The sequence below is a fragment of the Lutjanus erythropterus genome, chromosome 6 (genome assembly GCF_056507025.1).
Source record: "Lutjanus erythropterus isolate fLutEry1 chromosome 6, fLutEry1.hap2, whole genome shotgun sequence".
In the NCBI taxonomy this organism is placed as follows: Eukaryota; Metazoa; Chordata; class Actinopteri; order Lutjaniformes; family Lutjanidae; genus Lutjanus; species Lutjanus erythropterus.
The window spans coordinates 33,751,466-33,895,644 of NC_139322.1; the positions used below are offsets into that span (position 1 = coordinate 33,751,466).

The following is a 144,179-nucleotide window of genomic DNA, read 5'->3' on the forward strand; positions in this document are numbered from 1 at the left end:
AATATAAAAAAAGAACAGACGCCATTTACACGATGTTTTTAGCCTAAATGTCAGCTGCAGCCTCTCAGACTGGATCCACATGCACACACCTGAAGCTGGTACACAGGCTCTCGCCCAAGCGGCGCGACACGAGATACACGAGATCTCACGATATCTTCACACCCGTGTTTACATGCTACCTGGAAGTGACTGAAACAACAGAGAGAGATCTGCTCAGAAATAGTGACTTGTTACGCAAACAGTTGACTTTGAAAACTTTCAACAAAGAAGAAAATGTCAGAAGACTTCGACATAGAAGACAAACGTCATTTCTTTGCTGCAGCCGCGGACTACAGAGTGAGAGCAACGGAAACCTGGTGGTGTAGTGAACAAAATCCAGAGTGAGAAAGGCCCAACTTACACTTCAGGCGTGTGCACGCAGATCCAACCTGAGAGGCTACAGTTGACATTTAGGCTAAAAACATGGTGTAAATGACGTCTGTTTGGGTTGAGACATTTTGAGATTTTTTTGTGTTCTTTTTTTCCATTTTAAAACTGGTCACAGTTCACTTCAGTTGTACTGGATTTGCTCTGGGAGTGTTTTGTGAACTGGAGATCTTCACCCATCCTCACATCAGCACAGGGGAGAGTAGATATTGAGTGAATTTTAATTTTTGGGTGAAATATCGCTTTAATGTAACTACAACCAAACACTTATAACACTTGGAAAATACCTATTGCTAATTGCAGCAACACTTTACATCTTAATATCTGCTTTAATTTGCATCACCCAGTGAATGAAATGATCAGAAGGGGCTCATTTTGCCAGTAGTACAGTAGGACAGTAGTTCAAAGCCATCTCATTAGAAAGAAAAACACATCATTTTCTAGATCTGGGCATAAAAGGGATTGAATGCAGGTATTGTCTAACTGGAGATGTTTTAATACCTCTTGATACTGGGTTATTTCAGTCGATACTTTAAAGACAAAAAAATCAAAAATACATATTTCCCTCCTGGTTTGTGGTGCTCTTTATTCATCTAAAAAAATTTTCGTGTGAGTCGAAGTGTTTTGGATAAATAAATGGCACTCAGGACACTGGTTATGAATTTTTCTGATGTATTTTTTGGCGCTTGAAGCGCCACAAGCCGAGTACCATTTAGTCCCATTACATTGGAGAGAAGGCAGAGACGACTGTGGCCGATATCTCCAGCACTCTGCAGCTCTTTAGGGGTGCACTGTCCCTTTAAAGACATTGAGTACAGATATCCAGTCCTTGCCATCCATCTCCGCATGAATATTTCTGTTTTCAGTTGAAGCTTTGCTGTGATCCCCCTGTGATCAAGTTTTTAGCTGTCAAAAGTAAACTCATTAATACAAAACCAAAATTCTCCGGTATGTTCTCACGTTCTTAGCTTGTTCTCAGCTTGTCAATATTGTACAGGCTTTGGCTAGTCTCAACATAGCACATAGTCCCCTATCAAACCACAACCTGTCCAACCTTTTTTAGTCAAGTGCAATCATCAGTTATCCTAGATGGCAGCCTACGCATGTTCTTCGACAGTTTGTGTCTCTTAAGATAATATCTGAACTGACATTCACCAGAAACCATCATGGCTGTGTTCTTCTCTATTCTCTGTGCCAAAATGTTTCTGATCATTGCATAACAAACTGGTCTGCACCCTCCACACAGAGCGGGATCTTTGCCCTCCTCTAACAAAACGAGATGATAGCCTCTGACCAGGTTTTTGTGGACCCCCTGCTGATACAGCACAATTAAAAACTATAGCCAGAGCAGCAGCAATCTCCTCCGCAAGACACTTTTAAAACTCTCCAGGCGTCCCGTCTGTTTATGATTGCCACAGCAGTTCTTATTTCCTCCTGTTATGGGTTTTATCATTTCAGATGCTTGTTCCTCAGTTCGTGATGGCAGCTTCACATTTGAAAATAATTTCAATCCATTACTTTCTGTTGGACCTGAGTCTGAATCATCATATAGATCTATATAATGAGTTGCAAATGCTGTTGCTATTCTGGATGCACCTTCATTTCCTTAGACTGAGTCAATTATTCTAGAAATAATCCTGCCTGTTTCAGCCTTTAGTAGCTGAAATGCCCATAAGAAACATTTTGTAGTATCTCTGACTTGTGAACTGTAAGGAGTCCTTCTGTTTCTTGTATTAAGAGTTCATCCATCTTCTGCATGGTTTCTTCCAGCTCTGCATGGGTGTAATTATTTTTAAGTTCCAGCTCTAATTTCCTAACTTTAGGGGAGACCAGCGGCAATTTTTTTCAGGTCGCAATTGTACCACACTTAAGCTCAAGCTAAAGTGATGACATTTGCTCTTCACATGCTCAGTTCTCAACAAAAAACTGATTTTGAGGTATGAAAGTTACTTTTTGGATGTATAGTGTTGTTCTTCTGGTGTCCAACGGTTTACACAGCCGGGAATTTAAACTTACATCAATTTTATTTCAAGGTCATTGGTTAAAAATTAACTTGAACATCCTATGCTTATATAGGTGTTGCCTGTTGGCATACAAGCTTTTATCACTGCTGCAAGGTCAGGGTAAGTCGTAACACTGTGTTACAATAGTCCCTGAGTCCCATGGCCTAATGAAAACACCTTGTTAATGTGTCTAGCTTGTACCAATTCATTAAAGCAAAGTTACCACAAGGATAGTTGTTTATTCAAGAATAATTTGAACCATATATGATTTTTTAAAGTACAGAAGTAATGTGATTACTCTGAGGTGTGTTTTTGTGTAAAGTACAGTTGTTAATATGAATTATTTTTCAGTGTTAGAATTGCCCCTCTGACTTCTTGCATTAAACAAATATAGCCGTGTCTTTTTTAGTGAAAATATATCAGTTCTGTTATTAACAGTGCACATAAACATGTTTTTATGTAAAAAAAAAAATGTTTCAATTGAGAATTAGAGTGAACAGTGAAGTTGTTTTCTGTCTGCCTGGAACTGGGTCTAGATCACAGTATTAAAACCCTCTCCTACTGATAAATTTTCAGCAACAGGCAGTTACATTTGCTAAATATCTAATGAACGAATCATCATTTTAACTCAAAAATAAACATTTCTCTTATAGAGCCAATAACCACAACATATCTCCCACTATTATCTTTAACAGCCATGTGAGAAATAAACAGAATAGAATAGGAGCCATGGACTAACAAATTCATCCAACCTGTATTAAAACCTCTTTATTTTGCTTTTCAATTACAGTAGATGACTTTTCTATATTAAAGCAGCTGTAGCTTGTTCTGATTTAATATTTTCTTCCTCGTAATTAGGTTGTTAGAGCCATGAACATTATATGATACCGAAGTAAACTTATTGTTTTCCTGGACTGTGATATAGGAAATAACATGTATTCATCACAAGTACATTTTCTCTGAAATAGAACTGTAATAAAAAAAACATCTATTAAGAACCTTCACATACAAAAGAAAAGGAACAAAGAGCATGTTCTCTGTGTGAATTGCATTAAATGTACCTGCAACTAACCTACTAACATTAAGTTTCTTCCTGTTCAAATCAAGCATTCATAGTCACCAGACATTATATTCAGTTCATTGTGCTCGTTCAGATGCTCATCATGGAGTTTACTTGGATGAAATCACTTGGATGAGAGTCAGCATGTCTGCGTCTGTCTGTCGTCCCTCTCTTCTCGTTCCGACAATATTCCAGTATCAGGGCTTTGTGAAGTTTCACTGTCTGGTCCTCTTGAATATGTGAATCCCCATCTCCTTGAGCACAGACGCACAGTCTGTCAGAACGTTGTATGTTTTTGTGCCCGACTCCAAAAATAGTTTCAGCTGGGCAGGGGATGGAGACTGTGCCTTGATATTCTTTTTTCCTGGAGCTTTTTAATTACATCGCACACCAGATTACATTTCTTTTCTACCTTGCAGTCTTGGTTCAAGTAAATTGTCAATCCTTGCTGCACAATTCTGCCTCATTTCCATGCTTCTATGATAGCCAAGGAAGCAGACATCTCAGGGGCGTTTTGTTATCTTTCAGTTTAACATTCAACAAGTGGTGCAACCTGTCAATGTGGAGGTTTAAAACATCGCTAAGTTAAAGATATGAGCGGACAAAGTGAGTCACAGATTCCACCATGTTGTTTTTTATGAGCCTTCTGGAACACTAAATATATGCAACTATTAACTGATTAACTGAAATTAATCACCAACTATTTCAAAATCAATTATTCGGTCTGAATATTTTTTTTAAAGAGAAAAAGAAAAAGGCTCAAAGAGGACATTTGAAGACGTCATCTTGAACTTTGGGAAACCCTGATCAACATATTTCACCATTTTCTGGCATGTTACAGATAAACAGCTATTAATCAATCAATCAAGAAAATAACCAGCCAATTAAATACTTTGAAAATTTACTTTACTTGGAGCCCTACTGAATATATTCCATATGTTGTTGTGTTGTTTACGTTGTTATAGAGATGGACAACATGACAGCTCCCCAAAGTGAACCCAAAACATCTGGATTGCCCCCTGGTGGCTGGCTGCAGTATAGGTCATAAATCCCGCCCCCTCCATGTTAGCAGATGGGATGAACTAAAAAGTCAAAGTACACGTCAGATAAATTTTTCCCAAAGATAGTTTCTGTCATTTTAGGTAGCTCTTATCACACCGATGTTTGTTTGAAGTGTTTGTTTTTCTGATCAGTTTGGTTTCTGAGTTGGACAGCTGCATGGGCAGGATTCCAATACCACCCTCCCAACCCTGATCACTGCTGCACAGACTCTGGCTCCACATGATGGCACCAGCGCAAGAAGGCAGCTCTTGTATCCGGGATATTTTGGCCTCATTTTTGTAAAGTGGGAGGAAGTGGAGACACGTCATCCATCTTTATTTACAGTCGGTGGCCTTGATCATGGTTCCAAGTCTTAACACTTGGCAGGTGGTTTAGTATCTTTGCGTAGCAGAAAGGTGATTCATCTTTCCAACCTGCTGTTCTGTCCTCCATATTTGTTGTTCATTGCTGCAACAAGGCTGTCCTTTCCATAAGGTCCTTTTCCCAATCAACCCAACAAGGTTTAGATTTCATTAGCCCTCTCCATGTGTTCCTGTGTTAGCTTGTGTATTTCAGCCACTGTGCAGCCTCCTGTTCTCCACAGTCTTGTCTTTCATTTGACAGAGGCACCAGTGTTTCACATGTGGAGTTTGTGTTTTTTTTTTCCCCCCAATCTTCCATTTTTTTTGCTTTCTCTTTTAGCATGTTTTTGAGCAACATGTTGTCTTTACTCCTCTCTTTGCTCACTATACTCTCTGCTGTAACTATCTTTGTCTGTAGCTACTAGGTGCAGACAAGAGTAGGAGTGTCACAAGTTCAATGTTAAATCAAAAATCAACTGCTATTAATTTCAAGAGTCAAACTGAAAGGCAGAATTGGTGATTGTCCGACACCCACCTACTTGCGGCATCCAGTGCATGAAGAAAAGACAAAACAACACTTCAGAAACGGCATAGCGTAGCTTATCAGCTATTACATCACACTTGATATTAGCTATCGTTTTAAAGAAGAATTTGAAAATGTATATGAGGTACATGTATATGAGGGCACAAAACCAATGATCTGTTGATCTTTAGAAATCAAGACTCGACATTCTATCAATGGCGTCATGGTCAGTGCAAAACAGAGGTTTGAAGTGAAAAATTAATTGAATCAAACTTTAAATCAAATCCCTCTAAGAGGAGAGTTCAGAGGGTGTATTGTTTATTGCAGACAATAGGTTTCTTATTTTCTTTTGTGAGCTTATTTTCTTTATTTATTTAGCTGAAAAAGCTAAGAGAGCTTGTGAAAGTAGCATGCTCACTTCAGTACATAGACGCAATACAATACATAGATGTCTTGACATAAAGTCAGAACTGTTAATGTGTTGATAATGTTGATTTTAGACATTTTAAATTAAAAATCTGGCAATATCTTACACAATGTACCTTGAACGGCCTAACATAATGTACTATGAAAGCATTTTTTTCCTGTAAAGTGGACAGACCATTTGAACCTGGGTCAATTTTTGTCGATATCCCCTAAATTGTACTTGCTTCCCACTGTCATGTGGCAATCCATGCAATTTAACAGCCATCATGAAGCAGAAATAACTATCACTAGAATCCCTGTTGGAGAGCAGCAAAATCAACACCCATTAATATGAAAATGTCATGGATTATTACTTTGAGTACACTTTGCTCATGAAAGGATATGCAGACAAAGCCGGGAGACGCGTGCAAGATTGATTTTTAAGTCCTGAGACAACCGAGCTGTGCATTGTGCGGAGGTAAGGAGCAGCTACAGTAATAATTTCTTTCCTCTCTGTAGTTTATCCCAGGCTCCCCTCCAGCACTTGTCTGCACAGTGAGGAGTATATACTGAGGTCAGGACCTAAATACATCGACTCTACCTACCGCTGAGCGCCAACAAGCTTTAAAACTGTCAGCCCGTCCCTCTCTCCGCTGCTCCCTCAGCCGTTCCTCCTGTTTGTTCTGACACTTTCCTTCTTCTCCCACTTTCTGTCTCTTTGTGTGTACTGACAGTGGCAGACAGACAGAGAGACAGAGTGTGAAAGAGCCCCAAGTATCTTAAGTCACAAACAAATTTAGGCAACAGCACATCTTGGAGAGAATATCCTGGCAAACTGGGTGATTGACTTTGCATAGAATACTCTAGACTCTAAACTGTCAGAAAATAGGAAAAAATGCTGACAAAGTTTTCCAGAACCCGAGACAATATGTTTGAATTGTTTGTTTTGTATGAACAGCAATCCAAAACCTAAAGATATTCAACTTACAATGAAAAGATGGTATTTTTGCTTAAGAAACTACTTCAACAACTAAATATTTATCAACATTGCTCGTCAGTAATTGCCTAATTACTGCATACATCAACAGATTTTTATTAAAAACTGTAAAACTGGCAGTGAGAAACTACCAGCAAGACTGATGTTGACATTTTGAAGGAGAAGACTTTAAACTGAACATTTATCAGATTAGCAGCGGGCAAAAGAGCAATAACCTCCTTTATTTTCCTGTAAGTTATATTAGCTACAGGAGGCTAGTCAGGTCGGCTGGCTGCTGGTGAGAAGCGGTGAAACGTTCACCAATAATCTCAAAATAAGATTCATAAGTCTTTTTCACAGATGCCATTTTGACTTGTCATAAATTCACGGATGTTACTGATAACATTAACATCGTATAACATTATTGAAGCGTCACAGTTAGCATGACAGTCACCAGGAACTTTATTATTCATACTATGCTTTTATTTCTCTAACATATTAAAATGTACATTATGAAAAGTTATGGGAGTTACAGTGTGGTTATTATTGGTTAAGGTCAGGCTTGGGGAGTAAAGGGTTACATGTAACCGGATATAAGGTAATTGTATTCCATTACAGTTACAAATAAAAAGATGCAATCAGGTTACAGACACATTTAGTGAAATGGGGATTATTAGTAGGATTAAATTTGAAAATAAAGAACGATATTCTATCATGCACAGCACAAACACAGCTGCTAATTCATTCACATGACCTCTATTTAAAAAATGCTTCAGTGGGTGGAAATTTCGCCATTTTTTTGTCTTTAAATGAAGGAACAGCTAAACAATGAACATAAAACAGTTAGAGCTGCACTGATTAATCTATTATTAATCAACTATTAAATTAATCTGAATCTATTTTGATGAATCGAGCAATTGTTTTGAGTCATCTTTTAAGAAAAATAAAGTTAAAATTGATTTCAGCTTTAGTTTTCTGCACAAAAAACATGGGAACATTTTTTAAAAAAAATGGAAATGAATCATTCATTTCTTGACTGGGCACAGTGACCTTCCTGATAGAGGGGAGTTTTTTAACCCAACCAGACACTGAATAAAATCTGAAATGGGGTCATTGTACCTTCAAAATTAAATCTTATTTGTTACTGTCTAAGTAAGTTTTTATGACCCTGATTAAGACCTGTGTTGCCTTGGATTGTTATTGCACTGTGTTGCCTTCATGAAGAATAAGTGACGTTATACAGTACATAGTATAGTGTATTGTCTTAACCACTACAGAGAACTGACACATAGGTTCACGTTTGAAATTGAAAACTGTTACAGAATCTCTCTGATGCAATGAAGCAGCTGCTCATGTTATTATTTTAGAGAAATCCCATACTGCTATGCTGTGTTTATCCACTGCATCTTGGATCTGTGCCCATAGTATCTGATCTAAATACAGTGTAGACCTATATACTTGTAACAGTAATGAAGATCGCAAAATCACCATCTCATTTTGGCTTTTTTTCATGACAGCTGATCTTCTATACGCACTGCTGTGATGATGTATGGAGCCCCACTGTCATGTCAATACACTCCCATCAGCACTGAGCTGTGAGTGAGTGGGAGGCGAGGAGCAGACGGGGACATTTGGTGTCTGATTCTGCAGAAGACACGAGTAAACCCCACAAGCTGCTGCTGAATGTTTGCCAGTGATACTGCATTGGCTACTGTTAAATCTTTAATAGTCTAACAGTAGTGTGATGTCATTGCCTCGGTGCTCCAGTTTGCTTGCTCCTATTTTCCCCACAACACACACCCATGATTAGAAAATGGCATTTAAGACGGTAAAAAAATAGGGGGTTGTAAAAGGAGGCTTAGCCATCGCAGGCTGTGATTGCATCTGTGCCAGACCCGGGTTTTTACTCATCCATCCATCCATCCATCCATCCATCCAGTATATTCCTCTCACATACTGTCATAGTGTAAGGAGCAGCCATGCCTGAAGCCTTTTAAAGGTGCTGCAGCAGCAATAAAGGATTCTGTCTTCACTGAATGGCAAATGATTCACCTGTTGAATTGGGAAAAATGGTTCAAATCCAATCTGATAATGGCAGCAAAGAATGGGGCTGGTTTCTCTGGTGATGGAGGTCAGAGCAGGGTGAAAATATAAGACCGGTCCTGAGTGAAGGCTCTCAAGCACAGATGTCCTCTTCAATTCAGTCAGAGCCGAAAATACAGTTTGGTCACCTCATACTAAATGAGAAATCTGTGATGTATTCACTGCCTTAAATTGTAGCATCGAACAAACGTAAATTGAAGCATGCGAAACTGTAACACCGGCTTCAACAACACTACAGCCACAGTGTCCTCCTTCGAAATTTCTATTCTGGCCAGTAATTTGTGCTATTTTTTGCCTGTTTCACGTTAATTAGAGTTCAAATTTATGCTGAATGTTTGCTGAATGAGTGTCTCTTTATGAGTAGATGTTTGTAACAGTTAAATTGAGCAATATGTTAGTGGAGTCTGGCAGGCAGAAAGCAGGCAGTCACTGAACTCTGACTCCAGGCTTAACTTTACATTGACAAACAACTGACAGTTATAAACTCACAGTGGAGGACTCATCATCACTTTATCGTCAAATTACAAAGTGTTCTTGCAGCCTGCCTGAGCTTCCTTGAGTATGGGGAGAGAGGATGCGGGGGAAAACAACTTGCTTCAACCATAGATCATATATTAAAAAGGATTGCTATTTGGACTACTGTATTAATTTTGGGGGGTTTTGTTACATACTGCTCCTTTAAATGAAAAATTTGTTTTAATTCAAATTCAAGCTAAAGATTTTCACGAACGCCTGGGTGATAAAACAACAGTGATAACTTTTATCACTTTAGTGTCTTGGAGTTGTCAGTATTGAGTAACTTTTCAGCCATAAGGTCTTCCACCTTGTTCTTTTAATTCAGATTCATGCTGAACAGTGATGCACGTTGTTTGGCGTGTGATGGAAGTTGATAAATGGCTGAAATGGGAAGAAAAACCTGTTCTGCAAATGTCTGTTAGCATTGCTGCTTCTGTTGTCTCATTACAATCTGTTTTCCTTTGTAAAGTTTTAGCATCTTATTGGCCCAACGGCTCATTTACCCTTCACTGATTAATTAAAGCAATTGATTGGCTGGAATAATCGCTTCGCTGGATAACCATGCCCTAATTAGGAGTTAATTGAAAAGTATCAATGAGTAAAGCAGCGTCTGTGCAGATGTAGACCAGAGCATTATGAAAATTGAGCAAATCCAAACAGTTTTTCTTCCATTTCTCTTACATCCCTTTCTTTTTCCTCGCTGTTCTCTTTTGCAGCTGGTGGACTGCCAGAGAAGAAAAAAAAGAGGATGAATTATGACGCCCATGGGGCCCAGAAACCACTAATACAAGCCAAACTTACAGTATATTCTCAGAAAAGCAAATGAAGCCTTCTCCATCACTTTCCTCTTGCTATTCATTTGATAACACTCACTGTGGTGTAGCAGCCGGCGCTGTGAATTCACCTAATAACTATGGATGTCCATTTAAAACAAGTGGTCAAATTTATTCTGCAAATATGAAGGTGATAAAATAAGTTCAGGTGGGTTTTTATCCTCATCTACATCCCTGAACTCTCATTACTCCCACCCTGCAAATCATTCCACTGCAATTCATCTGTTCATCCTAACAGACTTAAACGGATAATTCTGATTATTTGATGTGGGATTATAAGAGGTATCCATAGTCAGTGTATCACGTAGATGGTGGTCTGAATGCTCCCAGGTTGGAGAAGCAAAGAGGAGTACTAACACAAAAGCTCAGCAATTAACTACTGTGGATAGGCTCAGCAGCAAATGCACTTTTTCCATATATTAAAAAATAAATATCTGTGTGTGCTATATTTTTGAAATTTTTTCACCACTTTAGACAGCATTTAAACCGCCCTTATAGAAGCCAGATATCCCTCTCTTTCTCTTTTAACCAAACTCCATCAGCAAAATCTGTAATTTCATCTCACAGAAGACGAGAGTTGATGGTCGGCCGCTTCCTCAAAAGTTAATTTATTTTTAAACCTGTGGGACTTTGATGATTCTAAACTAACTTTTAAATCATTAGAGTCACACAATAACACAAACAAGCAAACAGATTGAGGCAGTAGTACACCACTAACTCCCATATTCTGGGACCTAAAGTGACTGATTTTGCCAATGCAGTCTGTCTGAGTGAAAAAGGAGTGATAGTGACATATAATGGTAGTTTCCCATCAGAAATGGCTGTAAAAATACTCTAAATAGAGCGTACAATCAAACTCATATTGATTTATTTATATGACTTAAATTAGTCCACAGCAGTACATAGCTTAGCTTCCATGCTGGATCTCCTCTCTGCATCTTCAAACTGGGGGCGTGTTGACCAACATCAACTGTAATTCATACAGACAACCATGTTTCAAATCATCTGAACTATCCCTTTAACTCTATACTTCAGGATTATGCACTGTATTCTCAATGTTTCACGACTTATTACACTGCAGGGCCACTTAATATCTCAATTAGGAATTACGGTACATGAAACTGTTCATGCATTTGCATCTGCAAGAGTTTAAAATCTCTTGTTGTCTTCCTCTTTTCTTTCTTTCTACCCTCAGGACAAAACAAAAACAAATGTATCTGCACACCCTCATTTCCATAAAAATCCCACACACCCTCTGTTGCAAAATATCCCACAAGCACATTATTCAGTTTGAAAACAGATTCAGATGCGTTACGTTATGGATGCACCAGCCTGCCATTAGATATTACTCATATTGCACCAAATGGAGACAAAACGAGAAACATAAAATATTTTAAACTTTAATACAGAGAAATCTTTCAACACGACACCAGAGACAAAAGATTTAATGGATGATTTATAAAGAACAAAGATATGATAATATGTTATTTATGTTTGATGAGATAAGACCAGAATAGGACAGTGCTAAATTAAGAGAGACCGCCAGAGACGTCCCAGTGGGACTCCCTTACATAACCGAGCTGTCAGAGCATCTAACCAGAGGTTTCAACTCACAATGACCACAAACCAATTCAACAAGATCTCTGCCGGTAAAACCTAAAGACAGGAGCCCTCAAGAGAGAAGGACTGGAGTCATATATGACAGCACATGTGACAGCTGTGAGGAACACGCCACACATAAAATGGGAGAGATGACAAGAGACTGAAGAAGCGCTGGAAAGACCAGAATAAAACTGATCGCAGTACTCGAACAGGAGGAAGTCAAAGATCATCGAGCAGGAGTCAGAGAACGGCCAGAGAAAGATCAAGGAGCACACGCATCTAATGACAGACACCAGATTTGCACAGAGACAGAGGTGACAACCCCTGACTATATGACCAGCTGTGACCAAACTTCCATACTAAGGTCGCATTATGATAACTTAGCCATCTCCATGACAGCTGAGCAAACTGGAAGACTGTAGATAACACAGGGGAAAACACAAGTAAGTCGAGCTTCGCTTAAAGGAACAGTTTGACATTTTGAGAACTACGCTTGTTTGCTTTCTTGCCAAGAACTGGAGAACAGGGTTGTAATGGTATGAGATTTTCATGCAGGATAAGTGTTTTATTATTGTCATTATCATCATTATTATTATTATTACTAAAACAGTAAATTATTTTTTGGTTGAACAGACTTATAATTTCACAAAATGTTCTGACGGACATAAAGTTCAATATAAACTTGAAATATTTAATACAGTAAAATTCAATACTATAGATAAGCCAGGTACCAGGTATGACAGCTGTCAATTTTCATACAAAGATATACCACTGCACCTTAGATGAGAGGGTCTGTACAGCTTTATTTGTCTATTACAATGCAACTAGAGCCATTTAGCTTAGCATTGCAATAATGCTGAGAGCTACAGGATCAGCTAAAATAAAGCCAATCCAAAAATAAAATCCAATCGATGACTTATCTGTTGTCTCAATCTTTGATCGGACTGTGTCATGTAGATTTTAGACCTTCTCCCAGTTAAACTTTTACTTATATCACTCCCATAATTTAAGCTTATCAACTTTATAGTTTTGAATCGAGATCAGATCAGACTTAGTATCACCAGAGACAGAATATTAAGGGGCTCAGATCGGGATCAGGGCCAAACAAACTTAATCAGGACATCCAACCGGGGACAGCTCAAGAAATAGTCCCCTTAGAACAATTTAATAAAAATGATATAATGTGTTAATTAGTGAGCTTTAGAGGTGCTGTGGGCATTTTTTTTACATTTAGACAGAGACTTGCATTTACCCTCTGCCTCTAGTCTTTGTTCTAACCTAAGCTAACAGTGTCCCGGCTGTAGCTTCATATTTAACAGACAGATATGGGAGTGGAATCAGGCTTATTCTCTGCAAGACAGTGAATGAGTGTATTTCCTGAGATAGTGAACTAGTCCTTTAAGTTTTTTCTTATTTTTTGTGATCTAAGGTTTCTGATTTTGGTAGATAATACACTCACATATAAAGTGCATAACTCAACCCACTCTTCTCAAGTTTCACTTAATCACTTTGTGTGGGTGCAGACATGATCATACCTGACAAGATAATTGTATTTGTGCAAATTAGTGTCTCAATTAAAGGGAACAGGACTCTCATCTGCGCTGTAGCACTGCTTTGAGATTTGAAGTGATACAGCTGTAGTTTTAATTAGTTTCAGTGTAGTTTTAATGTTAATATGGCCAAGTGCCATATCCAAATCGCAGAAGTTGCATTTTTTTTTTTCAAATAAAGGTAAAATGCATGACAAAACAGCATTATAATGAAGTACTTAAGTGCTGCACAGATGCCCTGGCCTACAAATCATGTTCTCCAGATGGTGTAGACCCCAACAAATGTCACATCATCATGACTTTGAAAACTGTGATACAACAATGATCATTCCAGCTAAATGACAAAACTAAATATCTGTCAAAATAATTGCAACATGATTTATTTTAACATATCGTGCAGCCCTGGTGCAGCTCAGTGTGTGGGGGGCAAACTGAGTGGGTTTTGTGGGAGACAGGTTAAGCTGTTGGGAAGCATCTGATCTTAGAGTACATCTAGAGACTGTAAAGCCCCTTGAGGCAAATTGCGATCTGTGATAAAGGACTATATAGTTAAAAATTATTTGACTAGGCAGAAGTGAGTAAAGTCAATCTATTGCAACACTCCTCAAGGGCACTTGCTGGCTATCACCTCCACTCATTCTCCATCTTTTCATCCTTACTTAAATTTTCAGCCCACACAAACACAGTGCTGCCAGCTCAGTGTGACACCTGTGGAGATTGGCAGGCTGAGCCAAAGTTCCTGAAACAAACCAGAGGGCCGTGACACACTGTGTGTGCGTGTGCATATGTGTGTGTGACTGTGTATGACGTAACAAAGTGTAAACACTGGAGGCCATTTAGGGAAGCTCCTGATGAGAGAGAAGGAGAGGGATGCAAGCCTGAGGAGAGGCTGTTCAGTATGGATTTCACGGGGACGCTTAAAGAGGATATTAACTTGCATATATCAGCTGACACCACCTCTGCTCCATCTGGATGAATCACCCACTGATCAGGAGGAAGAGGAGGGCCAGTGAGGAGCTGCAGCTCTCAGAGACAACAAATCCTGTCAGTCATGAGCACAGGCTCACCATACACACACACACACACACACACACACACACACACACACACACACATGGTTACACCACCAATTATATCAAACACTCCTTAGAAAGGGCTACCACAGGAGCATTCGGCCTTTACAGAGGCAGAACTGCAGATGTCTGAACAGACAAATATAAATAAGAACACAAGCTAGGGCTGGGCAACATGGTTTATAAATAATATCTCAATATTTTTATATCTCAAAATACAGTTTAACTAAAATAATAATACTGTAAATCATCTAATAGCCCAAACGTGATGATATTGCAGAATATGATGCATTCCTGATGATTAAATTACCAAACAATAGCTATATAAAGTAAGGCTGGGTGATATGGGCTAAATCACAATATTTTTGACCAAATACCTCGTTATCATTAGTTATTGATACACATAGGGATAACTATTGGTGCTTTTTTGAAATTGTATAATGAATAATCATCAATCAGGTGGATACAATGTAGCGCTGGAACTAATGATCATTTTCCTGATGAATCGATGAGTTGTTTGGTGTATAAATTGTCAGAAAATGGTGAACACAAAGCCCATTATGACATCTTCAAGTGTCTCATTTTGCCCCAAATCAAAGATATTCAGTTAATTGTTCTAAATTAATTGTTGTAGCTCTAATGCTGTTGACTGAACTACCTAACAGTAGCTACACGATTTTTTTTAACCAAATACCTTGATATCAATATTCATTGATATATATTGGGATAACTTGCTTATTTGAGATTTTTGATAAATAATCATCAGTAATGTGGATATAAATACAAATAATTGAACTACTAGAAAAGTCTGTTAAGTTTAGAAATTTAGATCACTTTAATGTAATGCAGCCTATAACACCAGAAAAAGGCAACGCTTACGACATATCACGATTTAACGATATCCAAAGTCGATATAAATCAATTCCTAGTCTCACATCATGATATTGATATCATATCAATATATTTCCCGCGCCATGCCACAAACCTTATTGGTCTAATATGACGGATGGACACTGACTGAATGACAGGTTGATGTGTTCACTGCACACACACAAACTCTTTTCCACTGAATGTCAGACCAGCAGCTCTTCGGTCACTCACACACAACCAGAGAAAACACACGTTTGCTTCAGTTGTCATATCATCAGCATCATCCTCCTCTCAGCCTGTGTGCTGCTCTTTGTTTAATTCATCCTCTGCATGTGAGCAGATGGCATCACCTATGTCGTCCTCTTCAGTCCCAACAGCCCTGTCTCTTTTTTTTAAGGTGTCCTCTCATTAAAAACAAGAAACTGAATTAGAGGAGTCTCACACCTACCGTTTCCGGAGATGTGGTTCTCCATGTCGCCGTGTCCAGCTTGCCTTGCGGAGACACTAAGTTGCATGTAGAGTCCCATGTAATGTAAACTCCCCAGCAGCACCCTGAACGCTCCCATTTCTCTTCTGTTTTATCTGCGCTCCTTTCCTCCTCTCTGTCTTCTTCACATCGGGTGGAGTGCACGTCGGGAAAATATTGCTTTTCTTCTCTCTTTTCTTTGTTTTGTTTTTGTTTGTTTTTTTTTTTAATCCAGGTGATTCGTTCTGGAGAGGAAGGCAGTGAGATACCTGCGAGAAATAAAGAAACGAAGAAGTGGCTCGCTGCAGCCTCCCGCTATGCCAGCAGACTGACTGAGGCTCTGCTTCACTTCAGTCGGCTCTACATGCGGCGGAGGGACACGTCTCCCAAATGGGAAGTGCCGCGGCTTGCATTGGGGAATATCAGTTATGAGGAGGAGGGATATTAAAAACACATTCAGCGACCTTAAACTTTACGACATTTAATTTTTTAGTGAGTAATTGCGTTTATGAAACTTACATATTATTATTATTATGTTTTATTATTGTTGAGTAAATAAACGGATAAAAAAAAGCCACGCACACATGGAGGTGCTCCAACATTAGTTAAACAAAGTGGCGGCTGAATACCTGCCTCCCATAGTGTCATGTATGACATGGATTGTATTAATAATCGATTTAATTCATTCTGATGACATTTCATGAAGTAAAAATAAATGAAAATTTGAAGTAAAACGAAAAATGTAAGAAGAAAATACAATAAAGGGTTGGACAGTCTGTTTCTTCTTTTGTTTTGCTTAAAGGCCCTGAAAAATCAATTTCTCAATCTGTTATTTCTATGACCAGTTCAATCTTACATGAGAACACTATTTTCTGCAAAATTTATAACAATCTTAGTTCTTTCACACTGGAGATTTTTATTTTTCTTCTGTTCTCTGTGCTCTTCTCACTACTTTGAAGTAGGCTGGACTAAAAATCTGGTCACAAATCAGGATTTGTCAACATCTGAACAACAATCTGAATCTGATGAGAGTTTTTGAGTGTTCAATCCATTCATGTATAAAGCCTCACTCAGCCTTGCTGCCATTTTTTCCCAGTGGCCACTTGTAGTATTGCAGCAAAAAACTCCCCTGTGGCCCAAAAGGCATTTGTTTTATAAGCCACTGTTATAAAAGTGAGATCTGTAAAACTGTTAATTATGACTCTTTCTGTTATAAAATTTTGATCCATGGGGGTTTTATATTTGTAACACTTTCCTATAGCCGTGAAAAGTGATTTAAAAATCTGTGATGTCAATTTCAGTATAAAGTCTAGGTGGGGCCACATCACCACACATATTCAGTGCGCCACTTATCATGAACTTAGAAGCTAGTAAATGATTTAGGTGTGTGCCCTAGGAGAGTGATTCTTATTGGACTTAATAAGTGCGATCTTTGTGTCTGGTATCCTGTGTGCAATTTATCCATGGTTTGAGGAGCTTTAAAAAAAGGCCAACTGATCATAGTCTCCCTCTGTAGCTACTTTAGTTTTACTGTTACCATAGATTTTACCAGTCATAGCTTTTGCTGGGAAGTTGTTTCATTTGTCATTAACCATATTTACAATCAGTGCAACAGCACAGCAGGAGTCCACAACCACATTTACACACTGCAGCTTTTTTTTTTTTTCAATGTTGGTAGACTCCTAGTCTTGAGTCTCTTCTTTAAACAAAACTGTGTTCCAGGTTGTATTGCTGTGCAGCACAGCTAACCACTGTTGTATCAAATCGACTGCCCTAACCAATGTGAAGTACAGGGATGACTTCCCTTCAAAGTAGGAAGTCTGGTTGTAAATGGGGGCAATTAGCCAGCAGCCTCAGTCTAGATATTAATCAGTTTGAACTACAAATGTGTTAAGAGAGTCATCTGACTGTAATGATCTCCATGATCCCTGGTGTGGCCCTGCAGTGGGTATTTGCCTGTAAGACGGACGTCAGGGACGCACAGCAAACTGTAGCTTTGGTGTGTTGCTGTCCATGGTGCTGAAATGCAGCCTCAGCATTGGTCACATATTGATCAGGAGAGGATAAAACTTCCAATGACGCTGCACTATGATATGGGCTATTGACCTTTATGTAAGTGCTTGTACAGTATTCATTCATCTTAAACACTTTTTCCACAACGGGGCAGCACAGCCAGGAGGTGCTTTCTCCATCTTGTTAGGCAAAATGATATACTGTTTGTCCCATTTATTTCAAGGAAACAACCCAGAGAAACCCTGCTTATACTTTTGCTAACCAGATTTCTAAGTTAAATGCTTCAAATTTTTCAAAATTGATCATGGGTCTATGAACACACTTTGAATGGCTGCACAAATAACTTCTGTTTTGAGCATTTCTGTTTAAATAGATGGGAATGTGTACAACATGCTGGTATTTTCATTAGAACTGCAATAATTATTATTCAACTGTTAAATTAATTGCCAATTGTTTTGTCTGTTTTTGAGTCATTTTTAACAAAGAAATGTTCAATGTCTCTTATTTCAGTTTCTCAAATGTAAATATTTTTGGATTTCTTTACTCCTCTCCTTCCTTACAGTAAACTGAACATCTTTTAGCTGAGGACGGCTTTGGAAAACAATGATCAACGTTTTCCACCATTTTATGACATTTTATGGGTCAAACAACTACTTGATTAATCAGGAAAATAATTGACAGATAAACCAATAATGCAGCCCTAATTTTCAATAGAGTCTAAAACGTGTATTAGGCTTAATTTATATTTCTTACAGACCAAAAAAAAAGATGTGTGCTATGGTGTTTATTTGTTTGTGTGTGGGTAGGATTAACAGACAGGTGATTTAATCAAAGCTGTGATATGGAAAGTTATTTAACAGTTTAAATGTATTGTAAGTTATCATGTAGATGCGCTTATTTTCTGTGTCATTGTGAGCCAGCCGCTGCTTCACATAAGGGTAAATCGTAACTCATAAGTCGTCATATAAGTCCAGACTCCAAGACAGCAAACCATGTGTCTCTCCCGCCTGGGTTAAGTCAGTATGTAGTGTTTGTTTTTCTTTCATAATATTGCACCCTCTATCAAAAATGTATAAGTGTTGTCCACAGTATTTTGTTTCAGCAGCCTTCTGGACCAGTTTCTTTAGAAAACAGCAGCATTTTGGTTGTAATCTTTCTTGAGAGCTTCCTGTTCATTAAAACCATTGTATCTGTACAGCCTCTCAAAGGGGGTTCTGGGTGAAACCTTTCACAGATGGTTCTACATATAATCCTTTATTTTAAGCTCTAGGTAGAGTTCTCTGAAAAGGTTCCAAGTGAAACCTTTATAAATGTTTCTACCATGAACAAAAAAGAGTTCTCCTGTGGAGACAAGCACACTTAATGTTTCTAGTTCAGATTATTTCTAAGATTGTACTTCCAGCAGTTCAGGCCTTTGGAGAGAATTCTGTTGGTGGGCTTTGATTAGATATTTCAAAACATCAAGTTAAAATGTGTCTAATGTTGGGGAAACGCAGAGAACAGCTGGCAGATCATTTCCATACGTTTTGGAGCTGCCCAGCCATTTGGCCACACTGGCAGGAGGTAATACAAGTGATATAGAACATCTTTGACTTTTTTTTCTCTATAGTCTGTTTCAGCAATATCTTAGTGATACTGGTGCAAGACTATATATTAAAGGGAGAGTTCACCCCAAAGTCAAAAATACATATTTTTCCTCTGGCCTCTATCTAGGTTGTTTTGGTCATTTTTTCTGCAGTAGAATCTGCAGGAACTACTTTCTTTTTGACTAGAAACAAATTAGTTCCTACATGTAACTGCCCACAACACGGTTTGTGGACTATTTTGAATAACAGGATCACTATTTTTGGAAAGAGACATTGGTTATGAATTTTTCAAAAATAAATTTCTTAGTTATTTATGTTTGGGGTGTTAAAAAAGGAAAAGGTTTTGTAACCAAACTTTGTGGATTTTTTTTTTAAAACAGAGCCAAGAAACTGGCTGTAACCAGAATCTGAATGTCAACACACTGATTGGATATCCTGACTCCAATTACCCTCTTTAATAAAAGCCATTATCTCAGAGGTCCATGTGCTTTTTGCAGCCAAAGACACAGCCTCCCATAAAAAGATGACCAGGAAAACTGCACAAACTCATCCTACAGATTTACTTGACAGTCAACAGTAATAAGATGAACAGCACAAAGGGTGTTAAGGATGGAAAAAAGGGATAATGTAGTTGATATTTTGTTTTTGTGGGCTGTGATGCCTTTATGATGATCACCAAGTGGTGGTCAGTTTACCTCTGGGGCATCATTAAGGCCCCATTTACTGGGGCATGTGCCTCAGTAATATTTTGCTATGCCCCAATAAAACAATCATGGGGAATGGATGTGTTTTGGCAGTGTCGAATAACATGTAGGGAGTGAGAGTGGCCAATTTGGTGGAGATAACTTACACAGCAGCTGAGCTCAGGCCCTGTGCTGACCGCGGCAGCAGCTGACAGTTGGACTACGGCGGCAATTAACAGCTTTGTTTTGAGCCCATGTGTTTAAGCGATGACAGCTTTATGTGTGTGAACTCGGATAATTGTACAGCTTCAAGGCGAGGTTGGTGATGTTGAGGAATAAAGGATATTTCTTAATCAATTTTAGCTCTAAGCATGGCTGCTGTTTGCACGTACGCAGCCACCTACAGACCAACCATGACATTTAGATTTCATCGTTCCAGGAGATCCTACTGTCCTGAGAAACAAAGAAATCAGCAGCAGCTCTAGAGATGCACAGATCCACTGTTTTTCTGCTCCTATCCAATATCTGAATCTGTGCTGATGCCAATACCTGAGCTCTTTATTCCTTGATTATTATCATAATCCCTGCCAGGCGTGTGCACATGAATGAGACCTCTGTGATTAAGAATTCTGTAACAACCTTTAAAAAACCTTTTTTAAAATGATTTTTAGGACTTTGTGTTTTTTTGTCCGAAGGCATTCTGCGTTCAGGTCATCCCATTCTTATGAGCACTTCAGGGAATTTCATCAAACCTACTACAAATATTCACTTGGACTCAAAAAGATGAACTGATTAGATTCAAGGTCATCTTGACCTCACTAGACACATTTTGGCCATAATTCAAAATTTTATACACTTGTCATGGCAAAATTACACACAGTGTCTAAAGGGATAAAATGATGAAGCAATGTCATTTTACAGCCATATTATATTACCTTATTAAAGGTATAGTCTGCAATATTTTCTATGTAAAACTATGTGTATACCCATGTAAACATAATCCCTTTTAATCATCACTCATTACCAACAAGCTGTGTGTGGTGGTGACTGTATTTGAAGAGATCCTGCCCTCTGCCTGATTTTTCTTACTTTTTCTCATCATTTTGTTGTGCTCAGGACATTTTACCAACCCAGAACGTTTTCTGATGTCCGGGTGCGTTTATGTACAAGTCCAAATCCCACTGACTCTAACTTTAACAAAAATAATTTGTATCTTTATATTTGCATCTAGTTTTGAAGTTAATCTGCATTTGTGCAAAACATAAAACATTTTGTATATAGATTCATTCATAATTCTCTAAATAATGTTTTCATTTTTTATCCCCACTAGTGCAATCACTGTAATGTAATGTAATCACTGTGTGCATGTGTGAGTGCGTGAATAAGTCTCACACTACTGGTACTACTGGACCAATCAGCCTAATTTCTTTTGTGCAATTTCATTACTGTATGCTGAATGACCTCTGTGATTCAGAATTCAGAAACAAAGGTCAAAGACAAGGTCACTGTGACTTGTAGTAGCAGTAGTCATAGTAGTAGTAACTAAACACTAACATCAGTATAGTGCTGTAAATTTCTGTGTCAGTTGATGTTGATGCATATGCAGTCAGTTTTTTCTCATCTAGAAAGCTTGTTTGGTTTGTATAATGTAGCTTGTGTAATGGTGTCCTTCAACCATTTTGGGGTGCTATAGTACTCTGGTTCGTGGCATTTACATTTGCAGCAGACAGCTGAGAGATGGCCCTCATTTGCATCATCTTCCATGATGCATTGCTGAGTTCAAGTTTTTAATTTATGTTCCAAAACACAAATGTTACTTTTTGTTAATGTCTATATGCGATTCTTTTTCTATACTGTACTACATGCAAAATAGACATTAGACACATTATATATTTCTCACTTTGCACTGCGTAGCGTAGTATTTACAAATAGAAAGCATGTGGTGTTGTGGAATTTTAAATTGAAATGTAGATCTGCGAATCAAGTCCATTATCCCATAAATGCCTTACGTCAGTAATGGGACCTGATACTGATGCTGGATTGGGATCCAGCTCCTCTCCACTAGAACCAACTTCCTACTGCAATTAAAGATGTCTTTAAAAACCAAATTCAAATCCCTTCCATTTCTGCTGTCATTCAGCCAACTCAGCCATGTCTGTCCAACTCTGCCACTGTTTCCTCTGGTACTTTAAGCTTCCATTAATATGGGAAAAGACATTGTAAAGCAGCCTTCCGCTGTCAGCATCATTACACTGAGTGTCTGCTGTCTGTATGAGCTTGTTCATGGCCAGATATGTCAGCTCCAAGTCTGCTGGTTGGATTGAACGCAGATACCCGTCATGTACAGTGATCTCACCTGACAGTGGACACAAGTGGGTGAAGCCCATTACTTGATTGCTCATGTTTTTTGTTTTTGACATAAGGTGTTCCTATCAGGTTTACCTCACTTTCACTGATGGTGTGAGGACCACTAGACACACCAGGTTTTATAACAGGAAAATTTCAGCCCCAGTTAATTTAATTGCAATGGAATTACAGCAATCAGCAATCAACGTTGGTAAAGTGAAAAAAATGCAGATGATCTCAACTGTGCTGACCTTTTAGGGGACAGAGAGGGAGTATAAAATGGAGGAAAATATTATATTAGCCTTACATGATTAGTGCGTGTGGTGTGTGTCTGCGTAAACAACAGGCAGATTTTCGGCACCTAATTTCTCCTACAACTAAATCCATCAGACTAAAATTTCTTGTACACATTTATGACTGTATGGTCAAGGACCTGAAATGGTTGTGGTGATTCACAGTTGAAAAACCTTTATATAACCTTGACCAGCTGCTGACTCCTCACTTCTTTTAACTGTCCAGTTGGGGCGACCAGTCATTAACAACTGCTAGGCTAAAACAAGGCTTACCTACTAGCAGCGTTGGGGAGTTACTGAGAAAAAATATGTAATCAACATACAACAGTTACTAATCAAAATGCAAGTGTTTACAGAAGGGTTACATCCAAATATTCTTTTCAGATGCGTCTCTACAGCTGCCACCTTGCAGAGGTGTTCTGGTCCGGTAGAAAATGCCAAACTTTTGTGCTGCTTTTGGTCATAAAGCTGAAGTATTGGACAAATTCTAATTTGGACATAATAGAAGAAAAGGGATTACAAAAGTTATTACAATTCTTCCTGAGAGTGACATGAAAATCTGTACCCTATCAGGCCAATTCATCTAATTTGGTCAATCTGGATTGTAATGGATGACAAACCAGCAGACCAAAATTCCACAGAGCCAATATTCTAGCAAAAACAACAACTGTATCTCTTAGCTTCACAGTTGCACCCAAATAAAGATGTTACTGTTGAGCTTGATTTTCATATCCTGAAGGTCTGTTTACAGCAAAGCTTTAAATTGTGATGCCCCTGTTTTACACACTTTATCACTCCCTGCGCTTATTCTCAATAACAGCATACCTTCTCCTCTCAGTCCCTACTAAGAGAGAGGAGCCCAAAAGCACAGCGGTGCACCGTGTTTGCACTCAGTCATTCGGAAAATACAATTATTCTCCTTCCCCTCGGCTGTGAAATTGCTGTACAACCGCTGTTAAACACGCCGCAGTCATAATCACTGATAAGAGATGCATGGGGCTGGGCCTCCTCTGCCAATACAATATGCAAACGACGCCCTGCCGTTCTACCCATCTTGTTACTGAGCGACATTAGAGTTCCTAAAGATACTTAGGAAAGGCACCAGATGTGACAGCTGTCAGTGAGCCGCCCCCTCCCGTTCCCTCAGAGCCGCCTCCTGCCAGGATTATGGTCAAGGATCCAGCGAAGGCGTGATACAATAAATGAGTGATTAATAATGCAGACATATACCATAGACAAGAGACGCTAATACGAATTGATGCTGCTTCTGGTTAATCAAGATGATTTATTATCATCATATAACACAGGGCTGCAAAACCAGTTGTAGCTGCTTCATGCTACACACACATATAATACAGATAATTAATTCCATTCACAATAAAATAGGATAGATATGTTAAATAAAGTAAAATAAAACAATATATACAGTTATTAACATATGTACATGAACAGAAATAAAGCCAGGAAATAATCCTGTAGTGAATTTTTTGAATATTCTCCTCAGACATCATCCAGGAGCAGCCTTAAGTCCAAGCTGTAGCATGGCTCTTATCCCTGCTCTCCTCCACTCCTCCTGAGGTGGTCTGCGGCGGTGCGTCTAGCTGATCTGGCTGCTGGTTGAAAGTGATGCCGTTTGCATCGGGGCCCACTGCTCTTTAATTCAGGCTTCCTTTTCCATCACCTATGAGTGTATTTCTGTCACAGGTGATACACGTTTCAGCAATAAAGCCGAAAAGATAACAGATTAAAGGAGAGAAGTAGTGTAAATTAGAGGAGCTACTGTCCGCAGTGTTGTGCAATATTCTGTTGTATGTCTCCAACTATGATGTGCGACTCATTATGTCAGCTTTCATGTATCCTGTGTGAGGCAGCACATTGAGCTGAGTATGCCCACATGACCACCGGTTGCATTCATTTGCTCACATACCAAATGCAATGTGCGGTTTGTTGTGACCAAAAAAATCTGGATCAGCTAAAGACAACTGACAAATACACTTTCAAGTAGTTCCATTTTTAATATTCAATTTTTGGTGCTTTTCATGTCTTTATTAGACAGGACGGCTGAAGCGAGGGCAGGAAAACAGCCACAGGACAGGGTCAAACTCATGGCCGCTGCAGAGGACTCACAGCTTCAGTACATTAGACCAGCGCTCACAAAGCAGTTCCATTTAGTGGTTATGGCATTTAAACGCCCGCTCTGCTTCAAAGTGGCAAACAGGAGACATCTAACTCAGAGAAGAGGAAGGGAAATTCTCAGTCACCTGACTCCATATATCATCAGTTATTTATAGTTTACCTGAAACATTATTCCCTGTTTGTTTCAATTGTCAGACTTGTGCATGACTTCAGGTTAAAATGTTGACAGGACGGTTAGTGAGGTGCACAGCTGTGACATAAAAAGGCAGACAAACAACAGTCAGCTGGCTAACAAATGTACATAACTCATCATGACTGGCAAAAATACAGAACATGGCAACAATATGGCCGATAAACACAATTCAATGAATTATAAAGACTGAATCTCTTCTGACCGAAATCTTCTCAGTTTGACAGTTTCTTTCTTGACGTTGGAAAATTGGTTGACAAAACAGTCTCTATTCAAGGTCCTCTTACTTGCTTGTTCTGGAAATTTCTACCATTTCAAACCATCTTCATCTGATGAAATTTGGTTATTGGTTGTTGCATTATCAAACATTTCTTTGCACATGCTTAGGTCATGGTTTGCAGCTTTATTTTATTAAAGAAAGAAAGCAGAAGCACCTTAGGTTAAGAGGAAAAACAAATTTCATATGAACAAATGCTGTACACATAATTTATTATTTAATAAAGGAAATTTTTCTCAAGTCTTAATTTTTCTGTTTGCCACAATAACGCCGTAATAAATATCATATCTTGTACTTTTTAATTATGGTATGACCATGCCAGGAGTTTTTGGTATTGTTATTTCCCTAATTTAAACAGAATAAAAACCAATGAATCTAACTAGACGTTCAACCAACCAATCAACTTAAGAGCCACTCCGGAAGTATGTTTCTTTAATTTTTCTTACTGAATACAGCAAATATAACAACTTAGCCAGCACGAAAAAGGAAATGCAATGCTCTAATAATGCAATGAAAAAAATATGGATATTTACTGCAGCAGATCCTGTAGTGAACAAATGTTACATTTCATTGTAAAATAAATTTTAGATCATATTGTCAAATTGTATTAGCAAACAGCTCTTTTCCTTCAGGGTTAGACAGTCAGGCATCAGTGGCTGCTTATTGAAGACAGCAGGAGATGAATCTTATTTTGATGTTGAAGCCAGCTGTACAATTGATCTAATTTATATTTTTAAAAAAAACTGTTCCCTAATGTGCTATTTGATATGAATCGTTGTAATTTTCATAGCATACAGTTGTGTCAGATGGACTAAAAATAATGGTTAAGCTCTTCATTACAAGCGAAAACATCCGTCTTTATTTCCTCTATGCACTGATTCTCTCTTGCGCTCAAAATGATGTAGTAATTGTTATTGTTTGCTTGTTTTTTTTGTTTCTAAGAAACATAAAGATGGCAAAGATACAGTGAAGTATGCTGCACAAGACAGGGAGAATAATAGAGTAGGTTTGTGTATATACAGCTCTACCATAATACACCTCCACACTGATGTGTGTGAACAGCGTCACAAAGAAAAACAGCAGTGGGCTGAGAGCTCCGGGAGGCTGCCGAGATCCAGCAGTGGGTGGGTTCAGACAAGTAAAGAAGAAGCAGGTCTGCCTTTCTGCAAGGAAGCTGCAGATATAGGTTTGTTGTCTCCATCTGTGCCTGTGTGCAACAGCAACCAAGCGTAGGCTGAGACGGTTATCAACAAGCTGTGCCAATCTCGCTCACTAAACCATGACATTAATCAAACAAACCAAACATGCAATCAGGATTTTATTACCAAATGTTTTATTAGAAAATATTTTACACGGAAATCCAAAACAAACAGACCAGGTAAAGTGGGAGAGCCGAGGGAGAGATTAAGTTAGCAGATCTCTGCAAAGTCTGTCCATAATTACCCTGCAGTGTTCAACACTACAGTACAGAAAATAAACAGTAGCTCTGAGTTCATCTCATGTTCGCTGTGTTTCAGTCGAGATACAATGCTTCTTCTCCGACAGCGAGCAGGTTCACATGCACAGCAATCACTAGATTTTAAAGCTACTACAAAGAGGTTTTAACTGGTTGCAAAAACAGTCTCAATTTATTACTGTTGCCTCTATATGATGTGCATAAGTTGATGAGACCATCCATGAAAAGAATGGCTATTTTGTATATTGTCGCTGTCGAATACAAAACATCTGTGTCCGAAATGTCAACTTTTCAGGAGCTGAGAAAAACAGCCATGCTTTCAGCTTTGTGGCAAAGCATTTTCAGATGATCCAGTGGCTTTGTGAATGGTTTGTTTGGCTTAAGATATAGGAAAAGTGTCTCAACTCATGAAGGAGCATTCCCTCCTTTAGTTTTAGCAAAAAATTCTTTTTTTTTTTTTTTTTTTTTTTACAGGACAGCGATGATTGTTGTTCTCAATGGCTGCCACTGGCTCATTTCATATGAATTCTCAGTGAAATTATATAAAATGAGCCTGAGTTTACATTTTTCCAGAGTTAAAGTGAGTGTAGCTGGTTAAAAAGAAGCAGAAGGAGATTTTTATTTAGATATGTTTGTTTTTGATGTTATATTTAATAATTATTACAATTAAAATACCATCACTTTTGTCCACAGGGGGCTCAAAAATCAACAAAATGTTTAGGTTCCTTGTAGTAGCTTTAACTGATCCTAATCTGGTATGTAAAGCTTGTGTTTAATAAATGACTTAGATGGAATTAAGTGAAAATATGAATTAGAAATGATAATTTCCCTTTGACATATATAAAGATGACAGCTTGGTGGTTGGCGGCACAATTGCAAAAGAACTACAAAATCGAAGTACAAGTCAAATAAATTTTCCCCAAAGATGGTTTCTGTCTTTTTAGGTAGCTCTTATCACTTCAGTGTTCAACTGATCATCTTTCTGGTGTGTTGAGGTTTCACATCATGATTGACAGCTGAGCTGAGCTGAGCTGAGCTGGCCGTTTGTATGGGTGGGACCTCGATACCACAGCTCCAACCCTGATCACCACTACACACACTCTGCCTCTCTACCAAGGTGTACAGTTCTTGTACAGTAGAGGGGCGTCATCCATCTTTATTTATAGTCAATGGTATATCCAATAAGTTGAGTTTCCTTTTTCCCCCATGTTGGATATAAAAGATGCAAGCAAGGTGAAGGTCAAAATGGGAAGGTAAACCAGGTTATTTGAAGAATTTACACCTCTTTAAACCATAAAAAACTGGTAATCACAGTATTATTGTGCATGTAAACCTACCCGGTGGCTTCAGTTACAGAATGTTATAGAAAAACAGACCACTGGCTTTTAGTTCTTATATGGTCACAGTCACCATCAGTCCAAATCAGAGCAGTGCAGCTTCAATGTTTTCATGTGTAAGAACATATTGTTTGTCTATGAGTGTGAGTGTGTGTGTGTGTGTGTGTGAGAGAGAGAGAGAGATAAAAAAGTGAGACTAAAAGTTGTCTACGAGGTCCATGATCCTCTTCCGTTCAGCCTCTTTGAACTCATCGCTCTTCCCATCTCCGATGCTCTCGGCGTACTCTGAAACAGACATAAGAAAAGTCGGAGGATTAGTTGAGTTGACAGCACAGGCACGGCGGCTGTTTGACCTCTGAGGTTACAGAGAACATCATCAACATTTGAATAGGAAAATAAATTTGTTGTTCAATAACAGCTAATGTTAGCATTCAACCACTTCCTAGCTAATGTTACGTTACGTATATAGTGTTACACAATACAGTAGGAAAGGCGTAAATTAATTCTGAAATATTGACACACATCTTGGACACATTGATTTAAGCCTGGAAGTAAAAGACACTGGATGTAATCAAGCTTGTAGTGTAGGCCAACGTTAATGTTGACTGTCGTTCTGTCTCTTCACCTGACCACAAAATAGTTTGGATTACATCAACACAAAAATGTGTCAGTGTGCGTGATGTCTGTAATATTAGCTAGGAAGTGGCAGAGTGCTAACGTTAGCTGTTGCCCGATGGTAGCTAATGGGTTACCAAATATGTTGTTTTAGTTTGACTTATGGCCCAGTGTCCCTTCAAATTTTCATGATCCATTTTGTTCAGTTGCTGATCGATCATGAAGCGGTTAAATGATAACGTTTTGTCAGATTCTCTATGCTTAAACAATTTGCAGCCTTCAACAATGAGCGCTGACTGTGACGTCAGACAAAAATGGCTGCTGTGTGAATATTAGGGAATATTCATTTTCAGACACAATCATGCAAAAATGTTACATATTATTCCCTCAAATTACCACAAACTAACACAGTGAACCTGAGTTCAGTTGCCCTTTTTTCCATCCATCCATCCAGCCTTGTTCCTCAGTGGGAAATTTGAGCAATGACTTCTCCTTCCTCCATTTATAATACTTAAAAATGAGAAAGAACAAGTCAAGAGATGCTGTAACTTCAGGGAAGAGAGAATCCTTTTCAGTCGATCTCATTGTACTCACTTATGAATAACAGCAAAGTTAAGCTATTCTTTGTATTTCAAAGGACAAATCTGAAGAACATGGTGCTTTAAGAGCTACCATTATTCAATACCCTTTCACTCCAGTCTAGACTGTCTCTAGTATGTCCATTACTTCCTAACAAAAGTAAAATTACAAGCTCTTTCTTTGAAAAGATGCTTATATATCTTGAGAGGTCGATGACAGCGACAGTGCTGAAATGCACCCCGTGCCGTGAAGCGTTACAGTCCAGGTGAACTGTGCAGTGCTCTTTGTACATCATTGTGTGCTTCTGAGCGTTTGACTGTTTTCTTCATTTCTTGCGTCTGCCTCCCACACAAGGCCTTCGAGACCGTCAGTCGGTCGATTTGTGAGTCTAATGTGCAGAAAGAGAAAGTTGCAGCTGCCGCAGCCCCGGTGGAGTCCGGGCGTTCGCTCCGTCTCTCAGCCAGCCTCTGAGGCAGGGATTACACATTAAACCCAGGGATGTTGAGACAGAAAGATGAAAAAGACTGCTTTTCTCTGCAGAGAGGAGAGAATGAAGGGGGCTTTCCTGACAACAGCCCACAGGGTTTAGAGGGACGGAACACGGCTGTCAACGACACCGAGCAGATTTTGTTTTTTTTGCGGAGGGGAGGGATGTTTTTATGTTATTAGGTAGTACATAAAAGACAGTGGCAGACATAATGGGACTGAGGAGAGACCTGAGAGATATTGTGGAAGAACACTACCTGTCTTTATGAGCTCTGGAGGAACACACAAACATACTTTAACTTTCTGGTTTATTACAGATTGGAACTTATTCTCGTAGTTTTGACCATCATTTGTCTGACTTAAAAACACTGGACAATTGCTAATTACTGAGATCTGGAAACATGGTGCCATCACTGTAAGAAAGAATGATTGGGCAAGAAATGTGCACTCAGATATTTGATCAAACAGCCACTAGTTTAGCCTGGTTATCTAAACCACTTTACTTGAAGGTAAAGCTGAAAGTGAGGGCATCCAAATTGTCTGCACAGAGAAACCACGAGTACACACAACTACAGCAGGTAAAGCAAGCCTCTGAGGGAGGCCAGAAGTCTAACCTACTTTTACAATCCACTTACATTTCATTTCAACTTAACTAAAAAAGTTTAGACTTATTTAAAACCTGTCCGATTGTCTGACTGCTCTTAATGTCAACTCCTTTCCTGATTGCAACAATAGTGATATCATCACCAATAGGACTGAAAGCCAAAACTACCAAAAAGACCCAGGTTTTAATCAACCAGAATTATCCTTTATGGTATCCAAGATTAAAACCACTGGTTTAATGTGTAACAATACACTAATCAGCTGCAACATTAAACCATCCTGTCTAATGTTGTAACAACGTGCAGCACCCCCCCCCCCCCCCCAAAAAAAAAAAACAGTTCTGACCCAACTAGGCATAAGCTCAACAATAGCTCAGATTCTTTAACTCTTCTAAGTTGTGGGGTGGGACCTTAATCAGACTTGTTGTTCCAGCACATCCCACAGATGCTCAAACATTTTCCAAAATTTGGAGGTCAAGTCAACTTTCTTCCATTTTTCCTGACGCTCACATGCTCATCACAGGTGCTTCTGGCAGTGGACAGGGGTCCACAGTGTGGACATACTGACCGTTCTGTGGTTGTGCAGCCTCATACAGAGCAATCTGCAGTGCACCTTTTGTTCTGACACTTTTCAGAGCCAGCAATAATTTTTTCAGCAATTTGTGCTACAGTAGCTCCTCTGTGGGATCGGACCAGATGGGCAAGCCTTTGCTCCCCATGTGCATCAAACGACCCTGCCGCCATTATAGCAGAGGTTCTTTCTTTGACCATTTTTTGTAGGTACTAACCACTGCAACACCCCAAAAGCCCTGGCGTTCTGGAGATGTTCTGACCCAGACGTCTAGCCATCACAATCTGACACTTCTCAGAGTCACTCAGATCCTTACACTTGCTCATTTGTTTCTGCTTCCAACACATAAACTTGAAGAACTGACTGATCACTTGCTGCCTAAATGCCATGTTTGACAAGTGCCATTATACTGAGATGATCAATGTTATTTAATTTAGCAGTTAGTGGTTTTAATGTTGTGGCTGATTAGTGTATAATGTATTTAATTAGCTTATCATATTACATTTTAATTTCGCAGTGAAATAAAAAGTACATTATTTCTTTCTGTCTGATGTTTAGAAGGATTAAAGTAGCATAAAATGGAAATTTCCTCAAGAAAAGCACAAGCACCTCTAAATTACACTCAAGTACAGTATTTGAGTAAATGTACTTACTTTGCACCACTGCATGACAGAGTAGAGAATAAATCATGCAGGTATGTTTTTAAGTCAAGAGCAACATCAGATATGAGCAGAGTCAGAAGGGAGGCAGACCAGGACAGTACGTGAACAGTTTGTTGAGATATAAGTTTTCAGTTCAGAAGACACAGTGTGACAGTCCAACTCTGGAGCACAGAGGTCACTCCATCATTGGGTATTCTGAGGAGAGCTGGGACAAGAGACACCACAAAGTTGGGAGTAAAGTTATAGAAGTGTAAGGATGGACCACTGTCTGGAGGTATGGGGGTGTAAGTTTGCAGATATGCAGCCTTGAATGGCAGCACTGGGGATCTGAATTTGATCCACGGAGGTGTGGGATGTTACTGAGCTAAAAAAAAATGGCAGAATTTTAAGGTTGACTGAGAAAAGCAGGTAGGGTGACGCGGAGAGAGCGACTCAACAAAAACGTAAAAACCCACAGCTTCTTTCACTGCTGGCCTGTCATTGTGCCTGTGTGTGTGTTTCCATGTCTATAAATGGCGGCGCAGTCAGCCACACAGACAGAAAGGTCAGAGATTCGGTGACTCTTCAACTCTCTGCAGAACCTTTTCTTTGGCATGCTGGTACTCTCTCCTTCTGTCACCACGGCAACGCGGCAGAGGACAATACAGTACTGAGCATCGCCATTACTCAGGTCAGTGACTGGGACTGATCTGCCATGAGTACAAGGAGAATCATTTCCAGGAGCAGTCTTTGCAGCAGCAGCCAAGGATGGGGACACACTGTAGGACTTAGAGTGTGATTACAGCCGCAGCTGGGATACCACGACTCATTTAAAATACTCTATATACCAGCCTGAAACTGGTCTGGTCCGGCTGCATGAACGACAGCTGGCATACATCCTGTAGCGTGTTAATCTAACCACCATAATGCTTTTGAAAGTAGCAGAGATCATCACTGATGCAAATTAGTTGACTCACAGAAAACAACAGCCGTTTTCGTATTTTCTAACATCACCCTTCATGTTCATCTCAAACATGAAGGGTCTAATAAGCTGTCTTTAGGTGTGAAGATTTGAAGAACAGACAAATATAGACGTGCAAGGTATAAAGTAATGAAATACATGTCTAAAATATGACCAATAAAAGGACACCTTGAGAAAAATCACCAGCTAATTTGGACGGTTACATTTAACCAGCCATCTGCAGGGCTGTTTGTTACAATAACAGTTTCCAGGGCTTTACAAGGAAACCACCAGCATTAACAAGTATAGCAGGTGTGGCAAACAAATCAAAGAGCCATACTGTTGCGGCATAGTACTTCATTTTGTCCGACAGCTTCTGTAACTTTCTGAAACTGATGATCCGACATTCGCAGCCACTTCACGCACTGCTTGGCCAGCCGTATGGTGCTGAGAAGGCGCCAGAGTTTGAACTCGAGCTCTTTTTTCATTCTTGACACAACTATTTCTGTCAGTTTTCATGTGAACAGTCGTGTGCAACACTGACTTTCTTCCAGAAGGGACTGTCTGAAAATGTGGAAAGTTAGACCTGAATTTTAATGATGTTCCCTCTCTCTCTGTGATCGTTGGCTTTTGACTCCTCCTTCAAGTGTGGCCATTCGGAACAACTATAAACACCTTTTCCTTCTGTCGAGGTTGGACAAACGCTGCACTAACAAGTTCGGTTTCAGCATGACCTGACCCCATGGCAAAGAAGAAAACGAGCTTGTCACTGGAGCAGATCTCTATAGCTGATCTTGTAGTGTTGCCTAGAGCTGTGGACTGTAACAAGTCAACCAGGAAGTACATCACCTGACTGCTCCCAATTTGTATTCTTGTCATATACAGTTATTTCTCAGAGCTCCATTATGTCTTGGTCATGCTACATGATTTTCAGTGTTGTCAGATCATTGTACTGTTCACAATACAGAACTTTATGTCTAGTAATCAGAAATCTTGAAGTCAATGTGATCACACATTACATTTTTACCAGGAGGAATCACCAATGAGTCTGCCTGGTCTTCAAAATACGTGCTAAAATTAACATTGAGGCTTGAGCGATATCTATTTTCATACATTCACACCTTACTGGCATTTTACCAGGGTATATGGTATTATGTGTGAAACGGCTCAACTCTACTCCACTGCAGATAGAAGGCTATTCCCTTAATGTCATCATAACAACGCCATTCCTGTAATTGGGAAACAACACATTCAGAAGCTCTGCTTTGGTCTTGAGAAGCTGCAGCCTTTATTCTCCAAAAAACAAAAAAACCTCAAACCTAGTAGTAGACTGCAAGTTGCTCTCTCGTTCAATGCTACTCTGACCAATCAGAAGTCTGCAGTGATTGCTGGCTTACCAGCTTTTCAGCAGGTCTAAACCCAAAATACACCCAGGGCAGAGGCACTTTTCTTTTTTATGAGTTAATCATGTAACTTTATCCCCCAGACGCGTTGTTACTTGACTCAGCCGCACTGCCTTGTCCACCAGTAGAGAGACTGACCTCTGGTGGCGTGTGCTAAACACTACAATACATTATCTCCATTCTGCATCTCCGAATCAGTTTAAAATACATATTATGCTCATTTTTGGGTTCGCATTTTTATTTGGGAGTTCTAACTGAACTGGTTTACAGGTTTTAATGTTCATAAAACACATTATTTTTCTTATACTAAAATCATGTAGTGTGAATTTGCCTTTAGCATCATCTAAAAGAATAGATTCAGTGTCATCATTTACAAGCAGTCTGAGTCCTCTATGATTACACCAAGCCTAACTACCTGTGACATAACCTACCTAAAGTTTCTGGAGTGGGAAGTCTCACAGTGGGTTTTCACAACATTAGTGAAATCAATGTTCCTCGTTCCAGCGTGCTTAGCCTTCCTTCCTGCAGAGCTGCTTCTCATTCAGCGAGCTAAAACCATTCAGGTCAAGATGGCAGAGTCAGCGACACACTCTGCATGTGCTTAACCTTTTTCTGCAGTTTCACATTGGGCGCGTGGGGCACTTGAAATGGTAGAGGGCTCCCAGTGTGGCCTAACCGAAAGGGTGAGGGCACACACTCTGACACACACACACATAAAAAGCGGCGATGTAATGGAGTTACACTGTGCAGATACACACACACAGCCCATAAAAACACACACATACATAAACACAAATAAATAAATAAGTTGCATCAAGATCATACAAGGACAAGTACACACAACATGCACATCAATATGTATAAAGTGCTACATCTGAATACACACATGCAAGGGCACACTTGAATACAAGATGCTCACTGAACAGGCACATGCCTGCATAGACTTTCTCTCAGATATGAAAAAAAAATGTACATGAAAGCAAGCAAGGACAAGTGGCACACATAAATATGTAGACAGGCTGAAGGCAAACATTATATGCACACACAAACATAAAATATTATGTTAGTAAGCACAAACATACTGTTGAAACCGCCCGGACAAGCAAGGCACATGTGTATGCAAATATACAGATGAGTGGAGCACATTCTCTCTCTCACACACACACACACACACACACACACATTGAGGGCTGGAGAATTGCCATGCTTGCTGGCACCGCCATGCGTGACGGATGGCTCTATCTACGGTGCTACATGCCACCAGGAGCCAGAGGGTGTATGAACGGAGGCTCGTCCTCGAGCTTCACCCGACAATGATACAGGAAGGATGGATGTCACACCGGGAGGAAAATAACACACCTGCCAGGTCTTTGAAAACCGAACAGAAAACAAATACGACGGGACAGGAAATCTTTGGAAACGGGCGGGAAAAAAAACACACAATGACTGACAGACGGTCTCGGCTCCTCACACAATGACAAGATGATTAAATTACAATGAATATTTGCACTCCAGGATGCATTTCTGCATATTGTTTTACCATCTGTACCCAGGTAACTTGACTAAAAAGATCACTTGTGTACACACACGTTTGTTTATTGCTGCGATAACTTTAAAATTAAATTAGTTTTCCTTCTGCATTTTAAATCTAATATTATTATCCATCTTATCACCTCTTCTTCTGCTCCAACAGATCTCCCATTTTCCACAAGGAGGGTGCTGTGTGACCAAAACTACTTATCTTGAAAGAAAAGCAAATGAGAGTTGTGTTTTGACACCGCAGTTTTAAAGTTTGGCCCCTTTTTCCTTTGTTCTACAGAATAAGGAAGAATGACATTATTCATAGTATTTTATTATATTCCAACATGAGCGCTTTGGCAGGCAAACAGCGTGGGCTCCCTATCAAACAACAACCACAGCCAAAGAGCAGTGATTATACCAACATTTCCCCCTGAAATGTTGTTTCCTTGCCAGGGCGAGAAGCTCTCGGAAACAGGATTTTAAAAAATATGTCAATGAAATGCTTCTTTGAAAGTAATATGAATTCTTCCAGATGCAGCGGTAGCCTCTGTAGATATTATGTGTATTTTCAGCCTGTTCCATTCAGATGTGAGTTTATGGGACAGAGCCAGGTCGACCTGTAGATCTGATTCACAGTTTTACTCTACCATTTAGGTAATTTCCAGTCATTCAACTTAAACAGACAAATGCAGTAAAATATTGGTGGTGAAGTGTTTTGACAGTAACTGCACATAAGGTCATTTCTTAAAATCACATTATATGCCTTCACTGAAGAAAGCACCTTTATTTGAGACAGGCTATTAACAGAGTCAGAACTGAATTCTTAATTTTTTTATGATATATTATATCGTATTTTAGTAGCCTGTTATGTTAATATGTTCCTGAATTCCTCCATATGTTATGTTACATGTTCTTTCATATGTTAATTACTCCACATGGTTCACATTAAAAGTTGCTCGCAGTGAGTGAGAGGAGTGTTTCTGTTTGACCTGACTGTGTTGTTATACAGGGCGGCTGGAGCTCAGGAGGTAGAGCAGCACCTCGCATGGCAGCCTCTGCCATCAGTGTATGAATGTGTGTTTGAATGGGTTAAAGTTGATGTGTTGTAAAGCACTTAGAAGCGCTGTCTATTTGCCATTAATACGGTGAAAGGAAATCTGTACATGGCCATAAGTAAGTGCCGGATTTTATTTGAGTAAAGACAGTATTAAAGAAAATAGTTACTTACCCCTCATGATGTGGCGCACTACTTTGACAGATCCTCCTCTTAGGTTGAGAATTTGATGGACCCTCTGCTGCAGCTAAATGCAGAGAAAAAGAGGATCAGGAACATCTGGACCCAAATTAAAATCCATTTTTGCTAAAAAATGAATTCGTATATCCTTGGTGTTTGTTTTGACTCGTTCATTATTTGGTCAAGATTGTGTTTACTAAAAAGAATACATTTACATTAAGCATCTCTCTTTTGTCAAATGTAAAAGAATCACAAAACTGGCTGTGCAGGCCCTGCTAATGTCTCTGTACATCAATCAGTACTGATGGTAAGAAGTTAAGGTAACTAGCTTTCACTTTCATTGTTAGTTTGTATAACTTGGTTACTTCAACAGCATGGTGGATCCAATCAAATGCTGAATGATGTCAAGATTTATCTTACATCAAAGTTCATTGCTAATACTTTTGTATCAGGATTATTATTATTATTATTATTATTATTATTTAAAGCCCTGTATCAATGTTCATAGGCTGTTCAGGGTTATAATGTGTTTTGGGCTGCAACTAACAATTATTTTCAAAGTCGTTTAATTGGTTGATTATTTTCTCGATTAATAGTTACTTCTTTTAAAATGCAAAAAATCGTGAAAATGTCCTTAAATGTCTTGCTTTACTCGCAACTCAAACATACTGTCATAAAGGAATAAAGAAACCAAAAATATTCAAATTAGAGAAACCAGAATGAGAGAAATTTGACTTTTTATTAAAAAAAAAAATTACCAGTTAATAGATTATCAAAGTTGTTGGTGATTAATTGTTGCAGATCTAAACCTGCTGCAGTAAGTAGCACACCACAGAAACTGACAGCCCGTCTTTTCGCTTTCATATGTCAGTCAACCACTGCCTGCGGAAACACCCACTTGGAGACTTGAAGCTTGGATACTGTTTTCACAAACATGCCCCAAAACTTTTTTTTTTCTCCTTTTGAAGAAAAATCTAAACTACTACTTACTTTGAGAAAATGTAAAGGAGACAGTAATTAATGATTCCATTAAGTGATGTATTGCAGCTTTTTAAACAGCAGGTACAAAGTGTTTTTGTGTCTGAAACAACAAAAGTAGCACTGAAAGACTGCATGAGTGAGCCATTTGGCTGCAGTGCTCATAAAAACGATCTGACTCCTGTCTGCTTTTATGACTCGTCTGATAGTATGTCTTTACAATAATTAATCAGAGAGAAAACTCATTTGGCAAGCCACAATCAGTGTGTGTGTTTGTGTGTGTACCTGTGATATCCCCGAGTTGCTGATCTCCACCATAATGTAACAGTTCAACTGAAGGACGAACAAACCGGCATCCAGGCGGCGAAGGTAGAACTCATCCTCCATTGTGTCATCTAGGATCTCCCCCCGACGAACCATCTCCTGCACACACAGACACACACACACACACACACACACACACACACACACACACAAGGTAAAAACACTCAAAAGAAAACATGTTTGTATGCATGATGAGGTGAATAAATCACAATTTATTGTTTGTTGGTTTCTATTGTTCCCTGCGCACTTAAAACAGATTCACAAACACAGAAAATCAGAGACTAAGTTTAATTTAGGTGTTGTTTTTCAGCTTCTTCCACAAATCCATTTTCTCCATTGACCAGACACACAAATCAATTGATTTCACAGCTTAGCTGCAAAAAAAAAGCAGGGGCGGCACTGCCGGTGCTCACACACTCACACACTCACACATACATACACACTCTTGCATAGTTATCCATCTTAACAACCCTGTCAGTATGCCAATAACACAGTGCTGCCAATACGCACACAGCCCACATTAATCATCATTAGAGATTAAGAAGCGGACCTGAGGGGGAGAGGGGAGTCTGGAGTGTAAGCCACTGGAGTGGTACAGAAATACAGACAGTGTGTTAAATGTTTTGCTGTCACGCAGTTTTACCTCTTTGTATGGCCAGTGGATGGAAAGTTAAGGCCATACATACAAAGCATATACACTCAGTCTACATTCAAGTCTGTCCTTTTCTTCTGCAGCCTTACAGTTTGCACACTCCATGCTAATTTGCAATGTTAAAGAGGCTATACTAAAAGTAGGAATAGTGCTTTAGCATTTGTGTGTTGAGAAAATTTGTTCTTTTACTGTTGAACTAATTGCGCACTCAGTTTTTCACACAAAGCGGCGACCCTCACCCCATACTTATGAATGACTGAGCCTTTGAATTTCAACAAAAAACAATAAAGGTTTATCAGTTTGACCATTAAATATCCTGTCTATGTACTGTAGTCAATTGAATACAGTACAAAGACAAGTCAAAAAGATGTGCAGATCCTTGCATTCTGTTTTTATTTATGTTTTACACTGTTCAAACTTTATTGGAATTGGGGTTTGTAAATTGTCATTTCATGAAGATAATGCTGGCCATCAGTATTTCATTATCTTGAACAGTCTCATCTTTTTCTTAAAATGATTTCATTATTTAACGACTGCAGAACATTTCATACATAAACTAGCCAGTCAGCCAATCAGTTTAGTTCGTAGAAAGAAACTGAGTACTTGGTGATACATTTAAGCTTCATACTATAAGTCTACCTTACAGAATTGCAGTACTGACTATATTTGACTCGTACACTCACTTTGGCTCAATCTGTATCTGTTTCAGTCTAAAACAGGATGGCCCAGCACTGAAAAAACACCCCACAAAACCTGCTGGAGTATGTGACATAGTAAATCAAGAAAAAGGGCAACTTTTCAAAGCATTGCTAATGAAAACAAATAGCTTTCAGCGTCGAGCTAAAGGGTACCACACATGACATTTACATCCAAATGATTTAATCTCAGAGAAAATTAAAACTTTCAAACGGCCTTGCCCTTAAAGATCAATTACACAGTAAAACCCAATTATAGCTGAAGTTCAGCTCATTAACAGGCCTCAATCAAAGGGCAACTCTTGAGGACTACAGTTCAGGATAATTCAGCGAAAACCATCTGAGCTGCAGGTTGTACGGCTGGGATGCAAAACAACATTAATTTTTTGTCACACTGCTGTTGACAGCATGTCATCCTGCTTTAATGATTTCATCCTGAGGAAAAGGAAAGACAAGCAAATACAAGTCAGAGCAAAGCCCTACTGTACAGTGTCAACTGTAGCTTGTTAAAGATGCAAAACAATGCAGATAATTAAAGCAGGAACTTTTAATAAAGCCACTGAATGTAGGGCATTTGTCTCTTCTGTGTCCTCTGGGTAAAACACTGGCCCAGAATTCTGTTTTATTACAAAGTGCAGAGTTACTGCATTGTAAAATAGTCCCAAAGCCTGGCCTTGTTGCTGTCAACTAGCGCCCATTAAAGATGCAAAAAACCTGAAACAAAGCTATTTGAATGTAAACCCTGTTTCCTCTCTTTCCTGTAGGAAAAAAAAGATTATCTCTGTTTCCAGGACAACTCTGCTCATTATTCTGAGCCAATACAGTAGCTCCCGGCAAAGTTACACAAATTTCACTACCCAACTTCGGCAAGCATACAATACACAGGATGTAGGCCTAAACGGTTAACAGATAGGACACAATACATACATGATGTGACACCCGGGGGAGAGTGGAAAAACAGCATGCACATGTCCAACACAATCCCTGTGTTTGCATTTTCTCTCATTGTTTCACACAGGAAGCAAGTCTATTTCCTGTCTTCCTCATTACTGTTCATGACAACCACCGCAAAACAGAGCTGCAGGCACTGGCCTTGGACAACTCAATTACTGTAGATCCACGTTTCCATTACAGCATATGAGCTGCAGAGGGATGGGACCATATGAAACAATAGGATGGCAGTTAGCTTTATCATGTGTGCACTGGCAGAATTAGTGGAAACAGTTTAGTTGGCTGAAATTTGTATTAATTGAGACAAATTTGTATTAATTGAGACAAAGTAAAAGAAGACGATGGAAAGTCATCATCTATGTTGTAGATTTTATCTTTTGCTCATACATCAAAAGGAAAAATAATAATACTTGAATAATCATTACATGCTTTGTCCAGATGTTGCCTTCCATTCTGGAGTTTCCGTCCTCCTGGATAGTCTTTAAACATTCACAGATCAGATGAACAGGCATGATGAACCTGTGCCCAAATAAGGTCAGACTCAACACATCTACAACATTTAGAATTAGCCTATTGGTCTGCAAATCCAAACACAGTAAGTATGAATCTACAAGGTCTGAGACCACAGCTTAGGACCCTTTCTTCCCATTCCTTGCAGGGTCAGTGTTATGATAACAGTTACGTCTGCTCCTTTCAGAGAGACAAGACAAACAACACATCTCCGGCCTTGGCCGCCATAGCAACACTGTCAGGTTGTTCCCTTGTTTATCTGAAAGGAGAAGACAGCTTCATCTACTGTCTAGAAGGAAGACAAGAATTAGTGCGGCCTTCTCAATGACTCCAAGCCTTTGTATGACACCTAAAACTGGAAAATTCCCCAGATCATGAATCCTGTGGAGTAGCTCAACATCAAAATAGAACCATCCACATCGGTATGATGCTGACTAGGGTTGGGTGATTGGATGAATCACTGTCTATGATCACTGTCTATGATTACTGTCTATTTTTTGTCCGATTTTTTTAGAGTGATATTTTATATTGCTAATGTAATAGTCTGCAGAGTGACAGCCTCTGCTCTGCACCACACTCTCATCCAGCAGCACAGTACACAAGTATACACCCACTCAGCCGACCATGAGTGCTCTGAGCTGGGTGAGGAGTGAGAGGAAAACAGCCTGCAGAGTCAGACTCTTTTCTTTTCAGGCGGTGAATTAAGGATTTATTTTGACCAAACCAGAGTTAATGATTGTTGGAAGAGTGGACAGACTTAAAACAGACAGTTTTGGTGAGTTTTACATATTTTCTGTCAAGTTTAAATGAAGTGTGTTTTCTGAGGAGTTAACGAGCCAATTAAGGTCATCTTAGTTTGGTAAAAGAGAGAAACTCGAATTCAGAAGGTGAACGGTTTGTATTTCTCCATTTAAAATGGAAAATAGGTGTGAGGACATGTAATTTCTAGACACTTTGTGAGTTTATTTTGTCTATTGATGTAGTGAATATACGCAGCATGTGTAACAGAGTGAATTTGCCGCTTGCACACATCTCCCAGCTGAGACTGAAGAGGAGGAGAGGAGGTGGGAGGAGGGATGAAGATATTGTCAATCACAAATGGATGGGCTGACAGTGATCATTTGCATAACTTGAACATATCTCTCAACTATAATACAGACCTCCCACCAACCTCAGCCAGCTGTAACCAAATTGGATAATTAACTTTTTAAAATATGAACATGTGACAGTTCCTGAAGGAAAAATGTTCAAATGTTCAGTAGTAAAACATTATTTTTTGTTTTTTCTGACAGATGTCAGAAAATGCTGGTTTCCACCTCTAAAATATGTCTGTATGTTATTCTTTGGTCTCCTATTAACTTGAATATCTCTGGAATATAAGAAAACGAAACATCTTTAAGACATCATTTTGGGCTTTGTAAAACTGGGATGGGACATTTTTCACTCTTTTCTGACATTTTATAGACATTGCAACACTAGACTAAACATTACAATGAATGAAGTCTTTGCTGTTATTTGACAACTGCTAATAAATAAATCAATTTGTCAATGGCCTTTCACGTTGTTCACGACATTGACGCGACTTGTTGCAGTCTACAGCCTCACCACTAGATGCCACTAAATCCTACACAGAGGCCCTTTAAACAAATAGCTAAAAGTAATCCATAAACTGCTGAAATAGCTCAATGATCCCGCTTCTGCAACTTCAAGTGGTATTAGTCTGAATACATACTCGGCCAAAACTAACCTAAACACTGACTGACAGATTAATTGAGCAAAAAATCTGAGGTAATATCCACATTTTGCAGTGTTACTCAACACCAATTTTAACCATTTGGAAGATGATGGTTGGTGTTCACGTAGGGGGTTCATCTGATAGTAATGTAGGGTACAACAAACAAAAACAGAGTTGGGAACCACTGAGCTAGAGGCTAAAAAAAAAGATTTAATTAGTGGAACCATAAGAGACTAACAGCTTCCACCTGGATTCATCTGGTTAGCCTTCACTAATTCAGAAAAAAATCTCATGTTCCTGATGTCTTACATACTCGCTGTCTCAGTAAATCCTCCTGCTTTGCAAGTGCAAAATGTGTCGAGATTAGGATGTAAGTACCAAACTGACATACTTTTTTTCTGTGACCCTGCAGTCAGAGGCTCTGTTTAGTTATTTGCTGCACAAAGATTCTGCCTGGAAGGAAGATGTGGTTGTCAAAATGACAGAGGAGGAATAGGAGGGAGCTTGGGATGGGGACACTCCTCTTAAGCATTAACTTGGCAAGGACTAATATAGTATTAAGTGCTTCATCAGCTTCACCTCTATAGGAGACAAAATCTACCCGAATGCTAACCCAGTATATAATGTATAATCTTTCCATGTGTGTCTTGGGATGCAAGTGTGGCTTGCAAAGGAAAGGAAAAGCAGGAGAAGTGACATGACATCAGCCATGGAGGATCAAAGAAAGAAAAAAAATACAGTAACTAACAGAAGTATTTAAAAGCATGAGTAAACATATTCATAGCTTTTGCTTGCTGCTACTATCTGAATGAGCTAGAAGGGCTTCAAGGCAGCAGGGTTGACAGCTAAGACGATGAACCACTCTGGTATGTTGACTGACCAGGATTCAAGCAGTGTTAGATTGCCCAAAAGTGCACATCAGGCAGTTGATTAAAACAACTGACAAGTGCCGGGGGCCTTAAGAGCTGGTCCTGAAATGCATTAAACCACATAAATGCAAATTGTAGCTCCGAAACAAAGCATCTTGCTTCCAGCTTGATTGTGTTCAGAATCCATCAGCTCCCTGTAGAGGTGTAAGGTGAAAGAAACTACTTCTGGACATGTTTTTAGCCATGGCAGCGGTGAGGTTGCCTAGCATTACCAGACTCCCTCAGTTCCAATTATGATTTCCAAAGGGTACAGACCAAAATGCATCGGGAGGCAACTGGAAAGACCTCCAACCAACCAAAGCAACAAAACATGTGACGCGGCACTGCTGCCTGGTGACAAACTCTCAAATCGCAGCTTAACAGTGAATACAACAAATGTGTTTCTTAAAACACTTGAGGTGAGAAACAGGCAATGCTGTAACAGAATCTTGATTCTTGCTTCACGGTTTAATCTGCATTTCATGAGCCTTGTGCATCAAAGTGAGTGATGTCGCTGGACTGGTGACACTCCTCTTTCAGTCACTGTCTCACACCCGCCCCATATTGAATAAATCTTGACTGGTCCAACAAGAGCCAAGGCTGGTGGAAATTAGGGATGTTCCTGGTGACTAATTTCCCTTTCGATTAGTCTAACAGTAGGAAAACTCAGAAATGAGTTAAAATGTGCTCCATATTTACAGTTTTGAGAGAACAACATGACCAAAATCTGTCATTGTGATTGACACTAATTCTTTTTTTAGCACTGGCCCCATGGCCCAGCAAGCCCCTTAATTTGGTGGCCATTACAGTTTAGTACATTTTCGGTGGCCCAAATGCAAACTTATACAAAGCCAGCACAGGCTAGCTGAGCAAAACTGCCAGCACACACCACAGTGCGTTACATCCTTAGATGTGTCATATTCTAGCCTTCTGCTTCCATTCACTAATACAATTATTATTGCCATTGTCTTTTTTTCAGCCTTTTGTGATTTTGGTTCTTCTGCGAGCATCATGTTAGCAGTGTGCACACAAAGGCTAATGGCATGGGGATCAAGATCATTTTGGTGGCCACAGAGACACTTTTGGTGGCAACATGCCATGGTTAAAGTCAAACCCTGTATTTGCTGATGAAGAACGTAAGATGTGTCTGGTTATTTATTTACTCATTTTCAATCTTTGTTTCTTTTTTTCATTTACACTAAATCATCAATGCTGCTTAAAATAGAACCACAGGTGTCTCGTGGATACTTTACTTTTATGTTTTAGTCGTGGATTTTACCTATTTAAACAAGGAGAAACTGCATCTGTCAGTTTGTTAGTATGTGGACATTTATTGCTATTCTGTACCTCTGCAATAACTCTATACTCTACAGCAACAAGTGGACTTGTCAAGGAGAAAAAGAAAGAAAAACATTTTCAAATAAGGTGAAGTCAATTGCTGCACCCTCTGGGGAGCCTCACTGTAATGGAACCGGAGAGAAGATGTTCAACACACATGATGAATCAAGCCGGACCTTTGAATCTGTACGGGGAGTGGAGGGTTTTGAACCATGACAAGTGCATTAAATATTCATTATTGTGAGCGGTGGAAGTGGACATTTGGGATATTAAAACCCGAGTGGGCGCGGGCAGTGTGGCAGTATTCATTACAGCGGCTGAGCTTTGTCCACTTGTGAATTTTGACATTACGGCCAATATCTTTTGTGTGGCAGCCCGGTCCCTCTGGCAAACACCGGACGGAAAGGAAGCGGAGAAAGAATAACGTGTTGAAAGGAGGGATTGGACAAGTCAATTACTGCAACCTCAGGGGAGCCTGGCAGCCTGGCTACAGTACAGACAAAGTAATAAGCAGTGATTTTCAGTCTCAGTCCCTCTACTGTAACTCAGCCACATTGTGCGTGTGTGTTTGTGAGATGGGGTGTGTATGATTTATGGAAGGCTGTGTGTGCAGTGCGAGTGTTTTGTGTTTCAAAAACAATGTAGGTGTGTTTGTGCCTCTGTATAACGTGTGTATGAGGAATATGTGTGCATCTTTGAACACAAACTTATATTTGGGTGTGTTTTCTTTAATATATGTTTATTAAGTTTTGTCTGACTGTGTATAGGAGTGTGTGTGTGTTTGGCTGGTTGTTATTCCTGTGCTTTCTTTTCCGCTGGGATGCTGGGATGCAGAATTAAAGTGATTTCTTTGTCAGCACTTTGCAAAAACCCACTGTGACTGTGCGTGTGAGTGTGTGTAGGATGTAATGCTCTTTATGAGGCTTAAGCAAACACCAGAAAGAGAGAGGTTAGATATCCTCATTAAAAAACAGAGATACAGAGGTTGATAATGAGGTAAACTTTGAGGAAAAAACTGGAACTTTGTGAGAGAGCGAGACAACATGCTGATTTCCAAGTTATGATAATCTCCCAGAAAAAGAACAGCCATGTGCTTTGGGCGCACATCAATTAGAGTCTGTTCGCAAAGTGGGGCGAAGCAAAACAGCAGCGGTGTAACCAGGAGGGAGGAGGGGCTTGCTAGCAAGAACACCACGTCATTCAGTCTGTGCTGAACTGCAAACATTGAAATGTTGGGCAGGGGAAATCAGTTAGCCCGTGTTGATCCCGAGCACTTTTTATCAGCAATTTGTCTTCTGAGACATCTTATTATTACCTTGACCAAGCCGTGTTCTGGCCCTTCTCATCCACCGCGTGGGAGACAGTCTTGGATGATTCACTCAGAAAAGTTTGGGGAAGTAGCTATGTGCTGCTCTTTATTAGAGGTGGGGAAGTTAACCGTAGGTCTTCTCTTGCAAAAAATAAAAAACGCTGCTTGAAAACACTTCTTTTAGAACATAAATCTCACTTATGTGCTGCTTGTTGAAGTTAATTTTCAAGCGCGGGGCAGTATGGGTTCATTTTTGCCCTTTGTGGCCATTAGGTAAAAACACCCACTGCAGTTCTCATCAATTTTCAAGTTTTTGGTCCTCCGGGCTCGGTACCAGGGCTGAACAACTGATTGAAATTCGAAATCGAGGTGCAATATTTGTTGAAGGCAAAATGTGTGTCAAAATACCATTTTAAATTGAATCTTGTTGGTCGCCTGGTAGTTCAGTTGGTAGAGTGTTCAACCCACGTATCTTCAGCTGGCTGTCTTATTAACTAAAGGCATAAAAGCCCCAAAAAACTAAAAAAAACATATAAATACTGTACACTGTAGAGATGTCCTGGCCTCTACAGACTTAAGAAAATATCTTTGGCACAGGTTCATGTTAAAATCCCATCATAATCACTTGAATATTTTTTTTAACGAGAATAACGATGTAAAAATGATCATCCCCTCTGTACCTCATTTTTAGGTGGTACTCCTGTCCTACAGATTTCAGGTGAATCTTTTGACTTACAATTTTTTTCATAATTTTAGTTTCTTCAAAAGTTGAACACAAACCCTAAATGGATTCAAACACGGTTTAGAATGGATTCAAACTTAATAAGTAGATTAAACAAAGAAATCTGATTCAGTAAGCTGGATTGATTGGATAAAATGTTATCAAACCTCAGCAGCAAGCCACACGTGAATTAGCAGCCTCTACGATATTTGGAAAGGGTTTGTTAGGTCCCTTGTAGTCAGGAATCTCTTACATTAGTTGTGCACACTGTACAGTATGTTGAATGATTAAAAAGGGATGAATTATTATTAATTCTTCCCCTAAAAATTATTGTTCCACAAAATTTTTTGTCTGTGCCCCTGATACTTTTTTTTAACTCAGGGACACAAATGCCCATAAAAATAAATGTAAGCATCTGTGCTGCAAACAACATTACTATTTCTCCCAAAACTTATTATCCATTACAAATTTGCTGCAACCAGAGGACTGAGATATTTTCAGTCTTCTAAGTGCCAATTTTTTTCTGCAGTCTAAGAATGAATACCCTGACGAAATTAACTGAAGTTAAAAGGTAAAAGCTCTTAAGTCAAAATAAACCAATCCAAACATGAACGTACTGGTTGCACTGTAGGAGCAGTAAGCTTTGGAGCCACATTTCTCAGTGCTGCTGTATGCCGCACTCCTTCCTCTAGAAATGAATGAATGATGATGTGAGTGATTTTTGAAGGAATGAAGGGTGAGGAAGAGGTCGCAGTGATGAAGGGAAAATAAACAATCCGTGACAGACAAAAGTTCACTGAGGAACTGTGTGCGAATCAGGAGACAGACAGACAGACAGAGAGAGAGAGAGCATTTACTCTTGGAAGACATTTAAGAAAACAAAATATATATTGCATCCAGGTGCAAAACCAATTTCAACTTAACACAGACTTTCTTTGAAAATGTCTACTGTCAGCAATGCTAAACCAGCCTATTTCTGCTCTACACTCTTGCTACAGCCCAGTAAAGCAAACACACACACTCTCTCTCTCACACACACACAAAACACAGCAAGCAACTGGGTGCTTAGGTGCTAGGAAAGTGCACTCAGGCATTTTACAGTATTGAGGTCGGCCTCAGCCATGTTTTGCTGAGCTTCATCAATCTCCAAGAGCTGTTACCAACAAGCTGAGAGTGGAGGGAAGGAAAAGAGCTGGAGAAAGAGAAGTGAAAGTAGCTGCATTAGAAGAGAAGGAGGAGAGAAGAAATAGGAGAAGGAAGAGGGATGGAAGGACAGGGGGATGGTGGAAGAGGAGACGATGTGAAGGCAAGACAGAAATGGAGGATGAAAGGAGAATGAAAGCACAGACAGGACGCAGAAGATGAACAAGTGCAACTGAGTGCATCGCAAGCAAGCAAAGGAAGCAGGGAAGATGCAATAAAAAGCAGGGAGGACATCAAAATGAAGGTGAGAACATGGGGTGAGAAAAACAAGGCACTTAAATGAGGAAGGAGAAGAGTAATGGATGTTGAGGGGTGAGTAAAAGACAGGAAGAGAGGGATGAAAGAAATAAAGAGGGAGTCAGAAATAAGTAAAGCAAGATGGAGAGGAGAGGAGAGGAGAGGAGAGGAGAGGAGAGGAGAGGAGAGGAGAGGAGAGGAGAGGAGAGGAGAGGAGAGGAGAGGAGAGGGATACCAAGGTGGGAGGAAAATAAGCAGCTTATTAAAGGGACTGGGCTGGAGACGCAGAGAAAGAGCAGCAGCAGCTTTTTCTTTGCTATCCTCCTGAGAAATCTGTGGGTAATATGTTGCAGAGGAAAAACATTTTGCTTACCGCCCCTTAAAAACAGGCTTAACTAGGGGAAACCAAAAAGGCACAGCAGAGAGAGATAAAACACCGCTGCTGACGGCAGCCGAATCGGCTGAGGCGCTGGACAGAACTGGGTTGCTTCTTTATCGCTGTGTTTAACATAACGTGTGACATTTGGTGGAAGCTTTGATTTGCACAGACTTACAGTATCATCTGGGTGTTTTTCAGTATTTAGAGTTGCAGCAGCAGGAATGAAACTGCAGCCTTTTGCTTGATCCATTGGGCTTTACAGGGCATAGAAACCCAATCAGTAAGCAGTATCATTTTAAACCATACACAACACACTAAAAACGACATCACCGCATTACAGAAACATCCATACAAAACCAAACAAGGCAGACCTGAACACACTTACTGACACTAGCTAAAAAAATCAGGTCAATGCAAAACACTATGCATATATATTATATAAAAAAAGATTTAATATAAGCAGTGAAACTTCAAAATTCAAGATAAAGGTGCTTCGTGAGATAATGTGTGTTTGATTTCGCCTCAGTTTAGAAGTTAATGAGACACTGATTCTTTAGGGATGAATTCTGCTTCTTTGCACCTGATGGTGAGCAGGTTCACGCAAGGATACTCCTGCTTTCTACTAAATCCTTGTTGAAATATTTAATTATTAAAGTACTTAGATGTATAGGTTTTGCACTTACAACTGTGTCTTTACTCATTTAAAGGAAAGAAAAAATGTGTCCTCCTTCCTCCTTAAATCAGGAACAGCCATGAAGCAAAACAAAAAAAAAAGCTAACTTTTTGGATGACAAGGTCACAGCGACTAACAAACAAAGCCAGACATGTAGCTTGAGAGTGTGTGTCAATTAATTCTTCTTACCTTTAATTAATAATTCGAATCACATTGTTAATAAAGCTAATGTAATGTTCAACACAGGCTTGGGCACATAAGCCTCTAAAAAAATGCCATTTACTGACATAATCAGCAAAATGACTTAAGTCAAGTTTAGGCTTTGCTTAAAGCTAATATCATTTCCATGTCAAAGAAAGGTTTGATAAATAACTACTTATGCATGGTTTTCTGTGCAAGTCATACACTGATCAAAATGGATCTTTAGTCTGTTTTATAGACAAGGCCTTGGATGTTTAACTCAACACAAACCACAGCTGAGGCTGATGGAAAGGACACGGTACTGAAAATAATAATAAACCAAAATACTGGTCTAATCAAAAATTTTAGGTTATAATGGATCACTAAAGTTATTACAATTTCAATGTCAATCAATCTAATAACTATTCTGTTAATACATCAGTCTGTATCAGAGTTGTGAACCAACTCATCTCGCCATCACTACAATCATGCTGATAGTGTAGCTTAAAATCAAGACCGGTTACTGTGATACAAGTTCAGGGGTGCAACTAACAATTTTCATTCATTATCAAATAATCTACCAGTGATTTTAACAATTAATCTACTAATTGTTTAATATACAGAATCAGAGAATTGTGAAAAATCATAAACAATTCACAACCCTAACATTAAAAGAAAGACAGGGAGTTTACCAGACATCTCTGACACACTTTACATCTCTGCTTGAGCCACAACAGTCCAGGCTAAGTTAGCTGCTACTAGCATACAGGGGTGCAGCAAATTATTATTTTCATTATTGATTATTATTATTTTTATGATCAGTTGATTAATCATTGAGTCTATTTATTCTATAAAATGTGAAAAATATGTGGAAAATACTCAAAGCCCAAAGTGGTGTCTACCAATTGCTTTTTTGTCCAACCAACAGTCCAAATCCAATCAAAAATATCAAAGAAAAGCAGCAAACCCTGACATTTAAGAAGACGGAACCAGCAAATGACATTTTTGCTTGAAAAATGACTAACAATTACTCAATTATCAAATTATACTTTTTTTTTAATTGACTGATCGATTAATCATTTCACATATCTGAATCTCAGGCTGAACTGTCAGCAGTTGAGTTGCATTGTGGGTAATTTAGGCACAAAGTTTTAACAAAGACGATGTTGTGTATGCTGTGTGCGGAACAGGTGTTGATGAAGGTTACTAAAATATTACAGCTTTTTTCCCCAATAGCTCTTTTTTCTCATAATGTATATAATACATTTGCTGTGGCACAAATTTTTATCACCTTCTGCCTTATGTGCGCCCGACTCACTGTATGACTCTGAACTGTGGAAAGCTGATCGTGTGGCTTCAAAGATAGTGGCACACGCAGACAAGGTTTCTTATCATCAGGGTATCACAAAGTCATACTTTGGCCATCCCGGAGGAAGAGGAGAGAGTGACAGAAGAAGAAGACAGGGAGAGAGAAAAGGAGGGGGAGGGGGAGAAAATGTCAAACTGTCTGGCCTTTTCTTGGCAATCCCACCCTGATGTCTGTCTGAGAAATTAATCTTCAGTCATCTTTAGATAGGAATCGCACACTTATCTGTCTCCTCCCACACCTCCCTCCCACTCATCATTCTCTCTTTCACTCAAATCCCATCTCTGTTCCTTGTAATATTTTTCCTTTCCCCTGCATTGCACATGTTAACCATCCACCTCTCTTATTTTAACTGTCCTCCCTGTTCTGGTATTCACAGTATCTCTATCTATCTGCCTTTTTTCTCCTCTTCCTCCCTTTCTGAGGACACGCTGCTCTTTCTCTCTCTGTTGAAGCCATTATCCCCTGCCTGGCCACTTATCTTCTATCTGTATCCCTCCATCGGTCTGTCTAGCCCACAGCTCAACACGCTGAGACACACACACACACATGCGGACAGCTCAATAGGGCCCTCACACACTGCTATCAAGCTTTCCACTCCTCTGTAAACTGTCATATTGTTATCAGCAGGATTGTGATGGTTTTTTTGGTCTCGTCCCTCATGGCTTTGGATGTGACACTGTGTGGAACTGCACATCTTATCTAGCAAAAAGAGACAACATTTTGATCAGACACCCCAACCCTTTTATGCCAGCAAGTGCGTTAGATATCTCAACATCTGTAATGCAATTTGAATTTTTTTCTATCTAGTAGGTGATAAGGAAAACCACGAATGTGTGATGGGATTGCACTGGAGTCCATGTTTTTTCTGTGTCTGTGGACGACTCCAACAGAGGGTTAGCGTTCCAGCAGGTTGATCTCAAGTTTACTTTCGAAAGATCAGACCCAAGACAAGCTCTTAAAAAAGTTACGTTCCTTAAAAACGTAACTTTCCACTCTTCTCATTTCTTAGTGCGATTTTCTGTTTAAAATCATTTGGATGACACAAGTGACCATCAAGACGGTATTACACTTTCCACGTTCATGTGACATAAATTTGTTTGTGACTATGTCGACTTGTCCGCAGACTTGTCCATGCAGCCATTACAGACACTGATCTGCATGTGTGGAACGTGTCCTCCAAGTGGACTCCAGACAGTTGCATAAACAAAACGAATGGGCATCCATGACGTCTGCAGCTATTCATATATGTGCCCATTTGGGACTAGAATAAAGACCCTGCAAGTTTGTAGTTAAGTGAGAGTGCTATCATCCCTTTGGCATGCTGTTCAATTTGTTTCAGTGAAAGACTTTTAATGCTTGTTTGCATGTTTATGGATATTTTTTATAAACACAGTTCCTCCAAATCTTGTCTCTTTTGTCCACACACAAGCAGAGTTTTAGGTCACTAAAGTAGAGATTTTTGGAAATGCATAATCTGTGTGAACAGAGTGTTTGGGAAAGTATGATGCCTTAACATCAATCATCATCAAAATAAGTGTCAGATAACTATAAATAACAGCAGCAAATAAATAAATTGATAAATAATTAGCTATTATCTGGGTTTGACAATAACCATGGATATTTATGACTAAGCAACATCATGTAATGTTTCTGAAATCTCCTCCCTCTATATAATTTATTCTTATTGTCATGTTTTTCCTGTTCTTGTCTATTTTATTGTTTCATATGGTCTTACTATGTTTTTGTGTCTCTAGTGTTAGTCTTATTTAGTTTTATTTTAGCACTCCTCTCGGGCCTTATTGTGTTGGCCTTCTATTGTTTTTTTGCCTCTGGGGTATCTTGCTCCTTTGCTTTGTCTGTCAACATACTTTGTAAAGTCAGTTTTGAAAAGGTACTATATCAATAAAGTTATTGTTATTATTATTATTATTATCACTATGGTGCTATGGTCCCTGCCAACAAAAAGTTATTTTGTGGCCACCAAATATTCCATGTAGGTGGTCTCCAGTGGCCACCAATGTCTCCATACTGCGAGTCTATGTCAGCACAACAAAACAGTTCCACAAACATCTTGATTCCTTTGCACCTTTTTAGTTTAACATTTTACAAAAAAAAAAAAAAAAAAAAAAAAGACAGTGAAAAGTATTTGTTAAATTGCCTTTTCTGTATTTTTTTTGCATCTGGGCCACCAAAAATGTACTTTGGCTACCAAATTATGGGGCTTGGAATCAAAGCTTAAAAACATTAGCCTCTATCCCTGACAATTGTTTAGGTTTTTAAATCAATACCACCAAAGGGAAATAAGCTCACTATGCAAACTCAAGATGTTCTTCTCTGGTACCTGTTGTTGATGAAGATGCTCATTTGAGTGTTTGAAATTGTTTTTGCAGTTTTGTATGTATGGAGATATTCTGTAAAACCAAGGCTGTGTGGACTGAACTTTTCTATTTAAAATGAGCAAGAAAAGAATATCACAATATTGAAATCATCCACAGGCTAAAAGACAAATGAGTGCACACTGCTGCAACCTGCTCTCCTCATTCAGAGTGATATTAGCACTGTGTCACTCCACTCTATAATGAGACCACTGCATTGTTACATACCTATACAGTATAATGAGACAGATCATGTGGGTAGCTCAACTTTTGCCAACTATTTTTGTTATTCAACACAGCCCTGTTTTCAGTCTGAACATGCGGTAATGCAGTAGTCATGCCTTTGGGGGGATATTTACCAAGGCTGTTGCAAATTCCCGCCAGGGTTTGCATCATCACATTTTTTTTTCATTTATAGGAGTATTTACTGAGACTACAGATGTAAATAAGCTCAGCTGCAGTCCCTCCGATTTGCATGAAGTGCCGCTAAACAAGATCTGATGCATGAAATGATGTGACACACGCTGTGCTGCAACAGAGTGCAAAAGACAGTGTTTTGTGCTGCTGAACTTCAAATATTAGTTGGAAAGAAGACTGTAACTGTGCATTGATCCTGCAGGAGGAAGCTGTATGTCAGGAAATGTTAGGTAAATAGCCAGATGTGGCGAACACACAGATCAGTGACTGAAGTTATGAAAAATCAGTGGGAGACTACTGTTAAAACTTTTTTACCTTAACTAGGTTATTTCTATGAACACAAAACATAACGGCTTACTTTCTAAATATTACCAGGTGCTTTAATCATATCTCAGTAGACTGGAGCTGCTATAAGCCTTTAAAAGTCAGGTAATATAGGAAGGGGGGACCCATGGGGAAACAGAAAGGTAAATTCATGGGATGAATAAGAGAGATGTGTTGTGGTGCTGAACTGAGAACTCCGGTAGAATAACTTTAAATTGCGTCTTTTAATTTACAGCTTCGACCTGGCTATAGCCTCATGCCCTCCCTGTGGGTGCCACATAAAACAGTGCAGCAGATTTTACACCTGCTTTTCCCACACATTAAATTTCAGACACAATTTCCTCTGCCGCAGTGGTCAGTCAGCAGTGATACATCAGCTGCAGCAGAGATTTGCTATAAATGTCCATTCCCTCCTCCCATATTTTGCTCCTCTAAATAGAAACGCCCTAAAACAGATATTGCAAGAGATTGCGAGGAAATTTTCAACATGATGCAAAAACCTCACTGGAGTCCTTCAGTAAAAGGACAAATGCAATTAGGCCGTTTAGCACCTAAAAGGGGCCACAAATCCCATGTAAACATCCTCTATGGCCTCATGCATGCTCATGACACATGCACAGACTGTCATACTAAACAATATAGTCAGCACTAATCACAACAGAATGCAACATCATCAATCATAATCACTGACTTTATCATCAGTAAGACTGGTCTGGTTTCACTCGACTGTAAAGGTATAATGCTTAATGATGTGTATCACTGCACAGAAACACTGGTGCTGTGCAGAACAACACAATGATATGAAGGATTTATTAAGATTAAAAGCTGTTGTAATGTTGTCTGGCACTGACTCATGGATGAATTCACTCATGTGGAATGTAAACTTAACTTGATACTGATGAGGAATGACTGTCAGTAGGTTAACAAGGCCGATCATTATTAATAGCCTACCACCATTAATGATTTCACAGTTCTGGTCTGGTCTACGAGGCCGGTGGGGGTCAGATTCAGATCAGTATCATCCATGCACGTCAAAGCATCCAGAGGCAAATGACCAGCCACTCTTTCTATTCAGTCTGCAGTTTTCTTTCAATGTGCAAATATTTCTCATCTATTTTTCTATCAACACGATGCTTATGATTGTGGCACATGCACACCAGTGTGTGTGCATGTGTTTAGTGGGTGTAGTTGAGCAAAAGACAGGGGAAAAAAAAGAAAGAAAAAAAGAGTGCTGGTAGCTGCACTCAGGACAGACACGGTGTTGGAGATCAGAGTAGAGGGATTAAAGCTTAACAGTAGTGTTATCTAGTGGCAGTAAATGTACAGCTTGCTCATGAAGACACTGCATAAATAATTTAAATGCTCCCATGTCTTGTTTCCCAGCTGGCAGCTGAAGTAAAGGGACAGTGTGAGATTAAACTAGAGCACAGTGAGCTGCTCTCTGGCTGTAGAACACACTTACAAAATATGGATAAAATACGTTTTTAGTGCCTTTTTATGGGGCACCAGCCTCACATTTATGTGCATATTGTCAAATCAATAGACACGAAGCTTAAATAAGTGCTTCAGGTCATGTTAGACACAGCTGCACAGAGGTGCCACAGACAACTGCATGGATTAATGTGTGAGCATTTCTGATGCCTGACGTGTGCAAGTGAAAAATGTGTCTGAGATGTCTGCGATCAAGACAGGGGGTCAAGCTATAGTCAGCTCAAGATCAAACTGCTGGTCAGGTTTGGGCTCATACACTCACAATACCAAAAACATACTGTAAAATGTCTTGGACAACTAATTGATAGTATTTCATTTGTGGTCAACAGAACAGAACAGAGCTGAAACCTTCAGCATTTCATGTGAAAATAACCGGCAAGCTGCACAATACAAAGACAGTGTTCAAGAGACGGCAGAGAGGAGGACAGGGGGGACAGATTGAGAGGGTGGGAGGAAAAGGAGAGATGCTTACATGTTTCTCTCCTTCGATCCTCTTGTCAGCCTGTTGAACAGCCTCCAGGTACTTAAAATGCAACTCCATCAGTCGATCAACCTGGAGAGAGAATGAAATAGAGGCAGACAGAGAGAAAGCGAGAGATGCAGCAAACAAGAAAGCAACACGAAAATGAGAGAAATGTGAGGGGAAAGGAGAGAGCACAAAGACGAGACAGAACAAGATGAAACTCGGAGAGTGAATATGGAAAAATACTATTACTGTTCATTTTCTTCACAGTAATCACTCACAGATTCCTTTTAACTGTTCTTTGCAAACCTCTTAGATCATTGCGGGAAGGGTTTATGAAGTAGAAAACAAAAGCAAGCAAATATTTAATTATTAATATTCAAATTTGTTGTATTAACATACAGTCAAAGATATTAAACATACTAATAAAATGAACCAAGAACCGAGGAGGTGGATGAAAATGAGTCTGTTGAGGGTGGATCAGCAGTGATGAAGACACACACATTTCTTTTGCACGATAAGCAATGTCTACATCAAAAGTCATTGTGGTAGCAGGGAAAAAAATCCAGCTGAGGTGTCAGGTTTGATATTTTAATCATTTTCTAAAGTTCTGTAACATGTGGCAGAACTTAGTAAACACAGGTTCAGAGTAGTGCAGACCCCTGACTGAGTGACGGAGAACCTGAATGTACTTAACCTGCCTCTACCCTCTGGTAAAAATAACATGAGAAAGATACAGACTCAAATATAGACAGTTTATGATATTCACACAGTTTATCTGGTAATTTGTTTGAGCCCAACGTCTTCTGTGTCATATATTATGTCTTTAAACGTCTGCTTATACAAGGTAACTGACCTTGATTGGTACATTTATGAAAAGAGCATGGTCTGAATAAAAGGGCAACGAACTGCTTATTAACTTATTGAAGCTAAGTCCATAGTTTAAAATCCAGGCTTTCTTGCAGCATTCTGATTTTCTCCACCATCCGTTTGATCATTACAATCAAAGCATCAGCTTCACACCAAAACAAGAAATAAATAAGTTAATGCCATGCTGATAATTAGGCCTTGAAAAAAATAAAATTATTAATATTTTAATCATCTTCACATCTATTCATATTTAAGCTACCTGGAATTAAATATGAGCATCCAAAATAAATAAAGCAGCAGAAGGCTTTATTTCCAAGATTACAGCAGCTAATTAAGATTCTTAAAGTATTAATAGGCAGTATAACAGGGAAAATCAGGTAACATGATAATGTTACAAAGACAGTAGTGTTTAACTTTTAGGGCTAAGGGACAAAAAAATCTGATTCTTAGAAGCACTGCAAGTCTCTCGAGAGATTTTGTCTAAATACAGAAAAGTCACTAACCAGAAATTTAAAACCCAGTTCTCCACATTATGATCACCAGCAAACATTTTCATAGACCAGACTTTATGTTCTTAGAGTTGAGCCAACTGGGTGGTGAAACGTAGCAGATGTAAACATGTGTGTTGTGTTTACAATCTAACAGGCGAAAGTTTCAACCCGATACACATTCGCTGTAAAAAATTTGAATCTTAGAATACCAAAACTTCAACACCTGTTGATATTCCTTTAAGGAAATGATTGTATGTGGGCTGGATCTTGAGTGACACCACAGAATGGTGATTACAGACATAGAGAGTAGCACATTTTAAAATGACTTTATCTTATCAGCGATCAGATTATAAAAAAACGATTCAGATCCTCATAAGAATACTGCGTACAGGGTCTGATAATCAGTTGACCCCTGATTATCACTGATCAGATTTGATTTACAGTGTCCTGTAGGGCTGCACAATTAATCGTAATATTATCGAAACTGCCAGATGGCCAAGTGCAATAGAACCAGAACCAAATCATAGTTTTTTGAAAAAGGAAACGTGTGACAAAACAGCATTATAATGAGGTACTGTAGTGCTGCAGAGATGCTCTGGTTAAAGAATCTTGTTGAAAGAAAACATGTTTGTTTGGCACAGACCCCAACAAATGTCACATCATCACGATTTTAACTTTTTTTTTTTCAGTAAAAATGAAAATTTTGATGCAAAAATTCTAATTCCCACTAATCACGTCGCAACCGCAACTACAGTCAAAATAACTGATATATGACTTTTTTTAATCATATCGTGCAGCCCTACTGTCCTGGTAACATATGCAAACCAACCAAAAAAATTTGTGCATCAGCAGGAAGATGATAAAAAAAAAACTAACCTTCTCACAGTCGTTCTCTGTAAACTTGTTGAGGAGTCTGCTTCTCTGTTGAGACTTGAGATTTCTCAGCATGGAGGCGATGATGGAGCAGACGTGTTCTAAGGAAAGCAAACAGTGAGAAGTTAAGCTTAAGTCTCCTTGTTCATATCACCATGAAAACATCTGTAGTTTGATTAAATGTTTCTAAAAATAAGATCTTTACACACATTTTATTTCTTTATGTAATAACTGATAATTACAAGAGCCTCTCCCGACTAACTGTCTTGGACAAACATACATTACAACATACAGCACATAAGCCTCCTATGTGATAGCGCTTCATCAAAGAGCTCATTGTTTTAAATAAGGAGCATAAGAGTAGCTCAAAAAAGACCTCATTCACACCCACACCCACAGCCTTCAGAAAGAACAAATCAATTAGTACTTGATAATTTGCAATTACAGCACGCACCCAGCTAAGCATGGATACTCTTACAGAGAGTGCACAGAACAAGAAGAGGAAAAAATGTTAATGAAATTTAGAAATCAATTTTCATTTTAGGGCACGCTGGAACATGCGAAACAGTTTTGGCTGCGGCTAAATTGCATTTCTCACGGTCTGTGGCAGGCCATTTACCGAGGGGAGGTCTAAAAACATGTTAATTGACTAAATTAGCAACAAAAACTAGTTAGTCCCTTTGAGTGCCCTTGTTAACCCAATTTATGCTACGTAAGATGTATTATGTCATTCAAAGAGCATCCTACTCACATGCTGCACCAGTCAGTGACAATCACAGTGTAATATTTCTCTATGATATTGAACGAACTATACACTGTTCACACAGGGGGAACAGAATATGACATTGTAAAATCTCTGGATATACAGAGTGGGGAAAAAATGTAATTGGACTTTATCAACAAGAGGTCAATATTCTCTCTCAACGAGGCTTTGCAGTTGCTAAGCAACAAGAGCACAGGAATCAATCCCATTTCTGCTTTTTAAAAGGGGTCGTGTTTGCTGTCAGCTCCCTTTCTGCAATCCCCTACGACCCGCAGCATGCTTACCCACAAGACTTGAAGGCTGAGAAAACTAAAGGCTGTAACACCTGCCAACGTCAAATCTTTCACAACAGTATTAATATGATTGGCAGCACAAAAAGGCAGCAAAAAGCACTGAAATGTAATATAAAACAAACTGGATTTTGTGTCTTTAGAAAGATGGTCCAATAGAAAAGCTGAAATAAATAGAATTTCTGCTATGAATCCTTGGACTGAAAGACAGAACGATTGATTCAAAACTCTTGAAACTCTTTTGTTCTCTTCTGTTACCCTTCTTGCTATTAAACTGAATCCTTCAGTGCTTTACCGTGAAACTCAATTGATTTAGCCATTATAAATTATGCAGTTAAAGCCTCTGAAAACCTGGTTTTAAATCTCATGTATGTATGCGTCTATATAATTAAATATTCAGCAAGTTGAAGAGTCTTGGAGACATCAGATGCAGCGATCTCTCACTTCTCTCCAACATAATGGGACTGAGTCCTGTGGTGATCAAAGCACCAAAAAATACATTTGAAAAGTTCAAAATCAATGTCTCTTTCTAAAAATCATGACCTGGTTGCTCAAAATAATCCTTGCTGTGAGCAGTTTCAAGAAGGAACTACTTTCTTTCTGTAGTTGAATAAACTGCAACTACACTCTTTTTTCATAGACATTTAGTTGACTTTAATGTAAGGCTTCTGAAATCCAACTTTCTTTGAAGGGTTTAGTTTACACTTTTATAATTAGTGATTAAACTAAGTAACCTGACATGCCAGATGGTTTGTTACACAGAAACATCTGAGAAGTTGTCCTTAGAAACTATTCGGAGAAGGGTAAGCACTTTCAAAGAACACTTGACAGGTGATTGGTTGAACCATCTAACAGGGGCTAACTCCTCCAACTCTTTGCTCTCCTTTCAATCATAACTGATGCTACTGGAGTATCTACGCTAACCTCTTTAGGAGCCACCATAGTTGCTCAGGACGAGACACTTTTCACTGTTGCCACACCTAAAACTACACCCATAGCTGCAAGCAGTCCCTCCTAGGACGCTGACTGGTGGCACCACTTATGGTGTGGACACAAACTGATAACTTGAAGCCTGTCGAGACGGATTCTCTCAAGATTTTGCATATCCAGCTGCCTCACATGGTAACAAATGAAGGGATCTATGATTAAAACGCAGAAACAAACTGGATTAAGGTGTTTAGTGTGTTTGCAGAGTTAAATTAAACATTAATTTAGGGATTTCTGTTTGATAGTGTACGTCACAGAAACATCTCCTCTCTACATTTGTGTAAAAGTCATGAATATTATGGCGTGACAGAGAAGCAGATAAACTTTAAATAAACTAACACAGTTTTACTGACTGACTAAGAGGTTGACAGGTATTACATGTAGTTAAAACTGTGTGATCTGGTTGCGCATCAGGTATGTTTAGTCCAACGTTCCCTTATTTCAATGTAGACAAGCTCATTTCCTGTACACAATGACAAGGAGGCTAACTGCCATTTCCGAAAGGACGCTACTTTATCAACTTGATCTGTGAGGTAATTGATGTCGCCACCTCCACGCCCTGCCGGGGAGGCTATTGATCACTGGCTGTGGAATGTTCTCTCCAAAGAGTTTAAAACTAAACAGTGACCGCTCCGTTGGGATTTGTGAAGGGGTGGAGGTGGGATTACATTGCGGGTACAAGATGGAGGGCAAGGCCGAGTAAAAGAGCCTTTACAAAGTTGTCCAATCAATACTTCATTTACATGCTTTGCTTTACAGTTGAACGTTGAGAATACAAAACAGGGAACAAACAAGAAAACAAGGGAAAATTTTCATCATATCTATTTGAGTCAAGCAAACTACAAAATATCTCAAAGAGAAATGAAAAAAAAATCATGTTGCCTGTGAGAAGCCGTCTCCATAGCGATGCAGGCTACTTCATCTTGGGTCAGGTCATTTGTTAAAAACCTGGGCTCAATAATAAGGGTGTTAATGAACAGGCCGGATCAATCATGATGGATGGACTTAAAAATCAAATACATACGCCATCAAATACTATTACATGTTAATTTCAATTAGTCAAATCTTCACTTTCACTAACAAACCATTAACCATATAATATACTGTCAAGGTGTTTTTTGTGATTATTTTTGACTGATATTGCAATTGTGATATTATCTGTGATATTAGAGGGAATGATAACATTATTATTATTCTCATTTTCACTGAAAACCATATTAAAAGGATTATGGTATTATTTTTTCAGGGATCTGTATTGAACAAAGCTGTTTTGTTCAGTCTGTAGAATATGATGACTGGGCCAGAACATCTCTGCAGCACCAGAATAATTAATCTAAAATGGTATTGTGACATATATCTTGGCTTAAACAAATGTAAACATAATATGGCACACTGTAATTTAAAAATTGCAGCAGGCCATATTGTGATTTCAATAAAAAATTTTAAGTCATTGTTCAGCCATAATGGTGTTGACCATTAATGGACTCTACTGCCACTTGTCAGTAGCCTGGTATCAACAGACTAATTTGTAATGGCCAGACCTACAGCCAGTCAGAGCAGCGAAATGTACAACGTGTGACTTCAAACTCTGACTGGTGATGCCCCTGTGTAACCACACAAATAAATCTTCATGATGGACCCGACCAGATAACGAGGCTGGTGGAGTTCTGTCAGATGAGTCAGAGAGCTTGACAGATTCGTGTACTTGGGTTAAGTCCAGGAGCTCACTGTATATGTTGCCCGGCTGCATGATCTGACAGCAACGTCTGAGACTGACAGTCACTGTACTGGGTAATTTAAGGTAAACTTGGACTGTTAGACAGGTAAAGATGGAAATGAAAGCTTTATTGATTTGAAGACTTGGACCAGCTGTGAATACCTGAGCGGAGAAAGTGAACACAACCATCACAGGGCCACAAAACAAAATACAACAATCATTCACAAAGAGAGCATTTTGTGGTTAATGCAGTAGCTACATGGTGTCCATGATAACACAGAACCTCCTGTTGCGAGAGACACAGTTACAAGTGACAATCACATGAACACGGGCTTCCCGAGGAGCCAACGTATTAAAGATTTAAACAACTACAACCTCTGTGGTGGCTGTGGCATTTGCAGAGACCTCTGTTGAGCTGCATCTTTTAAAAAAAGAAACACAAAGCTCAGCGCTGACTGCACAGACCCACAGCTTCACAAACACTGTGTAGAAGGAGAGAATTTAAGCTGACTTTAACATCCACTGGCTGTAAATTGAAACTGCTTGAACAGAGCTGCATAATAGCCAACAATGAAAGACTGCTGTTGGAGTTGGCACCTCTAAAAGGAAATGCATAAAACCCACCCATCACCTGGAACTACTTCACAGCAGTAAACGAATTCTCAGTCAACTCTTGCTAGAGGGATATTTGCAGTCAGGTAACACTGTGCATGTCCAAACGCTAGTGCTCACTCATCCACCACTAATCATTCACCGTTTGCCTCGTCTTTGCCCCGGGGGATCCATGGCACTAAGTTAACATGCAAATAACCCTAAGTGGCCTGGATTCATTTATTGATTGACAGCTGAAGGAAGTGCAGTGCACCTCTGAATGACAGAGGAGAACAGATAGGTGGTACTTCACAGAGAGACAGATTGGGCCTGGACTAACCGTGCCCTGGGGAGAGCAATCAGCCTCCCAGCACCACAGGCTAGTCTGTCAGGTGTTACAGAGGCTGCGTTCACTGTCTGAAGGAGCAGGAATGTGTTCTGGCTCTGAACTCTCAGAGGGTACGAAAGAACACGGAAGTCAGGACAAATAATTGACAGCACCTAGTGTACATACTGCCTGTAGTTGTCAGTTAAAACAGTTATAATGCATCATTTGGCATAGTTGAGAATACAATGGATACAACTGGCAAATGCAATGGCCATCAAAACAGCCACCTTTAAAAAATTCAAGAGTTATTGTGTTTTATTTGCAATTTACTGTTTCTTGACTTAAGTGTTGAAATGAATGTTGCAAAGGAAGCTTGCAGAAATGGAAAGGTAGACTGAACATGCTAGAAGTCTAGCATAATTTTGTTTTCTGGCATTGAAATTGATATTGTAGCACAGCCACAACTAGATTATGATCAATTTGCTACACTTACCACAGCAAACTTCACCTTAATAGTTCCTGGATCACAGAAAGTACAACATATAGGGTACTACATGTTTCCACTTTGAGAACTTTGCTGTGTTTTGATCAGAGTAGCTAAAAGCAGGGGTCAAAGTTACGGTGCTGAATTTTATTGACTGGTCAAACACAGGCGCCACGACAACTACAAATAACGTACTGCTTCATTCAAAAAACAATGAAGTATATGAAGAATCTAAGATCTGTTCAAGGGATAGGAATTGAAAGACCATTTGAGCCTGGCACATATACAGTGCCAGAAAAGGTAGACTTCATTGTCAGCTTTGCCATCATTGTAAAAAGAAACAGAAAGACCATGCAAATAAGCTGTGAGCACAGGACAAAAGTCAAGAGAGCTAGTGGGTGAATGAGAGAGAGAGAGAACAGCAATGAGAGAACCGCTAGTGTGTGAAAATTGTGTTTTAAATGCTGCAGTCACTTCTGAATTTGTCATTGGTCTAATTTGCCTAATCTTCACAGTTCTTCAGATGTGATGGAAACACAAAAAGTAATCCGCAAAAGGGACGTTTAGTTCCCAGTTTGGTTTCTGAGATTAATTCCTCTGGTTCCATAGTTACAAGAAACTTTGAGGTCAAAGTGGGCTACTTGGGGACAGAGCCATTGTGGCTGGCAGAAACGACAGCCAAGAAACTAATAACAGGAACTAGATTACTGTGATCAAAGAAAGAAAAAAATTAGTTCTTGAAAAGATTCCTGCAAAAGTTCTTGTGGTGAAAAGTGCATCTGGCTGGTCTCCAAATTCAACTAATATAGCATAAAGAAATGAAGCACCACATACTCGGTACAAAGTATACATCAGCTAAAACATTTAAACTACCTGCCTGTAATATTGTGCCAACAAAGTCATGGACTCGACAAGACCTCTGAAGGTGTTCCTGTGGTATCTGCACCCAGATGTTAACAGCAGATCCTTTAAGTTATAAGGTGGATGTTTGACTGGATTGAGATCCGGAGGTCAAGTCAACACCTGGCCACCTTCTTCCATTACTCCATTGTCCAGTTCTGATGCTCACTTGCCCATTGTAGGGGCTCTCAGCAGCAGACAGGGGTCAGTATGGGCGCTCAGACCTTTCTGCAACTACGCAGCCCCATAAGCAGCAATCTGTGATGCACTGTGTGTTCTGACACCTTGTTACCGTAGCCAGCATAGACATTTTCAGCAATTTGTGCTACTGTAGCTCTTCTGTGGGATGGGATGAGATGGGCTAGCCTTTGCTCCCCATGTGCATTAATGAGCCTTGGGCACCCATAATCCTATCACCTCCAGTTCACTGGTTGTCCTTCCTTGGACCACTTTTGGTAGGTACTAACCACTGCGCACCGAGAACACCCTACAAGATCTGCCGTTTTGGAGATGCTCTGACCCAGTTGTCTGACCATCACAAGTTGGCCATTGTCAAAGTGCGGCCCTCAATACATCAACTTGAAGAACTGACTGTTCATTTCCTGTTCATTTTTCAACACTATGGCTGGTCAACGTATATAGCACAGTGTATTTTCAATGATATGGCTGCTTTTATCCCTCCTCTAAGAGTTACACTGTGACAAGAGGGAACATTTTTCACACATTTCTTCACAGATTTCTTTCTGTCTTTATACAAAACAAGACATTCCTTCATTCAAATTTCTTGTGAAACAGCATATTAAAATTTATTTCATTCAAACTGAGATCAGTTACACTACAAAAAAACTGCAATAAAATAGTCTGACATGAAAAGGTTCGAGTTGAACTGAAATCACATTTAGTCTTACGTTTTGTGGTTAATAATGACAACATAGTTTTGAATGTGTTAATAGTCTTCATTATCAAAAGGAAGAAAAAAGGTCTCAGAAATATTTTTCATCTCACCTGGCTGGAGAGTCATGTGAGTGTCGCTGTAACCTACTTATCATGTGCAGACAGCGTGCTGTTAGTGGTCGTAAGGACCACGCAAGCATCTCACTGGACCCAAGTGACATTTACATGCTGTTTAATGTGCTGCGGCTGAGCAGCTAATTAGCTATCTAACCTGTAAACTGATATGAGCAGTGCACTTTTGAATGTTTTTTTTTTTAGTTCAACAAGCTTAAGTGCAAGACAAGATGAGTGTCCATGTGTTTAAGCAAGATAAGAAGGAGACTTTAGCAGGGAAGCTAATATGTTGCTGTTCTTCTGTGGCTTGTTTTCACAGGACACAGGGCAAGTGATGTACAGACATGTGCAGCATACAAAAAAAATGCATTTTAATTTCAGTTGGATTTAGATTCTTCTTGTACTACATATCCTGTTCTCAATGGTATTCTTAGGGTTTCGACTAAAATAATTCATATACATCTAAATATACCACAGCATATTTCATTAGCGTACGAGTTTACAGTGATGGAACACGATCAATCCCCACCAGAGAGAAGACCAAACATGAAGATGTTAATTAGATGCGTCTTTACACAAGGATCTAACAGTAAATCTCTCCCTCTGAAATACACTACTAATAATAGGATTACACAGCATGACTCTGACAACACAGATTACAATCAAACTTGTATCATGTAAAAATGTTACTGATCTCAATCTGTGCTAAAGGCGCTCGGTGCTGGGAGAAGGGATGATCAAATGACAGCTCCATCTCTGCTTTTGACTGGAATATGTGATGCAAGTTTCATCATTAAATCCAGATACAAGCTTCTCTATTACAGGCACTTATCTAGTCTTATATATCCAGCTATGCTTTCTAAATCCATTTGTTAATATCAGCAGATAGATACTGGTGATAAAGTAATAGGCTGATAAAATTCCATGTTTTATCTCTGTAATGAAACTGCCATAATTTGGGTGTTTTAATAAAAGCATCCTATCCTACTATCAAATGGGCTTTTCCATCTTTTGTCCTTACTGCACACTTTCAACCAGGACAGGAATTTCACAGCAGTAATGATAGCCATGGCCCCCGAGTCAGTTTGGCCTTATGCCCCTTTGAGTTCAGTGTCTTTGTCAAGTTTCTGATTGGACAACACTGAATGAAACGCTGCACATATAACCAGCTGTGGGTTAGATTTCGAGCCTGGTATGAACCACAGGAAAACTGTACTTCTGAAGTGTCTAAGACTCGCAGCAGGGATGGAGTGCTCAGGATGAGCGCGAGAAAGGCATCGCGCGAATATGGACAGAACTGTCCATGTGGTAGAAACTTTATCTGATCATGAAGCCTGATGTTTCTCTACAATTCTGTAGTTTATACTGCAGACTGGATACTCCGTTAATAGTGACAAACAGCTAGATCTGGATTATATGAGTTCGTCTCATCTTCAATGTGCTGCCAAATGCGATATCTCTCCCTATGGAAGCTCAGTGTGATTGAAAAAAGATTCTGTACATCCTTAAAATGACTTTTGCAAAAGTATGACTTACTATCTGAAAATAAGGAGCTAGAGTCTCAAAATAATGACTTATCTCAAAATAACAACTTATAGTGTCTTAAAATAATGAGTTAGTATCTCAATAAAATGAGAAATTGTCTCATGATTACCAAATAACTAATAACTTTGATAAAGTTTGTCATTATTTTAAGATCCTAATGCATTATACTATATATTCCCAGCAGTGGCAAGAGTACTGAAAATCTGCACTGAGTGGAATATTACTCAATTACAAGTAAAACTACTGGAATTAAAATATATTTAAGAAAAAGCACAGGGCATTCTTCTTGAAAAGTATACAGACTATTAGTTACTTTTAACTTTTGATGTTTAATTCATCATCACTTGAAGGCATTAAGTTGAAATGGGTTTCTGATTCTCCAAATCTTCAGTCTAAATTAGTCCCTACTCCCATTACGGGCAACCCTCCAAACTTGTGCCTGTTGCAGCATTTTGTTTTTGTTTGGGTTTTTTTGGTCTGCATGTCATGGTTTTCATAAGCCCATTTGTAATCGGATAGTCTTATTGGCAACTAAAAGAAAACAAAAGATTTGAATATTAATTCAATAGAAGTACTCTGTACGCAATTGTGATTTTTAGAGCAACTAAGGAGATTACATACTCAAATGTATACTTAAGTATAAGTAAAATTACAGACATTAAAAAAAATTAATTACAGTATTCTGAGCAGTTGTAATTAGTTACTTGCACCCCTATATATCGCACACTATTTAGCATGATGTCATTATATACATAGACCGACCTCTTACGGATTTCCAGTCTCCCTTTGCTTAGTGTTAAGAAATTAGGCAAAAATTGTATAAAAATAAAATAATCCTTAACCCTCGAGTTCAAGTCATTATTTTCATGGACGTAAAATCAGTGTTTTGTTTGATAAAATTACTGCTTGGGCATTTGGCCTTTGTGCACTCAAAGAATTGACAACACTAAAGATCAAACAGTCTTACCCCTAAAACAATAAAATTCCAGGCCTGCTTCCGGCTACAGAGAAACAAAATGTGTCACTTTTTTCAAACGCAGGTCTCCTTCTATGAGCGTGCCTCACTCATTACCTATTTTTGCACATTCATTAGAAAATAAGGGGTCGCGACGAGGGCATTCGCTACTCTCGAAGGTGTCTGCGTGGCATTCAAAACATATCAACTACAAAGGCCTCTGTTCCCTCCCTGTGCGCTCTCTCTCTCTCCACCAAACAAACACCCTCATGCACACAAGCACACACAGAAACACTTTTTTCCGAGCTGGAGCCGGAGACGGAGCTATGACTATTGTGCCTCGCCGTGTAAATTAGGTGTTTACTTCTGTTGCCTCTGAGGCTCACTCGCATCATTAGCCACCTAAATATAACAACCGGCTGCCACCAATTTCCATCATACAATCTCATTTCACTGGTAATGACAGAGTACATACGCAAATAAACTGAGACCCTAAAATCAAGGTGAACGGCAGAGTCAGGACCAGAATATTCATGAGCGGAGAAATGTAATTTGTTGTTTGGATTTTTTTCTTTTCTTTTTTTTTTTTTTTTTTTTCTATCAACTCGCATTGTCTCTATTAATTATGCCGTTCTGTATGCTAATGTGGCCTGGCAATCCCTGGTCATTTGGGCTGTGTCAATTTCAGAAAGGATTTCACGGGGATCAATCTTTGCACCGAGGTTTATGATAGAGAGAGCCATGGAGTGAATGGGTGTGAGAGAGAGAGCGAGCACTAAGAACAGAAGGACAGAGAGGTCCCTACCTCCTAATTACTTTTGTTTGAGGCGGCTGATAGTTCATTAATCTACAGTGTTATTGTGTTATTCTAGAGAACCACTTGATTCACAGCATTTTCAATTAGCGGTCTTACTGAGGAGGAGGGTTCACTCGATACGCCTTATATTATGACAGGCATCTCGTTACGCCTATAGCTGATAGACGAATCAATGGAGACATGATGGGAAATCCTATACAGGCTGCAACTCTCATCACAAAGAATAGCAATATCAGTTAATTACTGAAAACTCATTCCAAATTTAATGCTGCATATTTGCATTTGCACAACTGTTAAAACTTTTAACTTGTATGGGTGAATACAGGCTGATCTGTCAGATGAGTTTGTGTTGGGCCTTTGTAGCATCATCGCCATGGCTGCAATCCAACTGAACACAATGCCACTTACCATGAAAGCACAGATGGCTCAATTGAGCACAGTTAGCAGACCCTCGTTTTCATTCCCCCTATTTAATGTTAGATTACACAGGCTTTTTATGTATGTATGGAAACATTTATGTGTTTGTATGAACATAATCGGCCTCTTTGATAAATGAAGGTAGCCCATGTACTTGTGAATTACTACCTGTACTAGTTCCTGATAAAGATAATTTTTGTCTTGTTCAGTACATGTAACTTCTATATTCCCATTTTTTGACTCTGCTGTCTTGTTGACATTGACTCAACAAATAAGAATTAATATGAAAATTTCTTCTAATTAATTAACTGATTGATTAATGGACATAATTGCAACTCTAATGCCTATAAACCATTTCAATAACTTGAAGGCCTGAAGGTTTATTCTTGACCTTGGCAATACATTCATATACTCATCATTAATTCACTGAACCTTGAGACTTTAATCTTCTTTTCTTATTCACTTTCAAAACACAAGTCTGAGATGGTTTTGATATTGACTTCAGGGTAAAACAAATAACATTATCAGACCACATTTGACCTCCACAGGATGGACGTGACAGTGTGTAGTATTAAATCCAAACTAGGATTACTCTTCATAATTTCCTATCCTATTATTATAAATCAACAATCTTGCAACCCACAATTTCTTGCACCATTATCAAATACAATACATCATGAAGATGAATTTGCATACTCTTTGTGATTTGGAAACAATATGCAGCGACAGTGGTCTTAAATAGAGCAGGAGGATTTCATGAAGATGAATTAAAATAAAATGTTTTATATTTTATAATACTCCTAAATCATAATAATAGGACTTCACAAAACAGACACTTATGAATTGTTCTTGTGTTTATTTCAGAGGTTGAAGCTTATGAGCAGGGGATATTTGCAGCTCAGTATAAGCCTGGTTTTGGTGATTTCTTGGTAACAAAACATCTAAATGCTGTTAGATTTTTCTTTTTAAGTGTCTAAATCACAAAGACCTTTAATCCAAAAGCATTTGATGACAATATTTTAACATGTACTAGGTTTTACAGGATGTAAAACCATTACATGGCAGCGACATTTAGTGGGTGATAACGGCTACCTGTTTAATTCAGCCTTCAAAACTAAATTAATCTATATTTATGTGTATTGTGAAAATATGATATTGTGGCATTAACTAGGGGTGTAAGTTTCAATATTATATTGATTCTTTGGACAATGACACAATATTTGCCATTATCACAAAATACTACAGCAACTAAATTAGAATTTGACAATTTTATAACTTAACTCTTTTAGATATTTGTGAGATAGACATGCCACTGGAATTTCAAAATAAAAGTGTATATTAAAAATGATTATATAGATTGATATTTTCCCTTTGCATCAATTATACTGAATCACTGAAAATTGAATCAGTACATCGTCACACTCCTAGTATTAACATTACATATGTGGACAGATCAGAGGTTATTGTCAAGTTTACATAGTTGCCTTTGAAGTAACCTAAACCGTCTCCACAAGTGGGTTAACTCTGATCACAGCACCAAAGCAGGAGGTGTCAACAAACAGAGCTGCTGAGTTAAAAGGCCAACATCATACTGTGGATCTCTCAGTACAGCTTTGGTTGAGAGATACACACAAATGCAGAGCGCACAGGGAGACACAACCTTCAGGGTGGATTTCCACATCTCTTTTTAAAGCATGTCTTTAAAGTGTATGTCTGCCTTGCCAGGGGCTTCAACACACAGGGGGGGGGAAGGTTTAACTGTTAGGACGGGTTATCTTCCCCACTCTTCCTCCTGCTGCTCGAGGAGGTCAGAGGTTAATTCATCCAGTCCCCGGGTGAGACGGACACAAAGGAAGACAATTGTTCTTCTCTGCAGGGCCAGGAAGCCCCGGCGGATGAATCAAACTTAATTAATACAGACAGAGAGAGAGGAGGGGTTTCACTTTTTGGACGTAGGTAATCAAACAAAGAGCAAAGAGATGGACAGGGTTTCTACCTCTTTTTCCTTCAGTCTCTCCTCTCTTTTAATTCTCTGGCCCTGTATCGCATGGACATCCTATCTTCTGCTCTCCCTGGCTCTTGTTTGCACTTCCTATCTCTCACTCAGAGACAAGAGAGGTTCGAGAGCGCAGGCAGGAAAATCAATCAAGATTGGATTGATAGTGTAAACTGACAGGCCGAAGAGGCAGCAAACCGTGATACATGAGCAGATTAGGATTGAGTGCCTCTGCAGGAAACGGGTGTGACTACACGTTGCAGAAAACTAGACGCAGGAGAAGAAAGAAATTACCCCGTCATGATTAGTGCAATCATTTAAATGAGTGCAGCCAGCAAACTATAGATTTTTTCACTTGAAAAATAACTAAATTCATGAGATTTGAAGGACATTAGAAAAGAAGCCCTAACACTGTCAATCATCATCGATCAACACCTCAGGTATCATTCATATTACAAAGTATCAGTAACATGTTGCACAGCAATTATAGGGACAGTTCACCCACAGATGAAAAAGACATGTTTCCTCTGGCCTGTAGTGCTGTTTACCCAACTGTATAGTTTTGGTGTGAGTTGCTGTGTTTTAGAGATATCAGCTGTAGAGATCCTTTCCCTTCAATATAATGGAACTAAATGGTACTCTGCTTGTGGTGCTCAAAACCCCCAAAAAATACATTAAAAAAAAAAACTCAACAGCAATGTCTGTTTTAAAAAATCATGACACAGTTACTCAAGATAATCCACAGACCTTGTTTTGAGCAGTTTCATGTAGACAGCTTTGTAAAATGAATGTGAGACACCTGCCTTTCTGGTAGAAAGAAAGTAGTTCCTACATGAAACTGCTCTCGACAAGATCTGTGGATTATTTTGAGTAACTGTGTCATAATTCCTGGAAAGAGACATTGCTGCTGAGTTTTTTAAATGTGGTTTTCTTTTGGCGCTTTGAGCACCACAAGCCGACTGCCATGTAGTTCCATTATATTTGAGAGAAGGTGGACATCTCTGCAGCCGATATCTCCGGAACTCAGCAACTCACACCAAAACTATCTAGATGGCCAGAGGAACAATATTGTCCATTTTAAATGACTGTCACATCCATCAGGTATGAGTAAATATTTGGTTGTAGCTGAAATAAACTGCATGACTTAGAACAGATTTTCAAGGCAATCATTACTCCAAATATAAAATAACAAATATATATCACATTTATACAAGTATTTAGGTTCTTGCTCCCTTTCGGTCATACTTGTCACTAAACCCTCTTACATATTGTTTAGCTTCATGTGCAGGCACATGTGCAGTAAATACAGAGCTCATTATCAGACAGACAACTGATATCCTTTTACCCCAGTGGTTTGATTTCCACCACTTTCTTTATCTCTCTGTTATAACATTTCTTTTGCTGCTGATGGCATTTAATTGAAAAACAGTGGAATCACCACGGCTTTCACTGCTTGGCCCAACAGGTCACACTACTTAGCAGATCAAAACCGGGTGACATGAATGCAGCTCACTGCAGCCTTCACAAAGAAATCTTGCCTGCTGTAGCTTTGTTCTAATTAGCGACTGACCTTCATGTTCCTTCTCTGCAGCACCACTCTTCTTCATCTTCTTAGGGGTTTTCATGAAAAGTGGAAAGATGGTCCGCAAGCCCAGGATATCCACAAACTTATGGCAATTATCTGCTCCCTCTGGTCCGATCATCCCGTGGTCCAGGACCTTCAGAGCACTGACCCGAGACATCTTCTTTTCTCTGCAGCAGAGAGAGGAAACAATGCTGATGTCAGAGATATTTAATGCTGTTTCAATTTGTACATAAAAAACATGCACATCTCCAGTGAAGTGCCCTGAAAAGGTGTGTGTACAGTTAAGATATTAGCCATAAACCTTTTGTCAAACGATGACCTGCTTACTTAAGATAATCCACACTGTTGTGAGCAGCATAATATTCTCTCATCTAGAACCAACATAATTGTCACATCCCTCTGACCTCCTACCATTTAAATTATGGACTGCTTTGCTTTAAGGAAACCATTCGCTCTATTTCTGTCACAGTATGGTGCTGCTCCAATGACATGTTGTTGGCAGCTGTACTATTAAAATTTTCTAGTTGTTTTAGGCTCTTTAATGCTACTGCTGATTTCTTACAGCAGCTTCACAGGGTGAAATACTTCTTTTAATTCCCAGGTAGCATTTTGTAAATGCAATTTTGGGTCATTGATTATGCTAATGATCAAATCTCACAGGCCTGCACCTACTGGTGAACAGGTGGCATTCATCACATTGAAACAAGCAGTTTACAGCAATTTTGTGGAGGTGAGAAAAAACACTTGGCAGGTGATTGGATGAACCATCTGTCTATCACATCTAAAACAGACTAACTTCAACCAGAAGAGCGAAAACATCGTTCCCATCAAGAAAAGGCTTCAGTGTCATTCTGTGCTCCTCTTTCCTTGAAGAATTACTCTCCAGTTGTGATATAACTGCTGTTTGCTGTTGTCACACCTTAAACCACGCCTGTAGTTCCTCCTAGGACACTGATTGGCTGCACCACTTTTGGTGCGAACACAAACAGATAAATTGAAGCCTGGAGAAAACCTAATCATTCAGTATATTCAGGTAGTGAGCTGACCTCATTTTTTGGCCACATAACGTTGCTGAACCTCGACCTGAGCAACTGAAGCAACCCCAGATCATAACACTGCCCCCACAGGCTTGTACAGTAGGCACTAGGCATGATGGGAGCATCACTTGATCTGCCTCTCTTCTTACCCTGATGCCCCCATCACTCTGGATCAGGGTAAATCTGAACTCATCAGACCACATGACCTTTTTTCCATTTGCATTGCTCCAGAATCCAATCTTTACGCTCCCTAGAAAACTGAAGGTTTTTTTTTCCTGATTAGCTTTCATCAATCTCCTCAGTTGTTTTCTTTGCTTGATGCAGGTCAATAATTTGACTCTTCTGAATCAGAGTAACATCTTTTCCTCGATCACAGGATATTTGTCTTCAGACATGGTTTCTTAAGAAATGAGAAGCTCCTCACTGCATCAGTTAGGGTTAAATAACTTGTTGTCAGCTGAAACATATTAATCACTGCAGTAATTATCTAATGGAGGCTCTTATTTATTTGTTTATTTAAATCCAGATGGTGACCCTTTTTTGGCCACAGTGTATGATCATTTTATGATTTTGTACAGTAAAGTCATTCTGAAAATCTCTTTCAAGGTAGCATATAAAATTGTCAGACATTAAACGACCACAATAAACCTGTGAATGTGTGTTCTCTCACACAAATCAGTTGTAGGTGTAGATATTCATCTGTTTTTCATCATCAAGGCATTGGCATCATAAGGGGAACCAACTGTTTCCCGGTTTGTCTACACTCCCACAAGGCTCCCACCCACCCCCCGGCTACACGCCTCCTCTCAGGAAATGTAGCTGTCTGTCAGCATGTCACTTCCTCCATTCCCTCCAATGACAGATGACAGTGTTTATCTCAGAGGAGGGACACATATTTCAGGCAGTTGAGTCTGGTTCTCCAGACAGACACATTATATATGATGGACGGCTGGAGAGGCCAGCGGAGAGCAATACACTGTGTACTTTTCTGAAGGGAAACCGGGCAATTCAGCCGGTAGACAGCTGACTTAACTCAACATCCCTGTGTCGTGAACTACACTGCCGTCAACCCAAAATGTCGATGTCTGGTATGCGCTTGCATGACAGCAGCAGGTTTATGATTGGACTCAAATTCTTGACGAGACTGAATCACTCAAAGATGGCCTCAGTCACTCAAAGTCTGAGCAAAACATCGATCAGAAAATGGCAACATCCCCTAAAAGGATAGGGGAGCTCTACAAAAATGATGAAATCATTACATACTTTCTTAGAACTACTGGTGTTATACTGCGCTAAGTATCACTTACACATCTCTGTAAAAATGGTTGCGGTACATCTCATCTCTGACAAACATTTAGCTCTGCCAGGATCTCATCAAGGCACCAGGTGTGAAATCTGTATGTAGCACAAGACTGAAGAGGCTTGGTAGGAATTGAAATTGAGTTTTTGATGGAAAAACCAAGAAATGTGTCTCAGTGAGTGGAGATCTTTTTTTTTGAATGTATTGCTCTCCCTTTCTACTTTTTTATTTTGCAGCTTCATTGTGTATTGATTAAAAAGCAAGCAAGCAAGATCTCTTGCTTGCCTTGCTTGCTTGAACTACAGCGAAACAGATCATGTTAAAACTATTAATGAAAGATATGGTGAAAAACTTCCAGAGATTAATGTCATAAACCTCCATCAAGTTCTTCTTGATTTTTAGGCTCCGGTATGGGTCAAGATCTTTCTCTGATGTTCTGTGGTAAATATTCACATCTTCCAAACCACAGATCTCCAGTCTATAATGCAAGCCTTCTATTAAAAAGCCCAATCTGAGATAACCCTGATGGCATCACTGTGACAGTCTACCTCCAGAGCCATAGAAGACTTCATACAGTTGTTTTCAAAGGGTGAGTAGATCTGACCCCGCAGAATCAACTGACCATCTGTAAAAATGGGGACACATCCCTGCCAGACAAGCATCTGACATACATACCTGTGCCATGCTTAAAAGGGTCTTTTTCTCCACATGACATGTCTGTAACTTTTCTGTCCATCCTCAGAAGTGTGAAACAGTTAGCTGTTAAGGAAGCTGAGCTGAGCTGAGCTAAGATACCAAGTATATTAGGTTGACTAAACTGGGCAGCAGAGCAAAAAATTAGTTAGTGGCTGATAGATTTGCTTCACTCACAAGCCAAAAAAACAAAGGAAAACTATTGACCGTTTCAACTTTCACTAGCTATTTGACCATTGGACAAAAAAGTTAATTTTGTAGCACTACAAACACTGTAACAGGACATGGAGATGCAATGTTATGCCATGACCAAAAGCAGCAGCAGCTTTTTATTTTCTCTCACACATGACAAAAACAGAACTTTGCCAACAACTCCTGCCTTACGGCAACTCTGAGGGGACAACCTACCACTAATACTGAAAGCGTTTAAATCATGATGTTACGCTGTTAGAGGGATCAGTGGTTGATGACTGTCAACTATCAGCGATGGACGAAGATATCACTCAACCTCAGTCCCTTTAAAACATAAATGGGTTTACCAATGTTTTTCAAAGATTTTCATGATTTTCCATTTCTTTCTCAATTTATAATGATCACTTTTATTCCTTTTTTTGTTTTGTATTCGTTTTTGCACTTTTTATTTAGTTCTCTGTGATGCCACATTCTTCTGTAATTTTGACAATATTTTGAACTCAGCTGTGTTGAAGTGCAACTTCTATATAACATTCCAGTTTCCTGTGTTTTATTAATATAAATAAAGTGAACACAATGTGTGATCTGACATTGTGTAATTCTAAGTATATACTATAAAAGGCAAAACAATTGTAACAAACATTTAAGTTCTATAGTTACTCCCAGCTGACAAACATCTCCTAAAAATAGAACTACATGTAAGAGCAACAGCAGTTACTGAGATGTCACAAAGCAAAATGTAAAATGCTAACAGGTTATTTTCTGCATTTAGGACAAAAGGCAAACACACGTAATTTCTAGGAACTATACAAAGGCAGCTGGATTTGATGAGGTACTTGATGATGTATAACCTCTCACCTCTTGTCACAAGAACGTCAAGCGACTTCAGTTGCCTTCATATAATTCCTAGAGATACCATGACCTGGATGACTGAGAATCATCATGGACATTTTTCCCATCATTGCTCTGTATCATAAAGTGAACTAAGGAATGTTAACGTGATAACTTAGAGGTCTATGACTACTGATCGACTGTTGAGGTGATGGTATCAACAGATGAATCCAACACTAAACTAAATCAATTACTCAGAGGGATCCGCGACAGGCTTGCTGTTTAACACACAAGTATAAATCCACCTGTTGTTTCAAACAAAGCTCATGTTCTGTACTCTGTGCACTGAGTATTGTGTGGAATGAAAAAGATCAGAGATGTAAATCACTTGCATTCTCACAAGTTAATTTCTAAAAGTCATGTCTTTGTCCTCCTCCTCTTCTGTCTCTTTTCTTCCTCAGTTTCCCCAGTGGATGATTTAACAGAAAAGGCTTTTTGCATTCCAATAATGAGATATCGATCCAGGCCTTAAATCTACATCACCAGTGATGTGATTATCACCACTGGGGGTGCAGAAGCTGTTAAGCTTTCATAAATGCGTGTAATATGTCTTTATGACTCTTAAGGTCATGTCTCCACCCACTGCTGATTGATTGGAGCGGCAGTCTCGCCAGGCAAGAGAGCCGACGGACGTAATGTTCTGTGCAGCGCTGCACCCTCGTATGCTATGTTCAAATGTTCGCTGTACAGAAAGCACTGGAAGAAAAAGCCTCTGAAAGGAGTTGTGAGGCCACACTGTATATCAAGAGATGTTCTGTGTTCGGCTGAACACTATATTTTCCTTTTAAAGAGTATCTTTTATAGCTCTGAAGCACTTACTGCCTATTTGTTGTAAATTCCACCTTACTGTGGCACTTCAGTATGATTTAGGAGGATAAAATTACACCAGGAACATACTTCATATATAACACTTGTGTTTCTGGAAATTGAGCAGAGTTGTGCATAAACAAACCTGTTAAGTGACACTGATTATCCAGTCATTAACCTTCTAAGTCAGTGGTTCCCAACCATTTTTCCATGAAGCCCACCTACTTGTATCTATGAAAAGCTGAGCCCCCAAACTTGCATACGTGAGCACATACGTCAAAGGAATATGTGATTCATTCCAATTATAAGTGTTTCCATTTGAAGAACCTTTGCCTTGTCAATGTCACTAGTATGAGCTTGACATTTTTCTTTTTAACAATCCAACAGAGTAGGCTCATAATGATTTATTATCACAGGGATGTGACCTAAGTAGCCAACTATTTTTGACTAAGGACTTGTTTTATACAAATACAATAACATACTACAATACTTCTGTACAAATTGTGATTTTAATGAACATGTTCAAATCATATTTTGACAACCTCAGAGCAGACTAAGTCTTAGGCCCCCCCGTCAATTTGGCACTGTTTTGCGAGGGTAAGTGTGTCAAAGGGTGGGTAGTGAGGACTGACAGGGTTGTGATGTTACCACGTATAAATTCAGCAATTCTTTACTCATTTTATTTGCTCAAAAAAGTGCCTGCAACATGATCATGGAAAACAACAAAGACATTGTGAGTTTTTTTTGATTGAAATCACATCACATAATCACCATCAGTAGAAAGCAGGATCTACTTGGCTCTCACTGTCACACCTTGTCCTAACTGCATGTGATCGACAGACTGTCGCATCTAGGGATGCACCGATACTCTTTTTTTCAGACCGACTTACATTAGGGTACTTGCCAATACCGAGTACCGATACAAGTACTTAATAATACCATTACATTTCTTACAATAACTTTAAAAACACGTATTATTTTCATTAGATGCTCACTTTCTAAATGTAACAAATTTTTGTTCCTGTTTCCTGCTACAAGCGTAACCATAGTCACTGTACACATTACAGCATTTTAACTAGTACTTTAATGACACATTTACATGTGTAGTATTTAAGTTTCTTCTCCATGTTGTCTAAGAGCTAATTAGTTCCTACCTGCCATTGTTTAGGGAGGGACAGGTATCAGTGTAGTGCCGCAGTTTTGTTTACCCTGCTGTGAACCCCAAATAGTGAAGTTGGGTGTACCATTTTGGTCAAGATTAAGTACACAAAGAGAAGTTGTAGCAGCTTATTGTGAAGAAAAGAGGATTACAGACTGGTGGCAGCAGTGTTTTAATTAGCTGAGGCATTCAACTAGTTTACACCCACCGGGACTTATTGGACAGCGGCTGGCTGCGGTCTACAGCTGCACTCCGCATTTATTTCAGTTAGTGGATGATGTTGAGGACAGTGAGTCCCTCACTGATGATGATGACGCGACCAAAAAAAAAAAAGGGCAACCATCAGCAAACACCTTGAACTCTGCGTCGTGGTGGTTCTTTAGATTTTTGCTTGAGTCGAGCGGCTACTTTTCATGATGTAGTATCAGGTTTGGGGTATCGGAGGAGTCCAAGTACAAGTATGTGAGGACAATATCGGATCAATACCCGATGCTGGTATCAGTATCAGTGCATCCCTAATCGCATTGCACTGTGTCACATCACATACTTTCTGTCCACTCTGAATCTGTTTGAATACGCAGTTCTGTGACAGAAGATGATCAAATGCTGAACTGACTTTTTCAATAGTTCATCATGTTGAGAATATCACGCAGCAGCCAGTCAGACCATATGAGCAACACAGAATCTACATTTATCCGTCAGTGGCTGGTAGACGTTCACAATTAAATAAGTTAATTTGTTTTCCTGTGACACTGATCAGCTGTTTGTTCCAGATCAAACTGGAGTAACCACTCAAGTAAAAGGTGGGTGAGTACTTGTTCCCACATTTGTACTTTTGAAACAGAAAACATGTGTTTTATATTATGATATTTAGATCTTCCCTCCAGGAAATGACATCTAACATATTTGGCAGCGAGCAGCTTGGTATCAGCCAGGGGCATTTACCTTGATTAGCAGCTCAATGGTGATCTACTATCAGCCCCTGGCACCTTATTTAAGTTTTTGTTGTTGAATGAGCAGGTATCGTGTAGATAACTCCTCATCTAAAACTCATCAATTCCCTGTTTTGCAGTGCTTCCAACATCAGTGATAAAAAACAGAAGAAAATGGGCGCGCCGCATCGCTCGCAGCCAGTTAGGACATTCCCAGGGAGAGCAATTCATTTTGTCACTGACACTCACTCACGTCTCATGCAGAAGTGCGATGAAGAGTCAGTAAGGATGTCTTACTGGGTCACGACTTCTCCATCTATAAATTCAGCAATTCAGTTGCCAAAAACACGACCTACTGCCGCATTACTGTTGTCTGTTCTTATAACATAGCTGTGCTTTTAAGTGATGATTTTAGAATTCCACTGGGGTCTAAAGGATTAATTGCAACATTGCATTTTCTTGTAACACGGACTCAGAAGAATCAAAGTAAATGAGCCTGAACATCACTAATTTCAGTTCATTCAAGCTTGATTTCTGCATTGAAGTGATGCGGCATCCGCAGTCTCATTTAGAATGAACAACTGATGCACCCATTCAAGTTACATAATCCACTACAAGGTGCACAGAGTTTTGTAGTTTTGTTTTGAAAGCTGCTTGCAACACAAAGGCTGCTGTTTGCCAGCTGACTTCTAAGTTTGTGTTTCCTCGAGCTCATGAACCCACTTTTTAAAACAAACATATGAGGGAGGTTCTCTCCCACAGCTCCCTCCTCCCCCGAGATTTTCTTTTGACTGTTTTATGACCAAAATAAAATTGCATTTTTTCTAATATTAACAAAACAGTCTGCATCAGCCTCCATATTTTTGACCTCTAACAAGCATTGCAATTAGTGTTCACTTAACCAAAGTAGCCCATTTAGCATCAATGCTCACTGAGCAGCAATCCATTACCTGTAACAATAGCCTGCAGTAATTTGTCCATCAAGGATAGTGGTTAAGCAAAAACTGTTAGGATTATGAACAAAGGAGGAGATATAATGTGTGACTGTCAAAAGCATGTTAGCTGTGCATCAAATATATTCACTGCTGCATATTTGAAACAATGGAAAGAAGTTCTGTCGTGTTCATAAAGAGTGGATGCTGCTTATGGAAAATATGTTTAATGATGAGCTCCATTAACTGATTTCCATTTTGCTTCTGAGCTACATTTTGTATGTGTTGGTGTTTATCGCTGATAAGTAATGACAGCATTTTGTAAAATACAAATAACAAGGTTGAACAGAAAAAGACAACACCTATACAAACTCAATCTTAAGGATGCCCTATAGAGCCCTATGTATCACGCACCAGGACACAACACAAATTCCTGATCAACAGCTGTTGGTGGTAACTTACACGAAAGATAAAGGTAAAAAGGCACGAAAGAAAAACAGTGCAAGCTAGCAGCTTACCAGAAAACTAGAGAGACTAATGGCTTCATCTTCAAAGCAGCACACAGTGCAGCTATCACTGCTGTTCTCTGGTACTTTCTGTCAGGCTCGTTACTATTTTGAGGCACCAGAAAGCGACTGGCTATTGACCAACAAAAGCCTGGTCCGAAGTCGATGGCTCAGTATTTTCCTGCTATTTAAAGTACTTATTATTTAGACATTAAGATGAGCCTACATAGACAGGTTCGCGACACACAAAAACTATTTCTAGGGTGCAGAAGTTAATCCACAGGTCATAAAAATTAACACTGATTAATAGAGAAAGATTGCAGGTGGGTGACAGAGGATGAAGCTGTGTGCACATTTACGCACAGAAGCTGTAACTTCATTGACTTTAATTAACACTAGATCCAGACTGATCCTGCCATATTTAATGTCCTGTGTTCTACACATCCAAAACATCTCTCACACAGTGAGAGAGTTCAAACAATAATACTATTTGGAGTAAAACAGCCGTATAAGCATCGATTTCCAACAGAGTTGTCTAAAAAAAATGATTTCCTTTGGTGAGTTTCCTCTAGCTTGTCTGTTTATAATTGCAGATTTTAGTTTTGCTGTTTCAATTTTAACAATATTTGCAGCAGTGACATTACTGCACGCATGGAAACTAAACTAAAAACAGCCTCTCGGCAGAGCACACTTTGCAGGTGACTGTGTTGTATTGATATGAGTGTTTTCTTCACGGCTTATTTTAATGATCAGAGAAGCTGCTCTCAGTAATTAACCTACTGTGGCAATGCTTCCATGCTTGCAGAAATGTCACACCAGTCATCCCTGTGTGCTTCGGACCATGCATAAAGCGCACACACACAGTGAGGACACAGTCACAGTGTTAATTTTTAGGAACAGACATGTGAGTTAACCACCCTCCCTGAATCACTACATGATTACTAGCATCTCTCTTCACTTCTCCAACTTGCTCATTTAAATAGCAATGCTGAAGAGGCAGGCTCTTAAAAGGGAATGAGAGATGACAGGGACAGTTTATCATTTCATATATCATTTATTCATGTTACACCCACAACACATCTATGATTAATTAAGAAACTAGATGCAACCCCTTTGAGCCTGGCGCCTGACTAAGCGCCCAGATTGTGTGCTGTCTAAATAGCACAGCGGAGTTGAACATGCCATAAATGTATGTGCGCCACACACTTTGGACCACACACTATTGATCGTCTAAATACGGCTCTAAAAGTTTCAACTTCCACATTCAAGTAACCCAACGTTGAGTCCTACTGCTGGCCTCACCTGAGCATGAGATTCATGAGTTGAAGGCCTTCCCCTCTGAGGAAGCGGTCGCGATTGGCTGGCAGCATGAGGCACGAGCACAGAGCGTCAAAGAGGTTCTCCATCATCTCGTGTTCCTCGGCCGTGGATGGGTTGTGACGTTTAAACACCTGAGCGGGAAGGCGGGAGGAGAGAGCACTGAGAAAGGCAGCATTTAGGAAGTAAACTCAGGCGGACACATTGCTTTTGCATGAGAGGTAAATTCACTGAAACAAAATGGTTCATTAGAGAAGTTTGGGAATGTGGACAAAGTAAGCTCCTTTAATTATGAGAGGAAATAAGCCTAGCATGACAGAAATATTAGCCAGGTTCGTAGAATAATTAAGGAAACTGAAAGAGACGGAGTGGAAAAATGCCAACACCCTCTACCAAAGTTTGGTCAGTGACAAACTTTAATAGCTAATTTAGCGGGTTATAAACTGTAATTCGGATGTACTATTGTGGTTGGCTGAGTCAAATTTCACAGGGTGCTCAGAACAGCCTGAAAATCCATCTGAGTAAAGCTAATCATTAGGCTGAAAACAGGGTTTAAAAGGAGCTTAATTTCATTCATAAAAACTGTACCTAAAATATGTTCATCAATCACCTCCTTTCCATACATGAAGCACAATTTAATTAAACACTAATTGTCACTATATCAGCATGCGATATTGTTGATGAAAAAAGACAACGCTAAAATTTTGTTTGTATAAAACTTTACCAAAATCAGTCTTTGTTTTCACTGACCAAAAAAGAGGTGACAAAATATAATTTGACGGAGCGTTTGTGTGTCCTGTTTTGTGTGAGCGAGTGTGTCATATGAGGACTAGCAGCACATAATGAGCACAGTCAGAGCTCAGAGTAACGTACATCAGCTATTTTTACAAAAAGCAAGTTAAAGTTAACAATGACAACAACAGGGCTTAGGAGAAAGTAATGAGGTGATATTTGGGGACATTTCTGTTACAATGAGGCTTTATCAGAAGAGAAGCAATGTGGCCATGCAATATCTGGTAAACATGCCACAAATGTGAAGAGAAACACTGAGACGAACCACAAAGAAACTGATTAAATGGTCAGTAATTTTCATGATTGATTGATTAATAGTTGTTTGCCTATAAATGTCGGAAAATCGTGAAAAACTTTGAGCAAATTCTCCCAAAGCCCATGATGATGTTCTCAAATGTCTTGTTTTGTCCACAACCCAAAGATATTCAGTTTACCATCACAGAGGAGTAAAGAAACCAGAAAATATTTACATTTAAGATGCTAGAATCAGAGAGTTTTCACCTTTTTTTCCTTAAAACATTACTCAAATAGATTAAAAGATTATAAAAATAGTTGGTGTTTACTTTTATGATTGACTAGTAATTGATAAATTAAACAATTTTTAATATAATCATGAAGACTAAACACTAAAATGTCAACAGTTTTCATTGACTACAGGTAGACTGAAATAGCAACCGTGTCTTTGACTAAAATAAGGATAAAATGACTTTTAGTCAGCTTAGAAAACCTGACCAAAAGATGAAGGAGGTTGTTAGCTAAATACGATAAAAAATGAGATTTGACACAGAACTAACTAAAAAAAATAGCAGACAAAATTAGTACTGTGCAGACTGATTTTGGTGTGCACCCACAGGTTAGAGCACTTCCACACAGCACACACAGATGCTCATGTTTGAGAAATTACTGTGCTTCACCCCTGCCAGGCTCAAATGGATGACGGGCAAATAAGAGGGGTGGCAGCAGAGCAAACTAAAAATAGACAAAAAGCAAAAATCTTACAGATAGTTGCTGCAGTAACACATCAATGCCGTCCATCTCTCCCAATAACTCTCTGGTATCTGTGGGCAAGAGAAATAAAAATGGAAGAAGACTTCAGAGATAAAAATGGAGTAACAGGACAACAGAGAGATTAAACTGAGATGGCGGCAAAAAACAGATTTTAAGAAGCAGGATGGAAAACAGTGTGAGAAAAAAGGTTTAAGTGGATAGATGAGGGAAAGTAAAAGAGTAAAAGACAAAGAGAGGGAGGGCATACGATGAGCATAAACACAGACAAACACGTTGGCCATGAGGGACCTCCGGAGAGAGAAAATGAGGAGAAACCAGGGCGCTGAAAAATATATATCAACACAAGTTAATCCATCTTATTTTTTAAGGTTACATAATACAATTCTGCTTTATAGCAGCCCCAAATGGCTGCGAGGGCCAAAGGTCATTAATTCAAAAGGATTTATTTATTTATTTATTTGAAAAAGTACATTAATCAACATTCAAACAGATGTAAATGAGCTAGCTCTTCTATTATAGTGCTGTTGTATGAAGCACCAAGGTTCTACCAAGACCTCAAGTAAATTCAATAAAGATTAAACAAAATTCTGCCAAATAATTCTTATATACAGTGTGACTTCAGTGAGACTGAGGTATTCTTTTAAAACATAGAAATCAACACAACAGCACAAACGAGGCAGAGACGGACACCTGCAACATCTGTGTTTTGCAAGGTTATATGACTATGGAGTTTTGTTGGTTTAGAGAACAATATTTGGCTTATATAACCTGCAAAAAAAAGTGGTTTCCTGTGGTCCCTATCCCTGCACCTCCAAACTGGGGCTTGCCGAGTGCAACTGACATTTTCTATAGGTAATACGCTGTATATAAGAATAAGTACCTCATACAAACCCACATCAAATAACAAAACTATCCCTTTAAGGATCACAAAACTCGGAAATCCTGTAAATTGACATCAGGAAGTGGACTGGCAGACACTGTTTAGCATTTGGTACTTTCTCTAGTAGAATTCAATTTGAGGGTTCACCCCAAAATTAAAAACACATATTTTTCCCAAGGCTGTAGTGCTGTTTATCTATCTAGATAGTTTTGTTGAGAGCTGCAGACTTTTAGAGATATCAGCTATGGAGCTGTAGATGGCACTAATTCTGTGGTGCTAAAAGTGCCAAAAAACATGTGAAAACTAAACAGCACTGTGTCTTATCAGAAAACATGGTTATGCAATAGAATCCAGCAGAACTACTTTCTTTCTACTAGAGAGAAAGAAGTATCTATATGAAGCTGCTCATAACAACCTCTCTGAGTTACCTTGAGTAATCAGATCATGATTTTTGGAAAGAGACACTAGCTTTGAAATGTTCAAATATATTTTGGTGCTTTGCGCACTACAAGCTGTGTGCCATTTAGTCCCATTATACTGAAGAGAAGGCAGACATCTCTACAGACGATATCTCCAAACTCTCCAACTTGCACCCAAAAAAATCTAGCAGGATAAATAGCAGTACAGGCTGGGGTAGAAATATGTATTTCTGATTTTGGGGTGTTTTTAATTAGTAGTTGGATGAGACATGTTTCTCATTTGCATCAGTGTGTATTTTTACATATAAACCCTTCAGAGTAGCGTTTTAAGTCAAATTTGACAGCAGGAAGTGATAATTACATTCAAATTAGCACATCAAGGATTTTCCCAAATTGTCATTTTCCTAATAGTAGTGGTGTGATTAGCCTTATTCTTACTTGAAGACACTGACAGGATTTTAATAGAGAACATTATTCATGTGAAAAATAACATTTTTGGGGTAAATTTTATTTTGGATTTGAAGGGCAGGAGGGAGAGGATTAATGGAGGCAGCAGCACTGGTGAAGAAGAGCAGAATGAGTGTAACATGAAACACGACTCTCACTGAATATCAATATGGCTTGTACCATTAATGAGAACCTGTCCAAGGACCTGATAGTCCTGTGGCTATCTGGGGGCTTTACACGGTTTTAGCAGAGAAGACAGCAAACAGACGAGGAGAGAGGGGGAATAAATGTGAGATGGGAAGAATGAAAGGGGGAGTGGGAGGAAGAGGAATGGAAAGATGGAAAGGAGACAGCATGACAGGTAACATGAAAAAGAAAATGATGAAGAAAAAAGGAAAGAGTGCAAGGATTGATGATGGAAAGAGAGAGATGGAAAAGACAAAAAAGAAGGAAGGAAGAAGGAGAAGATGCGAAGACTAATCCGAGATGGGTAGAAAAAAGGATGACAAGACAGAGAAAGGAGTACGACAATGACGAAAAGAAAAAGTAGAGAAGGAAAAGAAGGGGACAGAACATTTTCTGTCTGTTTGAGCGAGCTGAGAGGTGACAAACGTGGAAGATAAATTAACATCATTTGGAGGCCATAAGCCATTTACTGAGACACACTTACTGTCGTTGTTTTGCAGCAGGATCGCCAGGATTTCACTGCAGTACAGCTTGTTAGCATCAAAAGGCATTTTCGCCTGAGAGGAGAAGGGAGAGAGACCAAATTCAAATTAGCCACTCATCCTGAGAAACTCTGTTCTACAGAGTCCAGAGTATAAAATCACCCAGCATTCAACAAAAATGTGCATTTTTTTTTAACTGTCAGCAAAATTTCTGTTTCTGCTTCATAAAAATTAGTTTTATTGGTGTACAGCAACAGCAAAATCTTGAAAATCTTTAAACTTCTGGATCAGCTAAGGTTTACATGGTAGGTTATCTGAACATACACTTCATTGCATGCATACAAGCATATTTTTAAAACCAAAACAACTTCATCACTTGGGCATTTTTTACATATTTTCAGTCACATTTCAGCAAGGAAAACTATTTCACTCACTTACAGAGAAAACCAGTTTGTTTCTAAAAAATTCCTAGAACCAACTGACATTATCTTGTTGGATGATGCCAAAAGAATAAACAGAAACACATCTAGGCATGTCCGAAATTACCTCAGAAGAGAAGTTCATTATAGTCATTATATATCACCAAATGAGGTAACACAATGGTGACTGAGTCTATGGCCCACTTATGAAAGAAATGCAATATTCATATTTTTTTTTTATTTGCAGTATTATGAACTAGACTTCTGTGGCAACATTCCCAGAAAATCTGCTGTATTAACTTCCTTGGAATCTAATCTCTGTAAACACTGTATAACATACCTGCAGAAGGTTAAATCATTGTCAGATGATGACTGATGGTTTCGAGATTGCTGCTAATGCAAACCGAACACTTCCTAATGCTGCAGCTTTACATTAAAAGCATTTTACTGGTGAAACACAAGTTGACTATTATGAGGTATTAAGAAGTCATCACAGGAAGTGTTTGTCAGTGAGATTAGTGCTTATAGCAATCGTTCATCAAAACTGCATCTACAAAACAACACAACGGTCATTTTCAGCGGGTTTTTTTTTTTTTGACGGCGGATCTGTTGGAAATATACATATAAGTAATGGAACAAGAAGGAGCTGCGGCAGTGAGAGCTTTTAAATGAAAAGCTGCAGGCAACAGAGAAAAATCAACCAAGACTGAAAACCTCAAGATTGCCACTTTAAACAAGAGAATATTTAGTGTTGCACTTAAATGACAACTATTGGACTACAAATAGATGCTGATTAATTTCCTGTCAATCAACTGGTCGTTTAATTGCTGCAGCTCTAAAATTAACTTCAGCCAACGCGGTGCCATATTCTTACCTTGATTCTCTTCAGCAGCCACTGCATGAGTCCCTGCTGAGCTGCCTCGGTGCACAGACCTGGTCTGAACTCTGCCATATTTTCTATGATAGCTGAGGAAGACAAAAACAAGATGAAAAAATCTAAATTCAACCTTCATGTACGAGTCGGTCACTAAAAGCTTGGCATCACTTGATGAATTGGACGTAAAACGTTTCATTTTTGTGCGTCCATACACTCACAGACTGCTGGTTAGATGTCCGACTACATTTATCTAAAGCTGTCACACAAGAGACGCTCAACTCAAACACAGGCGGTTGGATGCAAAATGGAGTAAAACCAGGGGACATCTGTGTTGTGGAATTTTCCACATGATTGACAAACTGATTGATCCAGAGGGGAGAGTAAAATGACAAGGTGCTGGTGTGTCTGCTTCAGTACGTACTCAAACTTTATTATAGTTCTTAATCAAACACATTGTGGAGGAGAGGAATGGTGAAATACGACATTCAGCTTTTTATAGAGGGTTCGTCTGGGTTCGGTCCCAGCTACTTCTAATATTATCAAAGCTGCTGCTGCCACATGATATCTCTATCACAGCAGACTGTCACAGGAGGGGACAGAGAGAGAGGAAGAGATTTTGGGGTGGTGATGAAAGGAGGCAGAGGAGAAAAACTGAGGGGATTGAGGGGAAGCAAATAAAGGAAGAGGGAAAGCAGATGGGAGGCAAAGGGGTTGGAAGACAAGTCAAAGATGAGGGATGGAAAGCAGAGGGAATGAGGGACACGGGGAGCAAGGGAATGAGGGAAATGCACCCAGAGCATAACAAACAAGCAATAAGAAAAAAAAAAGAGATAAGACAAATAAAATACAAAAGAGCAACATCTGGAGAGAGGGGCTGCAGATGATAGAGAAATGTTGAGAGAAAGAAACAGAGGAGGAGATGGAGAGGATGGGTGCTGAGGGAGAGGAGAGGAAGGGCCTTTATCAGTGATTCAAACAGAGCAGACAGACAGCATCCTGGAGGACAGCAGGCTCAGAGCAGAGAGCAGCCAAGGCAGACAAAAGGCTTATTCAAGCTTGGAGAGCTCCCTTGATAACACACACACACACACACACACACACACACACACACACACACACACACAGAGCAACTTGAATAGAAGATGCACCAGCACTGCTGCCTCGATATAACCCACACTGGTACAAAGAGCCAAATACACACACCTAAACAGCCCTCCTGACACTCGGCCTCAATCTGGCAACAAAGAAAAAAAAAATCATCTCAGTAGACTCATTCAACACAAAAAGAGCTAGGAGGCAGAAAAGTCGGATTCATGCGAGGCTAAATACAGGGAGCGTGACTTCTCAAACTATCTGCTGGCCCGTGCCCCCCTCACGGACCCTGTGTGTACAGTTAATGCTGTCAAATCTATGCCTCAAACACCGACTCTGGCTCACTTTGAGAAAGAGTTCACACCTCAGATAAAACTAGAATTACCGCCTCAGGTTTGTATGCCTCTGCCAAACAGTCGAGTTGCCACTAACATCTGTGTCTGTGCCGACTGATATAATATATGAAGTGAAGACTTTGAAGGAATTTAAAAGGATTTAAGTGTATTTTTTGGTGAAGCAGAAGTTACGAAACATGATTCCAGTGAATCATTTCCAGTTATTTCACAGGGAGATTATTTTTACAGAGGACAGAGGACTCATGAGACAGCTTCAAGTGTTTTTACAGCACATTATGATGACGCAGTGAAGTTGTCCTTTTGAATATCAAATGTCATCACCTCATCATCTCATCCTATAGAGGCAAAGTCACTCCCCTTCTGGTGGACCACCATGGGACCTAACTTCAGAAAAATATGAACTGTTGTCTATAGTGAGAGCCAAATCATTTTTTGTTCCCGTTTGAATTGTGCCATACATTACACATATGATGTCTGTCAATTTAAAAGATGATTTTACAAGTCAAAAAAGCCACCATTTGTCTGTTAAAAACTGTTGACGTAACAGACTGTGAAGACACATAATTAGACAGACTGGCCGCTGGATGAAACATTTAAGATAAGACAACATTACAAGAGACAGCAATGTTTGTGTTGGTGACATATATTGTGCGAGAAAAGAGGCAGTTCACTGAGAGGTTTCACACTAAAATAAACTACAACTATGATAAACATAAGACAAACTGCAACTTTTTTGACTCGTAAAATTGTTTTGAATCGTCAAGTATTATATGTATTATTCTTGGCACAATTAAAATGAAATCAAAAAATAATTTGCCTCTCGCCATAAGCTAACACCTGAGAGGGCATGATTTCGACTCTCTTTTAGATATTTGTGTGAAATTTTGTCATAATTAGAGTACAGATACTTGAGTTATGGCAAAACATGTTTTGTGAGGTCACAGTGACTTTTTCCTTTGACCACCAAATTCTTGTCAGTTCATCCTTGGGTCTAAATGGATGTCTGTGCCAAATTTGAACAAATTTCCTCAAGGTGTTCTTGAGAAATCATGTTCACAAGAGTAGGATGGATGCACATAGGTACCTATAAATGGACAACCTGAAAACATAATGCCTTGGGCCATGGCTGTCTCCAGCATGAAGGCATTATAAAACTGAATGGTACATGTATTAAAAGCTGTTTCTCCTTGTCAAAACATTTAAATGAGACATTGACGGCTTCCTTTTGCTGTCAGTGGAAAAAGTCTAGGCCACTTGTCAGCAGGCGGGACACTGTTAAAGCTTTAAGAATACAAATAAAGTCAGTCTACGTCCTCTGTGTAATGTCATGCCCAAGTCCAGGAGGACTCCCTGTCACTGTACTGCCCAAAGCCTTAACACTGGCTCACACGCACCTTAAAGGCATACCTCCCCCTGGAAGAGCTCATCATGTCGCAGCACCAAAACAACAGGCCATCAATTATTCTTGCTCCTAATATTCAAATGTACCAAGCTGCTGTCTTCATCCAAGCCTCTTTTTTATCGTGTGCACCATATAACCACACAGGAGAGTTTCTGTAGCACCTACACTGTGCAATGAAATCTGTCCCAGATATTTGTCCCACGTTTTGAATATAAATGATCACACAAAGGCTGTACAGCCGATAAAAGCATCTTCTAGTCTACTTCTTTAGCTGTCATACTGCACATTAAAGTTGCCAAAAGTAATGAAGCAGTGATACATTTTCAATAGCATGTGCTTAAAATTGGGCTGTCAAAGGTAACGCATTAATAACGCGTTAATGCAAATTCCTTTTAATGCCACTATTTTCTTTTGGATGCGCAATTAACGCACGTTCTGTTATACTGGCCTGACCAATAGTTTGAATCAGAAGCGAGCTTCCCTGTCACCCGACAATGTAAGTATGGGAGGACACAGCAGAGAGAGAGGCAGAGAAAGATAGCATGTGAATATGGATAGATGTGTCGACTGTTGATGATCATGAATCATAATGTTACCGTAGACTTCTGTGGTGTGTGTGTGTGATTTTTTGTGTCCGATTTCTGTACTTAAATTGATTGATCACAACATGCCAAATGCAGTGCCTTTGAGGGTTTCTTGACAAATTTGTAATTGTTTTTGGTTAATGTATTTATTTAATAAAGTTATATTTTATATTTTATCATTTTAAACACTTGAAAAATATCCCGTTAAAGGTACATTTTGAACTAATAAAAAATGTGATTAATTTACAATTAACTACAGAGTCATGCAATTAATCGCAATTAAATATTTTAATTGATTGACAGCACTAGTTTAAAAACAATAAAACACTAACATCTGATAATATCGACAGCACCGAAGCTAAAAAAAAATGCTTTAACTTCTCATTCAAGAGCTCAGTTCAGTTCTGACTTTATCGTCCTTGTGTATTGAAATATGGCTTGCAACCAAACCAAACAGTGTTCAGTGACAAGAGTTGTGTTTAAATGTGCTTGTGTTTTTGGTGAATGGTGAACTGAATGGATCAGTTTGCAACTCATGCTTGTGGACATGAGTGTCAGAGCCTCACTCCTGACAGATGCTCTCGTAAAAAAAAAAAAAAGGGTGATGCAGACTTGTAGCAGAGAGACAACATGCATGTTCGAACCAAACTGCTGACTTAATATAAATAATGTTAGATCAAGTAACGTGCAGTGTATGACCTGGAGGACGCTGAGGACTGGAGTCTCTTTTAACAGAGGAAAACAGACAGATAAATATGTTTTCTCCTTAATCTCGTCTCTCTACCTGCAGTTCTCATATATCAAGGTGTGTTTAATTTGAACTGGAAAGTCAGGATTTAAGTTCCCAGTTGATAACATGAACAGTATGTTGGTATTTAAGTTTGGTATCTGGTGTAATGTAAAACCTTCTCAAATACATTGCTGTTTATAACTATAGATTTAAGATATAAGTCAAATTAATACAAAAAAATCAGGAACACAGTGCATCATTTAGTATGACATCACTATAAAGACTCCTCGGTGGTCTATTTAAATTTGAATTTAGAAAAAAAACCAGAGAAAATTATCATGAACACTTTTGGGACTGTGAACTTTGTTCAACATTCAACATTTTGAACTATTAAGGTTAACTAGATCATTTTAATGTCTGTGAACTAAACTTTGAATTAGCAAGTGTGAAGTGCACAACACTGTCAGTGACATTTTCTGTCCCAGACTGTGTGCAGACAGTGAAAAAATATTGTTAAAATATTCTGTGTGGAGCTTTGTTTTCTTTTTGCTGTGGTATAGAAAGAGGTATCAAGTATCATTTCTTTTACACTAGTATTGTATCAAAGTTGAAAATTCTGGTATTGTGAGGACTCTACAGCACATAGGAGCCAGGAGTCAGGCTGTCATCCTTCAAGAGCATTTCAAGACCACCTCCATCATACCAGCACCAAAAAAGTTTTGTCATGCTGTTGTTATTTGCGCTACTGTTTTCTTATCTAAGCTTTCCTGAGTGTTGTTAGCCGGCTAACTTTGTTTCAAGTTTGCAAAGTTTAAGTTATGGACATGTGCTGCAGAGATGAGGACCCTGTTATATCCAGCACAACGATGTATGTCAGACGCTCTCCTAGCAAGAAGAGAGGGTTTTCTTGGCCAAGTGAAACAGTTGGAAGTTGCCATCAAAGCAACAGTCTGAAGTCGGGGTGACTACAGTGGGGAGCTGCAATAATTAAGTCTTTGTCCATCGCCCATATTTCACCATGAACATCTTCACATGGTGAAACATGGGCAACATCGCCCAACCCTGTCAACGACTATTCCCACTTAGCACTCACTCCCATCATGATGAAATGCTTTAAGAGGCTGGCTAAGTCTCACATAATATCCAGACTACCCTGACCGTTTCAGTTTGCATACTGTCCTAAAGGCTCCACTGAGGACGCTGTATCCTCTGCACTCCACCTGAGCTACATCTGGAGGAAAAGAACACCCATGTGCCAATGCTGTTCAGTTCACTTTAACAGAATAATTTCCCCAGCACTTGTTAAGTGAACTGAGTCAGCTGGGTCTGAACAACCCCCTCTGCAACTGGCTTTTGGACCTTCTCTTCAACGGACATCAGTCAGTACATGTGGGGAACAACACTTCAACACCATTCCAGTGAGCTCAGGTTCCCCTCAGCCAGGTTCAGCAAGAACCATATCATAAAGTACACAGATGACACAATGGGAAGACAAAGAACTGGCTTACAGGAAGGAGGTGAACAACCAGTGGACTCGCAACACCACCAAGGTAGTTGCTTGAGCAGCACAGTAAAGTCCAGCTGCTAAGAAACCTACATGCCTTACTTTTGAAGGACACGCCTTACTGGGAATAATGTTGTCCCCCCACTCTCCTCAGAAGTCCGTACACGATGTCACCGCTCCAATATAAAGGGCCATCCTAAAAACTTTGGATTGTTTTTGTCTCCTCTCTGTTTCCACCCAGGTTTAGCCATAAAACCTGTGAGATTGTCCTCAGTCTTATTGATGTGTTTCGAGACTTACTTGTGCGTGACTAACAATCTGGACCCGAACATCGAACATCAAATTGAAAGAGATCATTGTCAACTTCAGGTTGGAAAGATGGAAAAATCAGAATCACGCTCCACTCTTCATCATCTCACCACTGTTAAGTCAATCAAGAGCACAAAGATTTTTGGGGGTGCTCATCACGGACAACCTGACCTGGAGTGGTTGCACTTCCTGCGACAGATGAGGAGAGCACACCGACCCACTCCAATCCTTACCACATTCTACCGGGGTACTGTAGAGAGTGTACTGCCCAGCTGGATCTCCATCTGGTATGGAGACTGCCATGTCTCCTACAGAGACAGGTATGGACAGTTGAGGGACATATCACTGGGACATATCACACAAACCCTGCCCAAACAAGACCCTCGGTACTGGCAGGGACCCCACCCCCACCATGGACTGTTTGTCCTTCTCCCTCTGGCAAGAAATACTGCAAAATACAATGCAGAATTGATGGGTTCTACCACAGCTTTTTCCCCAAGCCATCAGACTCCTTTGTCATTATCAATGCAGCTATTGCTGATGTCTACCCTCGATCTTGTTGTTTGATGATCAACAAAAAAATCCACCGAAAAATGTCACAGAACAACTGTGATAACTTTTTTCTAAACCAAAAACCCCACCACTGAAGAAGTGACTCTAAATTCAAATTCGACCCCGCAATGAATGAAAAATGGGAGAAATGTATCAAGAATGTAAACAAAATATGACATAGCTGAATAAAGAAACAGGAAAGCAACAGACTTTGAGAGTAAAACAGTTCCGTATTTCATTCCTGGCTTCTTCTTTGTTGGGAAGTTTTACTGGTCTAGTCAGTTCAAAATGTGATGAACGTGCGAACGCAGTATGCCAAGTTTTCAGCTGTGATTCAGATTTATTTAGCGTACATTGTGCAGATGACTTAAGCTCTGTGGTAAATGTAGTCAAACAAATATTTATGTAAGCTGAAAATACACTGTGTACATTCCGTAATACATTTGCTGCATCTCAGTCTAGCAGTTTGCTTTAGTATTAACAGTGACTGAAGCGTAATCTTCTTACCCAGTGTGTTATAGATGCCATCCGCCTCCTCTTTCACCTGTTCATCCAGCCGCTCCATATTCTGCACCAACAAGGCCACCACCTGACCCTCCAACTACAGACACAGACAAATGGAGTTTCAAGTCAATTTTTTAACAGTTTAAGAGGCAAATCGAAGTCTATCAGGGATCAATCACTTCCTCTATATAGATGCTAAAAAGGCTTGTTAGTATTTCCTAAATATATTTTTTACTTAATTGATCAGTGGGAAACTAAGACGGGTAGCACTGTTCTTAAAATTCAAGGCTGCCACAAGGAGTTTGTAACTGATTTTGAAAGTCTCAATTTGTTAATGACGCCTCTACATGACCTACATAAGCAAACAAGACCATCAGTGAATAGATCAGCTATTTCTGTACAATAATTCTCAATGCCTGCAAGCGGGTCAGATTCTCTGTGAAATCAGATGAGACGAAGGCAAAGTTACAGTCAGTGGTACTTCAGCTTTCAAAATCAACACAAAATGAAAGTTCCTTGTAGTAGCTTTAGCTACAGAGCTTTAGAACAGAACAGAAAACTTTTCAAATCTCACAACTTTCAATTTCTGCCACTGTGTTCGAAGTCTGTCAACTCAATCCTTCTCTTTATAGTTTGCAACATGACGTGATGTTTCAGAAGAAAACTGATGAATTCATTTCATAAAGAAGAAACATGTAGAGGCAGGGATGACAACGTGACTTTTAAGCCTCAGTCGCAGCAGAAGAAACCTGGTTCCTGCCTGAGCTTCTCTGAACATGTCCGCGCGTTATCAGTCAAGTCAAGATCGGAGACTCATAACCAAACAGAGCTCGCGGGGTGCCGCCTGGCTGGATAAAAGTACTATTACAGATGAAAGAAGACGGACAGTCGGCACAGATTTATGAGCCACCGGAGACCATCGTGGATCATTTTGATTCATCTTATCAAGGATACCACCTGGCCTTCTGGCAACAAGGACAGAGGAGCTGGAAGCATTACAGCAAAGAGGAGAGACAAATGGATTCATCCAACCCTTGCTGCCCTGAAACTGTTTCCCTTGGAAGTAGCTGTAAAGAAGAGTGTGGTTTATGGGTGCTCCATTGCTCGGTAAATGGACTGCATTTATATAATGCATTTATTCTGAAAGCGTTGCAAAGCCACCTGAGCTACTGCTCGCCCACTATCACATCACAAGCCAATTCACACACACACACAAGCTTTTTTTCTGTCAAGGGTCTTTGACATTTGTCCAATTGTTCTTGTCAGACACTAACCAGCCAGCTTGCAAACAAGAAAAACCTCATGATGCTTTTCAAAACGCCACACAGAGACACATTCTTTTAATATAGAATAGAATGATAAACTTTATTTATAGAGCAATTTTCTTCAGATGGTTAAAAAGTGCTTCACAGAAAGCACCTTGCACAACCCTGCACAGATAAAACAACACAGAAAAGAACAGCAGTAAAGAAGAGCCAAATAAAAACAACACAGGGATAATAAAATAATGGGGTATAAAATAAAGTTAGAAAATAACTTCGATTAATAATAGATATTGGCCTAACACAGCTATATCGGTATCTGTGTTGTCTGATATGCGCCAATATGAACCTCCTATTTTACAGAGCATAAGGCAGATCGGGAAGGAAGCTACAGAGGTGTAACTGAACTGAGTTTGTTATTATTGTAGCTAAATAAGGTGGAGAATTAAATTAATTTTATTTGTTGGGCTTTGGGAAACACTTATCAATATTTCCTGACATCTTACAGACCAAACAGGTTATCAGTTATTCAAGGAAATAATCAAAAGATAATCAATAATGAAAATAACATTAGTTGAAGTCCTTATTTGTACCGAACAGCCAAATCAAATTCAACTGACAAAAGTCTACATCGGTTAGAGCTCTAAGAAAGTGATCTTTTCTTACCACAACAGATAGAGGAGTGCTGTGGTTGGAAGCCACACAGCACTACACCGCACCTGCTCTTTTCTGTGATGGTCACTCCAGGTCATAAGCGCTTCTCTAAAAGGTCAAAATTTTCTCACTCTGAAAACACTCCGCTTGGCCTTAAGAGAAGCCAGCCACTGGGCACTGGTTAAACAATGTGCCTGAGACATCAGACAAAACAGCTCATTCATGGTCGATGAACGACACTGGGATGTAACCTGACATAAAGCACATTCAAGCCAACAGATTCTCTGATGAAGTGTCACAGTGACGGCCGTGAAGGGGCAGGGGCATGCAGTGCTCTCCCCCATTATAGGTATATCAGCACATTATTGTAGTTTGACCTTTGTCTGTGTCGCTCTAAATGTCAGCACACATAATGGGGCATCAAAAATCCTCCCTGGTTCATAGACCGCACGACAGGCTCGGTGACAAAAAAAAAACAGAGATACAGAGAGGAGATGTTAAACATAGAGCTGACGCCAACAGACACAGCTGGAGGATGACGAAGAAAGCCTTTAGATAACCGAAAAGGGTGTGAGAGGAGATGCTATAATTACACAGTTGACATTACACTTCAAAATTTATTTTTTCTTCCCCTTGACTATGTTCTTGTTACTTTGTAAATGAATATCCACGACGACTCACACTGGCTTATAGCTATAAAGTGCAAACTAGCTAAATTAATGATAATAATTTAACCATGACAGAACGCACAGAGTCATTGCAGCATGTTTCAAAAGTTAATAGACAATTAGTTTTAATAATACCACCAGTAAAAAAAACAAATTTTATAATGTTAAATTTGTAACACAAAAAGCAGCAATAAGTTCGTACTGTTCAAAAATGAGTGCAGCAGTCCAAACAGTTGGAGCCATAGTCATAACTATTAAATAAGTTCTATTAAAAAAACGATCTATGGTTAAAGCGAGTTGTAGCTCAGGTGGTTTACCTGCAGGGAAGGAACCTACATGAGCGCAAGACAAGCACAGCACTATCTCTGGTGACAAGGTCAACTGTCTGTCCATGTAAAGCTGAGCCTGTTATCCTGAAAACAAAAGCCCAATTATGAAAATACACACTCTGAGGTTGGAGTTCAGTGACTGCCTGCCAGACTCCATTAACATATAGCTCAACTTAACCCTTACAAACATCGGTGCCTTCTGAAGAGATCATTGATGATTTCTTAACACTCATAAACAGACCTTCACTCTTTTGGCAAAACTCTAATTTAAACAAAAAAAAGACAAGTAATGGGCAAACAAAAACAGTTATTCTGGCCTTGATCTTTGATGGCATCTCTTGGTCATTTGATGATTTATCAAAGTAAATATATTAAAGATTTCTCCTTTAAAGCTAGGTCCGCTATCCTGAAAAGAAAAGCCAACTGCTAAGAAAAAATACACACTGCCTGGCAGGCTTCATTAACATATTGCTCAGTTTAACCACTGTGAAAATCTACTCCTACTAAAAGACTATTAAATAATTCTTACAACTCATTAACTAATAAAATAAATATATTGCATAGTTCCTTTAATAATCTGCTCTACAAGAAAGGAAAAATGATTATATCGTATCAGTATCAGTCAATATATCACATGTGGACAGGCACTGGTCTGAAGCAGTATCATGATAAAAGCTTGTCATCCAAACAGTCAATAAGTCTAAATGTCTGCAAGTCTTTCAGTCAATGAGAGCCGAGCGAAGCCTTGCTTTTGATATGTTAATACCGTTAATCAATCCCCTCGGCCTCTTTCAGAGCCCAGGAAACTGAAGTACTGACGCCACAAAGTGCTGCTTCATCAATCTAATCAAAGACTGATGTAAATCCTGAACTCACCAGAGCGTCTATGAGTACCTCGGCACCCTCCTCGCTCTCGTGGAGCGTGTCGATATCTGTCAGCTCCTGCAGCAGGTCCACCACTGCTATGGCAACATGTGGTTCAGGCTAAGGACAATCAGCTTGTGTTGAAGGAGAACTCCACTGATTTAGCACACCGCCCTTAGATACTGCGATAACACTGTCAGACACATGATGGACGGATTATACTCAATGCAGCATTAGTCATCTTAATTAAAACCTGGTGCCTACATTACCCACAGTGCTCTGTAAGCGATTCAGGTGTGTTATGTTCATAGAAGTTAATGTAGCCTTGAGCTGCTAGCCTGGAGAAGAGAAGAGCAGCAGACTACAGAGGTCTGCTAGGCTCACTTTCTTCTTACTACACTCCTCCAATTTTTTTTTTATTTTCAAATTTGTCGAATTCAGACCCAAGAGACTTAAGTGACATCACTTGAGGCAATTTATTAGACCGTGAGCAGCTCCCTCTAGAGAGCAACAAAACCAGTAGTACAATTATGAGCTGCTTCTCAAGCCTCAGTGTCATCATCCTCTTATTTAATCTGTGTTCTGTAATTAAGAAACTGACCTTTTCTTTAAAGCTGCAAGTAAAAATTTCCAGTCACATTTGGTCAAATAGAGACTTCAGTGTCTTTGAAACTGGTTATTTAATTTAATAACTTTTTAAGGTGTAAATAATGAACTAAATAATTTCCCTACCATTGTTATCTAAAAGAAATCAATGAATTGTCAAGTTTTCTTCTGCTGTAAACAAGTGCTCAATCTTCCAATCTGTTCTCCTTACCTGCTTTTGCTTCTTTTGTATAACTGGCTTATTTTTCAGTTTTTTAAGTATTTGGGTAAAGGATATCAGTGTTTTCATGACTGAGGAGGCCCAGCAGCGAGTGGACGGCGTTGAGCTCCACCAGCAGGTGGTAGAGGTCTGGCATTGTGGCGATCACATGCATCTCCTGGATGATGTCGTTCAGATCCAGCTCGGACTCCATGAACCTGGTTTAAGGATCGAGACGTTCTGGTTAGCATGTTAGCATTCAATGTTACCATCAATCTAATACATTTCACTTTGGTGATAGTGAGTCAAGTCATATGATGTAAACTCAAGATGCTTCAAAATAAAAGCAAAGATACATTGCATATGACAAAAACATATAAAATACCATATAAGATAAGAAAGTATTACATATATTAAAACATATAGGACAAAATACAAGATGGTATTATTATTATATAATAATTACACTGACAATAAAAAAAATAAATATTAAAAGGAACACTTTAAACTTAAGTTTTTAAGAGACACTGTTGTAGCACAGTGTAGTTCATGTAGTAGAGAATTCCAAAGAATAAGACCATAATAACTGAAAGCATCATTAGCTGATTTTGAATAAACTATAGTAAGGAGACCTTTATTTGTTGATCTAAGGGATCTGTCTAGTGTGTATTCAGTGAGTGTGTCAACAGATTTTAAAACAATAAGAAGTGCTTTAAAATCAGTTCTTTGTTTTACTGGGAGCCAGTGAAGTGACAATAAAATAGAAGTTGCGCTCAGACTGTCTGTTTGAGAAAAATAGTAATAAGCTTTGTTAAGTGCAAATTAAATTTGGCTTCGTTCACATACAGCGTTTCAGGTATTAAAATAAACGACGAAAAGAGCAAAACCTTGTGAACCATCAGTGATGGGCTTACTTCTCTGGGTTGTCTGGAAACTTAATCCTCAGTTCTTGATTTTTGTACGACCTTTTCTCAAAGGTCAGGATCATTTTCTTCACCGAGCTCTCATCCACCGGTTCTGCCTGTTGGATTAGAACATGGGGGGGAGAGGAGAAAGGAAAGAAAGTCTTTGATTGAGGTAACTGCAGCAAAAACAATAAAGAAACATCATGATCACCCTAATTATGTGAGTGGAGCAGAGCAGCCAGAGATTTTCTACAATCAGGTGGAATGTGAGTGTATGACAGTGGAAAGGGAAGCATTTGACCTCCTGCTGGCTTAAAAGCCTGCAAAGTGTTGGGCAGATAATGACAGGTTAGGAAAGTACAATTGTCTGGCATTATAGAACAGTGCAGCACTTTGCTCTGAGTAGCTCTTGACACAGTGAATACTTGAGAAGGCTGCTGTGTCAGATAATAAGTACAGGATAATAGATGTACAGTTTTCTAAAGGCATTACATAACATGGCAACACTGGTACTGACAATTGGTTCTTTTTTTTTCAAGAAGCAAACGCACAGGAACTTTCCTGACAGTCTAGGATTTTTTTTTTTCCGACAATCACAGCCTTTTCACTCTGCAGGTATTACAGCACTTCCGACCAGGACTCAACTTTAGATGAGAGAACACAGATGACATGAGCTAGATTTATGCTAGAAACAGTGTGTTTGGTGCGTGTGCTAAAAGTGACATCAATCTGATTCTTGCGTCTGCAAGTGGTCGTGGTTTGTGTTTGTGCACCTCCAGATTTTTGCCTGTTGCACATGGGTCTTTTCATTTCAAGATGGAGAACTTTAATGGATCTTTTTGTTTGTTTGATTTTTCTCACTTTATTGAATACAAAAGTTCAAACATGGCATCCGCAGAACTTAACATTAGTCAGTACAATACAATTGAGAACACAACGGCCATATACCATGACGGCTGTGATCCGGTCGCAGGAAGATGATTACAGCTGTGATTTCTTTGTTTATTTACTCATTGATTTGGTTCCACCAACACAAACAGTTCCACAACTGAGGGGTGTACTACGAAGGAAGCTCAACACAGCCAGGCTTTATTTGCATGACCTGGATCGACAAAGCCTACAACTACAATCAGAGATAACGGGTATCACGATGGTGGTTGTCAACTCACTTTGTTAATCCAGGCTTTCATCTTCAGACTCATAAAAGGGGCGTTTGTTGCATCATTTGACTCTTCTTCCACATGAAATGAAGCGATCGCGAGCCACTTACTTAAGTCAAAATCACCAAGTTGTTATAATTATGAGCTGTGGAAAATATACAAATACATTACGGCAAAAAGCAACATTGTTGCTGCAAATAAAGCAGGAGAAGAAGAATGCTGCCAGAAAATTACTGATGGACTAAATGCGGTCTTAATGCTGCCGTTTATTCTAACATGAAAACTGCACATTAAACAATAAAACTCCATACAGCAGATTTAAACATGATAAAGTCTGTCTGACACTGTCCTGTGATGACAGAGACGTGGAGATCACTGAAGTTTTTGACCAAACCAATGTAAAATGAGTGTTACTGATTTAAGATTGTCCGTGATAAATGATGATGAATTTTCTAATCAGTGATCTGAGCTGCAAATATCACCAAGACAAAACAGATAACAGTAAAAAGTATTCAAAGTGTCTGTAGTTGTTTCATCATTATTTTACTGTGTGGATTATATACCATCTAAATTTAAAGTGTTAATATGATCTGGAGCAAATGGGAAAAATGACTCTGCATCACCAAACAGAGGTTACCATGACAGCGCGATGCAGACAGTTTGTGCTGCTGTTACATTTTTATATTATATAGATTCGTTCAGTGATATTACGAACATACAGCTCAACAACTTTTCAATGTTAAAGTCCTCCCTCAGTTTATAAGCTATATCGCTCATAAACAACCTTGTTAGGACAATTATAAGTTAAAGAATGGCACCTTTTACAGATGATTTAATCTGAAACTCTGAACATAACCTGCTCCTAACCAGGTTATGAGTTTAGTATAAGTTACCATGGTGATCTAGCCAGGTTAAAAGAGAGCCACCTTCGTGACACTGAAAATCCTGGGTTTAGACTCAACATAGCTCGCTAACCCATTAGTCTCGCATCGTAGTTCACCCCTCTGGACTGGGACTGGGCTGTTGCCTAGCAACACGTCAACATGTTAGCTCGCTGACTACTTCGTGTAGGTCGACACGTTACCACAGTATAACTCTCCTTTAGTTGTTTGGTTGGATTCATAAAACTGCCTCAAGAGTGTATTCAGCTCGCTCTTTTTTAGCAGACTGAATCTTGATGTTTATATTTTTGAGACACAGGCCAAACAAATGGACCAACACTGCTTGAATAGGTAGGACTCAGTCTAACTCCAAGCAGACTCTGGTGCAGTTTGTTTGTGGTCTGAACGCAAATGAAGCAACCACAAAAATTTTATGACAGAAGATGTGTGACTTAAGCATGAAAAGCTGAATGACTAATAAATCCATCTGCTGACTGTGAAATCTGTTCAGAAAGCGACTGCATGATTGATGTATATAAGCCAATGCAAAGCATTTCGTAACAACTGTAACACGTGTATGTTAAGGTGGGTGTTGTCCCCAATTAATAGATGAAAAGCTGTTTAAACTGCTGTGCTTGAATCCAACTCCACATAATTTGTCAGATTAAAACATGTGTGACAGGGATCCGACAGTAATAAACCCTGAATCATGAACGCATTCTGTCTTCATGGTCTCTATCTGTTAGTCACTGTAACATCAACGTGGGCTAAGAGTTATTAGAACACTGTAATACTGTAGTTACAAGTCACAGTGACGTTGTACTCTTCATCAGCACTCGTCCAATGTCTCTTGTCCAATCAAATTACTTGGTCAGAACTGTTGTATCATTTTTACTATTAGTATGTCTCGGGGATGTTAAGAAAGCCTGTTTATTTTTAAATGCTTAAAAAATAAAAATCTCCTTTACAGGGACTGTCTAATGGTAATTAACTATGTCCATGAATAGACAAGAGTTTTCAGTTAATTAAAACTTATTTTTTATTTTATTTATTTATTTCTCAGGGACAGTGTATATTAATAAACATTACTGTAAATATGATAATAATTAGCCAAGAGGTTAGTTCTTCCTTAGCATCGACTGTGCAGCATAAACAATGCTTAACTTGATTTTGAGTTTGGGTCATAAACAACTTAGTATTTGGCAACTCAAACAGTGTAGCTGATACATTTTGAATGGCTAACAATTCAAATATTAATAGATAAACAGTACCCATACACCTACAGTAGCAATTCACTTGAGGGGCTTCTTCTGTGAAGAAAATAAAGCTATATCGCTCACAAACAACCTTGTTAGGACAATTATAAGTTAAAGAACGGCGCGTTTTACAGACGATTTAATCTGAAACTCTTAACATAACCTGTTCCCGACCAGGTCATGAGTTTAGTATAAGTTACCATGGTGATCTAGCAGGTTAAAAGAGAGCCACTTTCGTGACACTAAAAACCCTGGATTTAGACTCAACATAGCTCGCTAACCCATTTATCTCGCTTCGTAGTTACACTCCTCTGACGTGCATCATAACCAACAATGCAGCAAACGTCATATGGAACTTAATGAATGGACCAGACCTGTGTGTGTGTGTGTATGTGTGTGTGTGTGTGTGTGTGTGTGTGTGTATGTGTGTGTGTGTGTGTGTGTATGTGTGTGTGTGTGTGTGTGTGTGTGTGTGTGTGTTTGTTTATTAGTTTATTCGGATTTAATGTGATGATGTGTGCGAATTGTCTTCAGTATAGTCAGTAGTTTTTCTCTTAATGTTTTCTTTGAAGCCCTCACAAATAACTAGTTTGAATAATTAATAATGATTGTAAATGTGACTAGACATTGTGAATATTGCACTGAAGCTTGATTTGAAGAAAAAAAAGTCGTGAATCGAATTGAAATCGCAATATCTGCCAGAAAAATCGCAATTAGATCTTTTCCTAAAATCGTTCAGCCCTACTATGCATGCCGAGGTTTCCCAGCACATCTAAATGTGAGTCAGGCTGGGTTAAGCTTTTGGTTTCAAACACATATACAGAGAGGCTTACAGAGAGTTCAACATAATCACAGGAACAAAGTGATGCAGATTAAAAAGAGTAACAGAAACGCAGCTAGGATTTTGACAAGCATCAACCCTGCAGAGACAATAAGAAACATCTCTGCCATGCCATCTCTACCCTGAAATAAAATGATTCTACTCAGACTTTTGCAACTTTAAGCACACCATACTGAGCTCACATTTTTTCTTATAAGACAAACAGCTGCTGTGGATGGTGAAGTGCTGACAATTCAACTGCAAAGCTGTCCTATTCAGACATCACAGTGCAAAGCAGCCCAGACAAAACCACCACTGAAACAATAGCAACAACACCTGCAAATACACAATAGAACTGATTATAATCATGTCGCTGATATTTATGGAAGATTGTGTCTTGCTGAGATAATGTGAGTGACAATAAATCAGAGTGTGTGCGCCTGTTTATTTTATAAGTTAACAGTGACAGTGACACGTAATTCCTGTGACAAATTGTGCAGTACTTCAATGGTGAAATACACTGTTACAACTATGAACGAGAGAGGAAGACATCTTCAAATAAGGCTTCATATATAATTGTTTTTTAATAAACATGATAGTGTGCAGAAAAACAAATGTAACTGGAGAAGGCTATTTCTTAAGAAAATGTAGGCATGAATGCTGGCAGTTGAGAAACTGATGCTAGACTGCATTGCTGGCTTGAAAAACTGAATAACACCAAGAATCTCTGATATATGTGGAATATATTTTTTGTTGAAAGGCTCACACTAAACTGTAGAGGATGATGATTAGTGGGTTTGAAAAGTTTTCTAATTGTCTTGCATTAAAACTAAGCTTCAAAGAACACTGAATGTTTTGAAAAGTTTTAATGGGATTTGAAAGTTGACTGGAAGCTAAAATTTAGGAAAGATGTGTAATATTTTGGTGTTTTAAATATAAATGAGAAGTTAAGAATCAGAAAACCTTGAAAATATGACACAGTGAAAATGTGGAAATTTTGAGGATTCCATCATTTACTTTGAATGAGGGAAAGTTTCACCAAAAACACTGACTATTTCAGAAAGTATGACATCTGAATGATAGCAACCACGTCCATAAGCTGAATATTTTGATGTGTGAATGATGTTTCTACACTGAACAATGTGGAACTAGTTGGGTGCAACAGATTTTTTTTTGGAGAAGAACAGCTGCATCAGCATTCACATCTAACAATTCTATTAAAAAGAGTTTCACATACCTCAGGTTCCTCTTCATCCTGGTCCATCAGTGTCTCCAGGATCTTCTTCTTGTCCCAGCTCAGCTCCTCAGTCTCCCTCATTTCACCACCTGCTTCATTTCCTATTCCTGCTGCTTCGCGGTATCTGGCCAACTCCCTGGCACCCAACCCTTTCTGCTGCTTCCCTCCTCTGGAGTCCTCCTCTCCTCCTGCTGCTCCTCCATCCTCCTCCCTGGGACGCTTTGCTCCTCTATCGGGCTGCAAGATGAAAGGAGATGGTCAAATGTAACAATGTACACAGGAATTTGGCCGGTTTGATGAGGTGTACACTACTGCCGAGAAGTTTGGGGTCACCTGATACAAAAGCAAGACAATTAGACAAAGTGATAAAGATACCTCAAAGAAACAGTTAAATAAGAATAGATTAAATCATTATGTAAAAGAAACCGTAAGCTTAACATCAAAATCTGTGCTGATGTAAGTAGCAACAGGTTTCAGTGTCAAGTGAACAATAATTCCTCTAACAATCTTGAACTAAACAGGTATGTTGCTTGAGTAAAGCTGTTCTTAAAACTTCAAAATATAAACAGAAGGCTAGTCTAAGGTTAGCATTGTTGGAACTGGGCCACAGGATATCAGCTGAACATATTGTGCACTAACAAATCACGTAAACATATTCAGTCTAACCATTGTGTAGACTGCAGTGATAACTGATAACAAATAAAATCCTTACATCTTACATATCAATGCGAAATGTAATAATGTATCTCCATGTACTAGAGTAAACAGGACGCTATTACACTACTACATAAACTCAATAAGAGGACAGTGAATCACGACCTTTCATGAATTATTTTGATCTGCAAGTTTGTTTTACATAAGTGCATCTTCCATACAGCAGCAATTCTCCGAGATAATGACAGCTGCTACAACAAGCTGCAACAAGTTGTTTGAGCTTGTAAAAACACGAGATTTTACTTAAGTTAAGTGATATTTATAGAGTCACTCGTGTGCCGAATTTGCAGCTGAACACTAATGACTAGTAAAATGCATTTCGTCCTATGGTGTAAACTGTGTACGTCTAGTTTAATTAACAAAATGGTATCAATTACGAGAATTTCCATTAGAAATTGGCTTTCAAGACATGAATCGTAACCGATCCGGCTGTCTCCAACCTCCTGAGAAAGTGTACAAATGCATACGTGTTTGTCTAAATGCTTTTTTGTACAACTAGTCTAGTTTAAGTGTAAGTTAGTCATAGTCTCCCTCTTATTTCACTGCAGAAACTCAGCTAGCGACCTGTCCAGTTAGCACGCTAAATGCCAACGTTTTTATATTGATAAACACGGACAAGAGTCGGGTTGTTGTCCTGTCATGTAGCGCTGCACAAGGCTAATTTATTGCAATTCATTGGCGGTCAACTAACTGACACAAACAAACACAATTACGTGAATAACGAGACTGAACTTAAGCTAACGTTGCTAGCATTCCTCAGTAACTGCTAGCAATACAATCAAAAACAATGAATTAAGTTAGAGTTCCAGAATAAAATATCTACCTGATAGCTCAGGAGCTCTCCAACATCCATTTCTCCGGGTTAAATGCCTAAACGTAAAAATATTTTGTTCAATGTTCGGAAATAAATGAAAGCGTACACTCCACCAGTAATTCACCCGGCTAACAACAAGCTTTGCACGTAATACACATGCTTGCCGTAAAACGTTGTGTTCACTGTCGCAGCAAGATACTGTCGTAAACTTTGACAGCTATAAGATCCGTGATATGATAGAAGCTCTTGAATGCTGCATCCTAAAGCTTATCTTTGTAAATCTGGGTAAAAAAAAAACATTGAGTCAACTTCATAGCGTTTTCCCTAATATGTATGTCTACAATTGAATTAAATGTATGTCTTTGTTTAAAGCTTATGAGTCGAGGTAATTCAGCTGATTGCAAATCTGATTTTGGCGGCTAATTCTGAATATGGAAACTATAAATAAGTAAATAAAATTTCAGCTAATGAAGGCTTTCTGGCAACATAGACTGTATACAGATTTAGAGTTAGATGAGGGTGACTGAGCAGCAGTGCCAGTGTGAAAAACAAATAAAAAAGGGAACCAGCTGCGTCCTGCGGGGCACCAGCAGGCAGAAAGTTGTGATGCATTCCTTGAAACAGTTGTAAAGCCTGGTTAAGATTAAAATTGTTTTGCACCAGACTATCTACAATAAATAACACAGAGAGAACTACTTACACATTTAAAGCAGGAGTGACCAAACTTTTTCCCTTGGAGGGAAATATGACAGTTCACAGGCCAAAGGCAAAAACAAAGGCTTATATGCATTTTATTGTTATCATGCAAAATGGTACTAGGTCACTAACATAGATGTATCATACCATACCATCATACCATCCCACTCGGCCCATAGACTTTACATTGTGATGAAATCACAGATTTTTAAATTGCTTTTTTCAGCTTGAAGAAACTTTTACAAACATAAAACTGTCATGGAGCAAAAGTTTATGACAAAAAGAGTCATAACTGAGCTTGTTTGCAGTTCGACGTATCCTGTCAACAGTTTTACAGACATCTCTTTTACAATGGTGGTGCATGGGGGGAAAAAATGCTTTTTGGGCCTGTGGGTAATTTTTTTTGCTGCAATACCACAAGTGAACACGTTTACTTCAAAATGATGGCACCTGTCTCCTCACCATGCAGCCATGAGAGGGAGGGACACAGATGCATTTCCAGATTAAAAGTGTAGGGTTATGTGATGATGTAAAATTGTGATGCAAACAAGTGTTTTCCAAACATTTTTATATAGAGATTCTTAATTTTCAAAGAAAATACAAAATAACTGTCTTTTTTCTACTTCACTTTTCGAAAACATCAAAAAGATCTACGATCTCTCGATGGAAAAAAAAAAATGCAAAAATCATTACCTTATCATTTTCATGAGTTGAAATTTAGTGGTTAAGGTTCAGGACAGCCACGTGCCATTTTTAAAATACCTACAAATGATGATTTCATATATATTAAGTGTACTGCTACCTCAAATATTATTTTGGATTACAATAGTTAATAGAATTTCTAACATCATAATAATATTAAAATATCATAATATATAATATATATGGATTTATTTATACAAGCATAATTTTCACACTTTTTGGGGTGTCTGCACTTTAAATGAATTCAATTGTCACACAGCATGTTGCACTAAAAGTAATACTACCTGATATATGTCTGTAATATGTTTTTACTGCAACAGAATCCTTTCAGCTTATTCGCCAATCCTGAAATAAACCCCCTTAATGATGCAAGTAAAATTAGACATGACTGTTTCCTCATCAGACCTCGCACATGAAATCCTGGTCTTAAGGGCTCAATTTTGCTGTATTCATACCAGGAGAGCTTTATGTGCCAAGCTGGCTTATTGTTCCAGACAGGCAGAAAATCACCTTTTCAATGAGCATCACTGGGAAATGTATGAGTGGTGCATGGTGTAGAAGCCTCCATTGCCACTCCAGTCTCTGGTCAGTGATCTGTGACAGTAGAGCAATAGAAACAACATTTAAAAGGAAGGCCACTGCCAAGCAGTCAAGCTTGACGTCCCGGCAAACACGAGGGAAAAAGCACTTGATCAAAGGAAAGAGAGAGAAACTGGTGAAAGAGAATAAAAGGGAGCAAGAGGGCTGAACAGAGAAATTTATATGGAAATCCCAAGGCTAGACACAGGGAAGCAGCTTCAGATGAATACAAAGCTTTGATTGGGAAAACTACAGAGAACTCTTTTTTTTAATGAAGGTGACTTTTGGTTATAAATAATTCTCCTGACACCCTTCATTTTATGAATCTGAAATGCTCTGTGCAAATACAAGGTAAATTAGATCAGATCAGACCAATATTTCCAAAATTATATGCTGATGCTGAAAATGAGTCTTGATGGTGAGTCATCACAAGATGATGCGTATTAATCACAGCTTTTGTGTACCACCAGGCTTGTAATTAAATGTTTAGTGTTGCTGACAGACGGACGGGCAGCGACTGTATGCTGCAATCAAACGATGACAATGAGCCACATGTTCATCTAATGTGAACAAGCCTGGATAGTAAAAAGACAACGACTGTAGTGAAACATCAAGTAATAATCCAGGCTTGAAATGTTCAATTTGTCTTTTTTTTTTTTTTTAAAGGAATCATCAGGTTAAATGTGCAAAAATCTAAATAAAGCAAAACATGCAGTTAAATCATGACGTAGCTTTGTTAAGAAAAGTTGTATATCAGTAGGCATTTTTCACAGAAGACTATTTGGCATGTCACAGTAGGAAAAGCACAGAGGCTGAATGGCTAAATTCCATTTAGCTGCTTCAGTTTCAGGTATGTTTCGCCTGAACAGAATGGAGCAACCTTTAATGTCATTAGTAACATCTGTGTGTTTCCTAACTCCCAGGGCTGGATAAGGGGGAGATAAACCTAAGTTTATGCTAAATATAGACAGGATATGTTAGGAATTTCTTTACTTCAGCCAGTCAATACAATAAAACAGATTTATCATCATTACCAGTCTTCATTCTCGCTGCATTGAAAACTGGTCACTCTTTATGTTAGCGAGAAATATCATGTAATTATAATAATTTGATTTTTGCTGGGGGGCTTCCTGTATAAAAGTCAGCTGAGTGGCAGACAAATCAAAATGTCTGCTGTAAAAAAAAAAAAAAAAAAAAAGGCCTGTAAAGTTTTGATTTTTTATAGTTTGATCCGTGATCACAACTGAAACTCAAAAAGACCAAAGACCAGGCACAGTAAGACAAGATTACAGTATAGCATTTATCAAAGACAAAGGCATTTCAAAGTGCTGAACATGAGGGTTAAAAGTGCATCGAAACATGAAATGAAAACTTAACCTGACAGAATACAATAAAATCAGCCACAAAAAAAATGAAAGAGTGCAGAAAAATACCCACAATTTTAACAAAGAGCGTTAGGAAAGAGAGGGGTGAGACCTTTTATCTTTCATGAATTTTGTTCCAGTATTACAGTGTGGTGATATGGAGATCCAAAGTGTTTGACATTCATTAAATAAGACGTTTTGTATCATATGAATCATATGAATAAATCCAAGAAAATTACACAACCATGGAACTATTAAAGTCTGTGTTAAGGAGTTAGACCAGTAAAAACATGGCCTCCCTAACGGCTGGTTCATACCACATGTACCTCTGCATGTTGGCTACCTTGCTGAACTGCAGCACCTTATACACCTGTGTTGTTCACACAGACAGCGTTTCTGTTGTAAGGTGGCTGCTGAAAGCCCTGTCTTTCTATACTGACTTTGCGGGAGAGTTTTGAAGAGAAGAAAAGAGCTGTAAACACACGGGGCAATCAGTGATGTTCCCGCTATTTCAGAGAGAGGAGGGAGGGAGAGCAGGAGGGAGAAAGAGGGAAGAAGAAAGAGCACTACCGTTTGCCTGTTTTTTTCATGTCTGTGACATATTTTACAGATATAGACAATTCAACTTTAGTGAGAGTTGTCTTGTTGCTGATATAATATCAATTTGACTGTCAATAGGTCATTTTCACTGTGTACTTCTTATGTGTACTTATTTCTGAAAATAAGCGAGACTTCCAAGTCTCTGCATGAAGCACAGCTACAGCCGCATGGGACACACAGTGCTTCTCAAGTGGGTTGTTAATATGGGTGCTAAAATAAAAACCAACAAGTAACACCCACACATGCACTGCCCAAGCATGTAGTGTGAACTGACTGTAAGGGTACATGTTCACAGGGGCATTTCTGGACATGAGGGGCCACGCCGCCTCCCAGCTTTGGAGGCCTGTTGGGCATGCCACTAGGTGGTATCATGGTGGATAATGATCTCCTTGAAAACCAACGCACAGCAGCTCAAATACTTCCTGGCTACATGTGGTTGGATGAACGTTTTCACTCGTGGGCCGTCTTCTGCCAGATTTCAAATCAGACCAACATGACGGCTATTTTGGAGCCTTTCTCTTATTATATTTCTCTATTATTATTATTTCTGAAAACATTTTAGGGGAGAAATAAACCATGCAGTTGCTGAATCTGTCTTGATTTTAGATCGACAACAGTCAGTTTAAAAGTTTATCGGAAGTTTCCAGAGGCAGCAATTTGCGCTTGATGCCCCTTATTTGCATAAAATAGCCACAACCTCATTTTTATGCAAATGAGGAGCTGCTCATGTATGAATGGGGAGCTTGGAAATGACGCATCCTATGGACACATAACCTAACACAATGTGAGCCTCAGAAACACAACACATCAACAATATCGTCCCACACGCTCTCTAACGGTCAGTTACAAATTACTCTCTCAGTCCAAATCAGCCCAGCAGTTCACTTCAGCTCTCTTAAGTTACAACAACCAGACACAAGAAAAAAAAAAAACATCCTGTCACCGTCCTCTGGCTCTAGTGGCTCAAACATGTGTGAACATGTCCAATAAAGCTGCTGGATGGAGCGTCCATTTTTCAGGTCACTGAGACAACTGCCAGCATTTCAGAGCAGAGAAAACTGCTTGACAACTTGTAGAATGAAACTATGGCACCTTGCAAGTTTAATTATGTTCTGTCATCGATGAAAGTGGTGTTAGCTAAAGCCAGCGATTTTGGTTGACAACTTGGAAAAATAAATGATGTATGCTTGAGGAAAAGAGGAGATGAGATTTTCGGAAAAAAAATTATCAACTCTGGTACTTCGTTGGACTTCAGGGTCTGCCTTGTCAGATGAATTTGGTGTTCATGGAATTCAAAGTTAAATGTCATTATGAGAACAATCACAAATCCTGTAACAGGTTCATGGATTCTCCTGTGCAGCTGTCAATCATATGCTCGCTCCCTAAACTGGCACTGAGTCATTAAAATGTTGAGAACCCCTGCTTTAGACAGAGCCAGGCTATTAACCCGTTTCTAGTCTTTACGCTAAGAAAAGCTAAGATAAGCTAGGCAGCTGCTGGCTTCGTGTCCAACTTGTTACAATAAAGTGAATAAGTGCATTTCCCAAAATGTCTATTACATTTATCCATGTAGATTTCTTGTTTTGAGGATATCAGCTGCCTTTTTTCAAGGATAATTGGACTATCTTGAGTAAATGGGTGATTATTTTTGCAAAGAGATACTGTTTTTGATTTTTTCAAATGTATTTTTTGATGCTTTGTGCACCGCAAGTCAACTGCCATTTTGTCTGATTATATTGGAGAGAAGGCAGACATTTCTATGGCGGATGTCTCCAAAACTCTGCAACTCACACCACAACTATCTAGATGGGTAAACAGCACCACAAGCCAGGGGAAAATATGTATTTTTGAGTATGGGGTGAAATATCCCTTTAATCTCATTAATCTCTTAATGTGACAGACAGACATAAAAGAATATGTGATTGCAGTACCATAGACACACAAATGTTGTGTATAAATTCCTATAAAGATGTCAAATAGAGTAAACCAACAACCTAGAAATCAACTAACTCTGAATTTCCTCCCCTGCTGCAGCAGCCTTGAAGCCTCTATTATTACAAATCCTTTTTGTTCTACACAATGATTAACACATTCCACAATCCCTGAAGGAGCCAAAAGCTTTTCATACACAACTGTCTGCTTAATGACATCGCCTCATCATTTCCCTGCAGAATTATTCTGGGGCGACACTGTAGGATCATTTCCACAGAATCATAGCCCATTTCCTTTGAAACAGAACAATACAATTTCACACAAGCTGTGAGGGCTGATTGCATTAAATCACATGAGGTCAGTGTGATTGTATCATGCTGCTGAGGCCAACATAAGTGTGCTCAAAATTCACAGTGGCAATGCTATTATTAAAAGAGTAAGAGAGAGATGATGAGGAGCGATTGCCCTCACCATCTTGCCTCGCTAAGTCAAGTGGTGCAATCAAATGATTTTCTCTCTGCTTAGATACGATTTGAGTTATGCATCACATCAGCGGAGTCCTTCAAAGACACCGCCTGCACCAACGTACAAATCAAGAAAAAGTCCTTATCTAGATTTCCACAACAGTTTGAAACATAGTTGTTTGGGTCATGAAGTAAGTATAATTGTATTCTATGGAAGGACAAGTGCTATCAACTCTGTATTATCCTCCTTGCTAGGCAACCATTTGATTTGGAAAAAAGTCTAAAGTGGCGAAAAACACAATTTATTCCAACAAAACTGATCTCACTCTCAAAAATGGTGCTTCGTTCATTTAGCTGGTGAGTGTGGAAGGGTTTCTGTGCCGACATGGTTAGTAATGACTTTAATGGAGGAGACTGTTCTCCATCAGAATAAATCATTTTTTGTTACTTTACAGCCACCTGATATCATTTTATCCCTAGTGCATGGTTGCTAAGAAGATTTACTATCATCCACTGAGTCTACATTTTTCTGCCAGTTTAGGAATTGGATGGATGGATGGATGGAAGCATAATACTGCTAATTTGAAACCACCACCTTACAGCATGGCAGCCAAATAGCTTTCCTCATAACTAAACAAGCAGTTTGGTTAGGTTTAGGTAACAAAACTAACTAAATAAGTTTAGACCTAAAAGTATTATGTCAGTTACAAAAGCTAAGTTACGTCCATGAGTAACACTATATTACATTTTGTTAGGTTGCATAGTGTTATGTTGCATAGCGTTAGGTTGCATTGCATTGTGTTATGCTACAATACCTTATGGTACATTATGTTATGTTGGGTTACTTTGCATCGCAGTGCATTACACTACATTGCATTGCATCATTTTTTATTGTGTTGTGCTACGTTGCTTTGCTTTGTGTTGCTTCACGTTGCACTGCATTACATTACATTATATTACATTGCATTGCGTTAGTTACAAAAGTTGAGTTACCTAAGATCCATAAGTAACAGTATGTTACATATCTTTGCGTTGTGTTGAATTATGTTGCTTTGTATCATGTGACCCTAGTCATAATAAGTTTCTTGCACTGACAAACTATACAGTCGTGAGGACATACTGTCTATATTTATATTATTTTCAAATATATTTATTTATTTTCAATGGAACCCATTTGTTCATAACTGCTGCAATAAAGTCTATACATGGAGGAAGCAGTAAGAAAAGAAGTAGATCCATTTTGGGACGAACGACAAGTCACTGGCTGAGCTATGTTTACAACACATGGGTAAAGATCAGGGCCAGCTGTAATTGGAGATTTCACTAAACACACAAAGTCAGTGGATGCTAACATTAGTTTCACCATGGAAAAGACAAGCTACAACAAATTGCTTTTTCTTGCCTTGCCTTCTTTGAGAAGGTAAAACTTAGCACTGAGATGCACAAATAAGACAGAAAACACACCATTCAGTCGTTCTAGAAAATCTTGAGTTACATTTAGAGGGAATGTTTTACCTACAGTATGATTGGGGTTATGGAAAGACTGTGACAACAGCAAGTAAAACTATATGATAAAGGTGCTTTAAGATTAAGATTACAGAATATCATGGATGTGTTTTTTTTTTTTCCAAAAATGTAACATTAACGTCAGCTCTGTAATAGATTGCAAATTTCTGCCTCAAAAGTCAAATATATGTGCCCAATCACCTCCAAGACCAAGATCTAGCACTGGATGCAAATCATGATTTATAGATTGGTCTAATTTGAAAGCAATTCAAACGGATACTGTGCCGTACTAAGAGGACACACCAATTTATGAATAATCTAACTTGCAGAAATATTATCTCAAACTTTAGATTAGGGAAAGGAGGCACATCAAGTCTGAGGATAACCCTGAGGTTATCCTAATTATTATTAAGACCAAATTGAAAAATTTGGTATTTTACACAAAAAGCCAGATAATCATTTAATATGTACTATGGTGTCTTAGGACTTGAGAACAATTTGTACCAAATACAGCGTCCCAGTATTTTTCAAGCTGAAGCAGAGACAGTGCTTTATTTAACCAATGGATTGCACACTACCACAGGAATTATTTAATACGTGCCATCAAATGCCATGGGGGGTGTACAAATGTGCACATTGGAGAAAACAAGCAGCCCCTTCACAAATGCACATAAGAGGACCAGCCTCGGCAGTGCAAACACATTTACCAGCCAGTACACACAGTTCTGAAGATCAAAATGTACATATTACGGTGGCCGTTTATGTCAAACTGACAAACGTTCCCTGAACAGAGAATGGGGCTCGAGACACCACTTTTTGTTGCTGTTTTACTGCTGCTCCCACATTGGACTCTGGGAAGGGACTGATATAAAAAAAGTGAAGGGAACTGCTGAGCTGATTTGGACTGAGAGAGTCACTCAAGTTACGTTTGTAACTGACCGTTGGGGAGGGTTAGGTGAGGGGGAGGCAGTGTCATTTGTGCGTTGGTTCACGGGGCATATATAGTGTTGAGGCTCCAGCACTCCAGCAGTATTATATAGTTCTCAGTCTTTAATGTTTTCAGCAACTATATTCTAACATATATGATATGTTTAAAAGAAAAACTCCTTTTTTCCAAATTAGATTTACTTCTAGGCTGTAGTAACAAAGACTTTCGTGAGCCACCTGTGTTCTGTGGCGTCTCAGTTACACTCAGCAGTTGGGTGTAGCATCTGAGCGCTGGCTAAGTTTAGTAGTTGGGTATTTATATATGTCATGCTTGGAGTGAGATTGTTATTTGTGTTTGCAGCATCTGGTTTGCTATGAAACTCAAATGTGTTCACTGAGTGCGTTAAGTGTGGAAAAGCAGATAAGAGCATAAGCCCCTCTGAGTTGTCACTTTAATTGGTCAAGTCATCCTGAGGGCAATTCCCATGTTACGTCAAAGCAGCATTATATTTTCAACTAATGTACTGCTGCAGCTGAGAGGTCCAGTTTTCAGTCAACCTCCTGCTGCAGGAATGCCGGAGAAGTTAAGTTTGCTCAGGCTTACATAAGAACCTGAATGACTATTTGGCAGTCCATTTCAGGGCTGAAAAACCCAAGTCTCACACTATATTCTCTCACTCTTATGCTCTCATATCAACAATGGCTAATTAGCAAGCACTCATTTGCATATGCTGCATAAGGAAAATTGAGTTATTATATTTGCATTGTGCTAACACAATGCAGTTGACAGAAAACAATAACTAATGGATAGATGGATGTGTGGTGACATGGTGCTTTCCTGATAAGAAAGAACAAAAACAAACTCCTATTTTCTATAAATGCTTTCAAGGAAGTCGGCAGTTGTCCAATAGCTTTCCTCTCCATTGTCTGGTACAGAAACCTGACAGAGAGGATGGAGGCTGCAGCACTAACCTAAAAAAATACATCAGTTGGTAGTACACAATTTAATTCTCAAATCAAGTTATATGAACACAACTGCTTTAAGTCAGACGTACTTAATAATCTGATTGCTTTCAAATCAACTGTTCCACTAATGCACCTTAAATTTGAGGCAGGAAAACCTAAAAGTTTGCAGTATTTCAACTCAATTATTAGCTGTAGCCAGTGGTGGACAAAGTACTGAAGCCCAGTACTTGAGTCAAAGTATAGTCAAATATTACTCAACTACAAGTGAAAGTTGCTCAGTCAAAATTTTACTTGAGTTAAAGTTCTTGCTTTTAAAAATACTTAAGTTTTCAAAAGTACATGTACACCACTGGCTTTAGGCAAAAGTATGTTCCTCCCTAATAACATGGTTTCAGGAAAAGTAGTTCTTTATAGTAACTTTAGTGGGGGTTTTTTGTTTGTTAAATATAACTAATATAATTGCTAAAAATGACATAACATTAGCGTGACTTAAAGTTAGCCTGACTTAACAATAGCTGGTTTCATCCAGCAAGTTTACTGAAACTTACTGAAACATAAACAACACAATTTAACCAATTCAGGTGGACACGAGACACTGTAAAAATTCTGAGTAGTAATTGTTGATCTCATTGAAGTTTTTAAATTAATCAGACCCAGAAGTAAAGCTATGCCAATTGTAACTAACAAAAACTTGTCTAGACAGCAAACCTTTATCTATTGTTGACTTTTTAAGAATTTTCAAATCAGTATAACAACGACTTGCAATTAGCAGCCTCATTTTCCTTGAGGGAAACCATATAGGTGCAGTTCTACAGGGTTTCCATGCCTGAGCCTAAGGGTCTGAGCCTGGGCTGAGATGGATGGACATTTTGTGGATAGAAACTAACTGTGTGGCCGAAGTTGGATGCAAAACAAGTTGGAGATATTTTATTTACTTTTATAAAATAAAGTTTTACTTCACTGAACTAAGAATTGTGAGTTAATCAATAAGGGTGTTTGCTGGCCTATGTTTGTTGAAGGTAGAAATACATAGCATCAAAGCAACAATTTTCTTAGCCTCACAAGAATATCACAATTATGTGAACAAGAAGATCCAAGTTGGCTGAGCTCTTTTCTAAACCTGAAAACCTTAGTAAATTCAACAGCAGATGCCAAAAGTTGAGAAAACTCAACATTCTATTGCTTCACGTTACCTTGATAATTTTAATTTCTATACCATTCTATTTTTACAGTGTATATAACATAATTCATTATATGATTACACAATATATAATTTGTCTTACATAAGAATTAACCTTCTTTCAGAGTCACCAAGAGAAAATAGTGGCTCAACTGAAGGGGGAAGAATCTGGAAAAAATGTGGCTGTCATGATGTCAGACGAACAATACTAACGGCTAAATTCCACCAGACGCATCGCATTAGGGTTGCACCATGTCTTTCGGAGCTGATCGCAGCCATTCTACACAATGCTTGTGATTCCACGTACAGCATCTTGGTGCATCCCAGAAGCGGCTCTCCGCTTTGCTTCAAATATGCACAAAGTCTATTTTTTACGGATGGTGCATCAGTTAGCACAGAGCAGAACAAACGGGCAGGAAGTCAGACACAGAAAAGGCAGGGAGAATCTGCTTAATTTTCAAAATAAAAGACCACGTGCAGACTCACGATCATGAGGACAGACAGAAAAGAAACAATTAAATCATGTAGCCTTCTTATCCATGGTATTAATACAAAGAGCAAGGTAAGAAGACCTAATCAACAAAATCTGAGTAAATAAACATAATCAGGTGAGCAAACACTCCGCTGCTGAAATGCCTCTGAAACATTGCTGGTGAGGGCTGCAGACATGTGGAGGATGGATCAGAACTGTGGTGCAAATGCGCCGTGCTTGGTGGAATCAACAGGTAAACCCAACTAAAGCACTCTCAGTGAAATAAGATTAGCAGGTTAAGGGAGCGTGATGTAATTTCAAGTTATAATCTACAAAAATAGACATCACCAAAGCAGAAAGCTGAATTAAACTCATTCAGAACATGACGTTACATCAACTACTACTGAAATACACTTGTTACAGTGTGCCCGGCCTACTGTAATGATAGAGAGACAACGACAAACAAGGAGAGCTGGGAGAGAAGATGGCAAGAGGCAGGACGCACACTAGAGTTAAGTGATAAGTGTATGTAGGAACAGTGTAGGAGGGGAGAGAAGGAGGGAGAGAGAACAAGAGATAGAGGAGGTGGAGAGTGGCAGGCAGAGATAGAGAGAGGAGAAGAGGAGGGGAAAGCAAATTAATTTTATCTCCATTATGAATATGATGGCTGTGCTGCTGTGCTGTGGTGGTGGCCCATGCCTTTGGGTGATAGCGGACCAGGGGTAGCTAATAGCAGCAGCCTGCACACACACCCGCACACCCACTCACACACACACACACACACACACACACACACACACACACACACACACACACACACACACTGAAACAGAATTTAGAACAAGATGTGATACAGAAACTCTCCAATGAAACTGATACTGGTGAAAGTGTTTTAGGTGGATTAGAGGCTCCTTAAAGGCATGGAAATTAATTAAATTAATTAATCTGCTCCCCCCTGTGTCTAGTAAGTGGAAACCTAATTTAAAGTCACAGAGCCACCCAACGTAAGGAGCTTCTATTTCAGTAGTGTCTTAAGAATTTTTATGGCTTGAAGAGCATGGAATTCAAGAGTGCAAAACTGACACAAAAATGAAGCCATTGTGTTTTTCCTTCTGATCTGATTCAAGGATCTAAGGACGAAATAACTATGGTTAAATTGCAATAGGGATAATTGGACTTTGACTTAACTGCGATTGTTGTCTCTAATGTGTAGCCTTTTAGAAACATAACTGATCTGCAGAGCTGTATTATACAACCTAAAAATTTAGCTTGTTTTAACAAGAAGAGGTTATGGCCATGCTAGCAGCTATTGCTGGTGTGATGTTGGAAAGTCAAAAGAGGGAGGAGACTCCAGAATCTCCAAGCAATATAAAAGGATGTGTGATGACTGTTTCTCCTCAGTCTACATCTCTCAGCTCATGCTTTTATCATGGTGTCCCTCCAATGGACCCTTTGCTAAGCTCCACATCCATACAGCAATAGTCCAGTCATAGCTTAGCAACTGTAAGTAGAGCTGTCAAGCTTTGCATTTGCCTACACACTGAAGGCTAGCATGGATACCCAGCTTTTCATGAGTCTGGACAGAGGCATCTTTATTTGTATTCTCTCAGAAAGGTGAAACACAAGAGCACACATAAGCTGCAAACATTAGCCTGTCTGGCTAACAAGCTTACTACCTGCAGTAACTTTACCTCCAGCCAAACTTGTTAGATCCCACTGCATCTGCATTTGTTCTGTGGGGTTTTGAGGAAGAGGATGTGGACTGATGCAGAATCAATGTGGGTCAGCGACAATGCATTTCTCGCTGGCTTGCTGTCTCAGGTCTAAGATGGGTTAGCTTAGCTCTTATCCCGGCTGTCTTCTGCAGCCACAGTCCAGCTGGTCTTTAGCCTCAGTCTTTTAGCATTAACAGCTGTCAGGTAACTTTACACTTACTGTTTCACAGGGTTCTTGTTTGAAAATATGTCAGATGGGAACATTAAAATGTCAGCTGGAGACTGACTTCTCAGCCAAATCAAAGAGTTTAGGCATTGATATGAGTATTAGCTTACATCATTCAGCTACACTTATGAAACCTGCTTATGAGTCATTATTCTAGCTGACAAAATCCATCATCATCAGCTAGAAATAAGAAACTGCTTCTGTATATGTCTCTAAGCAATCAGAGACCTTATGTTTCAACAATTACTGCCAATTTTGCTATTAAATCTGACACCATCATCACTGTAAATTGCATAAATGCAGTGCGAGAATGGAAAGTTTGGCAATGGTAACTAAGGAGGGCAGGGCTTAGCGAAGGATCATTTATTGTGCATGCGTCAGAATCCTTGCACATGGCACAAAATTGCCTTTATATAGTGTTTGAGGGGCGTTACGTATTCTAAAAACATACTATCAAGTGGGTTTCATCATCTTATTTTTTCTCCTAAGAGAAAATGAAGTGAAAAAAATAGACAGTTTAAGAGAATATTGCTGCATGAGGCCTAGTATCTCACATTTTTAATGAATTATTCACAACACTGAATAGATCCCTTTGTATTAATCTCTCCATCACTCCTTCTTAGTGCCCACAGGTACAGGATCAAGTCCCTGAAGCTTTGCTTGCCTTGCACACAATTACAAATGCATGAAAATTGACACACAACAGTCTGGGACTGTGTGGACACATTAAGCTGTACACACCACTTGTTCACATTCATATTCTCTTTATCTTTTCCTCATTCACATGCTTTTGCACACACAATCAAATTCCCACAATACAGAGATCTGATAGTGGGATTAGCTGTTCAGAAAATTTTGCAACACACGTTAGTGCCCGACAACGTTAATCTATCCTGCAGGTTCAAAGATTAACGTGTGCCAATTAGAGAAAGAGGAAAGCAGACTTTGTTTGAGGATGTGGGAAGATACACTCTTTTTTTTCCTTTTCTATCTAGTCCAGGGTGAATTTACACAAGTCCTTCTCTAATTTTGCCCAAATCAGTTTGGGAATTCCCCACTTCCAATGAAGGCCACATACAAGATAAAGGTTGAGACTCATACAAAAGTATCAGCGCTCAGTCAAGTACTACAGTGACCACTTTAGAGTGACAAACAATGCAGTACTCCCCCACACTATAGAAGAGTTCACTCAGTAGAGCGCAGAGCCCCACTAGGCAACAGATGGTGAAGCACCTGCTGCAATGTCACCAGATGCAACCAGCTGAGATTTGCAAAGTTCCACCAACATTAAAATGACCCCCACGCATGTTTTCTCTAAAAAGACTAAAGATTGAAGCAGGTGTTGATCACTTGCGGCCCCTGGCGGCCACTTAAGAAGAGTGAGAAGTCAGCTGTCAGTTGTTGTATAGAACAGAGCAGTCAAAAAGTAGAATTACTGCCTCACAGTTGTATGTCCCCACCAACCAGTCAAATTACACTTTATATCCATGACTGTCCGGACTCATAAAATGTATGTAGGAATTTCGTATGGAACTATACCACTATACTGACCTGTAATGTTGAAGAAAGCGATTAAGCAATTAGCTTAGCATAAAGACTGGAAGCAGACGAAAACAACTAGCCTAAGTTTGCCTAGTATTAGTATTTTTCCCAAAAATATAGCACGTGTAGGCCTAACCCTAACCTTAGCCTATCCAAATGTAACAATAAGTCAACTTCACCATGCTTAACCTTGTGGAGACTACAGTTGTATCTGTAAATCGGAGGTGACACCAACAACAAAATTCTGATTTATCCCTTTGCTATGTGTTATCACAGACCGTATACAACATGGTTGTAGTCTCCATGACGGCACCCAAAGGTTTGTGAAGAGACTTTGTAAAGCTCACAAAGTGGTGACTCTGGCCCTCTCCATCATGTCAGTGCCTGACGCCAAAACCCAGCTTATCCAAAAATGGGCAAAGAGTTGGAGTTGGGCAAATCAGTTATGAGTGGAGCTGAGGTGGCTACCTGTGATGACACAGACCTGTCACTCAAATCAGGTACGCCCAAAATATGCATAACTTTAATATAATTTATACAGGCAAGTTGAACAAAAATTCACCCCCATACAGTTGCCATGAAGGGGAAAATTAATAACCAAAACAATTTTTTGTGCCAGGATGTACACGTTCCTTTTTGCTCTGAAGTTGTGTGTTGTGGGGATCTATGACGAGCCTCAAGTGACTATTCAAGGAACTGCACTTTTTGGCACTTAGTGTTTGCCTCTTGTCTGCCCTTGAGGTTACCACTTGGTCTGTACACTAGATCTGAACGTAGAGCCAGGAAGAGATTAGTTTAGCTTACCATAAAGACTGAAAGCAGTGGGAAACAGCTAGCCTGGCTCTTCCTACAGGTACTTCAAAATTTTTACTATTAATATATTTTGTTTGTTCATGGATTAAACGAATAATGTCCTTTTGTAAATTACAAAGGTCCTGGTAGGCAGATTTTTTCCAACTTTAGACAGAACCAGGCTAACAGTTTACCCCTGCTTTCGACCTGTGTGCTAAGCTAAGCTAGTTGTGAGGAGAGTGGTAAAAATGGGCACTTTTATCTTTAATACCATTTAAACAGGGGGAATAGGGAAAAATTCACCCCATACATTTGTAATGAAGGAGAAAATTACAAACAATTTTTTTTACCAGGATGTAAACTGTAAAGTTGGGCATATTAGTATGGGGCTCTGTGGGCACTGATTCGCTTTTGGGGCATGAAGAGGCCATTTTAGGAACTGCAGTTTTAGGCACATCCATGCTGGCTTCAATTTGAACCCTTGGAGGTTGCCGCCTGTGTATTATGTGTTAATAGAAGTGTGGGTTGGAAGAATGGAAACAGATGTGGGAGGTCAGCACAGGCACTGGGTTAACAGCTGGGAGGTTGACAGTAAGAGGTGAGTGAGAAAAACCTGATGTTTGGGTATTTCTAATCCACCTTGAGGGCATAACCACAACAGCGATTAAAACTTACACCAGACACACTGGTGTCTCGCTCCAGGACACCAGAGCACTCACCATTCAGTCCCCAAACACCCTTAAAAGCATTAGTATACATGTTGCATGTTAAAATATTCAGCATTTCTACTACTTATCAGTTTTACTACTATCAGGACACTGCACCAGCATGTGTAAATGTGTTTCTCTGAGCAAGGTGCGCACAGGATGTCACCTCCCCTTCCCAGATACCCTGAGGTGGCCTAAATAGTTAATGTAAAGCAACTTCAATCCAACATAAAGCCAACTGAAGACAGGAGTAAAACAAATCAAACTGCCAACAGGCGCCTTGGATAGTAAAATACTTGTCAAAAATGGGATACTTGTCGGTGAACAACAGGCGAGATGAGATGTTTACTGTCACTTTTGAAGGACATAAAGGACACAATCTGCATTTAGGCGGGGGAAAGAGAAATCCAATTTCGCTGTGTATACCGCAGTCGCATTTTAATGTCAGGCGTAAATGTACTCCAGCTGAATCATATCCAGAAGCAAACTGGCTGTGAGATGAATGTTAAAGGGGCTATAAGTAAAAGTTACTGCCTCCGAGCACAGAATGACCGTAATATATCTGCAGGGCTTTGATAAAGGCTTGTGCTGTGTAATTAGAGGGCTTATTTGTCTCTTTTGTGACAATCCGACTTATGCTTTTGTGACAGTTACAGGCCACCGTAGCTCAAGGTGACAGGAGATGGGGTCAAAAACTTGTTTTTTACAGTTTCTTCTGACATTACAGCTCATTAAGGTCAAAGATTACGCAACACCCTTTAACTCCAGCAGTAAGGGGAGTATGTGTCCGTCTGTATGTCATTGTGTCAGTTCGTCTCTCTGTCCGTGTAATCCGTACCCACAGTCCTCTGCGGTGGCAAGCCACAGGCGGCTGGCCTCTCTCTGTATGAGTCTGATCCCCACCGCCTGTGAAGTCAAATGTTGACAGAGAATCACGAACCACATCAGAATACTAAAGAGGCCAGAGAGCGCCTTTATGTGCAAGACAGAGAGAGTGTGTTTGTGTGTATTTGTGAGCGTTCATATCCTCATATCCCTGCACTGTAAAAATTACAAGCTTGGCAAGGGCTTGTGTTTTGTAGCAAGAATTATCGCTCTTACTTCAGGGTATTTTTGTGCAGCTCGTTCTTTTGAATTCCGCTGGTTTCACTTCAAATGACCTCTCCCAGGGAATAATCATAAAGTCTCCAAACAAAAAACTCTGAGACAGTTTCTCTTTTTTAGAAGCAAATGTCCTGAAACAATTCACATTATACTGGGAGTCTGCTGGAGTAGGTTGACTGAAACTATCTTAAAATGAAGCTGATAAGCTTTGATGGCACATAAGATCTCTCGCCAACCTTGTCATTTTTTGCAGTGCGTGCCTATTATTCTCTTGCGCCTGCCTGGCAGCGTGAAGAAAGAGAATAAGAGAGTAAAGGAGATAAAGATAGAGATGAAAGGCCAGCGCTGACCACAGCGGCCGGCCTGCACGGCTCCGTGCTTTCTGAAGGGTGCCTTGGCCTCTCATGCAAATGAGCTTGCATCTTATCAGCCCTTCACGATGACACCCAGAGTCCAAATAACGAATACTTGGCCGGAGTGGTTGGGCACGTTTGATTTGGTCTGTCGAGCACATTGAAACCTCCAGAGTAAAAAGCACTAAGCCGCAGTTGCAATGAGAGTCAGGCTTAATGAAGTGTGTGTAACCTCTGCTGAAGAGATGTAATCTTTGTGTATAAAGACTCAGCATATATCCACAGTATTTTTCATCAGAATGGTGTAAATTTAATGGAACACTAAGTGAAAGCTGCAGTACGATTGTGTGAATAACTAACAGCACAGCATCAGACCGACATATACCAATACATGTCTGCATTATCCATCTGTAAATCTGATAATGATGAAGACCTAATTATGCACACGTGCACGTCTGCTCTGCTGTAATTGCTACGTCCCTATTTACTGTCATATTATTGCTGTTTTTATAAATTAAAGTGAATTTGTGGTTCTCTATTTTGAGTATTAGAAATGGCGATAATTAGATTTTTTAAATGCAGTTGTCAGCACAACAGTTTGCAGTTTAATTATGAACCGTTGTTTTTGTTACTCAAAATGCTCTGGTGTACAGTATAATCAGAAGCTCATTTACATGTTCTTCACATTTTTCTCTGCACGTTGTATTACAGGAATACGAGCAGTGCTTGTCACAAGAGAACGTAGTTTATAATAGGTAAACTGCGGCGATCATCATGTTTCTACAGCAGGAAACACAACATAGCTGTGCCTGGAGACATTAAATCTGAGGAAAGCTTATTTGCACCTTCAAAAATCAAATAAAAAATGATTATTCATTATTCATATTAGTGCTTAAAATAAGGTTTTAATCAAATCCAGCAGTGGTGGCCACAGACTTCATGAGGCAGAAAGGGTTAGAGTTCATTTTAGTACTGAGATCATACAGCTTAAGTCACATGTTAAACAGAAAGTGAACCACATCCAGTATTAATCTGAAGGGACTTTAATGAAATGGCCTAGAGAGATAAAGAATAAAAAGCAACACTTAAAGGAGCAATATGGAGCAATTCCATGTGCAAAACTGAGTACAGCAGTCCACATATTGCAGTCATAGACTACATTTGATAGGTTGAAATCCTTTTTAATTAATATATGGTTGAAGCCAGCTGTTTCCCTTTGCCCCCTCCTCCACTGTAAGTTCATCAGCTGTTTATAACTGTCAGTTGTTTGTCAATGTAAAGTTGCTTGTTATCCTGAAAATAAAAGTCCACTGCTCTGAAATAACATATTTTGGAATTTGAGTTAAGTGGCTGCCTTTCTCACTGCCTCCATTAACATATTGCTCAATTTAACCGTTATAAACATCTACTCCTTCTAAAAGATTATTAATGATTTCTCATGACTCTTAAACAGACACTAACTCATTCAGTGAACATTCTGCATTAATTCAAAGTTTAATTTGTGTGAAACAGGCAGACAAAAAGAGGACACTATGGCTGCAGCATCCATGTCAAACAAGTGAGTATTTTAATTTGTTTCCTTGACATATCATGGTCATTTTATGATTTATTACAGTAAATATAACACAGATTTCTACTTTAATACAGCACAGTATTTGGTGAAATAGTCATGAAATGTAATGTACATGAGTATCATATGTGACAGATAGATGAAGTCTCAAAGTAATGAGGATGAATATATAAAGAGCAAGTAAGTTTATTTTGGGAGGAGGACAGTGTGGATGGGTGTGTCAAACAGAACTATCACACAGGAAACCAGGATTCGGTTTTAAGCGGTTTTAGTGCCAACACCTTCCCAAGACTTTAATATACTAATACTAATAATACTAATACTAATAATAAATACATTTGTAGATGTGTTACTAGCCACCTGACAAATGTAAGTCAGGTATTCTCTTTTTAGCTCTGAGGGAAATATCTGGCCCCGTAGCTGCTAAATGCTCCACTATGTTCACCAGTTGGAGGCTACATTTTTTAAGGGCCATTTGGTGCCGCAAACGAGTGCACAGTGGGTTTAAAATTATCATGGCTTTTTGCTGAAAAATGCTGTCTGCTACAGCTGGAAATCAAATTCATGGGAACTAATGAGAATGAATTGCTAAACTGCAATGAATTTAGGGGAAGTAGAGAGTCAGGGGATAACTACACCTTCATAAGTCCTGCCCCTTTTCGCTCTGTCCTCCAATGACAGTTGAAAAATTTGGCACATTGGTCAACAGGTCCGGTTTCCTGTACCTAATTATGCTATATGCTGGATTGAAGTATGTTGCTTGGGGACCAGTAAAAGCAACATATATTCACAATTAAAATTAGCAGTGTCAAAATGCTAGCCAACTAGCTAGCTAATCTACATCAATCATTAGCTAGCTAGTTTTCTAGCATTTTGATAACATTAGCTAGTTTAAGATATAGGCCTATGTATTGTTTAAAAAAATATGATACCAATACCAGTACCCTTAAAGTGATACCGATACAAACAGAATACTTCAGAATACATTTTTTAGACAGTGGAGCTGTGCACCCTGATGTTTTCTCCATGCTTGATGAAATGATTCATGTAATTCATATTACCAGATTTTCCTGAATAATCCTTCCGTATTTAATGTATTTATTTTTGTCAGCCACAGGCTTGCAGTATAGCTATTAATACGAATGTTTTGTTAATCTCTGCACGTTGAACTGCCAACTCTGTCAGATACATCGACCTCACCATACCATGGACTGCATGTAGCTGCTGGCTTAATTGTGGTATTTGGGCCAATCACACATCACATGAAATCAAAGATGGCTTAAATGCCACTTTTATTGGAAAAGGACCAAATTGACTGATTAACCAAGTGTTGTTGGAGCACAGAGAAAAGGGGGCGGGATTTAGAAACGGTAAATTCTCTGTGGGTATGGCACCACAAGTCACACATCTCACAATGAAAATACACAAAGTCATTTGATCCACTGCTAGCATTACACTATTGAATAGTGCAGCTTTACAGTTGCCGTTTTTTGTTTTTGTTTTTTTTTGGGGGGGGGGGGGTTTGTCGTCCCTGAAGCAAACAATCAGTTGTGGCTTCATTTCGTCTTCTTTTGGTAGCGTAGCTGCTAATTTTTCAAACAGAAGTGTCACTTATAGTTAAGTTTGAATTTAAGCACCTCCACAAATACTAATTGTAGTTTTGCTGTCTGTCTGCTGGCTGACTGACTTGTTGTCCTCTATGCTGTTTTCTTAAAAAACTTGTGCAGAGTTTAATAACAATTATCTGTCTGATGCAGAGTGAAATGGCTGAATTCAGAAAACATCACAGCACCATAAAAGACATTTTGACACATTGTGATCTGCAGTGTGGACATATAGATTAGTATAGAGTTTCTAAACTTAGTTGGTCTGATGAAGACACTTGTTTTATTGTTGCTGTTTAATCTCCTGCACCATCTTTTGCATTATCTTACATTACATGTCCTCTTTGTTGAGCTCTCTATGTTCTTCTGGCTGCAGTCATCCCGTATCTTCATGGCAATCATTTAACCTTAACCTTATCTTGAGATCACATCGATTTTCTTGCCGGTGTTATTGCTATTAAAACACCTACGTGAGGAGACTAAGTCAATGTCAGTGTCAGCTTCGGTGTGCGAGGATGTGTTCCCCTCCCAGGCGTCTCTTTTCCCATGACATTATCCAAATTCAGGAGTTTGTTTACTAACAGAAAAAGCGTGGGTTTGAAAATGACTGAGTCACTGCTCTGCCCCGCTGATGAAGTGAGCAGATTGGAAATGGGAAGGTTAATGAGATTTTCACAAAGTGTCCGTCTAGCGGTTTGAACTCAGATTAAATTGACACACTCTGATTAAAATTAATTGACCTGTGAAATGAGTGTGTCCCTCAACAGTTAAGGATTGATGGATATCGCAGAGGGGTTGAGAGGGAAGAAGACAGCCATGGAAAAAAAGGAGAATTAACTTAGTTTGGATGGATGTAAAGAAGAGATATGGTAAGAGACAGCTCATACTCCTTACTAATGATTAAACAGGAGAGTACTTTGGCACAAAGTTCAGTGCATGATGTGCCATGATTCTTGTCATTTTACTTTATCTTTGAGAGTTAGAGTTATTTTTTATCTACATTGAGCTTTTATCTTAAACCTGCTCTAGAGAATTTTAAGTAAGAAGACAAGAGTATACAGCCATGCTTGCTGAGGATGTTTCTAATGACTAATTCCCTGTCAATTAAATGGAAACTTTGTCGGCTAGATTAGAAGTAAGAAAACATTCAGGGGCAGTTAACAAAGTCATATTGGTTTGCAGAGTGTGGCTAACATTAGCATTTCTAGCACCAGCAGCCTGCTCTCCCTGCAGGTGATCGGCCACATGCCTGTGCTTGATGTGGTGACGCATTGCTCCCATGGTGTTTATATGCCACTTTATTCTGACACAGCCTACATTAAACCTAGTTTCATTTTCTAAATCAAAATACCACCAAACCATGCTGGTTTTACCAGATGTAATCTTTACTTCCCTCCCATCCTGCTTGGGCTGCAGCTCTGGATACTGTTGGGTTGCTGCATAATATCTTGGACACAACAGTTAACTGCTGTTGTATTCATTAGTTAGAAGTCCTTGTAAAGGAAAAAGGGAGTTTTTCTTCTAAAATAGTCTATGTTAGATCATAGTTGCTGAAAACATGTGAAAAGACTGAGAACTATGTAGCACTGAATTGTTGAGTTAGAGCAGTAAACTGTTCCTCACAATTTATGTGTTCTAGAGTTTTTGGGCAGAGCTGAAACATGGTTCGGTGACGTGCCGAAGTCATGGTTCCCAAAAATTATATAAGCCCCATGAACCCACACACGAACAACACTGCCTCCCTCTCCCTAACAGTCAGTTATAAACATAGCCAGCGACCAGCGAGTCTTTCAGCGCAAATCAGCCCAGCAGTTCAAATCAGCTCACTTCAGTTCCACCAACCCGACACAGGAGAAAGAAAACATACCATCCTGTCGCTGTCCTCTGCTTCTGGTGGCTCAAACATGCCTGGACATGTCCAATAAAGCTGCTGGACACAGCGTCCATGTTGAGGGTCGTTTTCAGGTTGTAGTGGTGTTTGACACTGAGACAGTGGAGTGGACACATTCATAGCACTTTACATTAGAAAACTGAAAAAACTGCTAATTTTTCATGATCTTGAGACCTGGCACAGTGGTTAAAAACACAGGTTGGGTCAAACGCGAGTAGGGATGGTTGGCACACTGATTTTGGGGTTGGTTTGCAGACAACTTCATGATGGGCTGGTTGACATTGCCATCCCTTGTGTCATGTCACTAACATGACTAAAAATACAACAATCCTCAGTATAAATCACAACACAGGCCAGCTCAATTCCATTAATATTGATGCCATATTTCTATTGGTGCCAAGAAATTTGGACACTTGCAAAATGTTCACCACACCAGACGGTATAATCAAGGACAGGGGTGAGGAGACAGTGGGAATGTGTCTTATATTTTCCAAATCTTTTTGAAAGAACATAATAAAAACATCCAGGAAGAATAGAAAAAAGGTAGAGTCAAGGTTTAATGTGCCTAGTTGTTGAAGTGACAACAAAAGCCACTAAAAAGAATTTTGTTTCCCATATACACTGGCAGTGAAAGATCCACAGAGATGAAAATTGTTGCTGCATTGCATTCAGACCCTTTCAGGCCACAGTCAAATTGGTCTGCACCTCCTCTATGATAGAGCTCTCCCTGATCGTTGAATGTCAGTGTAAAGTGGTGCCTCTAGAAAGAAGTCTTTGCTCTTTCATTCTGGGGGACAGCCACAAACACTTACTGTAAAGATCCTATGAAATGGGTACTTGAACTTCCATTAAAACTTCAAGGAAAACTGAGTCTATTTTGTGGCGCAGCAGTGGGTCTAACTTTCATAGTCCATCTACAGAAGTGATCTCATATAACCTACCTACCTTTCCCTGTGTTCTGTCAAATTAAACAGGTTTTCTCTTCACAAGTAAAGGCTATAAATGGGAATAAAATGAACCTCAAACAACAAAAGCGGCTCAGAAATGTAACATACAACAAATGACAGAGGAGGGAAGCGGTTCAGTTCTGGCTCACACTGTATTTCAGACTCCTGCTGGCATCGTTAGACGTGTTCTCTTGTGCAAGACATCACAATTGTAATTGCAAACACAACCACATCATCATTTCTATCACGTCCAAATACAGTGAAAGTGCAGCACTTTGTCTTTGTGCCTTTAAAGTGGAAACACTCATATGGACATAAAGACATTTATAGAAACATACTTCAACTTAAAATGAAAGCGAAAAAAGCAAAACTGTACACTACCTAATAAAAACAAATTTAGTTTAAAAAACTAAATATGTAGATTAATTTTCACTCAATAGTCTATATAGAAGGAAAGAATATTTTTTAAATGATCATAACAGACCTTTAAAGGAAGAGCTGGTACTTAATATTTATTTAGTCATTTGCAATTTTTGCTAAATCTTAAAGTTAGCATGAAAAGGCTAACAGAGTACTCTTACATGCTTACATGTTTCCTGCAAAACAGGCAGCTAGGGAGGGACCATGGTCTATGAATGTAGGATGAAGAGCGGTCCTATTAGCTGACTTTTCCCAGACTGAGAACTGCCAGTCATTACAGCCAGATCAGGACCAGTACAGCCTCTGAGACCAATGGAGGTCAGTTTGACAACAGGGGAATGAGTTATAGTACCGATGTGGGTTTTATGCCAGGTTTGACTTTGAGACACAGCTAATAAAGCTAACTAAGGTGCTTTAGCAACAAGTAAAGCTATCCTTCCACCAGGAGACAGTGTAAACAGCCTCAGTCTTGGTGACTGTGTTTACCTCTTGTGTTCACTTGAAGGCTGCTCAGTTCAATTCTGTTACCTACTAATGGTAGCTGTCACGATTAGCTAATTTAGCAAGTACAATGCTAAACCTGTCCATCATGCATTCTTGAGGTTTGGGACAAAACTGTATTTTGAGGGTTTTTTGATTTGTACCCTTCAAATATGACGATAGAATACATTTAATAAAGCAAGTTCTTGGCTATTAAACCTTGAAACAGGCCAACGTCCTAGTGATGACATTTTTAATGAAATGTAGACGTCCACAGATTTTCCATACTTGTGTAGTTGACATCAGCAAGAGGTCTGTGTAGCTATCATTACGAGCTGTTTTTACCTGTAAATATGTCTTTAAAGTAGATATTGAGACGAGATAATTAGAATTGGCAACTGTCAGAATGGCCAGTTTCACTGAGACCAGAGGAGTGTTGAGACTTTATTATTTATTTCAAAATGAATTTAAAAAATTGTAATCCTGCTGATAATTTTATTAAATGTATCGCTTATCTGATTACGTCTTTTGTTTTTGTTACTGTAATGGAATATAGTTACCCTTTTTTGTATCCTAGTTACGCAATCCTGTTACTTGTAATCTGTTACCCTCCAAGCCTGACTGTATGATCTGATTTTGTTCCAAAATTAAATAATATTTTACATTACACTCAAAGAGTTTGAAAGTGGTCATGCATGTGGTATTTGATGGTAAAACATTTTGGAGACCACACATACACACACTGGTCCCTCAACTTTCACTCCATGTGTGGATGAAACTGTCTGGTCTCTTATTATTATTGTAACAGCCCAATGATTTCATCCTTGAGGTAAAACCCATTTTCACATCCCGAATGGCCCCTTTGTACTAAGAGTTGACTGCAGTTCATAGACTTCAGCACCGGGCTAATTCACTTTCAATTCAAAGTGATGAAAACTCTAATTGAACAACCATTAAGACTGTAATAAGAAATCCACTTCCAGGAATTAACTGAACAGAACAGAGTGGGGTATTTATTCTATGAAGGGGAAACAATTTATCATACCGCTGATCAAATGTTTATCAGACAGACCTTAACTGCTTAATTACCATATTCACTAAAAAAAAAAGTCTGTAAAGACGTAAGACCAGAGAGCAAGAGTAAAGATGTTACAAACCTTGCTGGGAGCAGGGATATAAAAATCAATGTTCCTCACATTTGGTAAGGCCATGCCTCACAAACATAACAAGGTAGTAGCGACAGCCCAATGAGTGGGCATTATAGCTGCAAGGCCATAACTGGGGTGTGTTGGATGGATGGCAGTACAGAGAGAATGTCATGCTTGGAAAGACTTTATTGTGTGTTTCCTGAAAGGATGCACTGCTTGACTGGCGAAGGGTCAGGCAGGTTGATACAGCAGTGATGTATCTTTTTGACCAATTACCTGTTCTATTTTTATTTCTTTGTATATCTTCTTATTCTAAATGGATGGGCACCACTTTAAAGCTAATGAATATATGCCAGGGACACAAAGTACACATCCAGGATACAAATAATTTTACATTCATCAAAAACAATGTGGCTCCAATCTGAAAACTTAATTATTTTGCAGAACTTATTGTATGAACTACAGTTGCCTTGATTTGAGTGTTAAAAAAATGTCATTTTTGCCGACTCACGGCAGGGGAACAAGCTGAACACAACTGTGCCATATTATCACCTTTTATTATCTTAGACTTGTTAGGAACTAGTTGCAAACCTGTTGACAAATGCTTATACTATGCTGACACAGAGCCACATTACGGTGCATTCAAAGCCATGGTTCTAGCTGGCAATTGTGAGTACAGTGTTCACTCTGTGGCTCTCCTTCAACTCCTGAGAGAGATGGCTTCAGCAGCTAAATGCTCCTACACCAGCAAGCTGCTAACATAGATAACATACAGTGGGTAGCATATGACTTTTTCTCTAGAATCGAATGTGTGCTGAACAGAAAAGTCGCAAGTCGTAAAACCAAAAACAATGAGCTGAAAGATGCTAAAATGTTCTGTAGAGTTGAGTGGAACTCACTGCTACCAACACCTTTCACAGTACACCTTGTCATCTGATCTATATAAATATACTGGTTAGTACAGCCTACAGGTGCTAACCTAAACATAAGCAGCCCACCCTCAACATAAAAACTACTATATAGGTCGTCTGTGCGAGCAGCTTGAAGGATTTACGTGTATCGTTAGGTGGCAACCTCTAGCAGCAGTTGTACTCGAATTGTTACAGAGAGCAAACCAGGAAGTCAGGTGACATAGAAGAGCAACAAAGTCATCATAGGGAGGAGATCACGATGGATAGGTCAAAACTACACCCAGACTTTCACAAAAGAGACCACTGGTGTCCCCTGTGAAACCAAACGTCAAAAGGTTTAATGTACGCCACATAGGTAAAGTAATTTAACTTACACAGTCTACGTAACTTAACTTAATTAACTAAAGTACTTATTCTAACCCAAACCATATTTTTTTCTGAAACCTAAACAGGTAGTTTTGGTGCCTAAACCTAACCAAATGATGATTGACAACGTTAACCACGGGATGACGAAGGTCCAGTACAACGAAGGTCACATATGCATGGGAGTCACTGGAAAATAACTAGTGTTACTAATTAGTGTTTTTGCTTGTGATTGCATGTCCTTAACTGCTAGCCAAAAATCAAAGACAACATCCCATAGCCACAGTTTGTGACTTTGTTTTGTGTTTATTTGAGACTTGCTGTGTTATCAGAAAATGGTTTACATAGCAGTTAACCTTTGAGAAATGTGCCAGACTGTTTAAAAACCAATACCTTACCTCATTTTTGAAGAAACATCCCCACTTTGGAAAACCTTTTCCAAACTGCTTGTGAAAGGAAATCCCTCTCATTTGGGTCATTTGGGTTTCTCCAGATGTGTCTATTCTATGACCTTAACAAACACAGGAACAATCAAGTAAGCAGCTTACGGTTGCCATCTTTGTTTGGTTCAAGAAACGGACACGCATCTTGAGGAACAGGTCCAACCAGAAGGGAGTGCTTTTTGGACTTATACGGCAGCTGATCTGGGAGCTGGGCCTGTCTCAGATTACACTGTTGTCAGAAAAAGACAGAAAATAGTTATATCATAATTTGACATTAACATATCTTTAACCACGTTTCCCCTCCTGCTCAACTAAAGCATCATCACACAGCAGCACACACCAGGACATCCAGAATCAAGCAACAGTTAGATTTTTATTCTATTATCCAACATTGTGCCACCATTACCCACCATGTAACTCGTTAATATGCAGATCACCTTCCTTCTCTTGCTCGCTGGTGACACTGCATAAAGGGAAACGTAGCATGAAAATACAATTACCATGCAAATAAGTCATATAAATGACACCACTGTAGGAACCTGCAGTCTCCTATCACTGCCGTCCAATCTCTGCTATCTATTCAGGGGCCGGGATGATGTCATAAATTAAAGTAAGTGTTTTAAACTTTGTCCAAACCTACATTTTCTCTACACTTACTATACTTAAAATGTTTTTTTAAAAGGATAAAAGCTGTTTTTATGAAATATAGAGTGCTAAATTGATGCACCTGCTGGGTAGAATGAAACCATAAGGACTTTATTTGTGTATATGTCTTCATTTTCTCCCTCCCTTTGCTCGTCTCTCCTTCTTTCACCTTTATAGTCTTCCATCGTTCTCCTTCTCTTCCTCATTCCCCCCTTCCAGTCCCTCCTCCACTTCTTCATCCCCCTGCCCTCACTTGTTATGCTTCCCTCTCCTCTCCTCCCTACGTCTCTCCCCGGCCTGACTGATGGCGTGCTGAGGTGAGGCAGACGGACGGTGGGTGAGGGATTGCCCCTGCCAGCCTCTGACATTGGGCCCCATTCAGGCCGGGGAAATGATCGATGTTAAATCTAATTTTAAACACCCCCAGTTTAACTCCGGCAGACAGACGGAGAGTGGAGGCCAGCGTCTGGCAACACAGCTGGGGCAACCTGATAAGACCTACAGTTCAAGCCTACCTGCAGGTGTGTTTGTGTGCACGCGTGTGTTTGTGTCTGTTGCGTTGTTACTTGAAACAGCTTACTTGACATAGGAGCCATCTGTCCTGTACTTAAAGGGGAGTTGGAGGGCGCTTCTTTATAGATAGAGCGGAGGATTTCTGTGCGCTCAGTGCTAAATCCACCAATATTATCCAATCAAACAGCACAGAAACCAATAATTGCTGCTAAGCAACAAAGTTGGTGCAGCTCCTTCAGATATACAATAGATTCTTTAATGGCCCTTGAAATGTGCAATTTGTCTTGACTGGATTCGCATTTTTCACATGCACAAGACAAGATTTCTGTTGTAGAATATTCAAAATATAAAAGCATTTTGGCACACAGTAGCACAGTCTTCCCCAAGAGGACTGAATAGGCCAACAAGAGGTAAAGTGCCAAATATGAGGGCTTTGTGGATGAGTGTCACAGGCAGAGGTGGCTCGCATGCTGGTTGCCTGTTGAGTGAGTTGTCAAGGGGTTTCAAGTCTCTCTGCGGGGCTGACAGGATCTTTGGCATTGCAGGCATGTACAGCCAAAGGTCTGAACAGATCGCCCATAGACTGAGAGGTGTGATATCTGGGGTGTACTTGCTACTGGGAGGTGTGGAGGAGGCTTTGAAATAACTTAAATGGTTAAATGATAACTTGGGCAAAATTAAATCAGTTGAAAACCTCTTTTTTTGTATTGTGTTTAAAACAAAATTGTAACATTTTTAATTTATCTCCCTCAATTTAGCATTTATAGGCCCTGTATAAACACTTAATAAATGGTTAATAAGACACTACAATTAATTATGTATAGAATTTTATTTGAAAAACTGTGATACATCCAGCCTTTAAACATCTGCATAAGCTGTCTGTGCAATCAGATTATTATTATGACCCATATTTACATTTATTGTTTGGCAGTGACCTCTAGTGGCTGTAGTCATCAGTCAGCAGTATGATGAGCGAAGATGGCACCCATTCAGTCTGATGAGAGTTGCTTGCCTGGCAAATAAGCCAAAAAAATGTTCAAGCTTATGGGTTTACTACCTTGTTTCCATCCTTGACCCCACCCTCGAGTTCCCCATAGACTTTACATTGTGGTGACATGACAGATTTTTTAATGGCTTTTTTCAGCCTGAGGGAAGTTTTACAAATATAAAAACTGCATGGATCAAACATTCCTAATAGAAAGAGTCATAATTGACCTTATTTGCAGTTCGAGGTGTCCTGTCAACAACTTCGCAGATGTCTTTTTTATAATGGTGGTCTATGGGGGAAAATGCTTTTTGGGCTGATGGGGAACTTTTCACTGCTATACCATGAGTGGCCACTGGGAAAAAATCAGGAACAGTTTGGTTCCTCGAAAGGACAAATTTTGGTCTTAAATTCTAAGTTATAAATTATAAGCTGGTAAGAATAATAAACTAATTTCTCATCACTTGACTTCTTTAATAAATTGATTGCATAGAGAGATTTTAATTGTTTTTATATTCATGACAGATCATTAGCATATTGATCCAAATGGAAATGAGCCAGTGTAACATCTTATTTTGTTGGATGTAGTAAAGCTCACAGCAGAGTCAGACACAGGCTAATAGTGCCCAGAGATGCACTGAAGGAATGTATCTCATCTTCTTGCCCAGTGAGTTGCCCGCCAAAACGGCCGTTAGGTTGGGTTTTTAATTACAGATCACAGCTAAAATCCAATTAGCTCATGCTGTTCCTATCATCATGTTAGTCAGTCATTCATAAACTGACAAAAATGAACAAAGCATGTAATTTCTGACTGTAGATGCCAGGAGCTGGCCCCAAGACAGCAGGAGACAGAGTGGACTGGACTGTGAAATTAGCAGGGGGGGATTTCACACACATGATGATAACTAGACCACAGATTTAAAAACTTTCTTTATTTTAAGATTTAAAGATTTTCAAGGACTATGGCCTGGCAGAAGGTTATATCTCTGAACTCCTCAGCCCCTGATCCACCTCCAGATCTCCCCTCAGATCTGCAGACCAATCGCTGCACTTTACTCCAATGTTAAAGCCAAGGGGCGATCAGGCTTTTTTTGTTGTTGGCCCTAAAATGTAGAATAGATTGCGGCTCACTATTAGATCTTTCCACTCCAGTGATGTCTTTAAGCCTGTCCCATGTGTTTTCTTTAGCTTTTCAATAGTCATTATGAAGAACATGACTGGCTGCATGTCTCATTTATTTCTTCTACACTTCTGTCAATTTACTTGCATCTTAATTTGATTGTAATCATCAGTCAAATAATCTCATAAAACCATAGATGGCATAGATGTATTAAACACAGGATACTGGACCCAAAGGTGGCGCCTGTTCAATGCATACACCAAAACGTTGTTTAGCTTCCAGGTTTACTTATGCGATACGCAACTCGCTGAATATGCAAAGTGTTTCTCCCACTGGCCGCACCCACGAGTTCCCAATCGGCCCATAGGCTTCACATTGTGATGGTGGTGTGATCAGAGATTTTTTGAATAATTTTTGCACTGGGAAAAACTGGAAGCAAGGCTGAATAGTGACAGTGTATCCAGGTCCTTGTTTATACATTTTCCAGTAAGCTGTTTTGTTCTCCTCATTGTGGCTCATTACTTCCCCCATGGCTGGAGGTCCACTGATTTTCTTCTCTCTTCTTTCTTCTCTCCTTTATTCAACCAGGAGAGTCCCATTGAAATTAAGAATCTCTTTTTGGAGGGAGACCTGACCAAGACAGTTACAAAGTGACAATCAGGAATCACAAAGCGATACAAAACAGGCATCGAAAACCCACATTTCGAAAAGAGATATTTCTAGTCAGTTGTGCGATCCAGTAAATTAAAAACACTGACACCCTTTACTTGTACATTACGAAGCACTTAGACCCCTCAGGTCATCTGGAACACGTTTAGGATCAAAACCAATCAAGGTGAAGCAGCTTTTAGTTTCTCTGCTCTCCTCCTGTGGAACAAACTTACTGAATACCTGAGGTGTGTTGAACTTGCCAGCTCGTTTAAATCAGGGCCGAAGACATTATTTTTTACTGCAGCTATCAAATGAAGTACATAACTTCTTATTAAAGTAATCTATAGCTATTGCTTTTATATCTGTTTGCTTTCATTTTTTGTTTTTATTTCTCTAATGTTTTTAACTATTTACTGCTTGCTTTGCATTTTGTTTTTATGGTCATAATGCAATTTTTATGTTTCCTTAAAGTCTTGTTTTTGTTTTTTGTTTTTTTTTTTATTTATTTACTTCTATAAAAGCACTTTGAATTGCCTCTTGTCTGAATGGTGCTATATAAATAAGCTTGCCTTGCCTTTAAGGTGTCTGCCTCTAATTCTACTGGGAACTGTGGTTGTGGTGGGTATTCTTTTCCCCAGTGGCCACAAAGGGACTCACTGCACAGAGAAAACAAACATCAACAAGCCACACAAAAGTAAGATTCATACTTTATTGGAATCAAACATTATGCTTTTTTTCTTTTTCAGGAGGAAAGACTTCAAGGATGAAGGCTAACTGCCTCACCTGATTTTTCTTTGGGACTTTCCAGAACTGTCTACTATACAATGGATGAAGCGGTCCATAACACGGCCAGCAGAAAGTGGAAGCTAGCAGCCTGTGCAATCTTGCTTCCACCCAGAAAGTTCAAGCTACTGAACCTACCTGGTTCATCTTTCCACTGATTCTCACCAGGGAAATTGTTGGTAAATTTATTTTTGACCAAATAAGTAGTCTGCACAAGTCAAACAAAACATAATAATGATTTCTTAGAAAACCATTTGATTTAATCTTAGTTCAATTCAAGGGTGTTTTTAAGTCTCAGTGCTGGACTAAAAACTTTCATGCACTCAGATCTTGTGGACGTACCACTCACCACACACTGGACCATGTAATTGTTCTATTCTGAAAAAGATTTAAGCTTAAACACAGAAGTCAGAGCAACAAGCTCTCCCTTCAGCAGCAATGACGTGAGCTCTGCTGTTTGTCGGTGTTTCTCCTTTAAGTTTTTGTAACTCAGCCTGATGATGATTTATGGCTGGCTGGGCGAGCTGATTAAATCACTGAACAGAACGCCAGGTAGCATTACCACGGCCATCACCACTCTATGGCCGTCGCATGGCAACCACTACGTCCCTATCTGCCTGTCTGTCGTTTGAACTGCCTGACTGTCTCTCACGCTTCCTCTCTGGTTTTTTCTTCCCCTCTCACTCTGTCTCTTTTCTTTTCTCGGCACGCATAGAGGTGTATAGGGAGAGACCGAGAGAGGCCCAATGAATCTAATTAATCTCCATGGATACGGCACTACAGAGCTGCGTTTTTAACTTGTATTCTGTTATTTTGCACAGCTCGACAAAAGAGAGCAATGACATGTGAGGGCTCTGTAATGGGGTTTTAGATGTCTGAATTAGTCTTTACATGCAGGTCTGATGCAAACATCCACGCAGGCTTCAACTCCTCCACTACAATCACACCGAAATGTGTTGAATGTAATTCTCTCCTGTGAAATGTGTTTGTTAATTGTGCTGCAGTGTAGGTGGTACAGGTTTTACATTATGACTTGAAATGACAGTCATTTTGCCTCGATCTTTCTGCCTCTCCATGATGTTTTCTCAAAGTCCAGACAAAGTAAAAAATGATTTTTTTTAACCCTTTTAGATCACATCACCCCTCATATTAGGTACATGTATAGCTACATGCCAAAAACCCTAACAAAAGATACATTTTTAAAAAAATTTTAAATCATGCAAAATCGAATCATTTTTTCTTCCTGAAAACAAAATACGATGCACACTTATGTAAGGGACCAATAGGGAATCCAGTCAGAGGTCATTTGCAGAGTTTCCTGATGGAAAGATAGCTTTACTTGTTGCTAAAGTAGCAAACAGGTAACTGCTATTACCTCAGTCAGCCACACAGCTAAGTTAGCTGACTCAGCCCCTGCATGCCAGGAGAGAAATCCAACAAGCAAACCACCGTTGTACTTTATTCCCTGGCGTCAAACCTCCATCTGTCTTGGAGGTGGTGTTCGGTCCCAGTCTGGTTGTGTTCACCGGGAGCTCCCCGTCCGGGAAGAGTCAGCAGGGCATTGCACTGTTACTTAATTAGTGCTATTGGTCCCTCCCTAGCTGCCAGAAAATATTTAAATACGCAGTAAAGAAAAAGCACTCTATTTCCATTTCATGTGGACTTAAACAAATATAATTCAAAGTCCCAAACAGAGTTCTGACTTGCAACCAAAAACCTTGACTGATTGGCTGCATGTCAAAATATTTAAATTACAAGTTCCGGGCTTTGAACTCTGAACACATTTTGCTGCAGTGCATTTTTGTTACACACTACACCTTCATCGATTTAAATCCACTCAGGTCCCAAAAGGCGGCATGTCAGCCCACAGCGGAGGGACTGCAGGTTAAATAAAACTGGTGTGGATAATATGCAATTGCGCAAACATGGCGCAACTCAATATCAAAGGCATTCCTGATATGTTGTACTCTTTGTGTTTAAAGCAGGGACTATACCTGCTGTAAATGCTCTGTCATGTCAGACACCTAATATACCGGTTAAACAGCCTCCCAGCAGTCCCAGCAGTTGATGGCCTGTAAATTGTTGATCAGTGGCTTGGCACAGGCAGGGTAAATTGATTCCAGGAGAATCCTCCAGGAGCGAGGCTGTCTCTACAAAGGCCAAATATACAGCCATGCATCAGAATGAGATGGGGGAGAGGAGGGTAGAGAGAGGCTGGGTGAACGTGGAGGGAAGGAGAAAGAGAGAGGGAGAAAGGAGGGTGAAAATGTCAGTGATTCTGTGCGTGTCAGAGAGGAGATACGCACAAGAGACATCGCAGAGGGCACAAAAAAGAGAAAGAATAACTGTGAGCAATGAAAGCAATTGTGTGTGTGTGTGTGTGTGTGTGTGTGTGTGTGTGTGTGTGAGTCATACCATAAGCTGAAATTGCCTGAGAGACAGAAGCAGAATACAGTTGTAAAGAAATAAAGCAAAGGCAACAGTGTTGTGCCCCATAAATTCTTTTTGGATCCTTCACTAACAATACTTTTTTAAAAACTTTTTTTCTGAGAGTGAGATGAGAAAATTGGTATCAACCTATTATCTGTGCATTAAAGATCATCTGGGGGGATGAAGAGCCACTGTGTGGAAGACCAGGAGAGAAACAGAGTGAAACAAAGATGAATGAAAATGATCCAGGTTTCCAGGTTCTATTCTGCTAACCTTATTTCACTAAAACTTTTGCATCCTTTTTTATCAGTTCAGTCCTCAATTATTGTTAATGATAGACTAGTGTATAAAATTAAATCTCAAAATCATAATTGAAATGAGTTTTTTTTTGTTTTTTTGTTTTTTTCCTGGTCTGAAATGCTTGAGGCATCAGTGTCAAACACTACTACTTTTTTGGAAATATCAGCCAGATGCAGTGACTCATCACTCATCATGTGACTGGAACAAGAGTCATAATAACAATAGGTCAGTTTTATATGTATGAATATGCAGTTCTAACATGAATAAACCCTATTTTCTCTTTGTTTTGAACATAATGATAGTTCTGTTGTTTTTGGTCTGCTGGTTGGTTGGTGATTTTGTGCAGCCACCTGATCAGATCATGAATATTGACTGTGGATTGATGACATATGGTGCAGCCAACAAAATTCAAATGGACAGCTTTGGGTTGAAAAAGTGTTGCAATGCAGAGTCAATGACAATGATACATCTATCACACCGACAGAGCTTTTGGGCAAGTCTTAAGTATTCAACAACTTCCTAAGAGTGGAGAGTCACACCGTTAAAAGTCTGAATGGTGTAAGATGTGTTAACTAATACACCACTGACTCTGGGACAAGTTGCCTTCAGATACATATTTGTAATGAGGTGAAATGCAACTGAAATCAAAACCATTGCATTACCTCCTTAAAACACACCCTCTAGATACATGGGCCCTTTTGCAAGAGCCAGTCATACAAACAGACTCATTCTTAAGTGGTATACCCATATTGTAGTCTCTATAGTCTTTATGCTAAGCTAGGCTAATCACATCTCAACTCTGCTCTGCATCTAACATACAGACATTCGATCACAATTAAACTTATTTTGGAAAGACAGCAAGTAAGTGCATTTCTGCAATAGCTGAACTACTATATTTGTAACCCAGTTTTGAAAATACTGGAGAGCAGTGGCGATATGCATCGTTTCTCCAGTGACATCCAAATCTGATCAGCAGTGTTTGTGTGTGCCAGTGCCAGATGGATGGATGAATGAAAACACAAATGGGAACCAATCTATTGTCCCAGAAATGAAGACAGACAGACAGACAGAGAAAGATAGTGCCCTGCTATATTATATAGCATTGCGTGCAATACTTTAATCTATCTACATTTCAATTTTAGAAATTTCAAATCCATTGCTGGTGATGAATGTGGGCTTACACTTGTATTAATGAAGTCTTTAGGATTCAGAGAGAAATCCACTGCTGCTGCTGCATAACCAAGGCATACAGGCTTTCAGTTTGCCAGGCCCTTGCAGCCAAAGCCCTTTCTCTGATGTTTCCCAGTGTTTCTTGGTTCCGCACTCCCGTCATGAATGTGTTAGCTGGCGGGTTGCCGTGACATTGTGGAGCCCGAGGAGCCAAAAACTGGCATTTGCTTTCAAAGCCAGTCGAGGAAGTTGTGGGAGTGATAGTCCTGCTGTTGACCTTCTACAGTACTGGCTGGCTGCAGAAGAATGTGAACGTCTGTGGAATTACTGAGTGGAATTACATGTTGTGTGTTTTGGACACGATTGTTTGAAGCAATATTGGCCCAGCTTTTTTCTATGTTTTATTTGCAATCATAAACGATGAAGTCATTAAAAAGTCATTTAATGTTTGCAGACAAAAGTAAGACAAAAAAAGAAAAAGAAAAGGAGCCACCACATCGATATTGTGTCATAGTCACTTCATGCAAACTTTCCTGTGCAATATGTGTCAAACATAACAGCAGAAACATTATTTCAGCTCTAAATAATAAACAACGGGGAGGATGAGACTTGACTCCAACATTTATTGTGAAGTGATGCATCATATCCTAACCCTGCAACTTGGCATCTTAATTGTTACTGTGACATCCAGCAGGCACCCAACTATGACAGT

At 39.2% G+C, this 144,179-nt stretch overlaps 2 protein-coding genes across 2 annotated transcripts in view; both read right to left on the bottom strand.

Annotated features, from left to right (window-relative positions):
- vstm2la (V-set and transmembrane domain containing 2 like a) overlaps positions 1–16,123 on the bottom strand; it is an 84,948-nt gene extending 68,825 nt beyond the window's left edge. Inside the window, exon 1 of the mRNA XM_084721749.1 lies at positions 15,792–16,123. Within this exon, the coding sequence (XP_084577875.1) occupies positions 15,792–15,909 (118 nt within the window). The 5' untranslated portion in view covers positions 15,910–16,123. The remainder of the gene's footprint in view (positions 1–15,791) is intronic.
- An 11,782-nt stretch (positions 16,124–27,905) lies between these two features.
- On the bottom strand, positions 27,906–107,426 carry ctnnbl1 (catenin, beta like 1). The gene is made up of 16 exons (XM_084721750.1): positions 107,276–107,426; positions 105,739–105,975; positions 100,394–100,500; positions 99,556–99,697; positions 98,687–98,782; positions 94,901–94,994; positions 87,862–87,953; positions 86,571–86,643; positions 84,146–84,204; positions 82,340–82,488; positions 72,574–72,755; positions 58,209–58,306; positions 55,981–56,061; positions 38,003–38,140; positions 36,734–36,806; positions 27,906–28,411 (listed from the first exon to the last, which is right to left on the bottom strand). The coding sequence occupies exons 1-16, from the start codon at positions 107,303–107,305 to the stop codon at positions 28,323–28,325; spliced, it is 1,740 nt and encodes a 579-aa protein (XP_084577876.1). The 5' UTR covers positions 107,306–107,426; the 3' UTR covers positions 27,906–28,322.
- Positions 107,427–144,179: the final 36,753 nt, after the last annotated feature.

Coding starts and splice junctions, on each gene's coding strand:
- ctnnbl1 (XM_084721750.1), bottom strand. CDS start 107,305: ATGGATGTTGGAGAGCTCCTGAGCTATCAG. Junction 105,976..107,275: donor GAGAGCTCCTGAGCTATCAG/GTAGATATTTTA, acceptor TTCATCTTGCAG/CCCGATAGAGGAGCAAAGCG. Junction 98,783..99,555: donor TCAGTCATGAAAACACTGAT/ATCCTTTACCCA, acceptor CCTGAACCACAT/GTTGCCATAGCAGTGGTGGA.